Here is a 144,179-nt window from a genome sequence, read left to right on the forward strand (position 1 = left end):
GGGAAGGGGCAGAATAATTGTTGTAGGAAGAGCAGAAGAAGGGGTATTCTCTGGTCTTTTTAGACCCCTCTAGAAGTTGCATACAAGACTTCCCTCATACTTTATCAACTAGAACTTAACTGCAAGGGATACTGGGAAGTGTATCTTTATTTCAGCAGTCTATGTGTCTGGTAAAAATTGGGGGTCTGTAACTGCAGAAAAGTTGGGCATAAATATTGAGTGACACTTCTTAGTCTGCTTTATGTATCTTGAAAGTAAACTGTTGCTTAAGGCAGTCTCTGTGCTTTGGTATGAAGAGAGTCTAAATGACCTCTTAGCATTTCCTTCTTTCGTTTTACACTCTTTTGTACTTGAGTTTCTGCTCCATTAATTGGTTCAGCCAAACTAAACAAAGATTTAGTTGTGTGTTCATTTATTAAACATTTTATTGGTGTCTGTGTACTTCAAGTATGGTCCTAGGTATTGAAAAGACACCAAAATGAAATAGTGTGTAATTTCTGTCCTGAAGGAGCTCATAGTTTGTCAGAGAGACAGCTGTATAAGTAAATAATAATAGTATAGTATGATAAATGTAATAATGAAGGTTCTTGTTAAAGGTGTAAAGTATACCTACAAGACTGACGACGAATGCTGGCTGTATCTTCTCCTTTCTTGAAGTCCTGTGACTTGAAGACCCACACCTTGGCTCTAACTAAGCATTAGCCCTGATAGGGGTGGTGTCAGTCCAAACTCAGATACTCTTTCTTACGAGAATTCCCCGATTCTTACCTATCAGTGAACAGAATGAAAACTTTTTATTTGTAAAGATTTATTTATTTTAGGAAGAGATCATGCACACAAGTGGGGGAAGGGGCAGAGGGAGAGGGAGAGAGAATCTTCAAGCAGACTCCCCATCGCGTCAGGAACTTGACACCAGGACCCTGAGATCATGATCTGAACCAAAATCAAGAGTCGGCTGATTAACTGAGCCACCCAGGCGCTCCCAGAATAAAAGCTTTTTAAAAACAAATTCCTAAACCTACCACAGTAAAAGAGCAATATACATAACACTGTGTGTACAGTGCTTTATGTCACGGAAAATACTTCTCATACAAATCCCAGTTTTCCAGATAATCCGATTACCTAGTTTTATCAAAACCAAGTTTTCTTTTGAACATTTCCTTACGTGACAGTCTTTTCATTGACTTAACCATTGGTGTTCTGTTTTACTTTAAATCTCATCCTCATTTACATTTTTTGTGTCTTTAAAAAGTTGATCTTTGGTATTAGTGGTGCTTTAGGGGATATCTACACAAAAGCTTAGATTGGAATGAAATTTTTATACAAAAAAATTCAGGTCAGTTAAAGTGCTGTCAACTTATGCAGAATATATGGGATAAAATGAGATTAATAAAGCACTGTTTCTGCAGCCTATCTCCTGGTATGTGGAAATAGCTTTGTTTTTCAGTCCTCTTCCTTAAAATGGTGTTTTCTCCTTGATTATTTTACCTGGAGTCCATTACTACCATGGAGCCTCTTCTCTGTTCGCTCTGTCAGATTATGTTCATGGTATACATTGAAAGCACTATTTTCCCTAGTAGATCTTTGGATTAATTATAGCTTTAATTTTAATTCTTTACTGTCTTGATATCATAGATACTATTGGGACTGTCCCCCCAAGAAGTTTTCCTATAAGAGAATTATAGTTGACTCTTGAATAACATGGGTTTGAACTGTGAGAGTCCCCTTATATCCAAATACTTTTCAGTAAATACAGTCCAGTACTGTGAATGTGTTTTCTCTTTCTTAAGATTTTAATGTTTTCTTTTCTCTAGCTTATTTTATTGTGAGAATACAGTATATATCATACATATACAAAATATGTGTCAATCAAGTGTTTCTGTTATCAGTAAGTAAAGTTTTTGGGGAATCAAAATTTATACACTGATTTTTTTACTGCAAGGGGGTTGGCACCTCTAATTCCTATACTATACAAGGATCAACTGTATTTTCAAAAGTGGAAGGTAGGAGGGGCACCTGGGCGGCTCAGTCAATTAAGCGTCTGCTTTCGGCTCAGGTCATGATCCTGGAGTCCCAGGATTGAGCCCTGCATCTGGCTCCCTGCTTTAGGGAGTCTGCTTCTCCCTCTGCCCCTTGCCACACTCGTGTTCTCTCTCTCTCTCTCTCTCTCTCTCACTCTGTGTCTCTGTCAAATAATTTTTTTTTTTTTTAAGTGGAAGGTAAGAAAGATCATCAGAAGCATTTTGGAGAAAGCAGTGACTAGTAGAGACAAAGGGAATTATTTTTTTTGTATTGATTATGATCAGCTCTGTGCTTAGTATTAATCCCTTTAGATTCTCTTGCTTTGATTTTTTTGTTTTTTTTTTTTTTTTAAAGGTTTTATTTATTTATTCAACAGAGATAGAGACAGCCAGCGAGAGAAGGAACACAAGCAGGGGGAGTGGGAGAGGAAGAAGCAGGCTCATAGCAGAGGAGCCTGATGTGGGGCTCGATCCCACAACGCCAGGATCACGCCCTGAGCCGAAGGCAGACGCTTAACCGCTGTGCCACCCAGGCGCCCCTCCTTTGAATGACATATGTTGTAATAATGGCATTCCAAATAATATTTAATATTTTTCATGTTTAAAAATGAAATTAATCCCTAGAATTTGTTGTTATTGTTTTTTAAGATTTTATTCATTTGAGAGAGACAGAGAGCACAAGATGGAGGAGCCTCAGAGGGAAAGGGAGAAGCAGACTCCCTGCTGAGCTGGGAGCCTGACGTGGGGCTGAATCCCAGGACCCTGAGATCATGATCTGAGCTGAAGGCAGACATTTAACCGACTAAGCCACCCAGGCATCCCAATCCCTAGGTTTGAATTGTCTTCCCTGTACATATATCTCTTTTTGACAGAGGTAGAAGATAGTTCTGAGTAATTTTTCTGAGACAGATGGAACACGGGTCACTTCAGTTTTGTGTTTTTTATCTTCCTGGAATGGTGGAGGGGTGCTTTCACAGAGTGACAGAGTCTTAGAATTTCAGGGAATAGACCAGCTATATAATATGGGTTCAGTGTAAAATGAAGACATGAGGCCACTTTTTATTAAAAAAAAAAAAAAACAAACAACTGTTGAGAACTTGAAGACAGTGATGGCAGAGCATTAACCCAATGCAGGGCCCTTCTAAGTTTGGTGCCTGTGTGACAGCACAGGTCACAGGGTCCATGAAACTGCACTGCAAGGAACTCTTAGAATTCTTTTAGTGCAGGTTCCTCCAAATACTGGTAAATTGTTACCGTTATAGCAGGACCAAAACCTCAGCATTAAAAAATTGATGCTTCTGGGGGCGCCTAGGTGGCGCAGTCGTTAGGTGTCTGCCTTTGGCTCGGGGCGTGATCCCGGCGTTATGGGATCGAGCCCCACATCAGGCTCCTCCGTTAGGAGCCTGCTTCTTCCTCTCCCACTCCCCCTGCTTATGTTCCCTCTCTCAATGGCTGTCTCTCTGTCAAATAAATAAATAAAATCTTTAAAAAAAAATTGATGCTTCTGAAGTTTTAAAATTTTTTGCTACCTTTAAATCTGCAGCCATAGTTAATGTAATTTAAAATTACTATCAGTTTTTCTCAGTGGTCGTAAAAATAATGGTGTGGGTAGTTGAGATAAATAATCCCAAAGAATTTCATCCTGAATTATTTACTAATTTTCCGTCTAACGAGGTCTTTTGTTTTCTAATCGATCATAGTTTTTGTCCTGCTGCAAAATTTATTGGCTTAGATTTAAACTTCTTTATTTTCTTGTAAATTCTCTGAAAGCTCTAATGGGCCTTGAAAGGACTCACAGGAAGGGGAATGAAGAGAAGCAAAGGGCCTTTTTATAAGCTATAATATAGATGAACAAACTCCTTACAAGTGAGGGTGGTGCCTCTGTCACTGTGGCAGATGTCCTGTTGCTCACAGGACACGTGGAAGAATAGGCAGCATGTATTTGTTATGGAAAACCTGCTGTATACACCCTTGTTGCTATAATTTTAGCTATTAATCACACTTTCTGCAGAATCACTTTAATTGTGACCGCTGATAGAAATAGATGGAAGCAACCTGTCACTTAAGTGTGATTCATGGTTAAGTCACTTTAAAATTTGAATATTGACCCTATGATAGCCACTTTTGGGGGCATTTTTGTATCTTGTTTCATTAGCTTTCACAGTTTTAGTATGATGTTTCAACTCACAGACAATAAAATGCAAATAAGACCCGGTCCTCTAGTATCTCAGGCTCAGGTGAATACACTGGAGAGCCAACTGAAGAGAACTTCCAGAAAAGTTCATGAGTAAGCAGATTGTTCATAGCACATGAGAATTGAGAATACAATGAGGTTAAGGGAGTTTGTAATGTAAATAGCTACTGTGTTGTGGAGCTGTCTCTCACGTCACAGAATCAGTTCAGCTGATGAGTAACAGTAAGAACAGACACCCTTCTTTTTTTTTTTTTTTAATGATTTTTTTATTGTATTACGTTAGTCATCATATGGTACATCCCCGGATTCCGATGTAAAGTTCGATGATTCATTAGTTGCGTATAACACCCAGTGCACCATGCAATATGTGTCCTCCTTACTACCCATCACCCGCCTATCCCAATCCCCCACTCCCCTCCCCTCTGAGGGCCTCAGTTTGTTTCTCATAGTCCATAGTCTCTCATGTTTCATTCCCCCTTCTGATTACTCCCCCTTTTTTTTATCCCTTTCTTCCCCTACCGATCGTCCTAGTTCTTATGTTCCATAGATGAGAGAAATCATATGATAATTGTCTTTCTCTGCTTGACTTATTTCACTTAGCATTATCTCTCCAGTGCCGTTCATGTTGCAGCAAATGTTGAGAATTCGTTCTTTCTGATAGCTGAGTAATATTCCATTGTATATATGGACCACAGCTTCTTAATCCAGTCATCTGTTGAAGGGCATCTCGGCTCCTTCCACGATTTAGCTATTGTGGACAATGCTGCTATGAACATTGGGGTGCATATGGCCCTTCTCTTCACTACGTCTGTATCTTTGGGGTAAACACCCAGTAGTGCAATGGCTGGATCATAGGGTAGCTCAATTTTTAACTTTTTAAGGGACCTCCACACTGTTTTCCAGAGTGGCTGTACCAACTTGCATTCCCACCAACAATGTAGGAGGGATCCCCTTTCTCCACATCCTCTCCAACAATTGTTGTTTCTTGCCTTGTCTATTTTTGCCATTCTAATTGGCGTAAGGTGGTATCTCAGTGTGGTTTTGATTTGAATTTCCCTGATGGCTAATGATTTTGAACATTTTTTCATGTGTAGAACAGACACCCTTCTAAGTGAGGTTTGAGGGTCATCTTTTACTGTTTTGCTTGCCGTGTGCAGTTGCCTGCCAGGAAGTGGAATCCACTTTACCTTTCAGTTTTTGACTGACTTGTATTATGGTCCGGTGTCTATCTAACAAGGAGCCTTTGCTTCTTTGGGAGCTGAGACCTGTGATGTGGACACTGGCCACCTCTTTGTTACACCATTAGGTGTAACAAGAGATATTCCTGTTCGAGAATGTTGTCCTTTACAAAAATGCTTTGAAATTTATTACGTGCTTTGCAGATGAAATTCAGTAATGTGACAAACATTTATGAAATATGTATGATGTATAAGGCCCAGTGGTAGACTGAGTGGGTGATAGATAAGACATAATGCCCACCTTTAAGAGGTTAGACATAAAAATAGCTGTAGTTTGAATAACAAATGTGATTCAGTGATTTAGTCATGGTTTGATAGTTATTAAGCACCTACCACTATGAATCAGACACCGTGCACAATGCTGCATTCAGAAGTGCCTTCATGGACTCATAGACAAATGGGTGAGCTTGGCATACAAAAACACAACCGTGTGATGACATCAGTAGAGGTGGTATAGAGGGGGGAGTTTGAAGAGGTGAGGACCCGTTTCTTGAGTCTTAACAGTGTGTCAGCAGGCACAGTCCTGGGTCCTGGGAGTACAAGACCTCTGCCTTCACGGACCTTTGGCCTAAATCTTGTGTGATTTGGGCAGATGGACAAGCAGAGGCCATATGAGACAGAGGAAACAACACTTGTGGAGACATGGAAGCAGCAGACAGCATGGCGTATTTGGGGCACTAGGAGTGGTTGGATGCCACAGAAGGGCAGGGCACCTGAAGGAGGTGCAGAGTGGAACTAAAGTGTGGTCGAGTATGTTAGGCAGAGTCCCAAGGGCTCTGCTTGGGACACCCTTCTGGCTGGCTCCTGTTCCTTCTTTCCAGTCTCCTCCTCAATGACGCTGTCTCTGAGAAGCCTCTCCTGATCACCCAGTGTAAAGGAATTGCCCAGTCACCATCCGACACGCCGCCTCCCCTTTTGTTTATTTATAGTGTTCCTTACTAGCCGACACTTTTTGTTTATTGTCTATATTCCAACACATAACTGTATTCCATGAGCATAAACCTGGTCTATGCTGTTGATTGCTATAGTCCCAGCACCTAGAACCTAGCATAAAGCTGGCATTTCACAAATGTTTGTGGAGCATATGTAGGTATCGATTTTTTTAAAAATATGAATTTTGGATTGCATTGTGTGGACCAGTGGTTCTCAATATTATTCTTTTTTTTTTTTTTTAAAGATTTTATTTATTTATTCAACAGAGATAGAGACAGCCAGCGAGAGAGGGAACATAAGCAGGGGGAGTGGGAGAGGAAGAAGCAGGCTCATGGCAGAAGAGCCTGATGTGGGGCTCGATCCCACAACGCCGGGATCACGCCCTGAGCCGAAGGCAGGCGCTTAACCGCTATGCCACCCAGGCGCCCCTCAATATTATTCTTTCATAGACCCCTCTATACTTAAAAATTATTGAAGAGCTCAAAGAGTTTACTGCTTTGTGGGTTATATCTATTAATATTTATGAAATTAAAGATAAAAACCCAAGCATTTTAAAAAACATTAATTCATTTTAAATAAACCTATTACATGTTAATATAAATATATTTTAATGAACATAACTTTTTAAAAAAGATTTTTTAAAATTTTTATTTATTTGAAAGAGAGGGAGCAGAGCAAGTGAGAACACAAGTGGGGGGAGGAGCAGAGGGAGAAGGAGAAGCAGACACCCTGCCTAGTAGGGAGCCAGATGTGGGGCTCCATCCCAGGACCCCAAGATCACGACTTGAGCCAAAGGCAGACACTGAACCAACGGAGCCACCCAGGCGTCCCTGAAAATAACTGCTTTCAAAACAAAACTAGTGAGAAATGCGCCCTCGTTTTATATTTGTGTAAATCTCATTAATGTTTGGCTTCTCATAGCTGGATTCTTGTATCTTCTTCTGCATTCATTGTGTTGTGATATCACATGTTATATAGCCTCTGGAACTCAGCCACTTAAGACAGAATGAGAGTAAAAAGGCAAATAATAATAACTTTGTATTAGTTTACAAATAGTTTTGACCTTGAAGACTCCTTGAAAGGATATTGGGGACCCCTAGAGGTGGTCCCTGTATTACCATTTTAAGACCTACTGCAGTAGGTAGATGGTTTTGAAACTTTTTGGTAGCAGGGATACGTTTTTAGATATCTTCTACCAAGCTTCAATGTATGGGACAGATAAAAGTTCATATGTGTTGGAGGTTAGGGAGGAGAGGAGAGATCCCTGCTTTTCCTTTCTCATTTCCTTTGGCTAAGCTGCTAAATTGAACCAAGGGTTCAGTACCTCTAGCATGGGAATATTGTGTGTGAGAGAGTGAGGCAGGTGGGTGTACTTGGAGATTTTCCACTTTACCATAACTTAGCTTTTAGTAATTTTTTTGTGGCTTTTTATATCATAGTTTTATATCATTTTAAGCATTGAAATACTTGTATTAATATTTTATCAAGTCCAGTTTCCTTTAAGTACGGTATCATAGGTTTGCTTTCATAAAAAGATTTAATTGCAACCAGAGGTCTAATTTTGTTCCTGAAGTTTACTTTTTCAGTTTTGTTTAAGAAAACGTAACTGAAATTTGCAGCAACTTTATGAAAGTATTTACGTCATTAGACATCATCTAACTAGGGTTTTTTGGACAATTTGCTGTCTTTGCATGTCTGAGAGTATATAAAATAAAATTTAGTCGAGGCCCAATCAAGATGAAAAGTAAGGAGCTGGAGGAAGTCTAATTCTAGTTGCCAAATAGAGGCAGAATTCTCATGATCTGTAGAGGGGAAGAGAATGGCCGGCAGTTAGCAGGAGTGAGACCAGCAGGAGTGAGACCCAGAGCTTGGGTAGAGCTTTAAGCGTTGTTACCACCAGCTGATTTTTGTACGGTGCTATGGTAAAGTGCTGTAATTGTCTGCCTCAGGCAGCATTCTCAAGTTTGTTTATTTTGTTATGTGGAACCATTTCTAATTTTTTTGTCTTGTAATAGAGGGTCCCACATTTCCTGTAAAACTTCTGTTGTTACAAGTATTTAAGTTTTGTCGGTCCTGTCCTTAGGATGTTTTATTTGACAGACAAATAAAAGTGGCTGTGCTGGAATGTTCATTCATTACCATCATTATTTATTACCTGTATCATTAAAAGAGAGAGATCATCTATTGTATATAATTATAACACAGTGTTTCTGAAGCTCCAGGTTTATTGTCTACCTTGTCAGACATGGAAGGAAAAATTTAGTGATATGGAGAAAAGCAGTGAAAATAATTACAGGACTGGGGTGCCTGGGTGGCTCAGTCGGTTAAGCGTCTGCCTTCAGCTCAGGTCATGATCCCAGGGGGACTGGGATCCAGCCCCACATCAGGCTCCCTGCTCAGCGGGAAGCCTGCTTCTCCCTCTCTCTCCCTCTGTCAAATAAATAAGTAAATATAAATAAAGAAAAGAAAATAATTACAGGACTGGAAAGTTCTGTTTTGGACTTGGAGTTAAATATTTTAAGGCATGATTTAATAAGTCAGCTTCAGACATGATTCTTCTTACGGGAAGAGAAAAGCCTGTTTTAAAGAGTTATAAATAGGGTACATCTCTCCACAAAAGATAGAATGAGATATAATTGTACTAATTGCCTTCTGGATTAGGTAAATTTAACATTTATAAGAATGATAATTAAATTCTAAGTATCTTTAGAAATATGAAAGATAATACTCATTTAACTTTTTTTCCAGTAAATATTTGAGTGCCTACTTTGATCCCATCATAAGTTTATTTTTTTAAACATTTTTTTTAAGTTTATTTAAGTAATCTCTACACCCAGTGTGGGGCTTGAACCCATGACCCTAGGATCAAGAGTCACATACTTTTCCGGCTGAGCTAGCCAGGTGCTCCCATAAGTTTATTTTTAAATTCCATTTATTTCAGTTTTATTTTTATTTTTTAAAGATTTTATTTATTTATTTGACAGAGAGAGAGAGGCAGCAAGAGAGGAAACACAAGCAGGGGGAGTGGTTGAGGAAGAAGCTCAGGCTCTCAGTGGAGAAGCCCGATGTGGGGCTTGATCCCGGAACTCCAGGATTACGCCCTGAGCCGAAGGCAGACGCTTAACGACTGAGCCACCCAGGCGCCCCCCAGTTTTATTTTTTGAATAGGTAGCATCATAACTTTTTGAGTATCATCTTCAATTTTTGATATTAACATGTGCTGCAATTTCTTTGAAGTGGGTGGAGTCATACAGTATTAACAAGTCTGTAGGTTGCTTGCTGTCATACTTCACATCAAGAGAAGAGAAAAATACTCATAGTTTCTTGTATTTTTATGTTTAATAAAAAATAATTGTTATAATGTTGTAGGGAAATACAGCTGTAGTAATAGGTGCCTTGTTGAACATAGCAGTGCCCCCCAACCCCTTACTCCTGATTCTTCTATCCAACCCCTCGATTTCTTCTTTCTTTCTAGTTGCTCTTACTGCCTGCTATAATTCAATTTACTTATGTTTTTTGTTTGCTGTCTGCACCTCTCCTCCCTCATAGAGTTTTTGAATGCATTAATATCTGTTTAATTTACTGATTTATGCAAGTGTCTAGAATGGTGTTTGGCAGGTATTTGTTAATTGAATATGAATTATTTTTCCTTTGGCTTTTAGGAGTAGAGATACATTTCTTCTGGGGGAAAGTACTTAGCTAGCAGACTATGCAAAATGTTTAGAGGCTTCAGTTTCTGGAAATGTGGCAGATTATAGATTTTTTTTTTAAAGTTCCCCTTTATGAAACCCTAAAAATACTAGACTAAATATTCAAAATATTTTAAAAAGTGCATTAGTTGAGCTGACAATTAAGGAACTCCTCAGCAGTCAAAAACAAGAAATCTTGAATCCAAAGAGATAAACTAAGGGTGATACTGGCTGCTATGCTGGGGGTTCTGGTATCCGTAGATCCCTGGAAACCTAGAGCTTTGGATTTTGCAGGGTGACTGTAGGGTACTAGGTACAGTCTATGGATCAAGCAGGATAAAAAGATACAGAGACTGTGTAAAGCTGAAACTCCTTGAAAGGTGTTGCTGGGTAAACTAGCGAAAGAATGTGGGGAGAATTGTTGAGTGGGGTAAGGAGGGTTCCCTGTCTCAATCTGTCTTTCATTGGAGAGTTAAGTCTTCCTTGAGAAATGGTAACGACAAGTTCATTTTCACTGGATTTGGGGTTGGAGTTCCTACTACTTGAATAGAGGAAAAAAACCCAAGCCAAGAATTTTGTGAAAGTGGTCTCAGATTGTTAGGCCTGAGAAGCAAATTGTCTGTGAAGGAATATGGGGAACACAGACCTCAGTTGACACAGATAAAGTTTCTAGGAACATGAGCTCACAATTTAAAAAAAAAAAAAGCTTCAAATAAGTCACCATGAGTTAATCAGCTGAACTAGGAAACTGTGTAGTCAGGCATTCAGAAACTGCAGATATTCTAGTTGTTAAGTACAAAATAGAAAATAAATGTTTGATAGGTTCAAAGAGTATAAAAATATGGCTAAGGACAAGAGGCTATCAAAAGTAATTAGGCAAGCTGAATTCAGCAGTGTATTAAGGAAATACTGCATATTGAACAAAGGGTTTATTCCAAGAAGGCAAGCTGGGTCATGCATTAGAAAATCTGTTAATTTCTAAATTTCTTAATTAAAAAAAAGCGTCATCTGAAATGATGCAGGAAAAACATTTATTAAAATTCAGTATTCTTTTAGGATACAGAAAACTAAGGAGTAGGAGAGAAATTCCATAACCTTAAAACATTCCTTTAAAAACCAACTACCTCATCTCTCCAGCATTGCACTGGTGGGAAAAAAAAAAAGTTGCAAGGCTATAGAAAATGAACAAAATGGTCTTCCTTAAAGTCAGCATGAATATTTTAATAGGAAATTCAAATCGGATAAATCTTTAGGGTTTATTTATAAGATCAATTTAGTAAAATCAGTTCTATTACTCTAACCTAACAGCTCACAATAAAAAAAGTGATATTTCACAACAGTTAAGAAAAAAAAAACTGCCTAGGGATAAATATAAAAAGAGGTGGCAAGATCTTTATATAGAAAGTTATAAAAGTTATATTGGAAGACATTAAAGAAGACCGAGATAAATTTGGGGGCCAATCCTGTTCATAGGGAGAATATGTTGTGTAAATTTATCAATCTGTCATTAATATATAAATTCATTTCTATTTCAATAAAAACCCTGCAGGGTATGGTTATTATTTCTTTGTTTTTGTGGAACTTGACAAATTAATTCTAAAATTTGGCCAAGAATAGCCAAGATGTTTCTGAAGACCACTTGTCCTACTAAATTGTATGACTTATTGTGAAACTTTAGTAATTGAGATCATGTAATAATAGGGCAAGGATAGACAAATAGGTAATGGAAGAAAATCGAGGTGAAAAACAGAACTCTGCATTCTTGGAAATCTGATATATAGCAGAACTAGTGTTACAAATCAAATAAGGAAATAGAATACTCTGTAAATGATGTTGGTGTTGTTATTTAGCCACAGTGGGGAAAAAAGAGATTTGTTACCTCACACCATATTAAAAAAACCAATTCCAGATGGATTAAAAAGTTAATTATGAAATGAAAAATGTAAGCTTTCAGAATAAAATATTAGAGTATTTTATAACCTCAGGCTTTCTTAACCAGATACTAAAAGCAAAATTGTCCAGGAAAAGGTTAATAAATGTGGCTATATTGAATTAAGATCTTTTATTTTTTCTTTACAACAGAGTGCAGAGTCTAGTCACAAGTACAGAAATAGAAGAATCTCTAACATAACGATTGACGAAAAAATTTTTATCACAGTAATATACACACGTCTATATGTCTCTACGCACAGTCTATATACACCCGTCTATTGCAGTGTGAAAAGATAAATGGTCAATAGAAAAGCCATTTCATAGAAGAAAAATGAATAGCCATTAAATATTTTTCAACGAGGAAATGCAAATGAAACTACATTGATTATAAAACTTGGACAATATCGAGTATACCACTGCAATACTCTATGGCAGAAGTCAGCAAGCTCTCTGTAAAGTTCCACACAGTAAATATTTTAGGCTTTGCAGGCCATATAGTCGGTTGGTGTGGTTACTCAGCTTTGCGGTGATAGTGCTAAAGCAGCCATAAACCATTCGTAGAGAAATAGAATGGGTGTGGTTGTGTTCCCATAAAGTTTTGTTTATAAAAATAGCAGTTTGCCAACTCCTGCTCTGTGACACCAAAGAAGAGTTGGTGAACTATTAACAAGTTAATGAACTATTAATACAGCAATGTGGACAAATCTTAAAAACACGTTGGAGTAAAAAGGTAGCAGAAGAATGCATTATACTATGATTCCATTTATATAAATTCTGGAAGTAGACTATAGAGGGTACAGTTTTATGGGTTTTACCATGATTACAGGGACTTGACTAATTTTGAATTCTAGTCTTGACAAAGTCTGTGTGATTTTGGCCAAATTACCCATCTTTTTGAAGTGTTAGTTTTCTTATCTGGGAGGTGATGAGCGGCATCGTACTAGCTCACCACTTGTTGGGAGGATTATGTTACAGAGTGCCCTGAACCCGCTGAGCACTCAGTACCAAGTAGCCGTTGTTGTGCTTGTTGTGCTTTCCTTCTGCTTCTTTAACTTCTGTCCCCTTTAAAGGAAAGAATAGCCTTTCTAGCTTTAGGAACTCTTATTTTTTTATCCAGGCTTCCAGAGCATATGGCTTATGGGACTAGTAGTAAAGCTTGAAATATCCTGAAGTCTCGAGTAATGTTTCATTTCTTTACCTGGCACAGTTTATGAGACCCTCTGATGTTTTTTATTTTTTAATTTTTTAAAGATTTATTTATTTTAGAGAGCATGCATGAGTGGGGGGAGGGGCAGAGGGAGAAAATCTTTAGACTCCTCACGGAGCATGAGCACAAACCCAAGGTCATGATCTGAGTTGAAACCAAGAGTCGGCTGCTTAACAGAGTGAGCCACCTAGGCATCCCTTCTGATGTTTTTTATTTTTATAATTATTTTATTTTTAAAGATTTTATTTATTTGAAAGAGGCAGAGAGAGAAGGAGCAGGGGGAAGGGTAGGGATGGAGAAGCAGACTCCTGGCTGAACAGGGAGCTATACGTGTGGCTCGATCCTGGGACTCCAGGATCATGACCTGAGCCGAAGGTTAGACACTTAACCGACTAAGCCACCCAGGCACCCCTATTTTGATAATTTTTTAAAATAAAGATTTGAGAGAGAGAGCGTGTGCGTGGGCTCGCGCACATGAGCGGGGGGGGGGGGACAGACCGAGAGGGAGAAGCAATCTCCCCTCTGAGCAGGGAGCCCATCAAGGGGTGATCCCAGGACCCCGGGATCATGACCTGAACCAAAGGCAGGCGCTTAACCGACTGAGCCACCCAGGTGCCCCCTCTGATGTTTTTTACTGTCGTGTTTAAATCACCCAACTCACTGAAGCTTGCTAAATATTGACAAAAACAGCTTCCAGTGTCACTTAACCCTCCTCTGTAGCAGTTAGTCTCATGGAGAACTCCTTTTTGAGAACTCCGTTCTTTTTTGGTTTTGTGTGCCACTCTGCAGATCCTTCTCTGACCTCTGAAGCCTCTCGGTTCTTCAAATGTGCATGTTCTGCTCACTCCTAAAACCTATGACTCTTCAGCTTCCTCAGCTGAAACATGAATATAAAACCCACTTGAAAGGTTTGCTGTTAGGTTAAAATTTTCTCATACACAGTCATCTGTAGAGGAACACTATACCCACAGATTCGGATTCGTTTATGCTTGGGGCGGAGTCTTGTGTGAAGACAGAAGTTCATGAGTGGTTCCTCTTCCATTTGGGCAGCAGTGATATCTGGATGTAATGTGTATGAAACAATGCAGGCCGTCTGACATTTCTCCTCTCGGTCTTCTGTCTGTGGCTGCTGTTCTCCATGCCCTCTGCCAGACCACCCTCAGTCCTTTATCACAGGTATTCATGGTGACTGTTGTGTCCCTGAGGACAGGGACATTGTCTAACTCTTCTTTGCTCTCCCGGGTCTGGTGAAATGCTTGGCATATAGTAAGTAGGTGTTATTAAATTGAAGTTAAGTGAATGAATGTATTGATGCCTTGGTTTTGTTCACAAAACACTAATGTTTGCAGTATATGGCCTGCCAGAGTAGGATGCTAAATCCATTCATAATCCTAAGTTAGCTTTTAGCTATCTGGAACAAACTTAGAGGTTACTTCTTTGTATTTCAAAAAATTCTGACATATATAAAAGTAGAAGAAATAGTAAAACGATTCCCCTTAAACCTGTCTCCGTCTTCGGTATTCAGCAAATGTTAAGATTTGCCGCACGTGCTTCACCTCTCAATCCCTTCCACCCCTGACCCCCAAGCCCCAAGTGTATTAAAGTAATACAACACATCATGTCATTTTACCTCTAACATTCTTTAGTATGGATCTTTCAAAAATGAGAACTTTTTTCAAATCTAGCCATAATGCTGCTGTTATTCCTGATAAAATTAACAATAATTCCTTAGTGTCATCTGATACCCACTGTGTAGTCAGATTTCCCCTGATGGTCCCTAAAATGTCTGAGTTGGTTTATAGATTCAAAAGTCAAACAAATCCACACATTACATTTGGTTTTTATGAAACAAAAACAACTCTTTTGTGGAGAAATAGAACAATATCTAATTTTTATTATTTCTCTCCCTTTCTTCTTTGCTCCTTTTAAAGTAACTCTCCCTCAAGATTAAGTTTTTATTTTATCATAAAACCATAAACTTTGCTGTATTAGGTAAAGCTTTCATCTTCTCCTTTAAGACTGCTTTGCTGTTCTTTTTTTGGTAATCAAACACTTCATGTATATAGGGCAGTACTACAGTTAACAGCACAGCAAAATGCAAAACTGAGTTATAGTTAAATTTAACTGTTCTCCACAGTGCTGTTAGTACTTCTCATTAAAGCTGTAAAATTATTTTATATTCATTAAAAAGTATATGCTCTTCGATAATGTTTAAATGTATCTTAACTATTTTAATTATTCTGCTTGAATATATAGTGAGAAGAAGGAAGCTAAATCCAGGCTGTAGCATAGTATGTCTGTTTGAAAAAAACTGCTCGTGTGTGAACCCAATTCTTAAATTCTCTAAATCTGAAGTGGAAAAAGGTCATCTGCAGAAAAAATTATCTTTTAGTTACATTTTTATTAGTAATAAAGAAAAACATGTGCAACTGTTTAGTGTAAGTAGGAAGGAGAGAGAACCCAAGTATTCAGAGGTTTTAAGCAGAATACATTTTGAGAATTCAGTGGAATTGAAAAAAAAATACAGAAGAAATGTTTTGAGTTATTGATGTGAATGTAGCAGGATTTCTTTCAGGGATTTTTTTCAATAATTTTCCTGTTAGCTTTCTATACATTGTTAAATGTAAACATCCTGACCACAGTGGTTTATTGTTTTTGTTTTGGGTTTTTTTTGTTTTTTTTTTTCGTTCTAAGATTGGGAAGCAAATCCTATCATTTGCCCCCAAAGGGCTAAAAAAAATTCCAGGAAAAGGCTCTTGGGATGATAGGGCCTAGTGTGGATCTCAACTGGTGTAAGCGCAGAAGCCATCTGAGACTAGGGGAAAACCAAATTGACGGAGTGAGGCAGAGTGTAGCTATTCACAGAAACAAAAGGCAAGGGGCCAGAAAGTGAGTAAAATCAGCAGGAGAGAATGCAGAACAACCACTAACGTTGTAAGCTAAGAAACGAAATTAAGTGGCATTAGAGAGAAACCAAATAAGTGAGAAATCAAATTAGGAAAAAAAAATCCACAAAAATGAATATACCCTATTGCTGACTAGCTAAAGAAAGAAGATGAAGAGTATGTTTTGCACTGCGTGGTACCTGTGATAAATCATGACTGACTAGATCATTATCTTTCTCTAACAGGCCAGTAAGTGAACAAGAGTTTTTGTTGTTGTTTCTTGTGTTCTTTTTCACATGATAACTAACTATTTCAGAACATTATCTTGGGTCAAAATCTAAAACCTACCTTCATTCCAAGCTTGTGTTTTCATCTGGTCTGTTGAGCAAATTTTTTTAAAAATTTTTTTAAAGATTTTATTTGCCTATTTGACAGAGAGAGAGAGACAGCCAGCGAGAGAGGGAACACAAGCAGGGGGAGCTGGAGAGGAAGAAGCAGGCTCCCAGCAGAGGAGCCTGATGTGAGCCTCGATCCCAGGACTCCGGGACCATGCCCTGAGCCGAAGGCAGACGCTTAACGACTGAGCCACCCAGGCGCCCCTGTTGAGCAAATTTTAAAACCTTTTAGATCCCAGAAGGTCACTTGAGTTAATATCCAAGTAACATCAGGCAGTGTTTTAGGTGAAGTAGTTCTCCAAAGAACCTTCCTGTTTGTAATTGTAAAAGACAACTAAATTTCCTCTGAAGGTGCTATTGGCCTGTGATATTTTTGCTTCTCAGATGATCCACCTGTGGAGACAGAAAACTATGGCACTGAGCTCTGGGGAATGATGGAGAAGGAAAAATAGGGAAAGAGAATGACAACAGAGTTTTCCATTTAGTCTGCAAATTGTTTTTGGTTTTTCTCATCCCTAGCCCAGATCCAAGAGACTGTGGGATTGTTTGTTATCCAAACCGGCAGTAGCAGTGCTGGTGGCAATAGTATAGTAGCTGTCTGCACTCTCCAAGTGTGGTTGGCCCGTTTCTAGTGAATTCTTTATCCACTCTGGTTGGCCACCTCATAAAGTATATGTGTTGCCTTTGTATTTTTTCTTGATTTGTGGGCCAGCAGTTGTCTGTGGTTAACATTTCAGAATCTCTGTTTCAAATCTGGGAGGTGAAAGATTTTTTTTAAGAAAAAAATAAAAACATATAGAAAAGTACAGTAGCAGAATTTAGCCTTTCCCCTATGTCTTGTCTTAGCATTTTTTCTCCTTATTTTCTTCTGTGTCCATTAGCATTAGGTTTGGCTGCATTTAAAGGATCCCTATACCTCTTCTTCCCCCACCCCTCAAAAAGGTGCTTTAAAGAGGACTTTTTTCCTCTCAGGACATGGCAGCTGTGTGGTCATCAAGGACTGGACATCTTCTGCCTTTCTGCTTTGCAGTCCTTAGCTTGTGGCTCTCTTTCTCAAGGTCATTTCGAGGTTGCTGAGAAGGTCCTTGCAGCTCCATCCCTCATGTCTTATCCCAGGCAAGAGGATAAAGGAAGGAGTAAAGGCAAAGGGCCCATGCCCCCATGAAGTCCTTACCGTTTCAGTATCTTTCCCATGGCCCAACCTAGTGATTTCTGATTTTATCTTATTGGCTACCTTAATCTGCTGTGCAGGCCAAGATGTGTAAATTGCCACTTTTAGACATAGAGCAGTTTGATTTGTAAGACCGAAGAGGAAAATAGGAATTTGGTGAGAAACTAAGTTGTAGCAGTCTGCCACAATTTAGATCTTTTATATTAAAAAGTTCCAGTATTATTGAAGCCCTTCCCTCCCTCCTCAGAAATATCCATAATGTGAATTTGGTCTTTACAATAAAGACAAAAAGAATTTGTCTTTACAATAGATGTTTGTGTCTATGAATAATGTCTTATTTTAATATGCTTTAAAACTGTATATAAATGGAACGAACATACTACACATACCCTGCATATATTGATTTTTTTCATTCAGCAGTGTTTACCCCTAGTTGTAGTTTAATTTTAACTGCCGTGTGTTATTCTGTTACACAGTTTATTTATCCGTTTCCTCTTGCTGTATATCTAGGTTGTTACCCTTTTTTTTTCCATTATAAACATTGCTATGGTCTTTGTGCATGTCTCCTTATACATATGTGTGAGAGTTTCTCCAGGGTACGTACCTGAAGTGGAATTACTGAATAATGGGGTAGTGTTTTCTTTAGCTATTTTAGATATTGCTGGATTGCTCTCCAAAGTGACTGTACCAAATTATTACACTTGGAACAACACTGTATGAGTGTCACATTTCTTTATTCCTTACTAACACTTGTGTTTTGCCAGTTTGATGAGGTCAAATTCATTTTTGTGCATACTACTGAAGTTGAGCATATTTTCATATGTTCATTGGCTATATATGTTTCCTCGCCTCTGATTTGCCCATTACCATGCCATTTTTCACTTGTGTGTTGTTTTTAGTTGGAAGAGTTTTTAATACATTCTGATATTAATCTTTTTTTTTTATTATTTTTCCCTAGTCTTTGGTTTATCATTTGACTGTCCATGATGATATCATTGGTTGTACTTTAAAAATTAATTTTTGGGGGGCCTGAGTGGCTCACTTGGTTAAGCATCTGCCTTCAGCTCAGGTCATGATCCCAGGGGTCCTGGGATTAAGCCCCACTTTGGGTTCCCTGCTCAGCAGGGAGTCTGCTTCTCTGTCTCCCTCTGCCTCTCCCCCTACTTGTGCTCGCTCTCTCTGTGTCAAATAAATAAATTAAATCTTTTTTAAAAATTAATTTTCATGTAGTGAAAATTACTTTTTCCCTTTACGGTTTGTGCTTTTTTAATATTAAGAAATTCTTCCTTACCTGAAGATATGAAGATATTTGCCTATATTTTATTTTCATTTTTTAGAGCGTATATCCTTAAATCTTTAATTTACCTGTAATTGTTCTTTTGTAGGGTGTGAGGTAGGAGTTTCATTTCATTTTTACATGTGGATGAACATTTATTAAACAGCCTCTCTTTTTCACACTGATTTGTAGTGCCACCTCTGTCGTATATCAAGTTTGCTCATTCATGTGGGTCCGATTCTGGACTCTCCATTCTGTTTTATTGGTTCTTTAATCTGTCTCTGCCCATGTCTCTCACCGACTTAATTACTGTAGCTTGATATATGGTTGATAGAGTTCTTTCACCCTGTTCAAAATTTTATTGGTTTTCATGGGTTTGTTCTTCCATGTGATTTTAGCCTGCTTTTTTTTTAAAGTTCTATAAAAAAAAATTATATTGAGATTTTGTATTTCTGTATTAAGTATATAAATTAATATTGAGAGAATTTATTTCTTTAATAAACTATCCATATTTGAGCATGCTATTTTTTTATCTTTTAAAGATCTTTTTAAGCAATTTTCTAGTTATTGGCAATAAGAATTTATCAACTTTTGCAGTTGAACTTGTATCTAGCAACCTTGCTAAAAGTTCTCATTAGTTCTCATTGTCTTTATTGTTTTGAATTTTTCTGTCATCATTTTTTTTTGTTTTCCTTCTTCTTTCCAGTTCTTAAATCTTTTGTTTCATTTTCTGGTTTTACTCTTCTGGGTAGGATTTCTAGTATGTTGTTGACAGGAAAAAGTGGTAGAATACATTTTTATCCTTTTACTAACTTTAAAGGGAATGATTCCAACACTTTACCAGAAACTGTTTTGTTTACTGTAGATTTGGGGCAGATATCCTTTATCAGGTTAACAAAAGTTTATTCTTAATTTCAGTCTCCTGGTATTTCTTTCCTTTTTGTTGTAAATATGAGTGGGTGCTAGGTTGTACTATTTCACATAAAATTGTAAGTCCCTTGGCAACTATATAGTTCCACTTAACTCCCACCTCTATTGTTTTCTCTAATTTTTTTGTATATTACATCTTCATACTAAGAAATTAATGCAGTACAAAGTTAGAATTTGTAATTTAATGAGCCATATGTCTTTTAAGAAAGCAAGAGGGAGGAGTGCCTGGGTGGCTCAGTCAGTTAAGTGGTTAAGCGACTGCCTTCAGCTCAGGTCTTGATCTCAGGGTCCTGGGTTCGAGCCCCGTATCGGGATCTCTGCTCAACGGAGAGCCTGCTTCTCCCTCTCCCTCTGCCGCTCCCCCTTCTTGTGCTCTCTACCTTGTGTACTCTCTCAAATAAATAAAATCTTTTTCTTTTTTTAAGATTTTGTTTATTTGTCAGAGCGAGCACACAAGCAGGGGGAACAGCAGGCAGAGGGAGAAGCAGACTCCCTGCTGAGCAAGGAGCCTGATGTGGGACTTGATCCCAGGACCCTGAGATCATGACCTGAGCCAAAGGCAGACACTTAACAGACAGAGCCACCCAGGTGTCCCTAAATAAAATTTAAAAAAAGAAAGAAAGCAAGAGGGAAAAAGCAGACTTTTACATTTACACCTACATTTACCATTGCTTCTATTCTTCATTTCTCCTTACAGATCTGGTGTCATTTCCCTCTGCCTTGAAGGACTTCCTTTAGCATTCTTGTAGTGCAGGTCTGCAGAGATGAGTAGTTTTGGCTTCTCTTTACCTGAAAATTGTTTCATGTAATAAGAAGTCAGCCACTTTTTTTCACTGTATATAGTATGTCTTTTTTCCTCTCGCTGCTTTCAGGTTATTGTCTGTTATCTTTAGTGTTTAGCACTTTGTATATGATATGCTCTGGTTGAGATTTTCTTTGTATTTATCTTGCTTAGGATTCACTGGACTTAGATTTGTGATTTTATGTTTTCTCCAAATTGCGGGCGTTTTTAGCCGTTATTTTTGCACATACTTTTCTGTATAATTTATATAATTTTTGTGTAATTTTCTCCTTTTGGGACTTTGATTTCATATATGTTAGACTTTGATATTGTACCATAACTCACTGAGGCTCTCTATTCATTAAGAAATTTTTTTTTCAGATCTTCAGATTGGATACTTGCTTTTGATGTATCTTTAAATTGACCCTTTACAGGCATACCTCATTTTATTGCACTTTGCAGATACCGTGTTTTTTACAAATTGAAGGTTTGTGGCACCCCTGTGTCCAGCAAGTCTATTGATATTTTCCAGTGGTTTTACTCACTTTGTGTCTCTGTGTTATATTTTGGTAATTCTTGCAATATTTCAAACTTTTTCATTATTATTATGTTTGTTATGGTCACCTTTGATCATTGGGTTTTGATGTTACTATTGCAGTTGTTTTGGGGTGCCACAAACTGTGCTTATATAAGATGGTGAAGTTAATTGGTAAATGTTATGTGTGTTCTGACTGCTTCACGTACCAACTGTTCACCCCTGACTCCCCCTCTCCTCAGGCCTCCCTATTCACCGAGACACAAAAATATTGAGATTAGGCCAATTCTGACCCTACAGGCCTCTCAGTGTTCAAGTAAAAGGAGTTGCATGTCTCTTCCTTTAAATCAAAAGTTAGGAATGATTAAGCTGAGTGAGGAAGGCATGTTGAAACTGAATAGGCCGAAAGCTAGTTGAAATCTGCCAGCCAAATTGTTAATGCAAAAGAATGCAAAAGAAAGAAGGAAATTAAAAGTGCTACTCCAGTGAAGAATGATAAGCAAGCCAAACAGCCTTATTACTGATATGCAGGAAGTTTTAGTGGTATGAATAGAAGATCAGACCAGCCTCAACATTCCCTTAAGTCAAAGCCTAATCCAGAGCAAGCCCCTAACTCTCTTCAATTCCATGAAGGTCGAGAGAGGTGAGGAAGCTGCAGGAGAAAAGTCTGAAGCTAGCAGAAGGTGGTTCATGAGGTTTGAGGGAGGAAGCCATCTCCATAACATAAAAGTGCAAGGTGAAGCAGCAAGTGCTGGTGGAGAAGCTGCAACAACTTTCCCAGAAGATTCACCCAAGGTAATTCATGAAGGTGGCTATGCTAAATGACAGATTTTCCATATAGACAGAATAACCTTCTGTTGGATGAAAATGCCATCTAGGACTTTCATAGCTAGACAGGAGAAGTCAGTGCCTGGTTCCAAAGCTTCAGAGGACAGGCTGACTCTTGTTAGGTGTTAATGCAGCTGGTGACTTGGTTGAAACCAATGCTCACAGACCATTCTGAAAATTCTGCGTCTCAAGAGTTATGCTAAATGCCGTGCCTTGTCTCTAGAAATAGAACAATAAAGCTTGAATGACAGCACATCTTTTTACAACATGCTTTACTGAGTATTTTAAGCCCATTGTTGAGACCTACAGCTCAGGAAAAAATAAAAATTCCTTTGAATATATTACTACTCATTGACAAAGGGCCTGGTCACCCCAGAGCTCTGATGAAGATACACAATGAGATTAACGTTGTTTCCATGTCTGCTAACACAGTATCCATTCTTCAGCTCATGGATCAAGGAGTATTTTTGGCTTTTAAGTCTTTTTATTTAAGAAACACATTTTGTAAGGCTATAGCTACTATATATGATGATTCCTCTGATGGCTCTGGGCAGTCAGTTGAATACCTTCTGGAAAGGATTCTAGATGCTGTGAAGAACATACATGATTCATGGGAAGAGGTTGAAATATCAACATTAACAGGACTCTGGAAGAAGTTGATTCCAGCCCTCATGGATGACTTTGAGGGGTTCAAGGCAACAGTGGAGGAAGTAACTGCAGATGTGGTGGAAATAGCAAGAGAACTAGAATTAGTAGAGCCTGAAGATGTGACTAAATTGCTGCACTCTCATGATAAAACTTGCACAAATGAGAATTTGTTTCTTGTGATGAGCAAAGAAAGTGGTTTCTTGAGATGGCACTCGTGGTGAAAATGCTGTGAAGATTGTTGAAATGGCAATAGAGGATTTACAATATTGTATAAGTTTAGTTGATCAAGCAGTGGTAGCGTTTGAGAAAATTGACTCTAATTTTGTTTGTTTGTTTTACAATATTTTATTTATTTGAGAGAACAGAGAATGCAAGCAGAGATGGGAGGTAGAGTGGCAGAGGGAGAAGGAGAAGCGGACTCCCTGCTGAGCAGGGAGCCTGATGCAGGGCTCCATCCCAAGACCCCAAGATCACAACCCAAGCCAAAGGCAGACACCTAACTGACTGAGCCACCCAGGTGCCCCAACTGACTCTAATTTTGAAAGAGGTTCTGCTGTCAGTAAAATGCTGTCAAAGCCTAGCATGTTACAGAAAAGTTATACATGAAAGGAGGAGTCAGTTGATGTGGCAAATTTCATTTTTGTCTTATTTTAAGAAATTGCCGCAGCCACCCCAACCTTCAGCATCCACCACCCTGATCAGTCAGTGGCCATCAGCGTAGAGAGAAAGATCCTTCATGAGCAAAATGATTATGACTGAAAGCGCAGGTAATGGTTAGCATTTTATTAGCGATGAAGTATTTTTTAAGGTATGTACATTAGTTTTTTTTTTTAGACACGATACTGTCACATCTTAATAAACTATAATGTAAACAACTTTGAAACAAAATTATTATTACTCACTTTATTACAATATTCACTTTCTTATGGTGGTCTGGAGCTGAACCCACAGTATCTTCAAGATATGCCTGTATTCTCTTGCCTCTAATGTGCTGTCGAACCTGTCAAGTGAATTCTACATTTCAGACTTTGTATTTTGTGTTCTGCATGGTATCCTGTATGGTTCCTTTTTATACTTTGTGTTTATCTGATGAGTTACCTTTCTTCCTTTATTAAGTTCCTTAACACATTGATAGTAGCTGCCTTATAGCCCTTGTCAACTAATTCTAACATTTGGGTAGTCATGTGTCCAAAGTATATTGACTGCTTTTTTTTTGACCATAGTCACATTTTCTTGTTTATTTTCATGTCTTTTTTTTTTTTTTAAAGATTTTATTTATTTATGTGACAGAGAGACAGCCAGCTAGAGAGGGTACACAGCAGGGGAGTGGGAGAGGAAGAAGCAGGCTCCCAGCGGAGGAGCCCGATGTGGGACTCGATCCCGAAATGCCGGGATCACGCCCTGAGCCGAAGGCAGACGCTTAATGACTGCGCTACCCAGGCGCCCTATTTTCATGTCTAGTAATTTTTTATTGTATACTGAATGTTGTAAATATGTTTTTGTGACCCATAATTCTGTTTTCTCTGAAAGAGTGTTGATTCTTTGTTGTTCTAGCAGGCAGTTAACTGGCTGGACTTAAATTCCACACTCTTTCTCCTGCATTGGGCAACACCTGATCTCTTGCTCAGTTATTTCAGACATTTTAGCTGTTGCTTTTCGTTGGGGCCTCTGGAGTCTCCTGTGTTGTGTGTTCAGAGCTCAGCTAAGGATTGTGGTGGAGTTTACATATATAAATATGTCTAGGATTTTCTTCCTTACTTTCCAGTTGCTCTTCTAGCCCCAGCCTTCATCCTTTGATGCCACAAGCGGATGAGTGTGTTACTTCCCTCTTGAGTTTCATCTGCTCTACACAGTGCAGGGTGGTCTCTGCCCTCAGGCAAGCAGCCATAAAAAGGCAAATTTCACCTAGTATGGCTCCTGTTTCAAGGGTTGCCTTCTCTTTTCTTTTGGTTGCTATCCAGTGCTAATTTAATTTTTTTTTACTTTCTTTTTTTCAAGTTTTTATTTGAATTCCAGTTAGTTAACATGCAGTGTAAAATTAGTCTCAGGTGTACAGTACAGTGATCCAGCGCTTCCGTACGTCACCTGGTGCTCATCACAAGTTGCCGTCCTTCATCCCCATCACCTATTTCACCTATCTAGTGCTTTTCAGTAGTGGTTTTTACGTTTTGGCCAGGGTTTATAATTATTATTTGTGGGAGGGTTAGTCCAGTATAAACTGTTTCACCTTTCTGTAAGTCTTTCATGCTTTAATTTTTTTTTAAAGACATTTTTTTTTTAAAGCAGCTTTAGGTTTAGAGTAAAGTTGAGAGGAAGGGGTAGATATTTCCCATATGCCTTCTGCCCCCACACATAAGTAGCTCCCCCATTATGAGTATAATTTCTCCTTCAGCACCTCTGAGAAAGCATAATTTTTCCTTAATGTGACCCCTCGGGTCCTGTTGGTTGAGATTTGGTCACTGGCACCAGGAAGAGGAATAGAATAGCCATGGCTAGCTTGAATGAATAAAGAATAGGTAGTCCAGCAGAGAATCATCAGTTGAGTTCAGTTGGGGGTCTAATGGAGTGTAACATTGTGGGTTGGGGTGGGATAAGGAATTAGCAGTACTGGAGCTCCTGGGTGGCTCAGTCGGTTAAGCTGCTGCCTTTGGCTCAGGTCATGATCCCGGGTCCTGGGATCAAGTCCAGCATCTGGCTCCCTGCTTAGCAGGTAGTCTGCTTCTCATTCCTCCTCCCCTCTTGCTATCTCTCTCTCAAATAAATAAATAAAATCTTAAAAAAAATAAATAAACAGTACCTGCTGCAGGTGCTATCTCTGTGACTTGGCCTTCCCACCAGGAAAGTTAATATCCTGATAGATTTCTAAGAGGAGGAATGACACTTTTATAGTATTTCCACAGAGCTTGATGTTGGATCTTAGTAATATTTTATTCATGTACTAGGCATTAACTGAACACCTATTCTGTGCAAGGTTTGGGGAAATACCTGTTACATGCCCATGCTCAGCATTGGAGAAATAGCTAAATAAGAAATGGGTTTTGCCCTCAGCTATGGCTGACTTAAAGTCCAGTGGAATAGGGTGGCTAAAGTAATAAGGGGGGAGGATAGAGTTATTCTGTAATAATCTGATTTTAGGAAATTTATTTTTCTACAGGAAATGTGGGACATTTGGATTTGGGATATGAATTCATTTGAAAAACCACTTTGGGGTAAGTTGATAGCTGGGAGTGAATGACTTCAGGGTTACAGTTCTCTTTTCCTTGGGGCTTGTTCTTACAGCTATGGAGGTATCACACTTAATGCTGATGGGACTTTATGCCTCATATATACATAAGTGAATGGCTTATACTAAAATGCAAATTCAGTTATTTGAGAAATGTAACCATCAAGCATAGTCCCAGTACTAATTAATTAGTGCATTCATATCTCCTTAGGGAAGTCAATTTGAGGACTAGATGAATATCAAGTTTAGGAATAAAAAGGTTCTTATTATATGGGGTTTAACCTCCTTGAGCTCACCCGATAATCCTGTCATGTGGGCTGGAAATCACTCATGGAATTATTGTTGAAGATTCAGAGTTAAAGGTTACCTCTGAGCTGCTTTTTGCAGTACCCTGCTTGGCCATTTGAATAATCATTGCATCAGTACAAATATAAAAGTTCCTGATTTTTTGTTTCATCTAAGGAAGTACCTCTAGAAATACTATTTAATATTTACTGAGTGTGTGCTATGATATATGTGATGTGAATTACCTCGTTTAATTTAGCGAAATGGACTATAAGGTGGGTATGTTTTTCTCAAAGGAATGAAGAGCCCCTGGATTATGCAAATAAAAAGTAACATTGCTAGGATTGTTTAACTAATGAGTGTTGGAATTGGAATTTGAACCCAGATTTGAATTTCAGCATTGGGGTAATAGACACTCTCTTCTCTTTCAATATGCTGATTGTGTTGGGGATTCCCAAGGCCGCCCCAGGTTTAGTGATTGGCTAGGAGGACTCACAGTATTCAGCAAATAGTCATAATAACAACTAAGACTTCTTACGGTGAAAGGATACAAAGCAATATTGGCAAAGGGAAAAGTGCATGGGGTGAAGTCTGGAGGAAACCAGGCACAAGCTTCCAAGAACCTCTCCCAGTGGAGTCACACATGATGTGCTCTAGCAATGAATTGTGACAACACATGTGAAGTGTTACCAGCTGGGGAAACTCATTAGACTCAGTGCCAGTGTTTTTATTGGGGCTGGTGGCACCCTCTGCCTAGCATGTACCAAAATTTCAGTCTCCCAGAAGGAAATCAGGTGTTTTGCACAAACCATATTGTTTGTACAAATAGGTTAGGCACAGTTAGGCACACTTATCATTTAAGATAAGTTTTATATCAGTGTATGAAATTGCTTATTGTTTAAGTTACCAGATGCTAGTCAAGGGCCCACCTTGCAACCATGCCTTTCTAGGGATAGTAGTCTTGTGCCTGCTGTGTTAACTTTATCCTGTACATTGGTTTATTCATTTAAGCAGATCGTGATTATGATCGTTTAGCATTTAGAAGTAGGTATTATGGCAAACCAAATGTTTTAATGGTGTTTATTTTGGGGGGTGTCCCATGACTGCCCATTAGTTTTGATTTGTTGGACTCCCCCAGCTTAACATAATGTTGTACTCACGGCTAAGGTTTATTACAGCAAAGGATGCAGTACAGAAACAGCAGGAGAAAGCTATGTACAGGTGAACGCTAGGAACATAAGACACAAATGTTCATGTCTTTCCTCTGTGAGGATCACATGGACATGATTTTCTGTGGCCAGCCCTGGTGACTAAATACCGACCAGATACCAGGTGCACATCATAAATCTTGATGCTTACTTTAAACAATGCTGACAGCCTGATACGTCCTGACCCATTGCCTCTAACATCCTTACCCAGTGACTGTGAACATTCCACAAATTCAGTTCTCAGAGTTTGGCCAGGGGTCATTGCCATGGCTCCAGGCATCCCCCAGAGATTAGCAAGGCCTGAATAAAACAGACCTGCTGTGTTAACTCTTTCCTTATAGCATCCTATTGTGTTGTTGAATATAACATTTAATGCTGATACATTCTATAGAATATGATATTTTAAACTTAGAAAAAAAATAATATAGTTGCTAAATTTCACTTCTTTTAGATTATTTTCTTTTAGGAATTTATATAATAGTGACGTCTGGATTTACCATTTTTGTGTGCAACTATGTGTGTTATATATGCTAAAGAATAGTGCAGAAATATGAACTTTAAACAGTTAAGATATTACAGAGTTAACCTTCACTTTATGAAGGTCTTCATGTGAACACGGTGGGATTTCTCTTGTATGGAATTTGCAGGTGCACAGAAATAACCAGTTTTGCAGAAAAAGAATAACCCATAGTTTAAAAATTGGCTGATCCTGGGGCGCCTGGGTGGCACAGCGGTTAAGCGTCTGCCTTCGGCTCAGGGCATGATCCCAGTGTTCTGGGATCGAACGCCAGGATCATGCCCCGCATCAGGCTCTTCTGCTATGAGCCTGCTTCTTCCTCTCCCACTTCCCCTGCTTGTGTTCCCTCTCTCGCTGGCTGTCTCTATCTCTGTTGAATAAATAAATAAAATCTTTAAAAAAAAAATTGGCTGATCCTAAGATTTGAAACCAGTCTTTATTACTTTATCTATTGCTCTTTGAAACCTGTATTGTGTTGTGCAAAAAAGGCAAAGTAGATGGGGAAAGTTCCATGCCTGAAAACGAGAAGTTCTGAGTTAATGAAGTTAGATATGTTTCCTTATTGCAGAACTTCACAGAATCTTTAGGGCAGTAATATGCAGTATGAATCTCCCAGGGCATATAAAGTCTATAACATTTCCCTAACTTACTTAACCATGCAGTTTCTTCAGTAAGAACCCACAGGTATGAGTCCTGCAGTTGCAGTGTTCTTTAGAACAAAATAGAAGGACAGGGGCGCCTGGGTGGCTCAGGTAGTTAAGTGATTGCCTTCAGCTCAGGTCATGATCCCAGGGTTCTGGATCCAGCTCTGAACCCTGCATAGGGCTCCCTGCTCTGCGGGGAGCCTGCTTTTCCCTCTCTCTGCTGCCACTGCCCCTGCTTGTGCTCTTCCTCTCTGTGTCAAATAAATGAATAAAATCTTTAAAAAAGAGAGAGAGAAGAAAACCTTGTTGCAGAAAAGTTTAGTATCTTATTCCGCCTTCTGATAAAAACTGTTTAGAAACTTCCCTATCTGTCTGTCTTTTTCCTGCCAGGTTTCCTGAGTTGATGTTTCTCTTTTGTAATGTGAACGGTGCGGCTTTTAGATTGGAGTTTAACTGTGAGATAAGGGCTTCCATGGTGTGGATCATTGCCTCAGGCTTGTACCATCTGTGGTACCTGACCTGGTAATCAGGAATGTAGTTGGCCAAGACTCGGTAAATATCCTGATAGCATGGAATGAATTGTGATTCTCAAATACTGAAACTTTTTTTTTTTTTTAAAGGAACAGCAGTATAGTAGACATAAAAGGTGCTGTACATTAATTTTAATAATGATGTCATTTTGTAAGACATTTTCAGAATTTCTTTTTAAAGCATTTACAAAATATATTTATTTTAGAGAGAGGCACTCACACTAAGTCAGGGGAGGGAAAGGGACAAGCCGACTCTCTGGTGAGAGCAGAGCCCCACGAGGGGCTCAGTCTCACGACCCTGAGATAATGACCTGAGCTGAAACCAAGAGGCGGATGCTTAACCAACTGAGCTACCCAGGTGCCCCTGGAATTTTTCTTTTAAATGGCTCTTGAACTCATCACCAGCTTCTTTTCTGTGACTTGTATCATTTTTTAATTTAATTTAATCCTAACAGTAGAATTGTTCCACCATAGACATGTAAATTTTTAACTACTAGATTTCTTTTTTCAGTGGGTGGAATATCATTTTTAGTAATTATGGTTGCTATACCTAAGGAAGGCCAGTTGGTCAGAAGTAGCCACGGCCCTCCTCAAGAAGCAGTGCAAGGTGAGAAGACTTCTTTAGTGTATATGAAGAATTGTTATAAAGCTGTAAGTAAGACAGCAGTGTGGCGTAAGGCTAGACGGACCAGTGAAACAGAACACAGAACCCTGGTTTATGACAAAGTTTGCATTGGACGCACACCTTTAGTAAGAGATTGAACTTTCCACACGTTGTGGCAGGACAATTGGTTATCCACATGGGAGAAAGCGATGTTGAATCTCTACTTAAATATGAAAGGTAAAACTTAAAAATTTTTAGACATTAGAACATTATTTTTAATGATCCTCTAGATAGGGAAGAATTTCTTAAGACATAGAAAATGTAAACCAGAAAAGACACCTCTTACTAAGAAGACAAGCTATAAACTGGGAAAAGATTCTTGCTTTGCATGTAGCCGACACAAGATTAGAATCCAGACTGCACAAAGATCTTTACAAGCTAATAGGAAAAAGACAGAACAACCCACTGAATAGAATAGTGGACTAGACTTCACAGGCACATTAGAGAAGAGGAAATGGAATGACCAGTAATGTCAGAGACAGTGGGGAAATGCAAATTAAAACTACATTAAGATACCAGCTACACACTCACCAGATTTTCAAAAAATAAGAAAGTCTGACATCAGTAAGTGTTGCCAAGGATAGAACACATCCGGAGCTCTCATTTTGTTTATTGTTTTGCTTCAGCCACCTGGGAAAATAAATGGGTCATGTTTAGTCATATGAAAAATATGCATACCCTATGACCTAATAGCCTTATGTGTGTACTCCAGATCAGGGGCTGGCGTGACAACTCATGAGTTAAAAAAGGTTTCTAACATTTTTAAATTGTGAAAAAAATTTTGTAATTTGTAATATGGAAATTACATGAAATTTAAATTTCAGTGTCCATAAATAAAGTTCTGTTGGAATACTGTCACACTTACTTGTTTATATATCATTTATGGCTGCTTTTGTGGTATAGTACCAGAGTTGAATGCTTACACTGCACTTCTTGTGTCTTGCAAAGCCTAAAATATTTACCATCTTGCCCTTTGCCGAAGTTTACCACCTCTGCCCCCCTTACTCCTGCACGTGTGTGCCAGAAAATGTGTAGGAATGTTCATAACAGTACTGTTTGTAACGATAGAAACCTAGAAAGAACCACATGTCCATTAAGTGTAAAATGGATAAACTCTGGTGTGCTAAGCCAGTGGGATACTATTCAGTAGTGAAAACAAATTGATGGTAACTGCATGCAACATATGGATGGGTCTCAGGAACTTGGTATTAAAAAAAAAAAAGGCAAGACAGATTTTTCCATTTATAAGCAGTTCAGAAACAGACAAATATAAAGAAGGCATTGCTAAGGATACCAGTTGGGTAAAACTGTCAGGAAAAGAGGGAATGGTAAGTTTGGAATAGAAGTTGCCTTTGAGGGTGTTATACTTAACTAATGAATCATTGAACACTACATCAAAAACTAATTACGTACTATACAGTGGCTAACTGAACATAATACAAAAAAATAATGAAAATTAAAAAAAAAAGAAGTTGCCTCTGAGGAGCTGGGAAAGAGATGGTATTGGAGAGGGAGCTTTAAAGATTATGTTCTTATTCTTAAACTGGGTGGTGGATACATGATACGTGTATGTTGTATTGTGATCCTTTATTTCAGTGATGTTCCTTCTACATACTTTTGATAGTTCTTATATTTTTGTGATTTGGAGTACTAAAAGGTATCTTTTCAAATAGTGTAGTTTGCCTCATGATGTACAATGTTTATAACTAGTAGAAGGGAACCTCATCAGTAGACCAGAACCTATTTGATTTCACCTGTAGGTCTCCTCCTCTTTCCTCCCCTCCCCTCCATATCCCAGGTGTTCTGGTTGTGTCAGGAACCAATTTCAAACTCTTCTAAGCAGAAAAGGGATTAGTAAAAGGACTACTGCTCTTTGCAGAAGCTAAGGAAGAGTCAGGGACTTGGTCACCATCAGGACCCTCTGCCTCTTGTTCTGTATGCCTCTGCTTGGACTCATTCTCTTGGACTGCAGATGGGCTTTCTCCATGTGTTGGGCTGACTGCAGAGCTACATGCATAGCCTCCAGTTCTGTGACTTGAGAAACCAAGGGGTGAGGTCCTGTGGTTGGCCTGCCTAGGTCACTTGACTATCTTCTGGCCAGGGGGCTGGGTCTATTACCAGGAGAAACCTTTGGGGGACGGCAAGGAGAGCGAGGGTCAGCATCATGAACCAGGAAGCCCCCTTGGTTTGTATCTATTTTATGTCTGTTCTTTACATGTGCATCAATGTGTGGCATTTGACATAGCTTTGTAAATATCAAGGCTAGTTTGAAATGACCCATAAGACATTTGATGTTGCCTAGAACATGATATTCAGTAGTTGGGGTATAAGAAGGGTTAGAAATGTCTGTTGAACATATTACTTAAAAGAAAAATCGAGAAATACAGCACCACCACAAATACCTCTTTTGCTACCCTTTTATAGTCACACCAGTTCCTTTCTTTTCTCCCTGATAAGAACATTCATTTAAGACATTAAAATGTTTGAGTCAAACTAGACATTACAAAGTTGCTTTAAGACATATCTGCTGTATTCCAGATGACTGGGAGGACACTTAACCAATTGGTAGTAGTGTTTAACTGGGATGAGGGTTTATAGGTGGTTTTCTTTTACTTTTTTGTTTGCCAAGTTCTTTGCATTGAGCATATACTACTTTATAACTAGGAGAAATATTAATTTTTAAAGATATTGCTAGAAGTTAAGTCAGTTTATCACCTTGGAAACTGATATTTTATTCAAGATACTGGTAAATTTTATGAGAGTCTTTACTATGACTACCCCAGATGATAAACATGTTTCCCCGACCTCTAAAGTTGGAGTGACACCTGGGAAACAGAGAAAAAGAATATCCAAATTTATGTGGAATGTGGACATCATTTTGTGTAGAATTTTTAGACTAGTTCTTAGCTAATTTTTGTTAAATACTCAGAATGAGAGTATGCTGATACCTAAAAATTGGTTCATGTTTTTGGCTGGTGAATGAGTCTTCTCAGTGCCAAATTTTAGTAAGTAATCACTTGACAACTCAAAGACAGTGGGAGAAATGTTGGCCTTAAACACTTCACTGGAAGTGGAAACTATAAAATTAAAAACTATGCAGGACTAAAACCATACTTACATCAGCTAGTAGGTAATAGGCCAGAATAGCTGTGACTTTGTTTTGACAACTTTGGCTTCAGTTATTATCTTTTCACAGATTTACTTTTGTTACTGGTATAAGGTAAGATCTAAATTTATTTTTACCATATGGAAAGCCATTTGTCCCTCTATCAGTTTTCTACTCTGATTTGTAGTAGCACCTGTCCAGTTTTCTGTACATGTATGGGTTTGTTTTAGAGAACCACATGGTTTTAGATTCTTCTGCTGTATTATAAATCCAGTCCCGAAAAGCTTCCTTGTGTTTTAATTAGAATTGTATTAAATTTATAGATTAATTTTGGGAAAAGGCTATTTTTTTCCTAGCCATTAGTTGGTTGTTCTCTTATGTCCCTCAGTAAAGCTCCACAGCTTTTTCTATGTCTTGCACATATTTTGTTAAAGTTTTAATTTTTTTTTAAGATTTGTTTATTGGAGAGAGAGAGAGAGCGAGAGAGCACAAGCAGGGTGAGGGACAGAGGGAGAAGGAGAAGCAGGCTCCCTGTCGAGCAGGGAACCTGATGCCGGCCTCCATCCCAGGACCCTGGGATCATGACCCAAGCTGAAGGCAGACACTTAACCAATTGAGCCACCCACGCACCCCCTTTTTTTTTTTTTTAAGATTTTATTTATTTATTTGACAGAGATAGAGACAGCCAGCGGGAGAGGGAACACAAGCAGGGGAAGTGGGAGAGGAAGAAGCAGGCTCATAGCAGAGGAACCCGATGTGGGGCTTGATCCCATAACACTGGGATCACGCCCTGAGCCAAAGGCAGACGCTTAACCGCTGTGCCACCCAGGAGCCCCTATTTTTTTTTAAAGTTTATCCCCAGATACCTTAAGGGTTTTATAGCTATTTTGAATGTGATTTGTCTTATATATTCTGAGTAGTTATTACTAGACAAGAGCATGATTGTTATATGTTCATCTTATATATAGCAACCTTTTTTTTTTTTTTTAGATTTTATTTATTTATTAGGGAGAGCACAGAGGGAGTGTGAGAGGGAGAAGCAGACTCTCCACTAAGCAGAGAGCCCAACGCCAGGCTTGATCCTAGGACCCTAAGATCATGACCTGAGCCAAAGGCAGGCAGACAGCCAACTGAGCCACACAAGCGGCTCCTTGCATTCAAGCAACCTTGATGAAGTCATGAATTAGCTCTAATGGTTTATGTGTTTATTTCTTTTAGAGTTTCTGTATAGAAATCATGCTGTCTGCAGATAATTTTGTCTTTTTCTCCTTCTCATCCTTATTCCTTTTCTTGTCTTATTGCTTAGACTTTATTATGATGTCAAAGTGAAGTAAGGATGCATAAGTCATCTTACGTTACAGAAATCCATGACAAGTCAACAGCCCTATCATTAAGTATGTTTACTGTAGATTAAAGAATTTTCTTTCTAAGCCTTTTTTGTTGTTGAAATCCTATATTGATGAATAATGAATTACCTCCAAAGTTAATGGCTTCAAACAATAGACATTTATTGTCTTGTTTTTTCTTTGGGCCAGGAGTGCATGAGTAGCTTAGCAGGGTGGTGTTGACTCAGGATCTTTCAGGATATTGCATTCAGAATGTCAGCAGGAGCTGCAGCCATCTGAAGGGTTGATTGGGACTGCTTTCAAAGAGGTTCATTCACTTCCATGCCTAGCTTGATAGTACTGCTTGTTGGTAGGAGGCTTCAGTTTCTTACCATGTAGACCTTTTTATAAGGAAGCTTAAGTATCCTTCTGACATTGGTGCTGGCTTTCCCCAGAGTGAGCTGAGAGAGAGCTAGGAGGACGTGTGTTTTATGACTAGCCTTGAAATCATGCACCATCACTTCTACCGTATTCTGTCGATTAGAAGCAAGTCACCAAGTCCAGCCCCATGCTAGGAGAGAAATGACACTCCACAAAAATTGTTTTGCATATTGATTTTTTAAAAGTCTGCTGCCCCAGTGATGTTGCATAGGAGCAAGGGCTTCTGTCCATATGTCTTTACCTTAGACCCCTCCTTTGGGCCCCAAACTTTTGTATCCTTAGCTGTGGTTAATATCTCTTTTTGAAGTTATCAGGGTTACCTGATACTTAACATGTCCAAAGTCAAACTTAAGTTTCTTCCTGTCTTGCTTCTTCTTTCCAAAAATTTGTCCTGTTTTATTGGTCCCTGTTTCTTTGTCTGGCACCACTCTGCATCCAGTGGTATAAGCCAGGATTTCCTCCTCTTTCCCATCTAATTTGTCCCTAAATCCTGTTGAGTTTGTCCCTGAATACCTCTTGAATCTGCCCACTCTTACCACCTCCAGTTTTATCTCACATCACAGTTTCCTCTTCTTTTGTTTTTGATCCCTTGACCTTTCAGTGTTGGGCTCCTTCCTGCTACAGAGCCCTTGCTACTCACTGCCCCCAATGCTTATTTTCCCCTCAAATCATGTCTTCCTGGGAAGCCTTTCTGACAAAGTCCGATCTTTGTAATACAGATGTTTGTATTGCTGTGTACCGCCCTTCAAAAGTTACCACCAGTGAAATTTTATGTATATGTGGCTGTTTGACTAATCCCTGCTTTCCTGGAGCCAACTCTAAATTTCATAAGGGCACAAGGGGTGTGCATTCTGTTCATTTTTCTATTCCGTGCATTTGACACATTCTCTGTATTTACTGAGTTTGTGTGCATTGAACGAATTAATAAGTGAATGAATATGTTTGATTATGGTTCTGATTGGGAAATAGATTAAACAGAATATATAACTGGTAAATAAAATAATTTAGCCTCTCCTTACTATGTTAGAGGATGATTATCATATTTTTAAGTCTTTTCGTTTTTCTGGCAGAAGTTCCAGCTACATATTAAGTCTTGAGTAGATCTCTTGAAACATCCCGTCTCTCCTACTTCTGCTGGGTCATACGATGCAGTTAGTGATCCTAGGAGCCAAGGGTACTGTGTTCTTGTGAGAGGAAAGACAAGCACTGTAATGTACCCAGAAGTCGAAAGCTTTAGGTCCAAGGGAATGAAGCTTCCATTTTCTCCTAAAGGTAATGACTGTCAAGGTGTCTTCTTAGGCTTGAAATTTCTGGAGAGCCTTGGTTAGAAGTATGAGGGGTAGGAGAAAATAATTATTTAGCCCTAGAAAATAATGATCAGTTTTGGGGGGAATTTGGCAGTATGACATGTAGGGTCGGATCAGAAGTTTACTGATATAATTGATCACTGTACATTCACATAAATTCTGATTTTATAACTTTTAAAATAAATAAAGCAGTCAAATGCATTTCAAATGGAAGGTTTTAATCTATTGTGAGTTCCAAGATAAATTCCGGTATGTGTCATTTGAGGAAATGTACACCCTTTGTCTCCTTCTAAAATCGACATTGTTTCATTGAAGTATGCCCCCATATTTATCTATTTTTAAGGGGATTGAAGTTGAATTCACAGAAACTCACCCTTATAGCTGTAGTTGTATAAGTTTGGACAAATGGGCATAGTTGTCTGACCACCACCACAGGCAAGATATGGAATGATTTCATGATCACAAGTTCCTTCACTCCACTTTTGGGCAGTTCTCTCCTTCCTCCGCAGCCCCTGGCAACCACTGATTGATTTCTATACCCATAGTTTTGCCTTTGCCAGATTGCCCTTTAAATGAAATCATGCAGGATACGGTATCTAGCATTTTTGTGACTACTTTCACTTAGCATAATGCTTTTGAGATCCATCCATATCATTGCATATATATCAAGAGTTCTTTTTTATTGCTGGGTTAGTATTTCACTGTTTAACGTACTACAGTTTGTTTATCCATTCACCAGGTGACGGACATTTGGATTATTTCCAGATTTTAATGGTTACAATTAAGCGTCTATAAAGATTTGTGTATAGGTCTTTATGTAGACATATGTTTTCCTTTCTCTTAAGTAAATAGCTAGGAATGGAATCGCAGATTCTTGTAGGAAGAAACTGCCGAACTTGTTTTCCAGAGAGGCTGTACCATTTTGCATTTCCACTGGTACCATATTACAGTTTCAGCTGCAGCAGATCCTAGCTAGCACTTGGCGTTTTTCTTTTTCCCTTTAGCTGTATAGATTGGCACCTAGTGGTGTTTCACTGTGGTCTCAAATAGCAGTTCCCTAAAAGCTAATGATGTTGAACATCTTTCCATGTGCTCATTTGTCATCTGTATCGCTTTTTTTGGTGACAAGATCATTCAGACCTTTTGCCTCTTTTATTGGATTGGGTTTTTTTAAATTGTATTTTGAGAGTTCTTTACCTTTTCTGGATACAAGTCATTTATCAGCTAAGTAATTTGTAAGTATTTGCTCCGAATTTGTGACTTGTTTTTTATTTTCTTTTGAAGAAGATTATAATTGTGAAATCATTTTAATCAGTCTTACGATTTGTTGAGAAAACTTTGCCTAACCCAAGGTCCCAAGACTTTTTGCCTCCCCTTTATCCTCCTTTCTGCCTACGCCTCCTGCTTCCTCCATACTCCTCCCAAACACATACATTACCCACGGCATTTCATCTTCAATTTTTGCGTCTAATTGTGCTGCCTTGAAAAATTAAATAGGAATGAATACAAAGTAATAGAGATTTGCACTGAAGTAATCTGGGTTGTAAGCTTTAAAAAAAATAATCAGATTTTCAAGAGCATAAAGTTACTTTTGAATTTCAGATACTGTACTGGCAGTCAGATTGTTTGCTTTGCCAGTGACCGAAAGAGGTAGCTTTTCATGTAAAGTAGCTCAAAATATAAATTTATATCTGTCTAGCTTTCCTGGCAAGAACTATTGTTTCATGAGGCTGTGCACTATAATGTTTTTGGTTCTCCCCTCACCATGGTTACCATAGTCATCAGTAGTCCTCACTGCATGTGACACAATATCACATATTGAGTAAGTACGATTTTGGGGCAGGAATATGACAGTAACATAACATCCCTGTTCACTGTTCAGTCAGGAAATATTGGTTTGATGAAAGAGCAAAAGTCCCAGAGAGAACAGAGCACAGATAATACATTGTAAGTATCACTTAAAATTTTTTTTGGGTGCTTTTCAGGTTGCTGTCGAGCAGCCTCGTGAAGTAGGCAAGACTTATTATATCTTTTTCGTAGATAAACTCGTTGGCCTGGCCTAAATTGTCCAGGTAAATACCTCTGCTGCCCACCATGGAACGTAAAGGTGCCCCTTGAGAAGCTGCTGTGTTGCCCATCAGCCCAGTCCTTCAGACCATCTGCTCATTTGGCTTTCATTGTGAGGCACGTGTGCAAAGTGTGTGTTTCCTCTATCTACTTCATCTGAATGCACTTGGCTTGTCTCCCTCCTGGTCAGCAGTGACATAGGCCTTTGAGCTTCCGCGACTGCTGTTCATCAGAATGACTCCCAGCCTCTCTGAGGTCCCTCAATGTGCTCCAGAGCTCCCCAAGATGAGCTCCTTATGTAGCAGGAATGTTACTAGTCAGACTATCCCAAATGACTTTCCAAATTTGGTGACAGTTTCTCTAGTCATCTTCTCATGATATTTTAACAGATTGAGGGGCAGGGGTGGGGGAGTAGGAACTAAAGATCAGGGAAGTCTGTAAAAATACTGTCAGAGCCAGGAGTAGGTCTCGGATCTTATCTTTTCTTCTCCATTATACTTTCTTTCCCTGAGTGCTGGTGACCATTCAGTGTTTTTAGAATGGGATTCAATAGGAGAGAGATAAGAATTAGCCCAATAAACAGCTGTAGTACAAAACTAGGAGAACTGTTGCTCCTTGGGACCTGGGAACTGAATCTGAGTGGTCGAAGTGGACTGAGAATTGCTGGTTTCTTAAACTCCTGTGGCAACTAACAGCTTAGCATTTTTAATACAGCAGTCGAATAGAAGGGAGTTAAGCCCTGTGTGTTTGATGGGTATGAGATGATAGCACACTATTGTTTTAATTTGCATTTTCCTAATTACACTTAATTGAGTGCTTTTCCACATTTATTCGCTATTCAGGTTTGCTTTTTGCAAAGTGCTTGTTTATATCCTTTACCCATTTTTCTATTGGATTGTTGTGTGTTTATTTGTAGGATTTATTTGTACATTCTTTTTTTTTTTTAAAGACTTTATTTATTTATTTGACAGAGACAGAGACAGCCAGCGAGAGAGGGAACACAAGCAGGGGGAGTGGGAGAGGAAGAAGCAGGCTCATAGCGGAGGAGCCTGATGTGGGGCTCGATCCTATAATGCCGGGATCATGCCCTGAGCCGAAGGCAGACGCTTAACCGCTGTGCCACCCAGGCGCCCCTATTTGTACATTCTTGATACTATTAATTTTTATGTATTTTACAAGTTTTTTTAAGCCTGATTTTTAAATTTATTCTGAATAGTAAAATTTCATGTGCATGTTAAATAATCTTATAGTTCATTTTTAAGGTTCTGATATTTTTAAGTTAATCTTTTATTCATTTTGTCTCTATAGGTTATGAACGTGATTTCTGATGAAACTGGATTGGAATAATTTTCATGATCTTTGTATATTTATATATATATATTTTAAAATTTTGCATTTGACTTAAGTGCCATGAGAAAATTTGCATATTGCAAGGTGGTCCTAGCCACCTCCTTGATTTGGGTACTCTTGGATATGTTCCTGCTGCTTTACTTCAGTGAATGCAACAAATGTGATGAAAAAAAGGAGCGAGGACTTCCTGCTGGGGATGGTGAGTGATATTTTATAATAATACATATTTTTTAAAAAGTATATTACTTGTTTGTTCACTAATTTGGATATTATAAAATTTTAATTTTTTTAGATTAATAGTAATCCCTGGCATCCTAAATAATGACAATCATATAACTAACAGTTTTCCAGTGGGTTTGTCCATTGGTTAAAATATTAAAGTATCATGTATAGAATTGCTAAATTCATTATTTGTGTTCAGTGTTACACGTGGTTAATTTTCTGCAAGTTGTGTTACCAAGTAATGTGGGGAAACTAATATCAGCTGTTATTAAACTAATAATAACTAATAGTTGGAACCAACAGAATTGTATGGCATTAGTTTAATGCCAGCAATGCTGTGTTAAAATTATAATATCTGGTATCAAAAGACGTTTTTTCCTTGCCTTCCCATCTCAGTTTTAAGGGAAATCATTCTAGATAGATGTTATCTGGCGAGTTCTTTTTGTTAATGCTGTGGATAGCTCCAGTTAGCACTTTGAGGGCGGGCTTTTTTAAAGATGAGGCCGTATAATAGAGGCTGCAGTAAGATTGCGGTATTTGGTATGGAAAAGAAAGGAAACACAAATATGAAGGACCTGGGTTGGAAGTACTAACATTTTTGTCAGTGGAATGCCTGGAAAATTCAGTTTTGAACTCCTTGTGTTCAACAAACAAATGTTGCCTTTTTTTTTTAATTATTTTTATTTTTTTTAAACATTTATTCATTTGAGAGAGAGCAGGCACGGGCACAGGCTGAGGTGGTGGCTGGGGGGGTGCAGAGGGAGAGAGGAAGCTGACTGCACATGCGCAGGCTGGGGGGGAGGGCAAAGGGAGAAGGAGAGGGGAAGCAGACTCCCCCCTGAGTACGGAGCCTGTCTCCGGGCTGGATCTCATGACCTTGAGGTCATGGCTTGAGCGGATATCGAGAGTCCAACACTTAATCAACTGAGTCACCCAGGTGCCCCCCCCCCCTTTTTTTTAACATAATCAAAATGACTTTGCATTATGAGTCAATAATTCAGCTGTTCTGGGGCGCCTGAGTAGTGCAGTCGTTAGGCGTCTGCCTTCGACTCAGGGCGTGATCCCGGCGTTCCGGGATCAAGTCCCACATCGGCCTCCTCCGCTGGGAGCCTGCTTCTTCCTCTCCCACTCTCCCTGCTTGTGTTCCCTCTCTCACTGGCTGTCTCTGTCAAATAAATAAATAAAAAATATTAAAAAATAATAATAATTCAGCTGTTCTGAGCTCTGAACTCTCTATGATTAATTATAGAAAATCTAGCTGTATAGTGATTCTACTATTTTTAGGAATTATATGTGAATGATTTGTTTTAATGTAAGCTTTGAGTATATGATCATATTTAAATTTTTCATATTTTTATAATGAGAGGACCTGGTTGCCTGAAGTTTATAATCTAAAAATATTTGTTTGTATTGGTTAACTGTGCCTAGTTACTGTAATTTTTGTAGATGAGATTGCTTAACCAGTCCTATTTATTTCTTCTTGGGAAATTTGCCCAAAATTAGGCTCATTGGCTAGTACTGGGCTATAGTAATACCTAGACTAACCCCTGACTTTTTAATTTTCACTTTCCCCTTAAGTTTTAATAAAATATACTTTAATTCAAAGTCAGCCTATTAATTCGCTGACTTTCCTGCTTTACTCTATGGCTCTTCTGTTTAGTAACCTTGTTGGGTGACAAAATGCTGCCTCCTTAACTGTTGTTAGAACTATAACTCTTGTCTACAGTTTACTCAAAGTGTGGGTATTACCATCCACCAGTAACTCACATACTCTTTTCCCAAATAGAACAGATTAATTTACCCTTCCACTTTAATTCATTGTCATTGATAGTGGGAGTTCTATTTTAAACGCAAAGACAAGAAAAAGTAAGAAAGTAAGAAAGAATTAGTATGTGAAGATCTACTTGGTGAATGTTTTTTTCTTTTTTTAAGATTTATTTATCTGTTTAAGAGAGCGAGAATGTGAGCAGCAGGAGGGGCAGAGGGAGAGAGAGGGAGAGAATCAGACTCCCCACTGAGCGCAGATTCTAACACAGGGCTCCATCCCACAACCCCTAGGTCACGACCCAAGTGGAAATCGAGAGTCAGATACTCAACCGACTGAGCCACCCATGTGCCCCATTGGTGAATGTTTTTAAAACTCTGATATATGCTAGGCAGTGTGTTAGGAGCTAATGATCCACAGCTCAACAACAACAAAAAATAAGACAAAATTCCTTCCTTCAGGGAACTTACAGTCCAATAGGAGAGGAAGAATAATAATAAAATACTAATAGGATAAATAGCATTCTAGAGATGTGCATAAGAGCAGAACGGAAGGAACATGTGTCGGAGAGGGCTCAGTAAGGAAATAATGCTCATGTTGAGCAGTGTCAGGGTGAGCAGGTATTTCTTAGGTTGGATGAATAAGCAAGGGAAAGAAGCATGTGCAAGATAAGCAAGTGAGAGAACAGAATTGATGGATAGAGAACGTGAGGAAGGAGCACAGATGAAGCTTGGGAGGTTAGCAGAGGCCATATCACAGAAGGCCTTTTATGGCATGCTGAGGGCTTTGAATTTCTTTATAGGCAGTAGCATGCCATTGAAGGCTTTTAAACAAGGGAGTAAGTAACCTGATGGGATCCAGACTTTCAGGAGAAAGCTTTTGGTGGTCATGTGGCTAATGTACTAGAAGAGACAAGCTGCAAGGATGTTGTGACAGTTTAGAGAAGTTCTTGGGGCCTATACTAAAGTGATACTGAAATAGAAAGGAAAACAATATATATGAGAAGTATGTCAGTGGTGGAATTTATATAACACGGGGAACTGCTGAATGTGGGTAGTAATAAAAGCAGAGTTTGAGATATCTTTCAGGTTTCCCTGTTTGATGAATTGGCAGGAGGGTAGGCCCCCAGAGGTGGGGCAGCTTTGATGGAAAGTGGCAGGATGAGCTCGGTTGGAGGTATTTGACTTGGAAGTGCTGGTAGGGATGTTCTACAGAAGACAGTTGTTCAAGGTGCAGAACGTAGGTGGTAGTGTAAGCCTTGTCTGTGCAACAGACTGTGCCAGGAGCATGTGTAGACTTAGACAAGACAGACCCAGTGTTGGAGAGCTTCCTGGAGGTCAGTAAAGGAAGAGAGGCTTCTCAGGAAGTCAGAGGTGGAAGGGGCTGCCAAGGGGAGGGCGGTTATGAAAACCCAGGAGTGTTGTTTGTCAGAGATTTTACCTGAGATGAAGGTAAGGTGTTTCTTTATGTTTGGTAATGCAATTTCCTTTGACCCTGGCGGGTGCCACTTCAATACCAGCAGATTTGATGTCCCCATGAAGGAGTAGAGATGCAGTGTAACTTACTCTCAGGAAACTTCCACACAGAGGAAAAAGGGTGTTGCATGGGCGCCTGGCTGATTCAGTCAGTGGAGCGTGCAATGCTTGCTCTCGCGGTTGTGAGTTTGAGCCCTACATTGGGTAAAGAGATTACTTACAAACAGAATCTTAACAAAAAGAAAAAACAAAGAAGAAAAGGTGTCGTGCACTCAAGGAATGGAGGCAAAGTCGCATGTATGCGTGTATTTTTATGTACCGTAAGGGGGAGGTTTAAAATACAAGGGAAAATGTAATTACCTGAAGGAGCACTTTCTTAGCAGATGAGATAGTGAGGTATCAAAGCCATAAGAAGAGGATTGTATTTGAAGAAATTGCCAAGGTTAGTACAGTCCTGAAAGCCACCGTGGCATGAGCATCAAAGACAAGAAGTGGCTTTTATACAAAGTACAAAAGTACTATGTAAAGGAGAAATGGTCTGGGAGTAATAGCGTGAAGCTGTGAGCCCTTGTCGGGACCTCCTGAGAAAGAATGACCAGTTCTCCCAGAAGAGGTTTGTGAGGCTAGCGGGCTCTGGGGGAGGACAGACTTGGGTTAAGTCCAGTGGAAGGGGCTTGTGTGTTGTGCAGAAAAACGATGAAGAAGCTTTACAGTGGCCACGGCGGGGATCTGGGTGTTTGGTGGGATGACTGAGAAGGAGAGGAGGACAAGAGAAAGGGACTGAGCAGTATGCCTGAGGGTGAGGAGACAGTATGAAGGGAGACATAGTGGGAGGGTGGCAGTTCCAGAGGGGGCTTTAAAATGTCTCTTTGCAGCTTTGTTCCTTATAGCCTTAAGGAGTTGACGGGAAAGGGGGGAAATGATTTGAGGAAGGGGGACAGTTGATGCTAAGAAAGAAAGGCTTGAAAAATCTGCTCGCTGTGAAGTTTCAGTGCGGTAGGAGCTGGGAGGTCGCAGGTGGTATCGGCACCCTGAAGTCAGCAGGTTCTCAGCATAAGGCTGGGAAGGGCTTGCAGTGAGTGCCCCTGAGGAACTCGCCCTGAAGTGGCAGGGCAAGGACACATAGCTGAGGGCACCAAGGACGTGGGCCTTCTTAATGGATAAGCAGGTGCACCCAGTGATCAGAAGAGGGGAGGTCTCTTGATAGTACCATGAAGTCTACAGGATCTTTGGTTTTTATGGCATTTGAAAAACCAAAACAAAAGCAAAAGGCAAAGAACAATGAATGGATAGGACACTCCAGAATTACTGTTTCAGTATTATAAAGATCTGTTTTCTGAACATTCTTTGAACTGCTCTGCAGTGCTCATGTGGTGAAATTTATCAAATTCTGGTCTTTATATTGTGAATAAAGGGGTCCTGTTTTTAAGTGGAATGGAATGATTATCTTTACCATAATGCTGAATCTCTTAAAAGATTGTCATTGATAATCCATTTTCTAGGATTTACTTGTTACTTGCCTACTTCAGGTAGCATTGGGCCAGTCTTTGTGATTACAGAAGGATTGGTTTTGGTTTGTTCTGCTGACCAGTTTATATTTGGCATTTTATACCCTAGGCTATCTGAGAATAGCAAAGTTCTTTTCTTGCTAGAGAATTAGACAGACTCCCCTTGAAAAACTGGGGTTAGTGTGGGTTGTGTCCTGGGAATATTTTTGTTGCCCTTCTGCCTTTCGAATTAGCTCATTTGTTCAATTTATGGATTTGGATGTTGTATAGAATATGAGTATTTTTACAGATACAGTTTCAAGTAGGAATTGATCTTTCATGCCAGCACTGTACTCAATTTTCAGGTCATTAAGATGTTAATGATTCAAGTTTTCATATGTGTGTGCTAGAAGTTTTTCAATTATCAAACATCAGCAAGCCTTTTGATGATTAAAACCTAAAAATACTGTTAGTAAAGGCTTTCAGAAACGTACAGGTTTTTTTGCATGTATAGAGTTTTATATACTGAACACGGTACAAATAAATCAAGCATAAAATTGGAACGAGGGTTGAAACTGATAAGGATTTGAGGTAGCATTGAGTTATCAGTGAATTTTGCTATATAATTTTGATGTGTTTTTCTTTGTTTTTTTCTTTTTTTTTGAGAGGGGGAGAGAGCACACGTGCACACAAGGGGGAAGTGGTGGGGGGGGCAGAGGGAGAGAGGGAATCTTCAGCAGGCTCCATGCTCATCACGGAGCCTGATGCCATGCTCTATCTCATGACCCTGAGATCATGACCCAAGTTGAAATCAGAGTTGGACCCTTAATCCACTGAACCACCCAGGCACCCTATAATTTTGATGTTAAAAAAAATCAGGTAGGGGCGCCTGGGTGGCGCAGTCATTAAGCATCTGCCTTCGGCTCAGGGCGTGATCCCGGCGTTCTGGGATCGAGCCCCACATCAGGCTCCTCCACTGGGAGCCTGCTTCTTCCTCTCCCACTCCCCCTGCTTGTGTTCCCTCTCTCGCTGGCTCTCTGTCAAATAAATAAATAAAATCTTAAAAAAATCAGGTAATTTGCTGTATTTCATTACCATCTTACATACTTTTGTTTAATATTTTATATACTACTAAGAAAGCAAAAAACATTCCAGTTATCATTGTAAGCCACATCCCATTTTCAGAGATTGTTAAAATGCAGAAAAAATATTTTGGGGTAGGTAAAATATAATGCCTAAAAACAGTAAAGGTGATAATTGTGTAATAAGATAAAATCATTTGGGAGAAATGATTTTAGCCTTTTATTAGTATTTTCCCCCCAAAGGTATCATAGCTTTATACTTCTTTATTCTACTTATATGAGAAAAACACAAATTAAAAATTTCTAAGATTTATTAAAGTACATTCAAAGGTATATTATGTGGTTTGTGTATATTGATATGATTTGGTGGCATTCAGAGTGAATCTGTAGTTTTCTTGGTAATTAAGTTTTTAAAACACGATACTTGATTGCCTTAGAAATGAAGTTTACCTGAATATAAAATACATTTGTTCTCATATAATACTTCGGATTAACATTTTAGTCTCTCTCATGTCAAAGTTGATTTGATTCTTAGAAATGATCTGCATGTAAAATTTTTTGCCAAAAAAAAATTTTCTTTTCAGTTCAGGAAATGATATCCAAACCCCATTTTTGTTGCTCTCAAACAAAAATTTCACTGAACTCACTATTAATTTACATAAAAGATTGGTAAGTAGAATGCATGGAAAGTTAATGCTTACCATTTAATCTGCAAGCACAGTAGTAGTAAAAATATATTCATTATCCACATGCATTTTATCCTGAGCTCTTTGCCAATGAAAGCTAATTGACTAGTGCATTTAATTCTTTAGGATATTATAATTTCTAAATTAGAGTATTGTGGTGGATTCTGTAAGTCATGTAATAATCATAAAATTCTTGGTAATTCCACTGTAGCTTGGAAATCTCATGTGTACCAGTAGGTTAAATGATACAGTGTGGACATTATACTAGATACTTAGATTATTAGTAAGTACTAGGTGGTCAAATCAGTAAAATGTGGCAATAATAGAATTGTATATGTTGTACAGTTTTGTTTGCTTCTTTAAGATCTTAAAGCCAGAGTTTTACTTCATGAGGATGGGGCAAGATTTTAACATTCTGGCCAATATAGTCTCTTATTCTGTAAGCAATCAAGTTTATACTTAATAATCCTCACAGTAATAATATCTGGAGTCCTCCTTCATGTTCCCCCAACCTCCATGGAGAATGTCAAACATAAACAAAAGTAGAGAAAATAGAATTCCCATATACCCACCATCTGGCTTCACAGTAGTCAATTCAAGACTAGTCTTGTGGCATGGATACATGGATACTTCTTTTTCTGTCCTCCGTTTCAATCTTTTTGTTGTTGTTGACAAAGAAATTGGGTTGTTTCTTTTTTCCAGGTTCCCACAGTCAGGATTTACATCCCTTTAACATTTTTTGTCATGTCCTTCAGTGCCCTATATTTTCTTTGAATTGGTAGGTAGGTCCGGAGGCTTGATCAAGTTCAGGATCCGCCCCCCCAACCCCCACCACCTCACCCCAGGAAAAATATGTTCTAGATGGTGTTCTGTATAACTTAATATTCTTAATTTTTAAACAGCATAAGAATGTTTTTTTTTCCATTTTAACTTTTCTTTAAAGCATCATCTTATCTTATACTAAAATAGGGCTCAGTTAACTGAAAGATACTTATAATCAGGGCCACTAGATGTCTCCTACTTACTCCTTGTGTTAACTCTGCCATGCACATGGGATGATTGCCACCTCCAGAACTCTGCTGCTTTTTGTTGACCCCTGAACGTCCCAATCCCCAAATCTGTTGGTTGCTCTTTTTTTTTCTTTTTTCCCAGAAACAGGTAAGTAAGTAGAATTGACCCTAAGAGTTTTATAATTTATGATTTTTAACATTTAAAATTGTATATGGGGATGATACATCTTTACTTGTATTATAGTTTTTATTAACACTTGTCGTTGACAGTTTTTGAAATCTATCAACCCTAATATTTAAAGAGCTTTGGGTTGCCTGCGTGCCTCAATTAGTTACGTGCTAGACTGTTGATTTTGGCTGAGGTCATGATCACAAGATCATGAGATCGAGCCCTGCATCAGGCTCTGTACTGAATGTGGAGCCTGCTTAAGATTCTCTCTCTGGGGGGCGCCTGGGTGGCACAGCGGTTAAGCGTCTGCCTTCGGCTCAGGGCGTGATCCCGGCGTTATGGGTTCGAGCCCCACATCAGGCTCCTCTGCTATGAGCCTGCTTCTTCCTCTCCCACTCCCCCTGCTTGTGTTCCCTCTCTCGCTAGCTGTCTCTCTCTCTGTCAAATAAATAAAATCTTTAAAAAAAAAAAAAAAGATTCTCTCTCTGGGGTACCTGGGTGGCTCAGTCAGTTAAGCATCGGATTCTTGATTTTTGACTCAGGTCCTGATCTCAGGGTCATGAGATTGAGCCCCACCTCAAGTCCAGGCTGGGTGTGGAGACTACTCAGGATTCTCTCTCCATCTTCGCCGCCCCCCCCCCCCACCGACTTGCACGCACACATGCTTTCTCTCGCAAAAACACATAATAAAAAAATAAAGAGCTCAGTTACTTGGCAAACATTAGGCAGGATTTGTTTTTTAAAATGGTTTTACATGAGTTTTCTATAATTTTAGTTATTTCCTGATATTTTAATGCCCTCCTAAAATCACAGTTCATTCTGACAACAGGCAAAATTATTTTATACCATTTTTTCTCGATGCTTGTCTAAGATAGGTTTTTATATTCTAGACAGAGTTGTTGAAGACACAATAATTTCGTATTCTACAGTTGCTTTGTACCACCATCTGAAACAACCATCTTACAGGTCAGCTTTACCCACTAGTGTTATTCTTGGGCAGATGAAACCTGGCTGAAGAGAGATGGTTTGTTTACTGCCTTGATGTCTCTATTTTTGTGCAGAGGCTTTTTAGAGGTGCCTAAAAAAATAAACAATGGGAGAATAAAAATTTCAGCTTTAAAAATAAGTAATGTACAAAACAGGTATTTTTATCCCATTCTTGGCCTTATCTCATTCTCTATCCATGCCTTTTAGATGAGAAGTTTAATACACTTTTTTCCAAGTTTAATATATCTGAGAACTTGTTTTTCTTGGAACACTTTTGAAGATCTCAAAAGTGTAAAACAAAAAACAATATTTGGAAATTGCTGAATATCACTCTTTTTTAATTTAATTTAGTTTTTTAAAAAATCTTATTTATCTGAGCAAGGATTGCTCACATGCATGAGTGGGGCTGGGGCAAAGGGAGTGGGAGAAGCAGACTCCCTGCTGAATGGGGAGCCCAACCTGAGATCATGACCTGAGCTGAAGGCAGACACTTAACTGACTGAGCCACCCATGTACTCCTGAATATTACTCTTTTTATGTATATATCAAGAGATAACGTTACTTCTGATTAGAATTCTCTTTCATGATGCTCCACCTTGCTTAATGCTTATTAGAATGTCTATTATCAATTCTGGGATTTCATTTTGACTTATTTTGACTAGCACTTTTTCTCACATACTAATTCAGCATATAGTTATAAAACTCCTATAGACATCATGCTGAATTCCACAAAAAGTACACGAATGAGTCAAACCTGAGATAAAAAGAGATGTAATTTAGTGGGGGGCCCACAAGACAGGTTAACAATCGTTATAGGAGGTAGCAGTTGATTAGAGACGTAAGAGCCCTTGATGAAATGATGTGGCAGTCAGGAGTAGTGGATGATCACTATAGAGAGATTTGGAAAAGCTTCAGACAAGAGAAGCTGTTTTAGCTGGTCCTTAAAAGACAAGTAGGTGTTTGGTATTACAGAAATAAGACTGGGGAGGTGTTATGGGAGGGACCTCTGTGAGCAAAGGTGCCAAAGCAGGAAAACATGAGGCACATGTTAAGGAAAGTAGTGAGTTGCTGCTTGACTGAAGGATTAAGTACTGGAGTGGGTGTGGGGAGTGGCATGGTAGAGGGCCAAGCAGGTGATGGGTTTGGAAAGTTAGGTTAAATTCCATATTGAAGAGTAGACTCTAGGAGATCATAGGAATACCACCATGAAGGTCATTCTTTAGAGAGGTTAATGTGGTGGTGATATTTGAGATGGGAATGCCAAGGCTGTGGGTGATTCAGGTGAGTAGTGCAGGGTGAGGAGATCTTGAGTGAGGGCACTGGTGTGGAAGGAGGAGGACAGGCAGCCCCTAGGAGGTTTTACAGACTGGGAGAGGATGGGCTCAGAGATGGCTCTGGTTGTTGAGGGTACAATTTAAACTCGTTATTAAACAGAAACATTTATCAATTGTTATAAAATTGATGTTAGTTAAGTTTCTTCCATATTCTTAGTTCTAGAGCCAGTACAAAAGCCTCATGAAGGTCCTGGAGAAATGGGGAAACCAGTTGTCATTCCTAAAGAGGATCAAGAAAAGATGAAAGAGATGTTTAAAATCAATCAGTTCAATTTAATGGCGAGTGAGATGATCGCGCTCAACAGATCTTTACCAGACGTCAGGTTAGAAGGGTAAGTACCTAGTGTAGTACTGACAGCATTGAATTTGAATGAAAGTGTGTTCTGAATTCCCAGTAGTGTTGACTGTTCTTAAAGTGAATGTTGTATCACTAAGTTACTACTTACCCACTTTTAAATAATTAAATACTGATAAAAATACTACTGATCATTAGGCTATAAATTTTAGGCTTTGGAAAATAATGATTTATCTTAATAGATTAGTAGGGAATTTTAAACTTCTCAAAACATTCCTGTAATCAGCTTTTTAAAAAAAAATTCTTTTAAGATGTATATAACTTAAAACTGTAATGTATACAGTCATAGGTGTACAGATTACTGAATTTTTACATATATGTATATACCTGTCTAATCATCATCCACATCAAGATATATGTGTTATGTGAGTGAATATTCTATAATTTATTTACACACTGATAGACATTTGGGTTGTTTCCACCTTTTGACTGTTATGAATAATGCAGTTGTGACATTCTTGTGCATGTCTTTTGGAGGACTTAGGCTCTCGTTTCTTTTTGGTATGTACAGGGGAAAGGAATAGGTTATACATTTATATAGCATTAGTATGTGCTGCCAAACATTTTTCCAGGATGATTGTACCAATTTACATTCCCACCACCAATGTTATGGATAGTAAGGAGGGCACGTATTGCATGGTGCACTGGGTGTTATAGGCAACTAATGAATCATCGAACTTTACATCGGAAACTGGGGATGTACTGTATGGTGACTAATATAATTTAAAAAATTTAAAAAAAAAAGAGGCCCAGTTGCTCCATATGAAGAAGGTAAATAAGATATTTGGGTTAGAGGACAGCAGGCCCTATTAAAAGCAAAGGACCTATACAGAAAACACATGGAGCAAGTGAGCATACACATTTGGCTCCTGAGACCCTAGCCACCTTACCCTCCCATTAATGCCAACAGCCAGGCCACCTTTCTCCAGGCAAGAGATTGCAGGATGATTCTTGATAGAGTAGGACGAGGCATCATCACTCTGAGCTAATATTCAGCTTTTTGGTTCCCTATTTTTATAACAAATATGTAACCAAGGAATACTAGACAATCACAAGAAACCCTCAAACATGAAAAATATAGTCCCCAAAAGAGAAATACGCAAGTTGGAGGAAGGAAAAAACTATTCAGGGAGAAAAAAACTTAAAAAGAATTAATCCCAATGAAATAAAATGTATTACAACCATAAAACAAGAATAGGTTACTATTCAAAAGATACACTAGGAGAACAGAAGAGTGTTTCGAGTTTAAAAAGAAAGAAAGAAAAAAAGGGCAAAGCTTAATGCAACTCAGCAGCAATCCTGGAAACAAAGGAGCAAAATTCCAGAGGGAAGGAATTGCGAGCCTAGAATTCCATATCTGTCCACACTTGCAATCAAATGCATAGGTTAAAAAAGGACATTTTTGGAAACGTGCAGCGTCATAACATCGAACTGCCATGCACCCTTTCTTAGAAAGTTACTGGAGATTATGCTCCACCCAATGAGGACCTAAACTCGGGACAAGATGGACACAGAATGTAGAAGACAGGAGATTTGGCATAAAACAAGTGTGGTGGGAATCCCTCGAGGATGGTGAAGGGAGAGCCCTGGATGGGAGTTGTTAGGCCAAGAGGTAACCACCCAGATGGAAGCAGGACACGCACCGGCAGAGACTTCAGGAAGACAGATGATGGTACAGCTGAATGCCTCTGGAAGACATTTAGACGATGGGGAGCTTGGGATGCATTTAATAAGTACATAGAAAACCATAGCAGAGAAAACATAATTCTAGGGAAAACTTTAAGAAGTTGTTCAGAAAAAGCAAAAGCAGTTATAGTTTAGTACATGGCACAGCTGTGAATGAGTCCTAGAAGGCCACCATTTAATATTGTGCATATAAAAGTTAAACTGTGTGGGGGATGGAGAGTATCAGTGTGTTCATCCAGCAGATTGGTTAAGTGGCGATCAGTCAAAAGAAGCTTCGTTGTACTCTTAAGTTTTCCCAAGTTGTTAACTCTCCTGACCAATATAAAGGTTACTGAAGAAAGCTACACCATTCAGAGAAGCCTGAGGTTGAAATGTTAATGGTGTCTGTGCTAAAAAGAGCCTTGATTATTATTGTTCTGGTAGAATATTCTCCTATGTACATTATTGTTCTTAATACATTTTATTAAGCGTTTATGTTTTGAACAGTGTTTAAATGGTGTGATACACATGCTTGTGCACTGAATTTCGGGCTTGATGAGGACTGCCTAGGCTTGAAAGTCTCACTTTGCACAAGCTGCTGATACTCAGTCCTTCTTGCCAACCGTTTGGTCTCTGTGGGAGTGGGCTGCTGAGCAAGTTGGCACAAAGTCGCTACTGTCACTGGGTAGCCTTTTTATACCTTCTTGCTCCCATCTCTGTGCAGGTATCTTTTAAAGTTTTTTGTTTGTTTAACTTTGATTGTGGGGAATTTCAAGTGTGTACAAAAAGAGACAGTAGTATAAGGAACCCTCATGTGCTCCTTACCTCGGTTCAGAAATGCCTAATAGTCTTGTCTCTTACTTACACCCTTTTATATGTCCCCCAACAATCTCTGTCTCCTGGTATGTACACCTCTGTGTATCTTCTTCCTGCTGAACTAGGGTTGGTCTGTATGTTCTACCAGTAGAACACAGTATAAGTGATGGAGTGTTGCTTTTAGTGTCGCTTTTAGAAAATACACTGTGATTTCAAATTCGGTTTTTTACTCTCACTTGGGTCATTAGCTCCAGAATTAGCCAGCTGACTTGACAGCAGCAGCCCTATGGTAAAGCCCCTGTGGTTTGTGGCCTTCTGTGAATAACCAGCTAAGTGTGATTAGAAGCAGGTTCTCCAGTTCCAGGCAAAGGTATACCATTTGTAAATATTTCAGCATGTATCTCTGAAAGATAAAGACTCCTATAGGAAGGAAGGTCATGATACCATTTCATACCTAAAAAAATAATTAACAGTGACTCCGTAATAACATGAAATACCCAGTTAGTGTTCAGATTTCCCTAGTGATGTCATACGTTTCTTTTTTTTTAGTGTTTTTATCAGGATCTAAATAAGGTCCACACATTGCAAATGGTGCACATGTCTCTTAAGCCTCTCTTAGTCTCTGTAGGTTCCCTTTCCATTTTTCTCCCCGAAGACCAGGCAAAGTATCTTGTATCTTTCCTCAGCCTGCATTTTGTGGACTGCGTCACTTCAGTGTCATCGACTGTTCCTGTTTCCTCTGTTTGCTGCCGCTGGTAGGTTAAAGGCATTTTGTACCAGTATCCTTCAAGTCAGCCAGATTGTGTGCTTATGGTACTAAAGGTGTGCATTCTGGTTAGCCATGTGCATCCCCATTGGACAGGTCTCTTGCATGTCCCATCCTTCTGTTTTTTTGGACTACTTGAATTGATTCTCTTGGTCTCTTATATTTTTGTCTTTTCTTTTTTTCTTTTTCCAGGGAAATATTCTAGACTGTCTTTGAGCTATTCTCTTGAATTTTTTATTTGTTAAGTTTTTTATTGCTAAGTTTTTGTCATTGTTATCTGGCATTTAAACAATGTAGACACAAAACCCTACACTTTACTATTTTTATACATATAAATATTTGTGAGATATTTAGTATAATAGTAGCATTTTAATCTTTCTAGTTTTTAAGGTAAATTTAACTGTCGTTTAAAAAATAATCAGTTCATGGGGCGCCTGGGTGGCACAGCAGTTAAGCGCCTGCCTTCGGCTCAGGGCGTGATCCCGGCGTTCTGGGATCGAGCCCCACATCAGGCTCCTCCGCTATGAGCCTGCTTCTTCCTCTCCCACTCCCCCTGCTTGTGTCCCCTCTCTCGCTGGCTGTCTCTATCTCTGTCAGATAAATAAATAAAATCTTTTAAAAAAAAATAATAATAATATTAATCAGTTCTGGGGTGTGTGGGTGGCTCAGTTGGTTAAGTATCCGGCTCTTGGTTTCAGCTCAGGTCATGATCTCAGGGTCCTGGGATCGAGCCCCGTGTCAGACTCTGTGCTCAGCGGGGTGTCTGCTGGAGATTCTCTTTCCCTTTACCCCTCCCTCCACTCCTGCATGTGTGCAATCTCTCTCTCTCTCTCACAGTAAATAAATTTTTAAAAAGTAATCAGTTCCATGAATCAGGCTGTTGCTGTTAAAGTTCTTCAAAAAAATTGCTGTGGCCCAGGGTAGTTAAATTGAGTTTGGATCCAGGTCTGGCTCTTACTTCTCTTTTTTCTCTACCTGATTGCTGGAAGTTATTTTTTCTCATTTTCTTAACCATTCCTTTTAATGCTAAGTTAAATTCTGGAAACAGATTAAAATAATGTGTTTAGTAAAATTGTATTTATTTTCTCAGATAAGCTCCTCTAGATGATTATGATGAATTTGTGGAGGTTGCTTTGCTTATAATTTTTAATATTTTATATTTCCCAGGTATTTTCAGTAACTGATATTGCCCTATAAATAATTGGTATTTCTAAGGCTGATAAAGTGTTTTGTTTCAGTTAAATAAAATTTTGTTGTGTACATTCTAGCATAAATATTACTTTTTCATACCTCTCTTCTGATTTGGTTTCTACCTGCTTCATGAAATGTAAATTTTCTGTTATAGAACTTTAGCAAATTCCCTGATTTTGTTCTTGTTGTTGTTGTTCGTGTTCTATCTTTTGCCTCAGAGAGACAAGATAATTTGTAGTTTAAAAATATGCTCACGGAGGGGGGCGCCTGGGTGGCTCAGTCGGTAGAGCATCTGCCTTCGGTTCAGGTCGTGATCCCAGGGTCCTGGGATGGAGCCCTGGTTTAGGCTCCCTGCTCAGCAGGGAGTCTGCTTGTCCCACTCCCCCTGCCCCTCTGCCCCTTCCCCCAGCCCATGCATTCTCTCTCTCTTTCTGTCTCTCAAATAAATAAAAAAATAAATGGAATCTTTAAAAAATGTACGCTTGGGGTGCCTGGGTGGCTCAGTCAGTTAAGCGTCCGACTTTGCCTCAGGTCATGATCTCAGGGTCCTGGGATAGAGCCCCAAGTCTGGCTCCATCTGCTTGTCCCTCTCCCTCTGCCCCTCCCCCCGTTTGTGCTCTCTCTGTTTTTCTCTCAAGTAAATAAATTTTTTAAAAAATAAAAATTATGCTTCAGGATATTTATCTTAAAGTATTTTTTTCATGTATTTTCCATCTTTTACTAGATATCTCTTGGAAATTTTTTTTTCTTTTGGAAAAACTAGACTTCTCTTTCTTTAACTGTTATTTTTTTAAAAATAAATTCATATAAACATTCAGGAAGCTATAGGAGATAACAAACTTTTGTACCAACCACCAGCCTTACTGAATCTTAAGTTGCCATATTTTCTTTTTCTTTTTCTTTTGCTTTTAGCAGTAAAACTTTATGGCTACAGTTGAATCCCTTTGTACAAATCCTCCTCCCCAGTTCTCTTTAACCATCGTTCTGGTTTTTCCATTTATCATTACTGTTCATGTTTTAAAGGTACTTCTTCATGTCTCTATATATGAATAACATAGTTTATAGTTTTATATTTTTAACTTAACAAATGGTAGTACAGCATAGGCACAGATCCTTCTGCAGCTTTTTAAAAATTGTTTTTGCTCACGCATTGATTTTGAGATTTATCCATGTCGGTGCAAGTAGTTCTGGATCATTCATTTTAACTGCTTTGGTAGAAGTCCATTGTATGAATATGCCATAATTTATCTATTGTTCTTTTACTTTATGTGTACATATTTCATCGTTATAGTGTCTCTGTAAACACCCTTTTACATGTATTCTCTTCTACAGATGTTAACAGTTTTCTGTAGAACAGTGCTTTTCAAATTACAGTTCAGGACCCTTTACTCATTAACGGATCATAAAATGAGTCTAATGAATACCTGTTAGCATTTTAATTAGTGAAGTAGAAGATAGAGTGTGTTTTATGTAGTAAAAGTATTTTTCATTAATCACTAGTTCAGGATGTGTGTATTAGATTAACATAAAATGTATTTGTTACCATGGGTTATGGCCAAAAGTGTTCAACAGTAGAAGTGAAATTATTGTGCTGAGAGGTATGCACTTTTTTATTTCACTCAATTTTTTTTTAAAAAAACTGCTCCCATGCTGGTTTTACCAATTTACATTTTCCAGCCACAGAGAATTCATGCAGAGGATGATAGTGGCATGGGCTAGGCTAGCACAGATGATGAAGTTTTAAAATTCTGATTGCATTTTTTATGATGGAACCTACCAGAATGCTGATGGGTTGGATATGGGGTAAAAGAGAAAAGGAGGAGTAAGAATTTAGGCCTGAGCAGCCATCTCATTTACAGTAATACTTGCCAAGATAGAAAGAAGAGGAAAATAGAAATATGGGGAAAGAAATCAATTAGCATATACTTATAAAAGCCTGGAATTCAGGGTAGAGGTTGAAGCTGGAGCCATGAACTTGGACAAGTGAATTTAAAGGCACGGGGTTGGTTGAGGTAGCCTTCGGAGTGGATGAGATGAAAAAGAGGTTAGGTTAGATGATTGACATTTCAGCTTTTGAAGAGTGAGAAGAGGAGGAAGATCTAGCAAAAGGGTAAGAAAACCTGAGGTATGAGGGGGAAAGTACATGGAAGTCAAGGAAGTGTTTAAGAAATAAGTGGTCAACTCTGTTAAATTCTGCTGAGATGAAGGATGAAGTCTCTAAATTGACCCGTGAATTTCAGTGTATGGTGGCTCTTGGAACTTAGATAAAATTGTTTCTGTGGAATGACAGGGATGAAACTCTGATTTAAAAGAATGAGGAAAACTTCCAGTTTCTGTGATGGCAGCCTTGGTGATTTAGAGCAACTCTTCAGTTGAGGACAATTAAAAGTGAGGAAAAATACATATGTGTAAATGATTTCCTTAAAAACATATAGAGGTTAGAAGGCAGTAAAGAATTATGGAGCCAAACTATGGGGGAAGATGAAAACTCAGAGAAGCAAGCTTGGAACTTTTACCTTGATGCATTCCACATTCCAGAAGTTGTATACCTAAATAGTACTTTTTGTTTTGTTTTGTTTTGACATTGCGATTTAAGTTCAGTTAGCCAACATATAGTACGTCATTAGTTTTGGATGTAGTGTTCAAAAATAGTACTTTTGATAGCCTTTTGGTGCTGGGGCATAAAACCTGGAGTCCAGAGCGTATCATGTGTTTGGGGGAGGGGTGGTGAGTCAGATAACCCATCCTGCATGCTTTAGTTTTAGGTTCCTAGAAATAATGATGAAATTGAAGTTGACCAGCCCTGGTGGTGACTGAAGCCCAAGTTTAAACCATCTTACTCCAGAAAATTGAATTTACTATTGCCCCTGGCTCCCCCTAGATTCAAATGTAAATCCTCTCTGAAGAATGCTATTAGGCCAGTAAATATTTAAATGGTACTTCATACACAGTGTCTGGCTTATACTAGACACCTGAGGAAACAAGGCATATGACAGAAAACAAAACAGTAGACTATGGAAATAGACCCAGAAGGACTCCAGGTAATGGAGTTATCAGACACAGACTTTAAAATGATTATACATAATATTAATGTGTTCAAGGAGATTTAAAAACAAGGTTGAGAATTTAAGCAGAGAACTAGAATCTATTAGAAAATAACCAAGTGGAAATTCTAGAACTGGAAAAGTACAGTAATAAAAAGTGAAGTCCTGATGGATGAGTTTAGCAGCAGACTAGACATAGCTGAAGAGAGTTAGCTGAATTATAGATCAGAAGTAAATATCCAGAATGAAGCATGGAGGATGGAAAATAAAGAACAGATAAGTTAGAGATACAGAAAATAAAGAGGTCTAGGATTGTCAACAAATTGTAGTCAGAATAAGAAAGAGAATAGAGCAGTAGTGATATTCAACAGTATAATGGCCAAGAATTTTCTAAAACTAATGTTAAAAACATTAAGGCACAGATTCAGTAAGTTTGATGAACCTTCAGCAGGATACCTGCCACATCATACTTGGGCGTATCATAATAAAACTGTTGGAAGCCAGAGCTAGAGAAAAGAATTGTAAAAACAAGCAAAGGGGTGGAGGGGGAAGATAAAGATTGCCTTCAGAGGTGCAACAGTAAGTCTGACAGCTGACTTCTCAGCTGACTTCTCAAGAGAAAAAACAAGGAAGCCAAAAGATAATAAATAACATGGTATCTTTTAAAGTCCTAGATAACTTTATATAAGCCTAAAATTTTATACCCAGCACAGGTATCTTTCAAAAAGAAAAACCTTTAAGAGAAACGAAACTGCGATAATTCATTACCCACCCTAAAAAACACTAAAGGATGTTCTCTAAGCAGAAAGAAAATCACTGGAATGATCAGGTATAGAAATGAAGGAAGAACAATGGAATTAGTAAATATGTAGATAAATTAATGTCAACTATGTAAACAATATCTTATGACATAAAATATCAATAAAATTAAAATAGAGAACAAAGCATTTTCTTGGGTGGGGATAAATGGAGTTAAACAGTTGTAAGTTTTTTTTGGGTTGTGTATGTATTGTCAAGTCGTGGGTAAAGATAGCAATTAGTATTAGATTTTAATAAGTCAGGGTTTTGTGTTGCAATTTTTAAGGTTACTACCAGAAGAGGATAAATCTTAGTAGAGTGGAAAAAGTAAAAATTAGAAAAATATAAATTCAGAGGCACCTGGCTGGCTCAGTTGGTAGAGCATTGTGACTCTTGATATTGCAGTCATGAGTTCAGTCAAGCCCCACATTGGGTATGGAGTCCATGTATATAAATAATAAATAGATATATAAATTTAAAAGAAGGAAAGGAGAAAAAAGGGCAAATATTTCTATTTGTATAAGATGCTAGATTTAAACTCAAGTATATAATTAAAACTGTTAAAGGTTTTGCTTAAAAGACAAAGGTTGTTAGATTGAGTAAGAAAAAATGACAACTGTGTATTATTATAGGAGGCAAACTTTAAAAAAAGAATATAGGAATACTTAGGGTAAAGAATAGAACAAAACATACCATATTTGATACCTGATCGATAGTTACTCTCTGGTAAATAGAGTAAACTTCAAGGCCAAAAGCATTAAGTGCTTTAAGAAAAAAATATTTTATTCTAGTTAACAATGCAAATACTGCATATCAGAACTTGTGAGGTACAGCTAATTTCATGCCGAGATGAAAATAGATAGCTTTAAATGCACGTGATTTTTTAAAAGATAGAATATAAATGAACTATCATAAGAAATTTGAAAAAGGACAGCAAATTAAACTTAAATAGAAGGAAGAGTAGAAACTTAAGTTAATAAATATACAGTAGAGAGAACAGAAAGCCAGAAGTTGGTTCTTTGAAAAAATTAATAAAATTAACCAGTCAAGAAAATAAGAGGAGTGACAAATAATCCATATAAGGTATGAAAAAGGTACCATTACTATAGGTGCTGCCCCCACAAGAAAATATACTATAAAGAGCAGAAATTAACATAAGAGAATACATAGAGTATAGGGTCAGCAAAGCCAAAAGTTAGTTATTTGAAAAGAATAACAAAATCAAAGAACCCTTTCCTAAATAATAACTATCATGAATGAAAAAGAGGACATTACCACACATTGTGCAGACATTTAAAAAATTGTAGATAATATAAACATTATCTCAATAACTTAAAAATTTAAATGAAATTATTAATTCCTGGAAAAATACAATTTAATAAAACCAACACAAGAAAAATGGAACAAGGTACTGTAACTATTAAATAAATAAATGATATAAATGATTTAAAATTTTTACATATGGACACACACAATCCTAAACTTCTAGGTGTTGTTGCCCTTGCCAATGAACTGTATCAAATATTTAAGGAAGAAATAATGCCAACTTACACAAACTTTTTTAGATAACTAGAAAAAGAAGGAACATATCAAACTTGTTTCATAAGATCAGGATGATCTTGAGATGAAAATCTGACAAGAACATGACAAAGGAGAATGACAGGCCAGTTTCATTGATAAACATAGGATTCTAGATAAAATGTTAGCTGAATCCTGCAATATGTAATGTTAATAATATATTGAAATCAGATTGGTTTATGCTAGCACAGTAGGTTGGTTTAATATTTTAAAATCATTTAATGTCACCACATTAACAGGAATAAAAGAGATAAGCTATGTTAGTAGATATAGAAAAGGGATTTGATAAAAATTTGTCATTGGTGATGACAGAAATTCTAGTAAACTATGAATGAAAGGGAACCTCCTTAATCTGATAAAATGTGTCTACCAAAACCAAAATGAAACAAAGCCGCTTAGGTTTAACAGTAATTTTGAAAGTGTTCCTTTCAAGATCTGGAACATGACCCAGACGCCCATTATCACTTCTATTCACTGTTGTGATGGAGGTTTTAGCCAGAGTAAGGAGGACAAGCAAAAGAAATAATAGTTATAAGTACTGGAAAGGAATTAAAACTTATTATTTGCATTCGACATGATTATATATAATGAAAATTCAGAAATACAGATAAAAGATTAGAATCAATAAGTATTGATTGTTTTACGGTTGATACTTATAATGAAAATCAGTTGTATTTCTATGTCAGTTTTTAACAAAAGGTAGGCAATAAATTTTTTTAAAATACCACTTAGAGTGCAATCGGAAAATATCAAATATTGGAAGCTCTCTTTAAAGGAAGTTCTAAAATGTTATTGAGAGAAATTAAAGATCTAAGTAATGGAAAAATGCCCATCTTTATGGGTGGACAGTTCAGTATTATAAAATGCTCGTTTTCTCCAAATTGATTTATAGATTCAGTGAATTTCCAGTCACCACATTTGAGTGTGTGTGTATAATTTGACAGATTGGTTCTCAAATGTAACTGGAAGTGCAAAGACCCAGAATAGCCAGACATTTTTTGTAGAAGAATAAGATTGGAGGATTTGCAATAACAGTTACCAGAATTTCTCAGGAAAGTATAGTAATTAAGATACTGTGGTACTTTTGTAAGGATATACAAACAGATTGGTGAAACAAAAGGAATTTATAACCGGTCCCATACTACTTGAACACTTGATTTAGGACAAAGATGGCACTGCATAATAGAAAGATGTTCTTCTAAAGAAAAAGGTAAACAGTACTGGGTCATCCTGATAATAATTTAAGGGCAAAACTGAAACTAACTTTTTTTTTTTTTTAAAGATTTTATTTATTTATTCGACAGAGATAGAGACAGCCAGCGAGAGAGGGAACACAAGCAGGGGGAGTGAGAGAGGAAGAAGCAGGCTCATAGCGGAGGCCTGATGTGGGGCTTGATCCCATAATGCCGGCATCACGCCCTGAGCCGAAGGCAGACGCTTAACCGCTGTGCCACCCAGGAGCCCCTGAAACTAACTTTTTCTTACACAATATAGAAAACCATTTTCATGTGTATTACAGATATAAATGTGAAGGCAAATCAATAAAGCCCCTCACAGATCACATAGAATTCATTATGATCTTGAGAGAGGGGAAGATTTCTTAAATAGGACATAGAGACTCCCAAAAATGCAGGGCAAGTTTGATAAATGGGACTACTTTAAAGAGTTACTGTTCATTTAAAAAAAGAGAGTGTAAAAAGAAAAATACATTGAAAAGACAAGTCACAGAAGAAATTTATGATACTTATAACCAGCAAAATGCTCAGATCCAGAATATGTAAATAACTCCTACACATTGAAAAAGGAAAAGGAAAATGGATGAAAGACTTGAAGAGATAATCCAGATGACCAGTAAACATAGGACAAGATGCTCAACCTTATTAGTAATCAAGAAAACACAAAACTAATGAAATACCATTTCATACTCTCATATAGTGTTGGTGGCAGTGTAAATTGTTAAACCCACATTGAAAAACATGTCAGTATCTAGTAAAATGAACACTAACATACTTCATGACCCAGCAGATCCACACCTAGATGTATCTAACAGATGCATGCACATATGCATCAAGAGACAAGGACAAAAATGCTAATAGTAGTACTTTTGTATTGGCTCCGAACTAAAAATAATCTAAGTGTTTATCATCAGTGGAATGTGGTAGATCCATATGATGGAATACTTTACAGCAGTGGAAATGAACAAAAGTCACAACATGAATGAATCTCACCATTTATACCAGGCTAGAGTCCCGGAAGAATATATACGCAATTATGCTATCTTGAGGAAGGCCAGAATCGGGCAACACAATTCGATGTTAAGGGTTAGGAGAGTGATTGATCACCTTTGGGGAGGAAGGACAAGGTAATGGGAGCAAGGGGGACTTGTAAGGTGCTGGCCACGTTTTCTCTCTTCCCCTGAGTCACGGTTACATGGGCATTTGCTGTGTGATAACTCATTCAGCTCTAAATTTATGTTTTGTGCACTCTGCTTTACTTCAGATAAAATCAACTTGAGAAAAGAGTGGGGGAAACAAAGTGGGAGGGGCTGCAGTGGAGGCAGCAGGTGCAACAGTGCTTTTGCGGTGTCACCCGAGAAAGGAGAGAAGTGGAGGTGTTAGCTGGGGAGATTGTGTGATTAAGGGAGACATTATCTTTCTTTTCTCAAAGATGGTATATAGTGCAGTCTGTGCATGTTGATGGGAATGATCCCACCGAGGGTAACTTTGAGAGGGGAGTATTACAGCAAGAGCATTTAACTTGAGTGGGTGAGAAGGAATATAGTTGGCTTCAGACAGGAACAGGGATAATTCGGGCCTTGTGTCGTGGGAAAAAGGCACAATGTTCACGATCACACATGCCTACAGGATGGTAAATGTGTTCATGGGAGCATGGAAATTCTCTGACAGCTTCTGTGTTTTCAGTGAAATTGCCACCTGTGAGTGAGGAGGGTGGGAAAGGTATTGGAAATCCGTGGACATGTGAACAAGCACACTGAAGGAGGTGAGTAGGAAGTTCAGGCAGAACTCTCCACAGCGCTGAGAGCCTGCTTGAGGTTTGTGGTTATAAATTGAAAATGAGGCCATTCAGCATGCTCACATGTTTTCTTTAGCCGTATTCAGCAGCTCAAGTGGATGCAAAATCAGCAGAAAGTGGGATTTAGCTAGGACTGGGATATTGCAGCAAGTGAGATGAAAGAATGGGAGCTCCAGGGTGGTGATAATCATAAAGAGCCATGGATCTAAGCAGAGTAGAGGACCTGGAAAACATGAAGAGGGCAATAGAAAGTGGGAAGAGGGATGGTCTGGAGTGGAGACCCCATGAAGGAAGCTAAGGATCTGGGATTATTGGAGTAATTTAGTTGGAAGAGCAAGGATTTGGGGGGAGGTGGGGGATGGTGACCAGAGATTCTGATGCTTAAAATGGAGGTGATCAGGGATGCCCTGGGTGGCTTAGTCGTTAAGCATCTGCCTTCGGCCCAGGGCGTGATCCCAGGGTCCTCCCTCCTCCACTGGGAGCCTGCTTCTTCCTCTCCCACTCGCCCTGCTTGTGTTCCCTCTTTCACTGTCTGTCTCTCTGTCAAGTAAATAAATAAAATCTTTAAAATAAAAATAAAATGGAGGTGATTGGTAATGGCATGGTCCAGGGATGTAGCATGAAAGTATATGGGTGAGATGTGGTGGAGGACAGTTTCATTGGAGGAGAGCAGGGCAAAGATCTGAAAGGACAGGGTATTAAAAAATGGACTACATAGATGCTAAAATGACCGAGAATGTGATGACAAGACTAGCGGGGGAACTGATAGGGAAGGTGATAGATGGCCATGAAAAGCATGAACTGGCACATTCTTTAAAAGACTTGGGGCTTCTTAGGGAAAAGGGAAAAGCAACAGTCTTAAATCAGCAGTAAGGAACAAGGATGGATCTACCACCCCCTTCAGATTCAGTGGTACATGAGATATGGAAGAAAAGCAGCCTTCTCTTGAAAGAAGACTACTCAGAGGACACACGGCTGGCTCAGTGGATTAAGCACCGTCACTCTTGATTTTAGCTCAGGTCATGATCTCATGGATTGTGAGATTGGGCCCCATGTTAGGCTCTACGCTCAGCGAGAAGTCTGCTTGACATTCTCTCCCTGTCCCTCTGCCCCTCCCCCCTCACTTGCTCTCTCTCTCTCTCTCTCTCTCTCTCTCTCTCCCTCTCTCTTTCTCTCTCTCAAATAATCTTTAGAGAAGTGAGAAACTACTTAGGAAGTGATCTTCTCGGCAATATTTTAATTAATGGTAGAAGATCACTTCCTAAGAAGATCAGATTAATGGTAGGGAATATTAAAAAAGAGATTATGAAAATAGCCGATTTTACTGGTAACAAAACCATGAATTCCCAGCAGCAAAGGGGAAAGGTTTGTAGGTGTTAATCTAAAAAAAAACCCAACAAAACAAAAAACCCTGCTAGTTACTTTATCTGCAAAATGGGTTTATTTGGGAATAGCAGAGAATTGTAATTCAGGACAAACTGCGCAAAACCATCGGCACATCCACCGATCAAAGGGAAAGACTTCGTCTTTTATGGAGGAAGAAGTTGGGAAGAGGGTTGGTTGGTTTGTTTGTTTGTTTGTTTGTTTTGAGGGAGAGAAGGAGAGAGGGAGAGAGAATCTGAAGCCGACTCCGCTGAGAGACTGAGCCACCCAGGTGCCCCCAGAGAAGCTATTTTGAATGAAAGCTCATTAGAGAAAAGCAGGAGTTCAGGGTGAGGATGGTTTCTCATTCGCTGAGGTGCAGGCGGGTCCTCAGTCTCTTGTAGAAGATACAGTGTACATCTTTTCCTGTTGGGACCTGTAGTTAGTGATTCTTTCTTGTTGACCATTCTGTTTGGGTCTGTAATTGACATTCTTGTAACTGAAATTGGTGGTATGGCTCCCCCTTCCTGGCCTCCCTTCCTGGCCTCCTGACCGTTTTTGTGAGGTTTCTCTTCATTAATTTTCACACAGGTCAGGAGCTTTAGTTAGACCGATAGCAGTTAGGATTTGGATAATTCATAATAACTGGAAGGCCTGGATTTTTTGTTACTTGTTCACGGCATTATCTTAGAGTTTTAGAACATTTTCACTAAGTATATAATTATGTAGTTATTCTCATTTCTAATATTTTTATTACTTTTCTCCTTTTTCTTTAAATAATCTTGCTAGTGATTTGCAGTTTTTAATTTTCAAAAAAGTAGCATTTCCTCTGATTGTTTTTTTTAAATTTGTTTTCTATGTAATTATCTCTTCTTTTTTGTGTTTAATCTGTTCTCTTCCTTCTTTAGTTAAATGCTTAACCTATTATTTTAAAATATTTTTGCTTTCTAATAGTCATTAAAGACTCTGTATCTGTGAACACTTCAGTGCAGACTGTTGTTTTATGTATTTTCATCCTTATTTATTCCTAAGTAGTTGGTAATTTCCATTTGATTTCTGCTTAACTCAGGATGACCTAGAAATACATTTAAATATTTCTAGGTACATTTCTTTTTGCCTTTTGATTTACTCATTTTTTTATTAGTGATTTCTAGATTAATTTCGTCATGGTCAGAGAACATGACCCGTATATGAACATGATCTATTTCAAATGTGTTGAAACCTTCTTGACCTAGAAAGTGTTCAGTTTTTTAAAAATGTTTCCTCTGCAGTTGAAAATAACTGTTTGGTTGCCTGTTACTTCTGGATTTTTTTCTTTTTCATAGTATATGCTGTATTAGATTCTGATTAATTTGTATTTTTAAAAAACCTCCCATATGATTATGGACTTGACACTTTCTCAATTCATTCTTTTATTTTTCAAGGCTGCTTCATTGGATGCATTTACAGTAATGATAGTATATTCTTGTTTTTAAACCCAGTGTTCGCTGTATCTGTATTAATTTTTTTACCCTGGTTTTGACATCGCTATACTACTTTTAGTCTGTTTAACATTTTCCTGGTGTGTCTGTTTTTTTTTTTTTCCCTATTTCTTTCAGCCATCTGTGATTTTATTTTATGTGTATTTCTACTAAATGGATGGATTTATATTTTCATTTCACTCTAATCATTTTTAATAGGTGAGTTTGATGCATCTACACTTGTGACTATTGTTAAATTTGGACTTCTTTTAGGTTGAACCACGTGTAATTGATACTCAACCATTTTTGACCTGTGAAAACGAGTTTCATAAAGTTCAACCTAACCTTGTTTTATTTACCATCCTTTTTATGTTTTCCTCCTTTCCTGCTTCGCTAACTGATACAGTTTCATTTGATAAAATTTTTAGTATTCTTGTTTTTGTGTCTCTTGGTTTGGAAGCTGCACATTTTACTTTTATTCCTTTAGTAGTAAGACCTGGGCATATTGTAATTGTCAATGTGTGGACTTTATCTACATGTTTCGTGCACATAGTGTACTTTTGATCTGAGCATTCATACTGTTCAATTTTAGGACATTTCTGGCTATAATCTCAAATGTTGCTGTGTTACCATTCCTTCAGCCTTTTCTTCTGGAATTACTCATATGCATAGACTAGAGCTTCTCAATCTATACTTTTATTTTTTTTCCCTTTGTCCCTTTTTGAATTATATATAATGAATTTCTCATTAATATCTCGGTAGTGACAAAGTCCAGATCTCACTCTGCCATTTACTGGCTTTGTGGCTTTGGAAGAGGCAGTGACCCATACTTCAGGATCCTTATCTGTACACTAAGAAAAGTAACAAGGGCTGTTGTGAGGATTTGTAGTGCTTCAAATACTTCCTGGCCCCTCGGATATAGAGAAGGCCTCTGTTCAGGGAGTAAGCTCTAGGTCCCAGTGCGAGTCTCATGAAAAGCCAACTACAAGCATGCTTTTCCATCCCCACTCTTTTTTTTACTAATCACTGTCTGGCTTCTGAAGTGTGCAATGAGAAATATCAGATGTATATTTAACTGTCTCTGCACTAAGATGAACAAAGCTGGCCAGCAGGTGCTTTTCAGACCAGTTCTCAGAAGTGGAAGAATAAGTAGTGTGGACAGCCCCTAGAGTGCAGCTTTTTCACCTTCTTGTCTGAATCCAGAATAGCCCTGCTTGATCTAAGTCATGGGCTTACCTGGTAGTATAGCTAGCAGTGTCCAGACCATCCTGTGCCTGCCAGAAACCTTTACTGTCTTGTAGGATCTCCAAGGACACATTTCCTGCAGGAAACTGGGGGAAGGATTAACATTGTTCAAGTGTCACGAAGAATGAAAAACAAAGAATAACTTTTGTAATGTGTGATGTTAGGGAAGGAGTCTTGAGGCAAATTCCATGTCATCTAATGCGGCAATTCCATCCAATATAATTAGTCTCAGATGTTTAAAAAATAATAATACCGGTTAGTGAGTGCTTAGTATGTACCAGGCACTACACACATTATCATATTTAAGCAGTTGAATAAAATAGTAGTATGCCCAGTTGACAGATGGGGTAACTCAGACTTCGGGAGATTAAATGATTTGTGCAAAGTGCAGTTAATAAGTGATCCAAGTGAAATCTATCAGTGACAAAACATGTATTCTTAATCACTGTGCTCTGCCATCACTTGTATGGTGGAGCTTCATTGATTTTGTCTGAGTGACAGTCCTCGGAAGAGAAATTACATAACGTTGCCAGACACTGCCAGACAGATGGCCAGCCATCTTAAGAAATACTGACTTATCATTGTTAAGTGGTAGTGACAGGCTAACTTTAGTGGATGACAAATACTTTAAAAATTATAACTCAGGGGCGCCTGGGTAGCTCAGTCGTTAAGTATCTGCCTTCGGCTCAGAACGTGATCCTGGCATTCTGGGATCGAGCCCCACATCAGGCTCCTCTGCTGGGAGTCTGCTTCTTCCTCTCCCACTCCCCCTGCTTGTCTTTCTCTCACTGGCTGTCTCTCACACTGGCTGTCTCTGTGTCAAATAAATAAATAAAATCTTTTTAAAAAAATTATAACTCAGAGGGACGTAGAGAAGAGAATTGGATTATATATGCATACTCACCTTGACTTAGCGTAAAGCTACTTCCTTTCCCTAGGCCTCAGTTTCCTTATCTGTAAAACTGGGAGAACAGTGCCTCTGTCTTACAATTGTTGTGAGGATAAGGTGAGGTAATGCATAAAAACTCATAATGCCATTTCAGGCCCTAAGAGGGCTGAAATAAGTACAATGAGACTTTAACAGTTGCAAAATAATATAAATAGTAATTATCATGGGACTTCTGTTGTTCTGCATTCCTGAATTGTTAGGTATCTGTGTGGATTGATTCTCTGGTAAACCCAGTCTTGCTGAGATGATCACTGTCCTAAGCAAAGTTAATAATCTCTCTATTTCCCAAAATGCTGCTGAGTCACTCAGGCAGGCACTCAAACTAACTCAGACCACATAGTGAATTGCATGCATTAGAGTTAATTCAGTAATTCTTTCACTCCCTTATAACAAGAGTGCTTGTTGTGTAGGCCATCTTTTAATTTTTCAATCAACTCCAGCTCCACTTCAGTGTATAACTCACTCCCACTAAAAGCATCAGTCCACTGTGGTAGGGATGGTACAGTTTTAAAAACCTGCCCATCTCCCCTCATCCTTTCTCAGTCTGTGCTCTCTGCCAAACAAAGGAGTAAACGAGGGAAAGAGAAAGGCATGGGATATGAAAGACAGGAGATTCAGTGTGCAGGACAGCTAATAGAATCCCCATGGGGATGGCAGAGGGAGAGCCCTGGACCAGAGTGGTGCGGGCATAGAGGCAAACCACCCAGAAAACTTCAGGAGAGAAAGCTTTAAGAAGATTTCATTCATATTATAGCTGGTGCTTCAGAACATCTTAAGAGACTATTTAAAGGATTTGTAGAGAGTCTGGGTTTGAAGAAAAGGGGCAAAAACAACCTAGGGTAAGGTGGAAGGTAATGTTGTGCAGAAAAGGAAAAGTATTCACAGTATACAAATTAGATATAAATAGCATTTTACGTAGTCCTTATGTAAACATTAAATAACATCCAACCAAATTTCTAATATAACTACATTGGGAGACTGAGGGAGTAACAAGTGTATGTGTTAGGATGGGGATAGGAGGGAAGTAAATCTTTATACTGTACAGTAAGTTAATATGTAATATCTAGAACTAGAAAAAAATCAGCAAATAAAAATTCAGATATAGTGTTTAGAATTATGGAGGTAAATACCAGGAGAAAGAGGTCAAAGAATTGGATCCACATGGGAGATGCATCCAAAGGAGAAAGTGGTGGAGAGGGGAAAGAACGGCTTTTTATTTATTTTTATTTTATTTTTTAAGATTTTTTAAATTTATTTGACAGAGACAGCGAGAGAGGGAGCACAAGCAGGGGGAGTGGGAGAAGCAGGCTTCCTGCCAAACAGGGAGCCCGATGTGGGGCTCGATCCCAGGACCCTGGGATCATAACCTGAGCTGAAGGCAGACGCTTGATGACCGAGCCACCCAGGCGCCCTGAGAACAGCTTTTTAAAACAAGCTTTGCACTGTTGTTTGTTCTTTATGTTTTCATTTGTCTTGTAGATTCCTAATTGCCGTGTCTTATGGTAACTTTGTTTTTAACTAAGAAATTGCCAAACTTTTTTCCAAAGTGGCTGCACTATGAACATTTCCACCAGTGAAATGTACGAGTGTTCCAGTTTCTCCACAACCTCACCAACACTTCTTTGTGCCTGTCTATTCTTAGAGCCGTTCTGCAGCATGGGAAGTAGTATCTCGTTGTGATCTTAATTTGCATTACCTATAACTAATGATATTTGGGCTATTTTCATGTACTTATTGGCATTCTTATATCTTTAATGAAATTTCTCTGGATTTTTTTGCCCATGTTTTATCAGGTTGTCTTCCTATTGCAGAGTTTTAAGAGTTATTTATGTATTCTAGATACAGATCCTTTATCAGATATATAATTTCTAAATATTTTCTTCCAGTTTGTGGCTTGTCTTTTCATTTCCTTAGTGGTATCTTTTGAATCACAAAAAATTTTAATTTTGATGAAGTCAAATGTATTATTTTGTATTATGCTTTTAGTATCATATCATGCTTAATAGTACAAGACTAAAAGCTTTCGCCTAAGGTCAGAAACAAGGAAAGGATGTCTGCTCTCCCCTTCTATTCAACGTGGTACTTGAAGGCAGTCCAGAACTCAGAAGTATGTACTGGGTGCAGAGGGAGAACCCCCAAGAGAAACCCACTCTTTCTGTTCTTAGGAATGAGAACGGGATCTCTTAGGGGTTAGTGGTAGAAACCCCCCCATTTTTGTCTCTTCCTTTTTCCCCTTCTCTACTATCCCAGTCCCTAGACAGTATTGCCAAGGCAGCACAGCCATGGGAGCCATGCCAGGCAAGCAACTAAAACTGAGGGAGGGGAATCTTTTTGACCAGAGGATATCTGGCCTCCAGAGTATCGGTAGAATCTCCCATGCATCTCTTCCTACCTCCTGCTGCTTGGCCTAGAGCACAGACACAGACACAGACAAGCAGTGCACAGCAGAGTGAGAAAACCAAAGCCTCTGCTTTCTAGCTATGTTGGAATGTCAACATAAAAGAGGTCCGTTGTCCCCCCGTTAAGTGTATAGATTTAATGCAGTTCCATTCAAAATCCCAGCAAGAGATTTAAAAATATATTTGGAAAGGCAAAGGAAATAGCAAAAATAATTTTTTAAAAGAAGAATAAAGTTAGACGAAATAACATTGCCTAAATTAAAGATGTACTATAAAGCTACAGTAATCAAGACAGTATGCTTTTGGCAAAGAGACAGACGTATAGACTGGTGGAACAGAAGAGATAGTTCAGAAATAGACCCACATGGATATGGCTGTTTGGTTTTTGACAAAGGTGTAAAAGCCATGCAGTAGAGGAAAGATCGTCTTTTCAACAATTGGTGTTAGGACAATCAGACATCCATATGCGAAAATATGAATCACAGCCTTAATCTCAGGTGTTTTTTGAAAATTAAGTCAAATTGGATCACAAATCTAACCTCTAAAAGTTCATAATTTTAGGGAAAATATTCAAGACTGGTATTAGGCAGAGAGTATTTAGACATGACACCAAAAGCCTCATTTCATAAAATAAAAAATTGGTAAGTTGAACTTCATCAAATTTTAAAACTTTCACTCTGATAGAAACACTGTTAAGAGAATGAAATGATGAGCTACAGGCTGGAAGAAAATATTGGCAAACCATACCTCCAACGAAGGACTTGTATGAAAACTATATGAAGAACTCTCAAACATAACCCAATTAAGAAAAAATGAATGCAGTAAAATGTTGTCAAAAGACTTGACACTTACCCAAGATACTATATGGATGGCAAATGAGCACATGAAAAGACATTAGCCATTGAGGAAATGCCAATTAAAACCATAATGAGGTACCACTCTATGCTTCTTTAAATGGCTACAAAAAAAATATAGTATCAAGTGCTGACAAAGATCCAGGGCATTTGGAACTCTCATACATTTCTGGTGGGAATGCAAAATGATATAGTATCTGGAAAACAATTTGGCAGCTTAAAAATTACACTTACAAACTTATACTTACCATGTAACCCAGTAGCCCATCCCTGGATATTTACCCTAAAGAAATGAAAACATGTTCACATAAAAGTCAGCACCTGAATATGTGTAGCAGCTCTCTTCATAATAGCCCCAAACTGGAAACAGCTGCTGAATGGAAACAATGATAGAGCAGAATGGATTTCTGATTTACTCTTCATAAAAAATAAGCTTTTGATACATAGGACTGCAATGAATCTCAAAGACATGCTGAGTGAAAGAAACCAGTCTCCAAGATTACATGCTGTATAATTCCATTTATAGGATATTTGTGAAAGGACAAAACTATAGTAATGGAGAACAGATACTGGTTGCTAGGGGTTATGTGTAGGGGAGGGTGAGACTATAAAAGGATTACAAAAGGGGTTCTTTGGAGGTGGAACTGTTCTGTTTCCTGAAAGTGGTGGTGGTTTTATGTTCTTTGAACAGAAAAAGTTTAATATAATTATTAACTATATTGGGGTTAACTGTAAGGAGATAAAGACAGTTATAAAGTATATCCTAGGGTTGAGAGTACCAAGGAATGAAAAACATTGAAAGAGAGCCCGCTCCCTAATGCTAGGGTTCAGACCTCATTGGAGAAGTTGTGATTGCTGCTCATTGGATGGTGGAGATACTTGCTGGTTACCCTTGGTGAGACCTGACACGACGTACTCTCCAGAAGTGAGGGCTGGTAGGCAGGCCTAATAAGCAGGAAATATACTTGAAATGCCTTTGGGCAGGAAATTAGAGCCAGAACTGGCAAACAGGAATCACGCTTCTGGGGTGCAGAAAGCCAAAACTGGGAAGCCAGCTGCTGAGTACCTGGGAGACTTACTGAGAGTCTGCCTGAGAGGGTGGGTGCTACTGAAACTTGGTGGGGATACTGCATCTGGGTGTCCACCACACACCACTGGCAGCGCCAAAGTAGGAAGGAGAAGAAAAATAGAAGTGTGCTGGAAGCAGGAAGGGAAGTTCTCATTTCTTGCAGTGTGTCCCTCCAACACCCCGTGTGTGTGTGTGCCGTGCAGAGCTTATGTATGCCTCTTGTCAGCTGCAAAAAAGAAGGGCTCATGGGAGTCAGTTACATTATCACAGACCAGGCCGTGGAGGGTGTATTTGGAGCTAACAGGCAATATATCCATAATGGGCACACTCTGTGATAGTGATGGATCATCTCTTGAATAGCCTAATATGTGTTTGTAGAGTCTTCTGTTTTAAAAATTTCTGTTTTAGTTTATAATGTAAATACCAACGGCTATACTTTACATAAAAGCACTTTGGGATCACCAGTTTTTAAACACATAAAGAGGTTATAAGTCAAAAAGTTTGAGAACTGCTTTATATTATTCTCTTTATATAAAGTTCAAAAAAAGGGTTTTTGAGGAAGACATAAAAAGATGGAAAAATATTCCATGCTCATGGATTGGAAGAATTAACATAGTTAAAATGTCCATACTTACCCAGAGCAATCTACACTTTCAATGCTATCCCGATCAAAATACCGAGGACATTTTTCAAAGAACTGGAACAAATAGTCCTTAAATTTGTATGGAAACAGAAAAGGCCCAGAATCTCCAAGGAACTGTTGAAAAGGAAAAACAAAGCTGGGGGCATCACAATGCCGGATTTCGAGCTGTACTACAAAGCTGTGATCACAAAGACAGCATGGTACTGGCACAAAAACAGACACATCGACCAATGGAACAGAATAGAGAACCCAGAAATGGACCCTCGGCTCTTTGGGCAACTAATCTTTGATAAAGCAGGAAAAAACATCCGGTGGAAAAAAGACAGTCTCTTCAATAAATGGTGCTGGGAAAATTGGACAGCTACATGCAAAAGAATGAAACTTGACCACTCTCTCACACCATACACAAAAATAAACTCCAAATGGATGAAAGACCTCAATGTGAGACAGGAATCCATCAAAATTCTAGAGGAGAACATAGGCAACAACTTCTATGACATCGGCCAGAGCAACCTTTTTCACGACACATCTCCAAAGGCAAGAGAAATAAAAGATAAAATGAACTTATGGGACTTTATCAGGATAAAGAGCTTCTGCACAGCCAAGGAAACAGTCAAAAAAACTAAGAGACAGCCCACGGAATGGGAGAATATATTTGCAAAGGACACCACAGATAAAGGACTGGTATCCAAGATCTACAAAGAACTTCTCAAACTCAATACACGAGAAACAAATAAACAAATCATAAAATGGGCAGAAGATATGAACAGACACTTTTCCAATGAAGACATACAAATGGCTAACAGACACATGAAAAAATGTTCAAAATCATTAGCCATCAGGGAAATTCAAATCAAAACCACACTGAGATACCACCTTACGCCAGTTAGAATGGCAAAGATAGACAAGGCAAGAAACAACAATTGTTGGAGAGGATGTGGAGAAAGGGGATCCCTCCTACATTGTTGGTGGGAATGCAAGTTGGTACAGCCACTCTGGAAAACAGTGTGGAGGTCCCTTAAAAAGTTAAAAATTGAACTACCCTATGACCCAGCCATTGCACTACTGGGTGTTTACCCCAAAGATACAGACGTAGTAAAGAGAAGGGCCATATGCACCCCAATGTTCATAGCTGCATTGTCCACAATAGCCAAATCATGGAAGGAGCCGAGATGCCCTTCAACAGATGACTGGATTAAGAAGCTGTGGTCCATATATACAATGGAATATTACTCAGCTATCAGAAAGAACGAATTCTCAACATTTGCTGCAACATGGACGGCACTGGAGGAGATAATGCTAAGTGAAATAAGTCAAGCAGAGAAAGACAATTATCATATGATTTCTCTCATCTATGGAACATAAGAACTAGGAGGATCGGTAGGGGAAGAAAGGGATAAAGAAAAGGGGGGTAATCAGAAGGGGGAATGAAACATGAGAGACTATGGACTATGGGAAACAAACTGGGGACTTCAGAGGGGAGGGGGTGGGGGAAGGGGATGGACTGGTGGTGGGTAGTAAGGAGGGCACGTATTGCATGGTGCACTGGGTGTTATACGCAACTAATGAAGCATCAAACTTTACATCAGAATCAGGGGATGTACTGTATGGTGATTAACATAATATAATAAAATAAAATTAATTATAAAAAAAAAAGTTCAAAAAAAGGGCAGAACTCATTTGTACAATGCTAAAGGTCCAGCATACCGGTTACTTTGGGAGGGGGCACAAAATAAACCTTTGGGGTGTAGGTCATAGTCTGTTTCTTCATCTGGGCACTGACTACTTGATGCATTCACTTGGTGGAAATTCATTCAGTTGCATGCTTATGATCGGTCCGCTTTTTCATATGTATATTATAATTTCAGTAAAAAGTTAAGCCTCTTCTTTTCCCTTTCCCCAACCCACACCCTGTTGTTAAACCTGCATGTAACTTTTTTTTTTTTTTTAAGTAGCACAACCCTTCACTGGCTAATTTTCATTCCTCAGGATGAAAGACTCATTTGGGACAGGGTGGAAGAAAGCTGCTTGGTAACACAGCTGTGGCCCTGCTGCTCACCCTCAGCTCTGTGTCCCCCAAACCCAGAAGGATTCCCCACTCCCACCTCCGTGGGGACAGGTCGTCCCTCCATGGGAGTAGCTTAACTAGAAGGCTGGAAGGAACTTTGGTTCTCCTTGAGTGCCTTATGTATTTCCCAGGTTGGGGTGGGAGTTACCTGTTCTGAGATCAGTTATGTTGACTTTTTCATACTTTCCCTATATTTCCTATGTTATTTTGAGAGAATATTTATGAATTTGCTGTGTTCTATGAATGATTAAATTTAACTGATTTAGGAAATTATTTTCCTTTTTGTCCAGATCCTAATACGTGTTTTACTTTGTGATTCTTCCTCCTGTGAACAATTTCCATTTTAGTCGCTATTCCTAGTGTTCTTATAGTCTTTATGGTCTTCCTTTCCATAGATTCAGAATTGAATTCTTTTCTGTATCTTCCGAGAAATAAGTCTGGCTTATTACTTTTCTTCTGCAGAATCTGCCATCAGAATTTTCTCTTCTTACTGTCTGCTTGCTAGCCATGCACATGGCTGTCAATACTGTTTATATGCTGTGTGTATTACCTGATCATCTCTGTCTCACACTATCTTTTTCTTTTGTTGTTTGGTAAGCCAGCAGCTTTGTAGTCACCCTGGCTGTTCTGCTTCCCAGTTCTCCTACAGTAATGAGTAGGATTAATTGGGGAAAAGAAATCATATATGACTTAGTATGCTTCAGTTAAATAATGTTTCAAACTCTTTTTCTGAACCCCTTTTACCCATACACAGGCCCGTTCCTGATTTCAAAGTCCTGTGCCAGTGTCTGTGAGTCAGGCATTCAGGATGAAAACACGAGTGTCTCGGCTTGCTCACTATGGTATCTGAAGCACAGTACTGCGTACAAATGTATAAATGTGTAATCTAGGCACTGTTTATAACATAACAGTTTTGATGGGAAGCTGTTCTCAGGAGTATTACTTGGAATGCTAAGGACTCCTTATCCTTCCCAGAGCCTAAGCACCTAGTCTTCGGGGCCTCCTAGTGGGGCCCGGAGCGAACCCAGGGTGAGGGGCATGGACTGTGGTGTGGAAAGGAGGCTTTGTAAAACAAAGGTGTATTCACTTCATGCCCCAGTGAGTAAGAGTGGGGTTACTAATAGGAGGAGATGGCGAACACACTGTGAAGGGGCCTGGAGAATGGTCAAGACAGTGGTAGGGGCTTAAGAGGGATATAATGAAGGATAATGGAAGCAATTTGTTTCTCCTTTCCTCCTTGGAGAGAGGAGGGACTGGTGTTGATGGGCTCACAGTGAACTCTCCTTCTAGTTCTCCTTTCAGCCTCTGTCCCTTGTCATGTCTTTTTCTCCCGTTTTCCTTTTCTTCCAGCTGCCAGCCAGCAGCCCTAGGGTGGCACTTTCAGTAGCTAGGTCGTCATGGCCTCTTCAGAAGAGGGATTCGTTGGCATTTTTCTCAGTTTTTTTCCCCATTTTTCCCATCTCCACTCCCACTGGCAGGTATAACACATGGGATTGGAGAGACAACAAGGTTTGAGGAGCTTGTGAGAGCTGGAAATAAAGGTGGAAAGAGAAGGCTGGAGCCAACAGTTGCAGTTTGGAGATACCTACAAAAGAGTTACATGCACATTTTTTAGGAGTGCCGATGTTCTAAACCGCATCCCTGGATGTCTGGTTGCTTACTTCCCTTGCTGTTCTCAGCTGTGTGGTGGTTTCATCCAGCTAACGAGACTGCAGGAGGAGACCATGTTGCCGAACAAAGTGCTGGAAACATACAACTAATACGTTGATTTTGTGTGCATATATTTTGGATGTGTTTGGTCTTTTTGATGGTTGCATTTCTAGATGTAGTTTTTACTACACAAGATGCATGTTGGTATTTCACTGTGGAGGAAGCAACATCAAGCCTTTGTTCAACAGAGCATGGACTGTGGAGTCCTCAGTCAGGCTCTGCCACTGCCTCATTGTATCTGTCCTCAGCCTCTCCTCTGTGAAATGTGGCTCCAGGTACCTCACGGAATTATTAGGAAGCTTCTGTGCCTAATACAAAATAGATACTCAGTAATTATTAGTTCTCTTCTTTTGTGGAAGTTATTTTTTTTGTTGTTTAGATCATTAAACTGCATAGACTTTTAATGGTTCTGATTTTTTTGTCTAATTGGATTCTTGAAACACATTCAGTTTCAGATTGATGATGCAGTCTTAGAGCGTTGTCCTTTAAAATGAATCAACAGAAAACATTGATCAGGAAGAGGTGCCTAGTTTTAAGAATACAGTTGACATCTTTAAGATAATTTAAATCTAAACCTATAACTTTAAATAGGTACTATTTATTAAACACACATTAACCAAAACTTAAATAAACGAATAGTTACCAAGAGTCCCACCACTAGAGCAAACTGTCTTTATTGTTCTATTACCCCTTCTACTCCAGATGCATTGAATATGCTGTTTTAACAGTCACTTTTTATAAAGGCATTTGCTTTGTCTCTAGGTGTAAAACAAAGGTGTATCCAGATAATCTTCCTACAACAAGTGTGGTGATTGTTTTCCACAATGAGGCTTGGAGCACACTTCTGCGAACTGTCCATAGTGTCATTAATCGCTCACCAAGACACATGCTAGAAGAAATTGTTCTAGTAGATGATGCCAGTGAAAGAGGTAAATTTTAAATTTTAATGCCAATAATATGCTACATCTTTTATCATTAATGGTTAAGAAACGTCGATATCATTTTTAACCTAATAATTTTATACAAACTTCTAATTTATCCTAAAAATATTTGTGGCATTTGGACTCATTCACATATGCAAAAAATTACGCCCTTGTGAAACTTCAAATATTGCCTTAATTAGCATTTAATTTGTGTCACAGCTTAATCTTGTTTTTAAAAAGAAATAATGCTATATAATATAAACATATATGCAGAACAGTGAAAAAACCCACATGATTTTGTTAGAGTTTTCGTTGTGGGCAGCTGCAGCCATGAGCTAGTGGAGAGAGACTGGATCCTCCTTAGAGCTAGGATGGAGAGCTTGAGTTCCAGGTGTAGTGGGAAGTACCCCGGCAGGAAAATGGAGCCTTCACTGGGCAAGCCTTCGTTCTCCAGATTCTTCTTAGGTTTTCGCATTTTCTCCATCCCTAGGTTCAGGAATGATCTATAGCTGGTTATATAAAAGGATGAGGAAGGAACTTAGGAGAGAGTGTATGTAATATGTTAATAAATTTCTACATGACTCTTACTCTTCCAGGAATCTCAGAACAAGCTTAAAGTCTCTCAGACTATCTTATGAAGCACTCCTTTGGGAAAGTTATATTAATTAAAAGTACCTCGAGCTAACATTACTTATTTTGAATCCTTCATGGAGATTTTACACCATGGGCTAGTGTAGAAAAGGCTCTGCTAAATCCCATCTGTAGAGAAACCTGTTAAACTCAGACATACCCAACATTTCGCGGGCTTTTTTTTCACAGCACTGTTGAGGACTGTTGGTGTCTTGTGTTTGTTCCCCCAATATTCCTGTGCTCCCATGAGAAAAATTTGGAAGGAACTACGGAAAATGGCTCTTCCTTCTTTGAACAGCCTTAGACTTCCTGACCATCATTTCACGCTCTTTTGCTACTTCAGCTTTCTTGCCTCATCTCTCACTGCACCTACTAAGATGGTTTATTTAAGCATTTTACCTTCTCCTTCCATGACTATACTGAGTATGTAAATTTAATCACAATTAATCACTTCGTGTTTTAATTATGGGGAGTAATTTGCACATTAAAAACAGTTTAAATCTCACCACTGTGCCAAATTGTAGAAGTACAAACAAAAAATAATATAGCTTACCTCCTCAAGGGAATAAAGATGACCGTTTATAAACACACAAAGCATTTAAATAATAGTATATAATGTAATTAATGTCAAAATGAGTGAGCTGTTAGAAAATAAGAATAGCACACTTAAAGAGTTATTGTTGACAGAAGTGTAAACCCTCGGGTGGATAGTTGTTTGCCCTGAGTTAATTAGTCCCTCTTTAAGAAAATTAGCTTAAGTTCATTGAAGTAGTAATATGTACAAACATTGAGTCTGCGAGTGACTAGTGTTTGTTTTACTTATGTGTTGTTATTTGCTAAAAAAAATTTTCCTCAAGGAGAGCTCTTTCCTCAGATGAAATGAATTATTTTTCCATTTCCTCCTTTGTGTTCTCTGATATTCTATTGAGTGCATGGGAGGGCTGTGTGTAAGAACCCGGTTTTGTAGGATGTGGCCTAATGAAAGATACATGTGCCCACAGCTCTAACATGACAAAGTCACATATACCAGTTATATTTTCCCTTCCTTATGTGGGCCCTTCTTAATCACCCTGCTTGTACAAATTATAAGAGAAACGTGGGCAGAGGTCTACTTGGGGCTCTCGGTTCACTAAGCAGGGCCCCGGAGTCCTACTCCAGAGCCCCCAGTCAGGAGTCTGGTTCTCCTTCATGTTCCTGCCTGGAAAGGCTTGATGGGTGCCTCCCCATTTCTGATAGTTGGAAACCACTAGGTATTGTGTTGTCGTGGTTATAACTATATCCTTCTATCCAGATTGAGAATTCTCTAGTGTAGTTTTTTTTGGCTCTCTTGTTTTGGTGGGAACTGTAGGGCCCCAGAACCAGAGCAGGCTCTGTTTTTATGTAACTAAGTTTGCCTTTCTTACTCATGAGACACAGGCAAGGCACCCTCACTTCTCACCTGGGCTGCTGAAACAGACTAGTGGCCTGGTCCCCCTGCAGACACCCTCGCCCTCCCACTCTGTTCCCCACGCTGCATGCACAGGGAGCTTTTAAACACGCTGCTCTGATCTTGGCACTTCTGACTAACACCATTCTCTGAGGCCTGTGTGACCTGGCCTCTGCCTGCATCTCTCCTCACATCCCAAACCATCCCCTGCCCACCCCATCTCCACAGTTCAGCTCACATGTTTACTCAGAATCAAGATATATTTAGAGAAGCCTTCCTTGAACTCCCGAGATCAGGTCGTGTCCCTTTGAACATGTTTTGGAACACTACACTCCATGGCTCTCCTCAGAGTTTTAACTGTTTGTGTTTGTTTAATGACCATCTCCTCTGCTAGACTCTACACTCCATCAGAGCGGTGTGCTCACCACTCTTTCCTCAATGCCCACAGCACTCACTGCATAAACAGTCCAGAATTTAATGAGTGAATGAAAGAATAATCTACCAGTCAGTTAATTCTTGCCTTTCTTCTTGTCTGTGCAGACTTCTAATTAGGACACATCAGCATGCCTGGTTTGCTTATGGCCTCAGGCTACCGATTTCACAGTTAACCTGCTGAGTCGTCAGTAGCTCCATTTATTACGTATGAAGTAGGTGCTATAATTATCCCTATTTTACTGATGAGGTTTAGCATAAACCTAGCGCTTGACCTCTTAACTGCTACGTACGTCACGTCTCATAACTTCTCTGTTGCAAGGTCTAAAATGAAAACAGCTTGGATGAATCCCTACTTCATGTCAGAAGTTATTGTCATCTCAGAAGGTCATCTTAAGACTTAGAACTGATACAATGTTCCTAATCTGAGATGACTGTTGTTTTTCTCGTCTTTCACAAAAGAAAGCAGAGATTCTTCTTTAGTAGGGATTAGGAGTCAGATTTTTTTAGACCCTAAATTACTTGTTCTTTCGACTGCTCTTTAGAGTTCTGGTGAAGATTTCTCAGATGTTGCTGTAAGCGGTGAAATTTTCCCTGACACACTCTCTGGCAGCCTCACATTCCCTGATGGAGAGATGCCTAGGGATCCATTTATAGGCTAATAGCTATAAAGATATTCTGATAAACAAGATTCTCCCTTATTTTTAGCTTCTACCCATAATCACTTAAACCCCCGTGGCTTCATTTTTGTAGAATTAGCCCTGGATGCATAATTCTATATCATCAGTTAGGAAGACACCTATTTCTTAGCCTTATTGCATGAAGGCCACAAAGATGTCGAACAAAGATGCCAAGAAAATTTGTGGAATGGCAACTTTTTTGAGCTGCCAGACCAGAGAATCATGCATTTTTCATTTTATTTATAGACAGGACAGAGTATTTTAACTTTCAAAGACGTGGGACTTGGGAATTAGATTGCTTTGATTCTTAAGAAGACTTTAAGCTGTCTGATATTTTTGGGAAAGCTTATTGGGAGACATCTTGCGTATGACACAGCCAACCTCAACTGGTCTGAAGCACTAGAATATATCTCACACCCTATCACAGGGGAGTCCATCAAACTCTGAACAAAGTAATTTTAATTTGTGTCAGCTCAGATGATTCCATGGTTCTGAATTGTTCTCTCTAGTTCCCTTCTAGGATTTCTTGTTGTGGATGAAAAGATGAGCTTTGAAGTCAGGCAGACCTGGGTTTGAATCTTGGATCCACGCCTTAACAAGCTGTGTCACTTTGATCGGTTCATTTTAGATTCTGAGACTTGGATTTCTGTGTCTAAAATATGTGTAGTGACAGTCTCATAGCATTGCCGTTGTCAGGATTAAATAATATAAAATAGGTAAAGAGCCTGGCATTGTGCTAACAGACAGAAAATGATAGCTACTATTGGAAAATCTTGCTCTTCTCTAGGATTGGCATTGCCCTCACGTTTTTATTTATGGAGTTATATCTCTCTCATCCTAGGATTTGGTTCATAAGATCACAGTGGTGACCCAGTAGGAGTTATACTCCAGATATTTTTACAGATCCTGCTTTTAGCCTAGGAAATACATTAGCAGAACTGTAAACAGTCAGTATTCTGATATGGGGGGTCCATAGACCTTTCTCGTTCAAATTTTCATATCCTTTAGTATATCATTATTGAGTCATTCTGGTTGCACCAGTTCAAGCAGGCAAGAACCATGTCACTCCTATTTGTTTTTCTCTCTGTGTTACATAGGAACCCCTTTGGATTCCCATGATAAGTATTTAAGGAGCCCCTTAATACATACACCATCCTCTCTGGGTCCTTCTAGTCCTAGAAGTCCCAGCACTTCTCTCTCAAGTTTCTCCTCCCCTAAAGAGATTATCCTCATACCAGTTCTGTTGGGACTAGTTGGAAGGACATTTGACCATACCACCCTCAGTAGCTTCTCTAGCAGAAATTCCACAAACTAACCTGAGCTGAAAAATTCTTTCTCTTTGCATTGAGGAACCTGAGCCTTTCCTGCTTTTTAAAGTCAGATACATAACTTTGGAGGCAAGACTTCCTTGTCTTAGAGGCATAACCTTTATCTGAACACTCCAGGATAGTTGCTGGTTTCACACAACCACTTCCTCTCCCTTTCCTTTCCCCCCTTTTCCTTCAATTGCGCTTCCCTCCTAAGACCTTCATTACTTAGACCTACTTGTCTGCTAAGGAACTCTGTTTGGTCCAGCATTTCCCTTCTGAGCTTGACCTCACTCCCTGCCTCCTGATAGAAGAACTATATAGTCAAAGACTGTGGTAGTCAATAAGACAGTTGGCTTCAGGTTGGATTTTGAAGAAATCCCACAATTGTCTGAATTCTGCCAGCTCTTGCGTATTCTATTCCTTCTGTCTATTGAGGTCTGGATTTAATGCTCTTGAACTACTTTTTTTCTGCTCCTGATCCTTAAGTGTGATTAGAAAAGAAGTGAGCTGACAGAGTTACTTAGGGAACTGTGGTTACATGTCTGTCTTTGAGCCTGAGCCCAAAGGCGCTCTCCTGATTCTTCATGTGGTGAGGTAGAGGCAGCTCTGGGACGTGCTCTCAGGACGTGCTCTCAGGAAATAAAAGGCTCCCTGTAGTGAAATGGGTTTCTGAGTCAGGGAGCTTCACTTAAAGTGCTCAGTAAAGAGGTGGTGAGTGAATATTGCCTATCAGAATTGCTTTACATCTGGGTAGCACCAGGTTAGTCTTTTCATGTTATTTTTTGTTTTGTTTTGTTAATTTTTCAGACTTTTTGAAAAGACCTCTAGAGAGTTACGTGAAAAAATTAAAAGTACCAGTTCATGTAATTCGAATGGAACAACGTTCTGGATTGATCAGAGCTAGATTGAAAGGAGCTGCTGTATCTAAAGGCCAAGTGATCACCTTCTTAGATGCTCACTGTGAATGTACAGTGGGATGGCTGGAGCCTCTCTTAGCCAGGATCAAACATGACAGGTAATTTTCTGAAGTCTATAAATTTGTTTTTGGTTTGTTTGTCCTAAATTGTATGATAAACTGAAAAATTCTGAGTATATAAATAAATGCAAAAATAATTTTCTCTGAAGTTTCCTTTAAAATACCCATGAAGAACTCTAAACTAAAAGGGAAGACAACTGTGAAGAAATGTTTGTAGTCTTGGTGAGGCTGGATTAGGAAGCATGTTGTTCAGATGTATACCTTCTGCTGTATTTACTAAATGGGCGCAGAACAGAAGACAGTGGCTTCAGGAAAGGTGGGATGAAGCCCTTTATTGTCTGTGCCGTCTAAGGCTAAGACTGGGACAGGCAAGTCATCTCATCCCTGTCTCCTTCCTTACCAGGACTCTAGCCCTCAGCTTTTTGCAGGGCTAGAAGAAGAAGGGGGTGGGGAGATAACACAGTGCATCTTAAAGTGCTTCACTGTATATGGAAAAGCACTATAGTCTCTGATGATACAGGAAAAGCAGTGGGAGCAGTGCATGCATTTTTCATAGAATTACCTGCTGCTGGTCCCTGGCATCATTCTTGTGTATCCGGAGAGAAGCTAACTTCCATCTGCTAGACTTAACGTTAGTTGAATTTTTTCTTGTCATTGCAGTTTGAGCTAGAGGCTGTCTGTGCCAACTTAAATTAAGGTTTAGATTTTAGCAAGGTAAACTTGTACTAGTTGAGTAAAGCATGGCATAGCCACTGCATCTGTTCTGATTGTTACCAAATACTGGACTACATCTTGCCCTTTCAAAGATGAATAAATAGGAAAAACCAGCATTGAGGCAATGAGAAGGCACAGCAGCTTTAGGAAGGAGAATATTGCCTAAAGAAGGAAGAAAATATCTCTGTAAATTGTTTTCTATGAGTAACACATGACTGATTTGGGAAATTCTGGCTTACATAAGACCACATGTAAGCAGGAGCCTGGACCCAGGGAGAGAAAGCAGCAGTGTGAGGAGATGGCAGAAATGAAAGGGGGATTGACTAAAATGACAACCACAATTTCCAGTTTAAGCTGTATGGTAGATTAGGTGTCCTGAGTAACATTCCCAGCTGAAAGAGCTTAAATGCTGGATAAATTGTAAAACACATTTTTAAATGCATCACTGAGGTGGCACTGAAGTCCGAAGTTTTGCAAACATCAAAACAGAGTGAGACAAGTGAGTGGTCCAGACACTAAAACCAGCTCTCACTTGGAGAATTTCTGCCAAACTTCAGAGGACACAGAGGCTCTCTGCCTTGATAGACAAATGGATGGGAAGATAGGAGACAGGGTCTAGGCCCTTTCTGAGGCTGGAAGATGAATAGCAAACACCTGTGTAAAGGTAGGCTCTTGTACCTCCGCGTGAGAGAATGAGAAATAAATCCTACCACACCAAAGAAAACTCGCCTGTTTCAACCTCGGTATGGGGTGGTCATAGGGAAACAGATCTCCCCTAGGAATTTGTAAACAATATAGAAAAGGAGGGAAGCAACTCAGCTCTTTATGAGACTAATAAACTTTGATATCAAAGCCAGAAAAGAAGTACATGGAAAATTACCCAAACACAGTCATGAACGCTAACACAAAAATCTCATACCAGAAAATTGAGTCCACTAGCAGGAAAAGTAATTGTATTTTTTTTTTTGAGATTTTATTTATTTGAGATTTTTATTTATTTGACAGAGAGGGTGAGCAAGAGAGAGCGAGCAAGAGAGCAAGCGTGAGCACTAGCTGGGGAAGCAGCAGAGGGAGAGGGAGAAACAGACTCCCGACTGAGCAGGGAGCCCTACCCAGGGCTCAATCCCAGGACCCTGGGGTCTTGACCTGAGCTGAAGTCAGATGCTTAACTGACTGAGGCACCCAGGCACCCCAATATATTTTTATTTTTATGTAAAAATATGTAAAAGAACATATAACTAATTGGTTTAGTTTAATAATATAAAACCAGTTCACATAATTTATCCTCATTAACATTTCTGAAACTATGATTAAAACCCTATCATTAAAAATCTGTCATCACTTCAATAGATAAAAAAACGTGTTCACTTGTGATTAAAATGAACATTTATGATTAAAAGTACTTAGTGAACTATTACAGAATGGAAATTTACTAATCTGAGAGAGGATGGCTTTTAAAAAAGCCTTAGCTAGGGGCGCCTGGGTGGCACAGAGGTTAAGCGTCTGCCTTCGGCTCAGGGCGTGATCCCGGCGTTATGGGTTTGAGCCCCATGTCAGGCTCCTCAGCTATGAGCCTGGTTCTTCCTCTTCCACTACCCCTGCTGTGTTCCCTCTCTCAGTGGCTATCTCTATCTCTGTCTAATAAATAAATAAAATCTTTAAAAAAAAAAAAAGCCTTAGCTAGCAAACATCATATTAATAGAGAAGAGTTGGTTTTTGTTTTTGTTTTATTTGTTTGCTTTTTGGGGGGTTTTTTTTGGGAGAGAGAGAGAGAGAGAGAAAGTACATGCAAGTGAGAGGGAGCAAGAGAATCTTAAGTAGGTTCCATGCACAGAGCCTGACAGAGGGCTTGGAGATCATGACCTGAGCTGAAATCAAGAGTCAAATGCTTAACTGACTAAGCCACCCAGCACCCCCCACCAAATATTTTCTAAAAGATAAGGAGCATCCTTATGATGTGCCCTGAATTACTACTGTTAGTATTATTAGAAGCCTTAAGCTTTACAGTAATACAAGAAATAAAGGGTGTAAGGATTAGAAAGGAAATCTCAAGGTCAAAGAAAAATATTTTTAAAAAAAAGGATTAGAAAGGAAAAAAGTGCTGTCAACTGCAGATGATGTGTTCTTAATGGAAAAAAAAATCTTACACAAAATAGTAGAGATAATAATGTGGCACTGTTGCCAAATACAAGATCTCTATAGAAAGCTTTCTCCACACCAGCAAGGAATAGTTAGAAAATGTAATGTAAAAAGAAATCCCATTTATAATAGCAATGGAAATCAAAAGCTATAATTAGGAATATGTTTAACAAAATATGCATAGGGGCACTTGGGTGACTCGGTTGGGTGTCTGACTTTGGCTCAGGTCATGATCTCAGGGTCCGGGGATCAAGCCCCACATCGGGCTCTGCACTCACTGGGGAGTCTGCTTGTCCCTCTCCCTGTGCCCTTCCACCCCTGTTCTCACAGGCTCTCTCTCTCTCAAATAAATAAATAAAATTTTTAAAAAATGCATAAAATAAAACACTTTTGAAATTTACTAGAAGATAATCTAAGTAGAGAGAAGGATAATATTCATGGATAGAAAAGTAAAAATAACAGGGGCGCCTGGGTGGCACAGTGGTTAAGCGTCTGCCTTCGGCTCAGGGCGTGATCCCATCGTTATGGGATCGAGCCCCACATCAGGCTCTTCCGCTATGAGCCTGCTTCTTCCTCTCCCACTCCCCCTGCTTGTGTTCCCTCTCTCGCTGGCTGTCTCTATCTCTGTCAAATAAATAAATAAAATCTTTAAAAAAAAAAAGAAAAGAAAAGAAAAGTAAAAATAACAGTTCTCCCCACATTGATCTATAAATTCAGTGCATTTCTAGTTGCAACCTCAACAGAATGTTCTTGGAGGAACTGGCTGATTCTGTTATGTGGAAATGCATATATATTTTTTTAAATAGCTAAGATACCCTTGAAGAAGAAGAGTCACGTACAACAGGGCTGGCACCACCAGGTACCAAGATTTATTTTGAGGCTATCTTAATTGTGGCAGTGACCTATTGATGTAGGAATTCACAAATTGGCTAGTGAAACAGTAATGTCTAGAAACCATCCCATGTTTATATGGAAACTTGACTTAAGACAGGGCATTGGTAATTACAGCAGAGGAAGAAAAGACCATCAAGTAAATAGTGCTGGAAAATTGGTTATCTGTAAGGAAAATAAATGAAGTTGGGACACTTTACTGTATATCGTACCAAAATCAATTCCATAAGGACTGAAAGACTTAAATATGAAAAGCAAAAATACAGTCCTTTTTAAGACAGCGTGGGGGAGAATACCTTTATGATTTTGGAGTAGGGAAAGATTTCTTAAATAAGACAGGAAAGATGGGGATGGTGCAGATGTTACATACTCTAGAGTGTGGCTGCTAGGGACTATGAGTAGTGCATCTTTCCTAGGAAGGAGCTGTGGTCATGTGGAAGTTTTTTCAGGTTTATAAAAAATACCACAATACCAATAGAATAAATTTTAAATGTCTGGGGGAATCAGACAGTTTGTATGAACAAATAACAAACCTGCAGGGAAATATCCTTTCTAGTTACTATTTAACATTATTATATTGGCAAAAAATATAAGAAAATAGCATCCAAAGTTGATAGTATTATAAAGAAGCTACAGGGAGAAATATATACATATACATATGTATATGGGAAGAGGTAAAGATTAGCGTTAACAGAAAAACTTCTTTCCATTAATTCAGTAAACCCATTCCTATCTTAAAAGCAAAATACTGGTTATATGAACATTTTCACTTGGAATTTTATTTTATTTTTTGAATAAAAAGATTTTAGTTTATTTTTTAATTATTATGTTCAATTAGCCAGCATATAGTACATCGTTAGCTTCTGATGTAGTATTTAACGACTCACTATCACATATATATAGTTGCGTATAACACCCAGTGCTCATAGTTTTAATAGCAAAAAACTGTAAGGAACACAAATATCCTAGAGTTTATTAAGAAAACTATCGCCTTAGGGGCGCCTGGGTGGCTCAGTCGTTAAAGCATCTGCCTTCAGCTCAGGGCATGATCCCAGGGTTCTGGGATCGAGCCCTACATCGGTCTCCCTGCTCCACTGGGAGCCTGCTTCTTCTCCCACTCCCCCTGCTTGTATTCCTCTCTCGCTGGCTCTCTCTCTCTCTGTCAGATAGATAGATAGATCTCTCTCTGTCAAATAGAGAAAGAAAGAAAGAGAGAGAGAGAGAGAGAAAGAAAGAAAGAAAGAAAGAAAAGAAAAGAAAGAAAGGAAAGAAAGAACTATCACCTTAAAGTGATTAAATATGTAATCATTTAAAAATATTATTTTTGAAAACTAGAAATATTTGGAGTGTTTTTACATGTGGCAAATATGTTAAAGTATGAATGAAAAAAGGATGGAGGGTTATCAACAATTGCAAGTGTGATAAGTAATTATGCTAACTTAGGGGCGCCCGGGTGTCCCAGTCCGTTAAGCATCCGACTGTTGGGTTCAGCTTGGGTCATGAGAATGAGCCCGGGATCGCGCTCAGCGCAGAGTCTGCTTAAGGCTCTCTCCCCCTCTCCCCACTTCCCTCCCCCTCCCCCTGTCCCTCTTTCTCTTTCAAATAAATAAATCTTTTTAAAAAATAATTATGGTAACTTAGTAGGATATAGCAGGAAATTTTTCCACCATTGCTTTTAACATTATAGAATGTATTTTTATTTTAAAAGCACATGGCATATAATTATAATATAGTTGTTATGCTATGCCTCAAAAAGGAAAGTGAAGATTTTTTCATTTGCTTTTATAATTTCAGGAAAACAGTGGTCTGTCCTATCATTGATGTGATCAGTGATGATACTTTTGAGTACATGGCAGGCTCTGATATGACCTACGGTGGCTTCAACTGGAAGCTCAATTTCCGCTGGTATCCTGTTCCCCAAAGAGAGATGGACCGAAGGAAAGGTGATCGGACTCTTCCTGTCAGGTAACTACTTTGTCAGACATTTTTCCTAAAGTGTTATTGACAGGGAACAGTGGAGCTTTGGGAATCATACCAAAAGGATTCTAGGTGTATTTTGAGAGACATGAGGCATTTGTGTACCATATATGTAGTTAAGAGCCACACATATTATTATTATTTTAAAGGGGGCTTTCTGCTCTGATCCATTAATAAAATTGGGATTTTTCATTTATATAAATCTAGTGCACCTGAAAAGTGATGGTAACATGCATATGTTCTTTCATTCCTATATGAACAACATTTTGCAAATCTGTCAGATTTGTGCTTTCAGTTGTTAAGGATAATAATATTTAACTTTAAATCCAACTATCCCTTAATTAATTGTAAGTGTAATGTGAAAATATTACCTAAAAGTGGGTCGTAGTACCAAAATATAAGCTTGTAAATTCAGACTTGTACCATCTGGATGGTAGTTACTGACTGATGAGGTTAGAAAAGCTCGTTTAAGATATAAAAATAACCAGAATTGACAGAAGTATAAAAAAAGATTTCCGTGAGCACATTCTGATTTTTCATCTGTTTTATACTTGGTCATCTATAGATTTTTTTTCTGAAAGGGATAAGAATCTTCTTGATGCTGTTCAGAACCTTGAAGTTGAGACCGTGAGTCTCTGAACCATCCTGGGACTTGTTGGGGCAGCTCCAGCCTGCTGCCTCTCTAGTGACGGAGAGCCCTTCAGAGCCAGGCGTTAGCTTTCTCCCCTCCTGGGCTTCGCGGCCTGCTTTCCCTTGAACTCAGGTCGTGTTCTGGTAAAGCTGAGGAGAATTTCATTAATTCTATTTTGAGTCTTTTCCTATAGCAAAGGTACTTTTCCACTCTTTTGCTGACAGTTCAAATAACCATCTAAATCAGGAGTTCCTAAACATTTTGTAGACAGTGGGCTTCTTTGAAAAATCTGTTAAAAGCTAGGAGTCTTCTCTAATAGGGGGAAAATGTACATGTGCAAACAGAGGATTGAGCATACAATTCTAGGAAATGTAGAGATTTCTCAAAACCTAGGTCAAGAAACCCTGGTACTAAATGGTAGTTGGCCTGTTTCCTCTGACTTCTAACATAGTAGACTTCTCATTTTTTTTCTCTTCTAAAATCAAAGTACGTCTTAACTTTTATGTGGAAACGACTGTTTGTACTGGAAAGGCAATTGCTGCCACCCTTCCAACAGCATGGAATCCATATGTTTTTAGGGCATAGAATCAGAGGTGACAGTTCATCCTAAAATGTAATCACCATAGTCTCCTCTGTCCCTGGAACTTAATTATTTTCTTCTAGTTGGAGTCCATTTTTCTCCATACTCATTCTTCATGGAAATCAAGTGGTTAACTGGTATTCATTTATTTTAGTCCTACTTTGTTATCATTTCTCTGCTTAATGCTACCTATTTGCACCCAGTCTACATCCCTGGACCATATTCTGATGAATTTGGCCCCTCTTCTGCAGAAAATGTACCATTCTTGGTCAGGCTGACAGCCCCTTGGGAGTGACTGACTGTATTCTCTACTTCCTCTCCTTTCCTTAAAGTTTTCTGTTAGGTATAGGAAAGGGAAGGACCTCATTGTTTTCGTCCTATGCAGTCTGTCTCTTTGCAGTATTTGCCTCACTTTAGAACCTGGTATGTTTGAATTGCTAACATGAATCTAGTTGGTTATATAGTCAATATAGTCAGTGTAATTGCGAGGAACTATGGGAAGATAGTCAGATGGAGAGAATTATGACAACTAGCTTCAATTTAAGGAGTTTCAGATGGAAGCTTAGTCAGGACCTGAGGACCAAGAAAGGTACTGAAAACAGGAGAGGCCTTGGGATGTTCAGAGAAGGCTCTCAGGGCACAAGCTGTGACAGAGGGTAGGCCCAACAGTCTGCATGTCTGAAGACCAAATAATAGCACAAAAACAAAGATCCTTAGGTCCCTGTGAAAGTTTCTGAAGAGTGTGAGAATAAGCATTTATTCTCTAGTTATAGTTAATGAAACTACTTTTAAAAACAAGAACTGATTGTAAATTTTAAATTCTTAAAATTAACAGCATAGTATTATGATTGAATTTTCAGAACACCTACAATGGCAGGAGGCCTTTTTTCAATAGACAGAGATTACTTTCAGGAAATTGGAACATATGATGCTGGAATGGATATTTGGGGAGGAGAAAACCTAGAAATTTCCTTTAGGGTAAGTTCCCTTTGAAAAAAAAATCTTTAATCTTAAATATAGATATGCTCTAATTATTCATATTATGTATCTCTAAATAAAAATTGAATTTAGTATGAGTTTTGTCAGACTTCAGAACCTCAGTTCATTAAAAAATTTCATGTTACTATTAAGGCTTCCTTATAAACTATATTTTAAGCAAATAAATCAGTGATCTTAATAGTTAAACTATAAAACTTACACAAGATTCCCTAGTTGTTTTGAATTTCTGTTATTTTCAAAGAAGTAATTCAAGCTCTAAAAATAAAAAACAATATGTAGTTTCTATATGCTACTATGGTATTCTACTGCCAAAAACATAATTTCACTTTCTGTAATATGCTTTGTCCTTCTGTTGTGAAAATTATTCTCTTATATAAAACCTGGTCACTTTACTGGCTTTACATTTTTCAATAGAAAAAGGCAGAAGAATTCTGAAATTGCTCTAACTTAATTTAACCCAGCCAACCTTATATAAAACTCTTAAGCATTTCACATTCACTAAAATCAACATGTTAAGTGACATTGCATATTTCTGAAAATAATCAACTTGAGACACATAGCTTTATAGTGGAAACCACATTGAGCTGCATTGTAATCTAAACCAGCTACCTCACTTTGTTCCTAGTGGATCACTTTGCTGTCTTATAAAAGGAGAGGTTTGGACTCTAGATCATCTTGGAAATCCTATCCAGCTGTATCACTTTGTAATCCTGGGAGAACTTTAAAGTAGAGACGCTGAATATTTAACAAAATCAAAACTTCTCAAAATCTGTTTTAATTGTAAATAACAGATTTTTAGCTTACAGAAAAATGTATTTTGAAAGGAGCAGAAGGATAATTTCATTAAACTAAGAATGTGAACCCAAACTTGATGATCCCTCTTTTACCCTTTTTTTGGTTTTTATTCTCATGAAGATGACAGAGTATGCTGTCACTGTCCCAGTGGATAACTCATGAGAGATCCAGTTTAGAGTTCTAGGGTCTGTTTAATGTACAGGCCATGACAAGTTTGGAAAAGGAGTAACAGATAGGACTCTGGCTGAATGCTCCATGGTCAAAAGTTTGACTATGAGCCATGCATATACTACACACAAAATTTAAACTTGAATTTAAAATGTAAACTTAGGGGCGCCTGGGTGGCTCAGTTGGTTAAGTGTCTGTTTTCAGCTCAGGTCATGATCCCAGGTTCCTGGCATCGAGCCCCACATTGGGCTCCCTGATGCTCAGCATGGAGTCTGCTTATCCCTCCCCGTCTGCCCCTCCCCCCACTCTTGCTCTCGCTCTCAAATAAAATCTTAAAAAAAAATAAAATTTAAACTTAATTCAAATTTAAACTTATGATCTTTTTATGAGTCCTGGCCTACAGTTAGAAAAATATTGCTCCAGACCTCCTATCTTTTCTGAATTTAACCTTCAACTTCTGGTTTGATCAGAACCAAAAATTACAGAAAAGTATGCTTCTGAGGAAGTGCTGCTTTTGTGATCATATGGCAGGAGCTCCACTCTGTGGATGGTTATGATTCTGTGAAATTTTAACTATGAACATCCATAGATGTGAACTTTTTTTTTTTTTTTTTAACCATCAGGATCTTAATATGGTCTTCTTTGCTATTGTTTTCAGATTTGGCAATGTGGAGGAACTTTGGAGATTGTCACCTGCTCACATGTTGGACATGTGTTTCGGAAAGCCACACCTTACACGTTTCCAGGAGGCACAGGACAGATTATCAATAAAAATAACAGACGACTTGCAGAAGTGTGGATGGATGAGTTCAAGAATTTCTTCTATATAATTTCTCCAGGTTAGCATTTTGTATTAGAAATATAGGCCTAGAACTTCTTGCCTCTGATCCTAATGCATCTGAGAAGAGTTAAGAAGGGAGTAGAAAAGCTTTGAGAAGAGGCAAAGCACCAACCTCACAGGGTTTTCCTAGGGAAGAAATGAAATCGCACAGTGTACAGAGTGCTTAGCACTGTGCCTGTTACATTGTTAACAATAAGTTATCCGGGCCAGTATTGCAGACATTACTGTCAGCCCAGGTGTTACCAGTGTTCTGTTTTATTTTTAACCTAATTGTAATGTGTAACGTTTATATGAAAATTCAAGTCTCTCAGGGCCACTATAGCGTGCCTCAAGGGACTTCTGTCCAGGAACTTCTCTGCCATTCAGGGTTTTGTGGGAACAGTTGTTCTATCAGCTATAAGTCTTCCTGACATTGTTAGCATTCCAGCCTCGTTTTTTAATTACCACAATACCGTCAAGTCACAGTTCACACAGCGAGTTGTGTGAGAGAAACCTGACTGGAAACAGTTGCTCTGCTTAATATTTGGGCAAAAGAGATCTTGATTCTTGTTTTTGCCTTCACATATATGAAAGTTTTCTGATCCTATGAAAATTTACATTTGTGTGTAATATTGCTAGCATTGTATTTCATTCTCACATAAATTTAATTTTTCGGGACACCTGGATAGCTCTGTCGGTTGAGCGTCCGCCTTTAGCTCAGGTCATGATCTCAGAGTCCTGGGATCGAGCCCCACATTGGACCTCCTGCTCACCTGAGAGCCTGCCTCTCGCTCTCTCTCTGCCTGCCGCTCCCCCTGCTTGTCCTCACATGTTCTCTCTCTTGACAAATAAAGACATAAAATCTTTTTTTAAAAATTTAGTTTTTCTTTGAAAAAAATAAAACACATATAAATATATTTCCTTGTTTTTTATTTTGGACAATGCATTCGTGGTACATCACTTGTATAGCCACACATCACCAAAATGGTACCATTTGTTAAATGCAATATTTAAATAGAAATGTGTTACCTAATAGAACATGAATAATTCATTTATTTCTTTCAACAGGCGTTACAAAGGTAGATTATGGAGATATATCATCAAGACTTGGTCTAAGACACAAACTACAATGCAAACCTTTCTCTTGGTATCTAGAGAATATTTATCCTGATTCTCAGATTCCACGTCACTATTTCTCTTTGGGAGAGGTAAAATACTTATAGTCTATGTGGTTATTTATGTTCTCATTCATCAAAAACAATAGAGGTTAAACATCCAACAAGGGAATCCCTTCATATTAAAATTACATAACCTCAAGTGTGAGAAAGTTCTTGTCAGTTAACACCATCTGCCTCCTAACTTGAAATATTGCTAATTTTTCATCGTGTTATAGTTTATTAAAATAAGAATGCTCCACCCCTAACCTTTCAGTGTTGGACTGTTGTTTCAGTATTTTAGTGTCTTCAGCAGACTTCTTATTTTAACAAACTGAACCATTTAGTTGAAAGCATATATTCCTAAAGATAATGTCCTGGTGTTAATTAACCTGAATGAAAGAAGTAAAGTTAAAAGACCATATATAATATAAATCATAGCAGCAGATGATATTTGTGGACAAGGCCACAAGTAGGACCCATCCCAGGTTTGAATCCTCCTGACACTTAGGAAAAGTAACCCCCACTGCATAGGAGGCCGTCACTTCTTCAGTCTTCCCGTGCATTCAACAAATATTTGAATGTCTGCTATGTGGTAGATACTATTTTACATACAAGGAATAGAGCAATGAATAAAGTCTCTGCTCTTGCGAGTCTCACAGTCTGTGGAGGAAGCCAGGTTTTTAAAGTACACAGTATAGTGGGCAGTACTAAGGGCAAAGGAGAATGAGAATGGCTGGCAGGCTTGAGTATTGCTGTTTATGTTGGGGCAGTTGAAAAAGTCCCCCCTTTGGAGTTTTGATTTTTGAGCAGAGATTTAAAGTAGTGAATGAGCAAGCCATATGAACTGCTGGGGAAAGAGCATTCCGGGCACAGAGAAAAACAAGTACAAAGACCCTAAGACAAGAGTATACTTATCACGTTCCAGAAACAACAGAGGCCAGTTGTCTGGAACGGGGTGAACAGGGGTGGGGAGGGTAGTAGAAGATGAGGTCAAGACATACCGAGGGTCAAATAACATAGAGCTGGTAGGCCACAGTAAGCACATTGGGTTTTATTCTGAGGAGAACGGGAAGCCAGAGAGAGACAAGGAAACCTTCACTGGGAAAAGATCAGATTACTACATTGGGCAACACTATGTGCAGACAAGAGTAGAGCTGGAGTATTGGTGAAAGGAAAGGGTAGTAAAGGACTGTGTTAAGATTTTCACCTGAGAAACTTGGACAGGGAAGTTGACATTATCAAGATGGGAAGGCTTGTGGAGGGGGTGCAGGGGCATTCAGCTGTGCAGTTTGGGACTTGTTAAATTGGATCCAGGTAAAGATACAGGGTAGGTCATTGCATTTACAAATGTGCAGTCTGGATGAGAGATTGGGGATGGAGATCTAAAGTTAGGGTTTATCAATATATAGGTAGGTTTTAAAACAAAACTGCATGAGATCACCTTGGGAAGAGCAAGTGTAGATGGAGGAGAGCGGGGAGGACTGAGGACCAAGCCATAGGAAACTCCACAATTTAGAATTTATGAAATGAGAGGGAATTAGCCAAAAAGATTTAGAAAGAGTGACCACTGAAATAGGAGAACCCAGAGAGTGGTGTCCCAGAGACTAAGTGAAGGATGTGTTTCAGGAAGGAGGAAGTGGTTGGCTGTTGAGTAAGACTAGTACAGAGAACTGGCTATTGGACTGGCAAGGGAGAAGTTGTCTGTGGGCTCCATCTCCGACCCCAAAAGGGTTCCCATGAAGATTGGTAGGGACAAAATCCCTGACGGCTTCAGGGAAGAAGAGGTATTAGAGATATGAGTGTGGCAAGTCTTGCAAGAAATTCTGTTGTGAAGGAGAGCAGAGAAATTGTTGGTAGCTGAAGGGGAATATGGAGTTAAAGGAGGGGGTTTTTTGTTTGCTTGAAAAGAGCTGTTGGTTGTAGGAGTCTGTTTAGTAGATGGTCATGGTGGGAAGGGATGAGAAGGATGGCATCCATTGAAATAAGAAGGAGGGTGGAGGGAATGGGGACAACTGTTAAGGTCAGTTGTTGATTTGAGGGTAGAAGCAAGTAGTTTGTGGTGGAAGTATGAGGAAGCTCTTCTCTGATTCTTCTGTTTCGTTATTGAACAGAAGATCATCAGTTGAAAATGAAGAGAGGGTAGTGATGTTGGGGATGTGGGGAACGAGGAAGAGATGTAGAGTAGAGTAGGGTGTTGGAGAGCAAGTTCATCACACAGGGGAGCCCAGTGACTGACAGTGGTGAGTTGGAGTGAAACCATTCAGCCCATGCCAGGGGGAGCACAGGCTACTACTGTTTGCCCTTAGTTGTTACTGAGGCTACTTCAGGTTTGACTTGAGCACCTCTGAACTTTGTTGTGATTTAAGAAATTCATCCTGAAACAGATGAGGAGTATGCTGAGTTTCTTGCTTCATTAATAAGACTGTTTCCTTTGCCATAGCTTCATTCCAGTCAAGGAAGGCCCAGATTGGGGCATGTACCATGGGAAGATTTATAGCAGTTGCTCCTAAAACTTGCCCCCCCCCTTTTTTTAATTTAAATTTTACTTAGTTAACCTACAGTGCACTATTGGTTTCTGGAGTAGAATTCAGTGATTCATCACTTACATATAACACCCAGTGCTCATCATAACAAGCGCCCTCTTTAATACCCATCACCCATTTAGCCCATCCCTCTGCCCACCTTCCCCCCATCAATCCTCAGTTTGTTCTCTTCGTTATTGTTAAGAGTCTCTTATGGTTTGTTTCCCTCTCCTCACCCCTTCCCATAGGTTCATCTCTTTCGTTTCTTAAATTCCACATATGAATGAGATCCTATGGTATTTGTCTTTCTCTGACTTATTTCACTGAGCATAATAAACTTTGTCCACACCCTCGCCAATACCTGTTTCTTGTGTTGTTAATTTTAGCCATTCTGACAGGTGTGAGGTGGTTTTGATTTTTTTTTCCCTGATGATGAGTGATGTTGGGCATCTTTTCATGTGTCTGTTAGCCATTTGGATGTCTTCTTTGGAAAAGTGTCTATTCATGTTTTCTGCCCATTTCTTTCTTTTTTTTTTTTTTAAAGATTTTATTTATTTATTCGACAGAGATAGAGACAGCGAGAGAGGGGACACAAGCAGGGGGAGTGGGAGAGGAAGAAGCAGGCTCACAGCAGAGGAGCCTGATGTGGGGTTTGATCCCATAACGCCGGGATCACGCCCTGAGCCGAAGGCAGGTACCTAACCGCTGTACCACCCAGGCGCCCCTCTGCCCATTTCTTAACTGGATTATTTGTTTTTTGGGTGTTGAATTGGATAAGTTCTTTATAGATTTTTGGATACTAACCCTTTATCAGATATGTCATTTGCAAATAACTTCTCTCATCCCATAGGCTACCTTTTAGTTGTGTTGATTGTTTCCTTCGCTATGCAGAAGATTTTTATATTGATGAAGTCCCAATAGTTCATTTTTGCTTTTGTTTCCCTTCCCTCTGGAGATGTGTCTAGTAAAAAGTTGCTACAACCAAAGTCAGAGAGGTTTCTGCCTGTGTTCTCCTCTAGGATTTTGATGGTTTCCTACCTCATGTTTAGCTCTTTCATCCATTTTGTATTTGTTTTTGTGTATGGTGTAAGAAAGTGGTCCAGTTTCATTCTTGTGCATGTGGCTGTCCAGTTTTCCTGACACCATTTGTTGAAGAGACTGTCTTTTCCACTGGATATTCTTTCCTGCTTTGTCGAAGATTAGTTGACCATATAGTTGTGAGTATAACTTGCCTTTAGAATAGAGAATGAGTTGTTTTTTTCTCTTGAACTGACCCAATTTTGGATAACACCTAGGCATTGTTCACTGGGCCAGAATACAGGTGTATTACAAAGAGCCACTTGTCTAACCCACGGTAGATGATTGCCAAGGCAAGTTTGTTCTTTACCTGCCTCTTGCCAGCTGGCTTTCTATAAAAGGAACAGATTTTACCGTCCGTGGCCTGCTTGTCACTGCCTTTTTAATGAAGCAGATGGTCTTAAGCTTGTTTGCCCTTAGTATGAGTAGATTAAAGCTCTAACTTCTAGGGCTGGGGTCGCTCTTAAGCACCCATCCTTGTGCAGCTGGGGCTCTCATGCTGGGATCATAGCTCCACCTGCATGAGCTTTATTGTGCTGAAAACTGGAATTTAGACTTTGGGGGATCTTTTGTCATACTTCAAAGGGTCCAGAGAAGCCTGAAGTCATAGGATTTTAGAGTAGAAAGGGGAATGAGAGGTATGAATTTAGTCTCTGCCTTCACTACGTCTGACTCTCATAGCTCCTGTAGGTCCTGGAACTGAGTAAATGTGTTTCATTGTGATGTCTAATAACTGTTAACTGAGGAGATAGATACTCTAAAAAACAACCACAGAAAACAAGTCAGACCTTTTGACCACTTAGCCAGTCTATGGACTAACCAATGGCTTCTCTAGGCAGATCTAATAACCCTAAGATTGAGTGAGCATAAACTCTGTGTCAGGTGCTGGTCTGAGTGCTTTACAAACATAAACTCATTTTATCCTCTTCTCAACACTGAGATATAGGTGCTGTTATCCCCACTTGACAGTAAGTAAATTGAGGCATATGTAAATGGTTTAAACAATATTCTCGGGTCACAGCCACAAAGTAGAAGAGACAGAATTTGAACATAGGCAGTATGGCTTGAGAGCTTTTGCTCCTAACCATTAATACCCAACTCTTTCTCATATCCGACCAATATTTCTCTTAATGGCAGAGAGGGGAAAAAGTGGATCCAGATTCCATTATACTAGATTCTAAAAATCCTTTAATTGCCTAGGTGGTTCCACCTAGTGGAGGTACCAAGATTCTGGAGGAGACTGAGCAAAAACTAAGAAACCTAGGCTCTAGGTTCCTGCCTGTTTCCCAGGAATGAGTGTGTTCACAGTTTTTTTTTCAACTTCCAAGGTCTAAACTAATATTGTAGTGATAGCTGTGTACACCAAGTTGTTACTTCAGAAAGTGGTTGAAGAGTTGCTGAATGTGTGGGTAAGGAGGAAAACCTGACAGTTATCATGGACCTACACGTGTCAGTTTCTGTTAGGCTTCTGTAGGTGTTCGCTCATTAAGCGCTCTCAGCAAACCTGAGAGATTGGTACGCCTGTTACACAGATGAGAAACTGAGGTTCTTACAGCCAGCTTTCCCAGTTACTGTGTTCTAAAGAATGCTGAGGTTTGATGTCCCCCAAAGTGCTCGATTAGAAAGGTAGGGGAGGAGGGAGTAGATTTTGTGGCCAGAGATGTTTGGGAAATGCTGCTTTTTATATCTTACGTCCTTCTCTACCACCACTCCCCACCCCTACCAAGAGTCACAGTATAGTAAACAGCTTTGAGAAGTCCTTCAGCAAAGAAACCTATTTAAATATGTTTAACCTGGTAATTTTTAGACACATTTGATCACAAAACCCCTGTATAGTGGCACATGTGTCAACACTTGGCTGGATAATTGTGTTCAGATCGTGGTCCTGGGAATCACTGTCTTAGAGTGCTAACCAGTCACAGTCTCGTGGCTAGTAATGCTAGAGTAGGGAGAGAAGCCCACGTCTGCATGTCCCCATACCCTAAGCTTTCACCCCTGCCCACCTGCCTCCACATACCTCAGAAGTGCAGCCCTTTCCCCCCGACCACCATAGTTCAGACGTTGCTGTGATCCAAGTAGAAAGCTTCCTATTTCCTCACCCGTTAGCATTCTCACATTTGTACATGGTGCTTGTGACTGTTTGGGTTTGGCTCATTGGCAAGCCTGGCTCTGTAAGGAAAGATATGTTATTCAGACATAAACAAATCCTATTAAAAGGGCCTTTCGCCTGCTAACTTTGCCCCTTGAAATTATTTAGATCCCCTAAGATTTTTACTAATTCCAGAGAGTATGAACCGAACATGGGCACTTCCATGTGCCTTTCACAGAGGGCTGAGGATATAACTTGGCTTTATTAATGTGTGTGCATATTGTTTCCATCATTGACAAGTAGTCCCTCTCAAACTGTGGAAGACTATCCTGTGTGTCGGCATCTAGTCCTGCACAACCAGTGTGGTAGCTGCTTGCCACATGTGGCTATATTTAAATGAACTAAAATTCAATAAAATTTGAAAGTCAGTTCCTCAGTCACACTAGCCACATATTTAGTGCTCAATAGCAAGAAGTAAAAGAAAAAAATATAATAAAGTACTCATTAGCCACACATGGTTAGTAGCTACCATATTGGATGGCATAAGTATAGAACGCTTCCATCATCTCAACTTCTTCTGTCTGTATGCCCTCTGTAATCATCTTTACTCTCAAATAATTTAGGTACATCCTAGAACAACTTTCATAGGGAAGTACTGTGTCAGATTTCCAAACCATCCCGTTAGTAGTTACTTTCCTGCTGGGTTAAGGAGAACATCAGGATCATACTTACGGTCAGGAGTATCTATTCCAATGATGACAAGCTCCCTTGTTTTCCTCTGTGAAGTCTTTTAGTTTAAGGGTCCCTAATAATTTAGAATCTCAATTGTCATTAGACATCCTGATGATTACCAGATATCTTACCCAACAGGAGGACATCTCGTTTCTCTTTCCAAGACAGTCGTCAAGGTGGAACTTGGAATGTGAGGAAACTAGAAGGAATCGGTAGTGCAACAAGGCCACTGAGCATTCTATCGTCAGTCCACACTGTGTATATGTTTGCAGTAGAAAGTTTAGATTGACTTTAATGTGCATATGTATCTGTTTGTGTGTTTGTCTAGTTTACCTCTAACTTCTGTTTTCATTATTGTCCCATAGATAAGAAATGTGGAAACAAATCAGTGTCTAGATAACATGGCTAGAAAAGAGAATGAAAAAGTTGGAATTTTTAACTGTCATGGTATGGGAGGTAACCAGGTAAGTCTTTTAGTTAAGCTTTAAAAGGAATAATTTTTGGATTTGTTTTAATCTTCTGCCCCTTTTATCTCATTATGTCATTCAGGAAGTATTTTCCTACCTATAAAGAGACAATAATAAAGACCTTTTAGGAGAAGGGAGCTTTCAATTTAATGATTATTTTTAAATGAAACATTTGTAAAAGGCCCCTTTGTGAGAACTGTATTTACATTGCTGTGCATGAGATTAACTTTGCCCTTTTTAGTCAAACAGATGACAGCCCTTGACAATACAGTCAGTATATACAGAGAGCTTAAGGTCATTTTTTCTTTGTGCAAAATTAGTGGTAGCTTTTCTGAGTCATTTATTCTCCTAATACTACATTAATCAAGTTAAAAAATCACGTATCTTGAGATACTTGGGTGGTGTTTTTTTTTTTGCCAGACTATTGGCTGGTTTCTTTTACTGTTAAAGCTTATGTGTGTGCATCTTTTTCAGGTTTTCTCCTATACTGCCAACAAAGAAATTAGAACAGATGACCTTTGCTTGGATGTCTCCAAACTTAATGGCCCAGTCACAATGCTCAAATGCCACCACCTAAAAGGCAACCAGCTTTGGGAGTATGACCCAGTGGTAAGTTATTCAGCTGCATGTCGGAATGAAATTAGGTGTGTTTTGTAGCTAGAAGAATGAATTCTTTATAGTGAAAAGAATGAATTCTTGTACAGTTTTAATATGGATCAAATTGTTCTTACACTCTAAAAAGGGACAGATGGGATAAACCACCTAAGTAATATAAATATGTTGTAATCTCCCCAGTAATTGACCTTGCCTCCAGTCCCTGGTCCTTGTTGTCACTATAGCCACTCTTCCCTCTGTCTGTCCTCAAGCTCTATTGTCTAGCATGGGAGAAATGGAGCCAGGAGTAGGCTGTTTAAATGGCTGAATTAAACACTTAAGTAAAAAGGTGAGCTTTAAATAATGAAATTCTCTGGCTCATGATGATTTTTCTGTGACATATAACAAAACTTTTTATCTTTGCTCTGGAACCTCACCCGCTCACCACGCACTGTATGTTGTACTCACACAGGGGTGCATAAAAGATCAGAGCATCCCCAGTAAGTCTCTGTCCTGTGCCTTTATCTGGCTAACCTCCCAATTTGTGCTTTTGCTTTATAGTTCTGGAACTGGCACCAGAATCTTCAGTAGGTCTTTCTCTGGTTCTTTTCCTCTGCACATGCATTCATTCTGTCTTTCATGTTAGGAAAGACTTCTCTTCCGACTTGGCTTTCTGCATTCCACCGTGTGTTATATGACAGCAAGTGAGTGGCTGACATTCATGCCTCTGGTTGTCCAGCTTTAGCTCTTGCCTGACACTACAGAAACAGCTCCTGGATGCAAAGCCAGGACCGTTCCTGTCTCTTCTCCCCTAACTTATTAGCATTTACTGTTGCGAAACAGATGAGATTGTAAAATTTGTCTGTTTGGATTACTCTGCTTCTTCATTCTGCCTCTCCCATGGAGATGTGCAAAGTCCTGACTTTGCCTGTCTTTTCTGCCTGTACTATGTCTTATGCAAACCCTGGTCTACTTTCGTCATCAGCCCGGCAGTTCCTGGAACATACCCTGTACTTTCGCACCTACACTGAAGATCATACAGTTCCCTCTGCCTCCAGCAAATCCTACTCCTTGAGGGCCCAGCTTTGATATCACTTTCCTGAATCCCAGCCAGAAATCAGCTCCCTCTCTTCCAGTTATAATCTTCTCTGACCCCTGTCATGCTGAACTGCTTTGTACTTGTTTCTCTACCAGTCTCTTCTCCACTATTAGCTCCTCAAGGGTAGAGACTGTGCTTTGTAACTCCCGGGTCTCCCTTAAACTGTGGTAAAAGTAATATTAAATAGAACAGTTCAGTTAATGACTATTAGAAATGGCCTGTACACCTGTTCTGGGGTTTTTCATGGGCGCATGCTGCTGCCCCAAGCACTACAGGGTGTATAGCATCTCTGACTTCAGACACTAAATGCCAACAGCACCCCACGGTTATTAAAAATGAGGGGCACCTGGGTGGTTCAGTCATTTAAGTGTCCAACTCTTGATTGCTGCTCGGGTTATGATCTCAGAGTTGTGAGATCGAGCCCTGCAGCAGGCTCTGAGCTTATCGGGGAGTCTGCTTGTGATCCTCTCCCTCTGCCCCTCCTCGCCAGCTCCTACTCTCTCTAAAATAAATCTTTAAAAAAAAAAATTCCACAAGCCTCCCAATGGTATGTTCAATGAAAAGTGACAGTATATTAATGAGGAAACAAAAAACCTGTTTAGAGTAGCACGAACAAATGGGTGCTTACTCTTCTTCATAAGTCTGAAGGCTTCTGGGGTAGAGATTCATTGGCACAGTGCCGTCAGGGATAATTTTGCTGCACATTCCTCCCCTTTTGGTTGTGGCCACAGGTGGCTGCTGCTGAAGAAGAGGGGACATCGTACTACCCTAGGTTTTGCCAGAGCTTTTCTTAGACCCCCCTCTGCAGACTCCGCTGTGTCTTAAGGGCCAGAACTTCATCCCATCGTGACACTCCCTCCCCCAGCTGAAAGGGAGGCTGGTTAAACAGGCGTTGGGTTTCCAGTCTCTGGTGTGATGGAGACAGGAAGTGGGAATGGCTATTGGTAGCCTGTGTATGATCCGCACAGTGCACCACACCTGTTACTCCAGATGTAGATGAAGGAGCAGATGAAGGTAGAAATTGAAGGAGCTAGAGTGGGTTTAGGGGATTTAGAAAGAACCAGTTATGAGTGTTAAGTTTTAAACTTTGGAGCCCTTTGCACAGTCTTCGCAGAGATAAAATTTTAGTTCGCAGGCTGGGTTCTATCACAGGCAAACTCGGAGACTAAGTTTAGTGTTCATGGTGTTTATTAGAGAGCAGCCTTTGAACACCTGGGAAAAGGAGAAGACAGTTGGGCAAAGGTAGGAGTCACACCACGATGCAGCTCCCCCAGACTCAGCCAGCTGCATAGGGAGCTCAGGGACAGCCTGTCAGCGTTGTCCTGCATCCACCAGTCAGAAACACAGCAAGCTGGAGAAATAGAAAGAAAATAAGTTACAAATATTTTAAATTTATTTAAGTAATATCTACACTCAATATGGGGCTCAAACTCATGACCCTGAGATCAAGAGTCACATGCTGTCTGGAGCCAGCCGGTTGCCCCTTTGTAAACCTATAAATCAATCATGACATCGTAGGTTCCAGAGGAACCCTAAAAATAAAACCTAGGGCCTTGTTTTATACGTGTAGAGACATTGAAGCCCAGAGTGGAACGTACCCAGGGTCACAGAGCAGCTAAAATGATCTGTGTCTCAGACAATGCTGGAACTCTAGATCTAGGATTCTTGCACAGTACCATACCATCTTTGATTGAATTTGTATTTTCTGAAATCTTTGTCTTATATTTGATATTGCATACAGTTTAGGACACCAGGTTCTTGTGCTTTGATGCTTGTAGCTGTCCTTTCTACAATAAAATGCAGATTTTGACCCAGTTATAGCTAGAGATTAGGGGCAAGGGCCACCAAAATGATCTTTTCTAGGTTACAAGTAGACTGTAGGCAATGATAATTACAGCTTTTATCCTCTGCTGCATTAGTTACAGCTCTCTCTCTCTCACTGGTTTATTCAGTTGCCTTCATTAAGGTTTTTCTGTCTGGAGACTAGTGCTGACTGGTCCTCTTCTGAGTACAGTTACCACAGTCCCCATGAAAATGACATGTTCCAGATAAAAGAATTACATTAAAATAGAGGGATGAGTAAGAGTCAGATGAATGTGTATTAGTAAACAGTTCACGTTTCCTTATAGTTGTATACGTTTACAGGATAATGCTTAATTCACATCCCTCCCTGGCTGCTTTGAGTAACAGACACATGAACTGACCTACGCTTATCACTCATAACACTCCTCTGTCCTGACGCTTTGAAATTGCTCTAAAAATCAAGTCTGTAGCGCAGACAAGTACACAGAAAATTATATAGCTGCATCTCTCACCCATTTTTTAAGGGCTACTTTATCAATCTTGCGATATCTTAAGCTTTTGAGTCTTCAGAAGAACCTGAGTTTCTAAGGACTTGAGGTTTGGAATCACAGAATTAATTTGAAGCAATTTTGAAATAGCTTTTTGAAAATAGGTTGAGGATCCCAAATTAGGAACCACTAATCTGTTTTGTTTTTTTTTTTTTTAGGAAGCTGAAGCACAAAAAGTGAAATTTCTCACAGTGTTCTAGAGCTTGTGCAGAATTGGGACTTAGCATTTTGGTCACTGTACTTCAAGTTCAGTGTAACCGACCATACCCCAGTGCCTTTCTCCCTCCCACATAGCTCTTACAGCAGTCTTTATGTAGACACTTTTTCTACAGAGCAGTTTCATGCTCACCAGAAATGATGGTTGAGATGTGTGATTTTTTTCATGTTAACGGTTCTTTTCTGTCACTTTCAGAAATTAACCCTGCAGCATGTGAACAGTAATCAGTGCCTGGATAAAGCCACAGAAGAGGATAGCCAGGTGCCCAGCATAAGAGACTGCAATGGAAGCCGCTCCCAGCAGTGGCTTCTTCGAAATGTCACCCTTCCAGAAATATTCTGAGACCAAATTTACAAAAAAAAAAAAAGAAAGAAAGAAAAGGAAAAAAGAAAAAAAAAAAAAAAAGGATTGACTGGGCTACCTCAGCATACATTTCTGCCACATTCTTAAGTAGCAAAAAAGGAAAAGTGCTTTCCTCCTGCGGGGATGTAAGGTTTATCAGCCATTAAAACTTAGACTCCTCTCGCTTTTCACTAGCTGTGAACCAGCCTTCTTGTCCGAGGACGTGAAACTACATAGTAGCGAGACTGTGCACACCGATGTTTACAAGATGGAAAGTGTCTTTCATCCAGAATCATGGTAAAGAATATTCAGACAATGAAGCAATCAACAAAACATGCTTTCCGGAGCTGCACCTTGTATGGTTTGCTTGCACATCGGTAACTGCTGCTGAATGTGCTGTCATAAGAGATTTCCAAGATTTTTTTTCTGATTAGAACTGGTAACCAGTATATTAAATATTGATATAAAAATAAGTGAAAAAGAACTGGAACCAGTTTCAGAATCATGAAGACATTTTTACAATTTAAGAAGAAACTATATTAAACAGGGTTTAAAGGAAATTAAAACTATGAGAAGTACAATTTGTTATAGTATAGTATCAAATTTCTATATAGATTTTATACCTCAGTGGGGAAAAATAACTGATTCCAATGACATTCATTTTCATCTGTGATAGTCATGGATGCTTTTTTTTTTCCTTGGGGTGCTGAAATTGAGCTGAAAAAAAAAAAGGCTCTTTGAACGTAGTTTTAATTGCTTCAGTTTTTTTATTTGGTTTATGGGCTGTTGGAATTGTACTTTTTAATTGCCTTCAAAGAATGAAGATTTAAAATGTCTGGTCTCACTGAACATGTTAGATCTCTCAGTTGCTCTTGGGTCAACTGGCTTATAGACTTTCACACACAAATTTCTTATTAGATTTTGAACTTCTTAACTTGATTCAGCTGGTAATGCTTACTACCCAAGATTCATACTACTGTACTACAGATTTATTTTCACAGCAATAAATCTTCAGTTCTTTATGATTCCACTCAACAAAAGGCCTGCAGAAGGGATTATTTGGATATTTGGAGAGGATACATGGATGGTTTTTTGGAAAACTTTTTTCACTCCATACTCTCATGTGCTTTATTGTCAAGTGCATATTTAGATTAGGTTCTTGAATTGTAATGATTTTTTTAATAAAATTTGACTGAAAATGTTGGACATCGTTTTAATGAGTTAACCAAAGAAGTGCAGTTACTGTTGCATAGTGGTACTGCATTTCTTCCCTAAATTCCATTTAGGTTAAATCCATTTTCTTTTTTTCTGATTTTTAATACCACAAAATAACTTCAGAATCAATTAAAAGTTGAGTAAACAGTTTTAATTTCACAAATCTCGTGACATTTTTCCTGATAATATAAGGCAGTCCATTGGCAAAAGTGTGTGTCTTTTCCTTCTTATTTGTAAGATTGACATTCTTTTCTTTGATCATCAGAGACTCTCACTGCAGGCAGTGCTGTTTCTTGTGCCTACGAATGTTTCTGAAAGTTATATCACTAATGCTACTTGCGAAGGTGAGTTTATGGGAAGTTTCTCATCTTCTGTTCAAGTTAATGAGTATCAAGAATATCAAGCACGTGTGGATGCTTCAGGCTGAGACTGTAGTACAGAAGGCATGAATTCTGTCCCCAGGAAATTTGCAGTGAAACAGGTGCTGGGTGGGTTTGTTGTTTTTTCCCTACTCCATGAGCTCTGTTAATTCTGTCTTCAGTAGGCCTAATGTTTGAATAAACCAGATGTCTAATAAATTATTTTCATGCTCAGAATTTTCAGGTTTTTGTACTCTAGTATAGCTTGGTCTTATTTCTTACTGTAAGAAAGCTTAATAGCAATGTGATTTAAGGTTTTGTTTTGTTTTTAAGAGGGGAATGTGAGTGATTTCATTCATGGGTACTTTTAGAACCTGATGGATAATCCCATTGCCTTTATTTTTCTAATTAAAGAATTCCTAAGTACTTTGAAAATACAAAATATTCCTGAATAGTTGTGCCTTACATTGATTTTATTTGAAGTTAAAATGGATTCCTAGTCATTATGTCCATTTGTAGATCAGGCAATATGCTAACCACTCTGTTATACGTCAAACTGGGAAGAAAAGAATCAGAAAGAAAGCCAGGGATGAAAAGAGGGATTATTAGATCAGTGAAGAATTTATAAATGTGCCAAGGATAATCTGAATCTCTCAAATATATTCACCTTATTCCAATCCCAATCCATTTTAATGTCTTTCTGTTATAATTGGCATTCTGAAAAAATAGTACTTTGGTCACCATCCTGCAAATGAAGGGCAGCAGGTAGGCCATATTCTCATTTCCCTATTCTACATTTAGCTGAAAACTAGAAGTGCTTCTGTAAGGGTCTGGTGCTCTCCCCATCTTTCAAGAAGTACAGCAAGTGCAAATTGAACTCCAGAATTATATGTTTTTTAAAGAAAAAAGAAAATCAGAAGGTACTGTTTCTGAGGCAATAACTGGGAGCAGAGGTATACAAAGAAGGAATCATTTTTTTACTCTAGAAAATTAGATGTGTTCTCAGTTATATAACACTTATCCCATTCTCTGACTTCCTAGTTTAACAAGAATTTGCTTGATCTACCAGAACTAATAATTTTGCAGGAAATGAGGCAAAACTCAGTCATATTGTCTATATACTAGCAACAATTAAAAATTCAATTTTAAAATCTTAGCCATCTGTAATCACATAAGTCAAATACCTAGAATGTTAACAAGAGATATGTAAGACTTCTACTCTACAAAACTACCGAATGTTGCTGAAACTATAGAACGCTGCAATAAATATATTCATGAATTGAAAGGCTGCATACTGTCAAGATCTGTTTGCCCACAAATTGATTTCTAGAAATCAAATTTCATTGAAAGAAAAATCCTGTGAGGCTTTCTTGTAAAAATTTGCAGATATATATAGAAATCCAACAGACCTGGAACAGCCAGGATAATTTTGAGGGGGGGGGGGTTGGAAGACTTACACCACTTAATTTCATGACTTGCTTTAAAATTACAGTACTTACTTAAGAGTGTGGTATTAGGACAAATAGATCAGTGGATAGAATAGAGAGTCCAGAAGCAGACCCATACATACATGTGGTCATTGGCTTTTCAGCAAAAACACAAGCAACTCCATAGGCAAAGACTTTGGACATTGATGCTTTCACACTATGCATTCATCGTGCACATAGTGCAATACATAATTGAACACAATGTGTTCAACGTGGATCATGGGACCTAAATGTGAAAGGCAAAACAAATCCTAGAGAAGAAAACAGACTATCTTCATGACTCTTGGGGAAACTCAAAGAGATCTTAGGACATAAACTTCATAAAAGAAAGAAAAAACTGGTACATTTCACCAAAATTACACTTTTTCTTTTTTTTTTTTTTTTTAAGATTTATTTATTTGACACAGATAGAGACAGCCAGCGAGAGAGGGAACACAAGCAGGGGGCATGGGAGAGGAAGGAGCAGGCTCATAGCAGAAGAGCCTGATGTGGGGCTCGATCCCATAATGCCGGGATCACGCCCTGAGCCAAAGGCAGATGCTTAACCGCTGTGCCACCCAGGCGCCCCCCAAAATTACACTCTTATCAGAAAGATACAAAAGTGAAAAACAGCCAAGGACAAAACAATTGCAGTACACATAACTGACAAAGGACACGTTTGCTGGAGAACATTTAAAAGCCACTGCAAAAGCAACACAGTATACAAGTTAATAAGTGACTTGAGTACACACTTCACAGAAGCTATCCAGATGCACAATTAGCATAGAAAAGGGTGTTCAACATCAGCCACCAGGGAAGGCAGAATGAAACCCCCCAGAAACACTATTGCACACCTGCCCGAGTGGTGAGAAAGCGCAGCGACTGGCAGAGGTGTTAGCGTAATCACCATGGAAATAGCGGGCCCGTTTCTTAAAAATGTAAATTGATGCCTACTCTGTGATTGCACTTCTAGGGATGGAACCCAAGAGAAATAACGATATATTGCCCACATTAGGATGTGTACAACACTGTTCAAAGCAGATTTAAAAGAACCCCCAGCCAGGAAACTACTCAAATATCTGTCAACAACATAATGGGTGATCAAATAATGGTTATTGAAATACAGTCCACAATTTTTAAAAATGAATTACTGTAGAATACAGATAAATACAAAAATACTGAACAAAAGCTAGACACAGTACATTTATGCAAAGCTCAGGAATAGGCAAAACCAACCTAAGGTACTTACCTCTGGGTGAGTACAGGCTTGAAAGTGGCGTAAGAAAACTTTCTAGAATGACGGAAATAGTCTTCTTAACTGATTTAGATAATGGCAACGTGAACGTAAAAGTTCTACTGAGCTATATACTTGTGATATATGCATTTTATCATATGTAAATTATACCTCAATAAAGTGCAGGGGGAAAATAAGATATTTACCTTGCTGGATCATACTATATATATAGAGAGAGAGAGAGAGAGCGCATCAAGGTTTTCTAAAAAGTCTTCCACTGCTACAAAACACCCAAAGGCTGGCTCAGTTGCCATAAACATACTATTAAGTGAGATACTGAACTCACAAGAAAATATGGAAAAATCTGTAAAGTCCAAGGGAAAAAAAATTCTAAATCTACATAAACAAGCCACAGAAGTAACTGTTAAATACGAAAGCCCTTCCTCTCCTAAGAACAAAAGAGAATAACTAGTTTGGGGAATGATAGCTCCTAGGCCTTAGGCCTGAAAGGTGAGGAATTGAACTTCAGATCCCTATCTAAAACTGAAACATTCAGTTACACCTACAAGTAAAAGGGTGCATAAAGGAGTCTGCCATGTAAAGGAAACCAAAGGGTAATCTGACTCTTGCCCTTTTTCTAGGTAGCAAGTGGTGATGAGGATGATGCCACCACTGTGATCATAAGACCTGCTTCTGTTTTAAGATTTTATTTTTACATAATCTCTACGTAGACCCAATGTGGTGTGTGTCTTAAACTCACAACCCCAAGGTCAAGCATCACACGCTCCACCAACCGAGGCAGCCAGGTGTCCCAAGGTCTGCTTTTAAATAGATCAAGTTTTTTGTTTCTGTTTTTTAAGATTTTATTTATTTGAGAAAGACTGAGTGAGAGTACTAGTGGGGGTAGGGGCAGAGGGAGAAGCAGACTCCCTGCTGAGCATGGAGCGTGATGCGGGACTTGATCCCAGGACCTTGGGATTATGACCTGAGCGGAAGGCAGATGCTTAACCAACTGAGCCACCCAGGCTCCCCTAAATCAAGAGTTTAAAACCACAGTTATGAAGTCTGCAGATGAAGAAAATAAAGTGAATCTAGACTTATGGCACGTGCTGGAAACCATTAGAATACAATGTCTTTTGGAGGGGAAAAAATATAGGCCCCTATACACCCACAAATTAAATAATGAAATCACTGTCAGAGAAAATGAACCACGTGTGTTAGCAAAAAAAAAAAAATTTTTTTTTTGGCAAAGTGACAATAGTTGTGTCAGACTAAACCTGCCAATAAATTAATAACCCTGGACAATAATTTTTAAACAATGTTTTAGTGCCCTGGAGAATGAACAAAAGGCAAAAGTGTAGGAGATTCAACCCTTATTAAAAAAGGCCTTCTGGGTAAGATGACATGTATAGCTTTTCTCCAAAGAGCATTCCAGCGCACACAACACACTAGAAGTACTGGTCCTACAGATAGTGACTGTTGTCTTGGGCTGAGGAGTGAGAAATCTTGTTTATGAGCAGAATGGCTGGAAATTGGAGAATATCTAAAACAGAAGGAGCCCCCAAATCTGCATTTGATTGATTTGACTAAGTGTGCACAGAATGAGACTCCAAGAAGTCACTACAAGGCAGAATTGAATAGAGTTCTTAGCTGTTTCCCAGTACCAAGAACAGAGTTTGGAGTTCAAACTCTTCCCATTTGGAGGGGTTTGATAAACACTTTAGACTTTACAGGCACACAGTTGGAGATAATGCAGGCTCAATGCTAGACCACTGCAATAAAGCAAATATAGCAATAAAACAAGTCAAATTAATTTTTTTGTTTCCCAGGATATATGAAAGTTAAGTTAATCTATTAAGTGTGTGATAACATGTCTAAAAACACCATGTCCAATGTATATAATTTGAAATATTTTTTTTTTGAGGGAGTGGACTAGCAGTGAATGGAAGGGCAGATAGAAAATCTCTAGCAGACTCTGCTGAGCACAGAGCACACAGGGCTCCATCCCACAACCATGAGACCATGACCTGAGCCAAAATCGAGAGTTGGATGCTCAACCAACTGAGCCACTAAGGCGCCCTTAAAAATTCTTCATTGCTAAAAAATGCTAACCATCATCTGAGCTTTCAGTGAGTTGTAATTGCAGATCACCATAGCAAATATAATAAAAATGAAAGTGTAATATTGTAACAATTACTAAAACATGACACACAGACATGAAGTGAGCAAATGCCACTGGAGAAATGGCACCAACAGACAAACGGAATAGAGGAGAACTTCCTCAATTTAATAAAGGGCCCCTATGAAAAATCCATAGCTACTATATTTAATGGTGAAAGACTGGATGCTTTCCCCCTAAGACCAGGGACACAGCAAAAATGTCCAGTCTTGCTATGTATATTCAGCACTGTACTGGTGGTTTTGGCTAGGGCAATTTTGAGGCAAGAAAAAGCATTCATGCTGAAAAAGAAGAAATGAAACTATTTGCAGATAACAATTTCATATATTAAAAAAATCCTAAGGATTCTATTAAAAATTACTAGAACTAAAAAATGAATTCAACAAGGTTGTAGAATATGATATCAATACAGAAAAATCAGTTTTATTTCTGTACACTAGCAATAAATAATTCCAAAATAAAATTAAGAAAACAATTCATTTAAAATAGTGTCAAAAAGAATAAAATACTTAGCAATACATTTAACCAAAAAAGTTCAAGACATACATTGAAAAACACGTCACTGAAAGAAATTAAAGCAGTTCTAAAAAAAAAAAAAAAGTCACATATTCGTGAATCAAAAGAATATTTTTAAGATGGTAATATTTCCCAAACTGAGCTACAGTTTCAATGCAATTCCTATCAAAATCCCAAATGTCTTTTTTGCAGATATTGATAAGCTGATCCTAAAATTTGTATGGAAATTCAAGGGGCCCAGAATTGCCAAAGCAATCTTGAAACAGAAGAAAAAAGTTGGAGTACTCAAAATTTCCAATTTCCAGTCTTACTACAAAGCTACAGTAATCACCACGGTGTGGTAGTGGAGTAAGGATAGATATATAGATCAATGGAATAGAATCGAGAGTCCAGAAATAACCCCTACACTTATGCTCGATATTCAACAAGGGTACAAAGAAAATTTAACAGAATACCAATAAATGGTTGTGGGACAACTGGATATCTACATGTCAAAGAGAAGTTAGACCCCCTATATCACACGATATACAAAAAGTAACTCAAAATGTATCAAAGACCTAAATGTAAGAGCTAAAACTGTAACAACACTTGTAGAAGAAAACATATCCATAATCTTCACAACATGATCATTGGGCAATAATCTCTTAGATATAAAACCAAAAGCAGCAGCAAAAGTAGAAACAACTTTTTTTAAAGATTTTATTTATTTATTTGACACAGAGACAGCCAGAGAGAGAGACAAGCAGGGGGAGTGGGAGAGGAAGAAGCAGGCTCCCAGCAGAGAAGCCTGATGTGGAGCTCGATCCCAGAACGCCGGGACTATGCCCTGAGCCGAAGGCAGACGCTTAACGACTGAGCCACCCAGGCACCCCTATAAACAGAACTTTATCAAAACTAAAAGCTTGGGGCACCTGGGTAGCTCAGTTGGTTAAGCAGCTGCCTTCAGCTCAGGTCATGATCTCTGGGTCCTGGAATCAAGCCCCACGTCAGGCTCCCTGCTCAGCGGGGAATCTGCTTCTGCCTCTGCCTTCCCCCGACTTGTGCCCATGTGCTCTCTCACTCTCTCAAATAAATAAAATCTTTAAAAAACAAAACAAAAACTAAAAGCTTTTGGAGTCCAGTTCAAGATAGCAATGTAGGAAGATCCTGAACTCACCATCTCTCATGGACACACCAAATCTACAGCTCCTTATGTAACAATTTCTTGTGAAAAAAGCCTAAAAACTAGTGGAGAAATGCCTTCAAATCAGGCAAATGAGGAAACACACACACACTCTGAAGAGGGTAAGAAAGGCTGAGAGATAACTTGCTATAAACACCATGCCAGCATTGTGACCCACAAATGGGAGGGAACACAAAACTCAGAGCTTCTCCCTGAGGAACAAAGGGTTTGTACCCCACATTGGGAACCCTGATTTTTAAGGCTGGCACCTGAGATAGAGCCCCAAAACATCTATCTTTGGAAACCAATGGGGCTCATGCCCATGAGACCCCTGGGGCTGTGGTGAGCTGAGAAATGGGTCTTAAAATGTTTGCAAGAGGACTCACCCCACAGCCTAGAATAGAAGCAGCCCTTTGAAAGGCACCTAGACTTTATGTGAAAGGCTCTTTGCTAAATTTAAAGCATCAGTCTGAGGGGCAGGAGCCAGCTAGGATACCCTCTGGGGGAAGAAGCTGGCAGGTGCCTTGTTAAAGCTGGTATGCTCCATCTTCTATTTGTTTCAAGTGGATGCTATCTTTGCACTCCCCCTGCCTTGCTTTAGACAGCAGGTACCATCTTCATGCTCTCCGCCTTCTGCACTCCAGAGCATCAGTATCTCTCAGAGGGGAGCTTCTGCATGCATCTGGTGCCCCAGTTATGTCTGGTGACCTGGTTTGTGCAGCTGCCACCCATGGAATGCCCCTTGATTGCTTAGCTGGTGGTCAGGGGAGCTTGTGTTCCTGGGTCCCATGGACTATAACAATTGGAGAGAGAGTTCTTGGCAAGCTACCATCCTGAGGGCACTACACAGAGCAGACTGAAACACAGCCCAAGTCTTTCTGTAAAAGAGGCCTATGTGCTTGTCTTGAAGCTTAGACGAGGGGCAGGCTTCTGCTTTGGCACAGATCTATGAGATACATAGGTGATAGGGAATGCAGACTGGAGGATACCATCTTTGAGTTCTCCCTCTGCCTCAGTACAGCTGACTGTTATCTTCCAGAAAGGAGCTTACAACACACTCATCTGGAGCCCTGATTTTTGTGGGCCATCTCCTAACATCCTGGTGACCAGTGGGGATTATGCTTGCAGTAATACAGGATTATGTATATTTGCATTTTTTAAAAGCTGCTGCTGAGGGGTCTGGCTTCCAGTCAGCCTAAATCTGGATGATGAATGCCATCCTCCCATTTGGGACACTAACAGATCTTAGTAGACCCTTCAACACTGGGAGCTATTTAAAATAGGCTTCCTGGACAATCACAAAGTTTGACACAACCAAGAGCAAAGTAGGGATGAATGATAAGTTTCATCTACTACACAAGGCCAATCCTCCAAAATCAGGAGAGGTGGCTGTTCCACTTAATTCATAGAAACCAACATAGAGAGTCAAAAACAGTGAAGCAACAGAAATATGTTCCAAAGAACAAGACAAAAACTCAGAAAGCACTAGATGAAATGAAGATAAGCAATCTACCCAATAAAGAGATCAAAGTAATGGTCCTAAAGATGCTCTCTGAGCTCGGGAAGAATGGAAGATCACACCACGATCGAGTGCGATTTATCTCAGGGATGCAAGGATGGTTCAGCATCTACAAAATCAATGTAACACACCAAGTTAACAGAATGAAGGATAAAAAATATACGATCACTTCAATCGAGGCAGAAAAAGCATCTGACACTATTCAACATCTATTTATGATAAAAATCATATCAAAATATCAACAAAGTGTGTGTAGAGGGAACATACCTCAACAAAAAGCTAACACCACACTGAATGGTGAAAAGCTAAAAGCTTTTCCTCTAAGATCTAAGAAACAAGAAAAAATACCTAGGAATAAATTTAAATAAGGAGGTGAAATATTTGTATACTGAAAACTATGAGACATGGATGAAAGAAATTAAAGACACACATAAACGGAAAGATATTCCATGCTCATGGACTGGAAGAATTAATATTGTTAAAATGCCTATATTAAAATGTCAAAATACTCTGGGGCGCCTGGCTGGCTCAGTCGTTAAGTGTCTGCCTTTGGCTCAGGGCGTGATCCCGGCGTTCTGGGATCGAGCCCCACATCAGGCTCCACCACTGAGAGCCTGCTTCTTCCTCTCCCACTCCCCCTGTGTTCCCTCTCTCGCTGGCTGTCTGTCTCTCTCTCTCTGTGTCAAATAAATAAATAAAATAAAATGTCAAAATATTCAACGTACCCCTATTGAAATTCCAATGCCATTTTTCTCAGAAACAGATTATTCCTAAAAAATTTGTATGGAATCACAAAAAGACCCTGAAGAGCTAAAGCAATTTTGAGAAAGAAGAACAAAGCTAGAGGCATCACACTATCTTGTATCAAACTATAAAAAAGAAGAAAATTCTGGAACTGAAAAATGTAAATACTGAACTAAAAAATTCAGTAGATGATTCAACAGCCAACTTGATCAGGAAAGCAAATTCGAAGACAAGTCATTTGAAATTATCAAGTCAAAGAGCAAAAAGAAAAAAGAATGAAGTGAAGAGGACCTAAGGGACTTAAGGGACACTGTCAGATGGACCAATGTTCACATTACAGGAATCCCATAAGGAGAAAAGAGAGAAAGGGGACAGATAATTTATTTGGAGGAATTATAGCCAAAAACTTCCTAAATCTGAGGAAAGAAATAGGTATATAGATTCCAGAAGCTCAAAGAACTCCAACTAGAATAAATTTAAAGAGAACCACGCCAAGACACATTATAATACAATTGTATAAAGTCAAAGACAAAGGCAGAATCTTGAAAGCAAGAGAAAAGCAATTTGTAATATACAAAGAAAATTCCATAAGATTATCAACAGATTTCGTAGCAGAAACTTTGAAGGCAAAAAGTGGGATGATATATTGAAAGTGCTGAGGGGAAAAAACTCAACCAAGAACACCTTATCTGGTAATATTGTCCTCCAAAAATGAAAGAAAGATAAGAAATTCCAAGATAAACTGCTGAGGGCGTTCATTACCATTAGACCTGCTTTATGAGAAATGCTACAAAGAGCCCTTCAAGTTGAAATATAAGGATGGTAAAGAATAACACAAAACCGTATGAAAAGATAAGGCTATACAATAAAGGTAAGTAAATATTGTAACTTATACTATTGTAATTTTCGTGCATACATTACTTTTTTTTAAAAACATTTTATTTTTAAGTAATCTCTATACCCAACATGGGGCTCAAACTCATGACCCTGAGATCAAGAGTCATATGCTCCACCAACTGAGCCAGCCAGGTGCCCCTTGGTGCATAAATTTAAATTAGAAAAATACAAATAACTATAAATTTTTATCAATAGGTATACAGTATTTAAAGATGCAACGGTGACATCAATAACAAAGTGATGGGGGGGGAGCTGCAAAGGACCAGAGTTTTTATATGTAACTGAAATTATTGCTTTAAAACAGAGTGCTGCAACTTTAAGATATTTAATTGCAATGATAACCACAAAAAAAATATCTATAGCATATATATTTAAAAGGAAAGAAGAAAGGAATCAAAGCATACCATTACAAAAAATAAAAATAAAAAATCAATGAAACAAAAGGCAGTAAGAGAAGGAGGGACAATAAAGCTACAAGACATTCAGAAAAGAAAACAAAGTGGCAATAGTAAGTCTTTCCCTATCAGTAATTTAAATATAAATATTAAATTCCTCAAAACACATAGATTGGCTGAATGGATTTTAAAAATATATGATCCACTTACATGCTATCTATAGGAGACTTTAGACCTAGGGACGCACACAGGCTAAAAGTGTAAAGGTGGAAAAAGATAGTCCATATAAATTAACCAAGAATAGAACAAGAGTGGCTATACAGAAGTCAGACAACCTTTAAATCAAAAACTGTTATAAAAGACAAAGAAGGATAAGCTATAATGAAAAAAAGGATCAATTTCACTAAGAAGCATTATCAGTTTTAAATATCTATGCACCATACCTCAGAGCTCCTAAATATGTGAGGCAAACTTTGATAAACTAGAAGGGAGAAGGTTCCAGGGAAGATGGCAGAGTAGGAGACCCTAGGCTCACCTCTTCCCGGAGACAGACCTATATAACATCCACATCAGTGTAAATAATTCAGAAAACAACCCAAAGACTGACAGAACAGACTCTCCACAGCTAAATGCAGAGAAGAGACTACATTGAAGAGGGTAGGAAGGGCAGAGATGTGTTTTGGAACCAAAATGACCTGTGAGACTAACCATGGGAGGGAGGGACACCACAGGCATTGAGAAGGAAGAGGAGCAGACCCCATGCCAGGAAGAGGAATCCCCACAATATTTCCTTTTGAACGCCAGAGTGGCTTAATTACATGAGTTTTTACAGTCAGTGGGGCTTAACACCCATTACCTTAAAATCAGCTGCTTCACTCAGAGAGCTAGGAGGGTGACAGGAAACTAAATTCCCATCCTTAAAAAGACAGCATAGCAAACAGCTCCACTGAGATACAGCATAGAAGCAGCAGTGTAAAAAACATCTGGGGCATACAAAGGGAGATTTATTTACTAATCTCAGAACATGCCCAAGAGGTGCAGAGATCTTTAGAGTTCTGCAAGAACCAAAAAAACTGGCTGGTGCCATTTCTCTCCCCTGCACCACCCTAGTCTAGATACACTAACACCTGTGGGAACGAGAATAAACAATCTCTGCCTAGCTTGCTAATGGCATGCCATGCTCCCACATTCTACCATGGACTTGCCCCATCCAACCTGCCCTCAGCGTGAGTTCATCCAAAGCAGTGCCACAAGCATGACATTGTACAGTGGCCAGCACCATTCCAGAATGACTCCTGCCCTGGGCAGAGGGGAAAATAACCACGCACAAGTTCAAGTGCAGTCCCAGCAGCAGGCTGGGGGCTGACATCAGGTCTGACTGCAGGCCCCACCTGTACCAAGAAAAGCCTCTCAGGAGACAATGCTGGGAGAACACGCTGCAGTTTGGAGTGACCACAGCTCTGGCAAACACTTGATCTGACCCAACTCAAGCCCAAGGTGGCACCAGACTGACTGCTTATCAACACAGGGACCAATACCTGCCCACAATAGGCAAACAGAGCCATTGCAGATGACAGGACTGAAGGCAAAAGTGGCTTAGCCACAACAGTAGGGTATGTTCAACACACACAGGAGACACTCCTGAAGTGCCAGGTTCTGCTGAAGTGGGGACGCTACACTGCAGGGCACTATGGGAACTCTTCTTCATAAGGCCACTACTTTCAAAAGCAGAAGATGCAGCTGACTTTCTTAACACATAGACACAAACACAGGGGGCTAGACAAAAATGAGACAGAGGAATATTTCCCAAATGAAAGAACAGGTCAAAATCACAGCAAGAGAGCCAAAAGAAATGGGGATAAGCAATATGCCTGATAAAGAATTTAAAATAATAGTCATAAAAGTACTCACTGGACTTGAGAAAAGAGTGGAAGACCTCAGTAAGACCCTCAACAATGAGACTGAAAACAAATAAAGAACGAATCAGAGATGAAAATGTCAATAACCAAAATTAAACATACCCTAGATGGAATAAATAATAGACTAGAGAAAGCAGAATAGTGGATCAGTGGCCTGGAGGACAGAGTAATGGAAAGTAATCAAGCTGAACAGGAGAGAGAGAAAAAAATAATAAAATGAAAGTAGACTTAGGGAACCTCAGTGACACCATCAAGTATAATAACATTTGCATTATAAGGGTCCAAGAAGGAGAAGAAAGAGAAAGGGCAGGGCAGAAAATTTATTTGAAGAAATAATAGCTGAAAACTTGCTGAATCTTGGGAAGGAAACGGAAATCCAGATCCATGAGTCACAAAAAGCCCCTACGAAAAGTCCACAACAAGACATATGGTAATTAAAACGGCAAAAAGTAGTGATGAAGAGAATTTTAAAAGTAGCAACAGAAAAGAAACCAGTTACACACAAAGGAAACTTCATAAGGCTATAAGCTGATGTTTCAGCAGAAACTTTGCAGACCAGAAGAGAGTGGCATAATATATTCAACGTGCTGAAAAGAAAAAACCTGCAACCAAGAATACTCTACCCAGCAAGGCTATCATTCAGAATAGAAGGAGTGATGAAGAATTTCCTAAACAAATGTTAAAGAAATTCATCACTACTAAACCAGGCTTACAAGAAATGTTAAAGGGATTCTTTGAGTAGAAGGGAAAGATCATAGTCAGGAGTCAGAAAGGTAGGCAAGAAAAAATTTCACAGGTACATATAAACTTAATAAAAGTAGATTATGAGGAGGGGGGGAAAGATGGAGGAGGAGTAGGTGACCCTATTTCAACAGTCCCCTGAATCAAGCTGGACATCTACCAGACTATCCTGAACACCCACGAAATCAGTCTGAAATGTAAGAAGATACATCTGGATCTCTACAAACAGAACATCTCTGGTGCTTGGTCTCAAGGTATAAAGTGGGGAGCCAAGAGTCTGCACGCAGATATCGGAAGATAAATGGAAGGGGGAGGGAGCCGCCACACTCAGGCACCGGGAAGCAGTAGCCTCCTACGCTGGGGAGCAGGATGGACTCACAGACCGGTAGCCACTGGGAAACCAAACTGAAACCAGGAGCTCGAGAGCACGCACGCGACCAGACTGAAAACTGGCACTCCGGAGCACTCACTGGAACCAGACAAACTGGGAGCTTGGGAGCATGCGCAGGAACCAGGGGCGGCTGGTGGTGTTAGAAGCACAAAGGACAGAGACGTGCCAGCCCTGGAAGCAAGGGCTGGGAGAGTGGCTGTGGGGCGCACGACCTGGGACGCTGCAGGGTTTTTAGCAGCACCGACTAAAACAGAGTTAGAGTGGCCAGGAGAGCTCAGTGGAGAGCAGACTGTGATCTCTCTGTTCTGAGACAGAGGCTAGGATACGGCCACTGCTGCTCTGACTCTCAGAAGAGACACAGAAAGCCACCAGGGAAAGCCGTCAGAGAACAGAAACCCCAAAAAACTGGTTCTCATTGAGCCCATCCCATCCCATAGGGGGCAGGGCAACTCTGCCCAAACAGGGTTGCCTCAGTGCGGCAGGCCCCGCCCCCAGAAGGCAGGCTGAAAAAACAAGAAGCCCACATCCCTAAGGTCCCTACAAAACAGGTGCATCTTTCTTGGGTGCTGGTGAATAATTTGGACTCAGTACATCCCCCCAACCACACCTCATCAGAATGAAAAAGAGGAGGAACCCCCAACAAAGGAAAGAAACAGAGACTGTGGCCTCTGCCACAGAACTAATGAATATGGATATAACCAAGTTGTCAGAAATGGATTTCAGAGTAACAATTATCAAGAAGATGTATAGGCTTGAGAAAAATATTAACAAGAATATAGAATCTCTAAGGGCTGAAATGAGATCGAATCTGGCAGAAATTAAAAATTCTATGAATGAATTGCAGTCTAAACTGGATGCTCTTATGGCCAGGATAAATGAGGCAGAAGAACGAATTAGTGAGTTAAGAGGATGAGATGATAGAAAAGAAGGAAAGAGAGGTAACATGGGGGGGGAAAAAAAAAACCCTCCAATTTCATGAAAAAAAAACTACAGGAGATTACTGACTCAATGAAACGTTCCAATGTCAGAATTATCGGCATCCCCAAGGGGGTGGAGAAAGAAAGAGGTCTAAAAGAGATATTTGAACAAATTGTAGCTGAGAACTTCCCTAATCTGATGAAGGAAACAAGCATTCGTCTCCCAGAGGCAGAGAGGACCCCTCCCAAGATCAATGAGAACAGACCAACACTACGATTTATAATAGTATAATTCACAAATCATAGATCCAAGGAAACAACCTTGAAAGCAGCAAGGAGGAAAAGATTCCTTACATACAGGGGGAGGAACATCAGAATAACGTCAGACCTGTCTACAGAGACCTGGCAAGCCAGAAAGGGCTGGCAAGACATATTCAGGGTACTAAATGAGAACATGCAGCCGAGGATACTTTATTCAGCAAGGCTGTCATTCGGAACGGATGTAGAGACAAGGAGCTTCCAAGACCAGCAGAAACTGAAAGAATGTGTGACCACCAAGCCAGCCTTACAAGAAATATTAAGGGGGGGGGGTTCCATAAAAGTAGAAAGACCCCAAGAGTGATACAGAACAGAAATTTACAGAGACAAACTATAGAAACAAGGACTTCACAGGCAACATGATGACATTAAAAATCGTATCTTTCAATAATCACTCTCAATGTGAATGGCCTAAATGCTCCCATAAAACAACACAAAGTTGCAGATTGGATAAAACAATGACCCATCCATACGCTGTCTACAAGAGACTCATTTTGAACCTAAAGATACCTCCAGACTGACAGTGAAGGGATGGAAAACAATTTTTCATGCCAACGGAACTCAAAAGAAAGCTGGGGTAGCAATTCTCATACCAGACAAATTAGATTTTAAGCTAAAGACTGTAGTTAGAGATACAGAAGGACACAATATTATTCTTAAAAGGTGTATCAAACAAGAGGATCTAACAATTATAAATATCTATGCCCCCAACAGAGGAGCAGCCAACTACATAAGCCAACTGTTAACCCAAATAAAGAGACATATAGATAATAATACATTAATAGTAGGGGACCTTAACACTCCACTCTCAGCAATAGACAGATCATCTGAGCAGAAAATCAACAAAGAAACAAGAGCTTTGAATGACACACTGGACCAGAGGGACCTCATAGATATATACAGAACACTCCACCCTAAAACAACAGAATACTCATTCTTTTCAAATGCACATGGGACTTTCTCCAGAGTAGACCATATACTGGGTCACAAAACAGGTCTCAACTGATACCAAAAGATTGAGATTATTCCCTGCATATTCTCAGACCACAATGCTTTGAAACTGGAACTCAATCACAAGAAAAAATTTAGAAGAAACTCAAACACTTGGAAACTAAGGACCATCCTGCTTAAGAATGTTTGGGTAAACCAGGAAATTAAAGAAGAACTTAAGCAATTTATGGAAACCAATGAGAACGAAAACACATTGGTCCAAAACCTATGGGATGCTACAAAGGCGGTCCTAAGGGAGAAATACATAGCCATCCAAGCCTCACTCAAAAGAATAGAAACATCTAAAATGCAGTCCTTATACTCACACCTTAAAAAACTGGAGATGGAACAAAAGAACAGGCCTAAGCCATGCACAAAAAGACAACTGATTTAAGATTAGAGCAGAGATCAATAAATTAGAAACCAGAAATACAGTAGAGCACATAAACATAACCAGAAGCTGGTTCTTAAAAAGAATTAATAAGATCGATAAGCCACTGGCCAGACTTATTCAAAAGAATAGAGAAAGGACTCAAATTAATAAAATTATGAATGAAAGGGGAGATCACATCTAACACCAGGCTATAAAAACAATCATTAGAAGCTATTATCAACAACTATATGCCAATAAATTAAACAACCTGGAAGAAATGGATGCCTTCCTGGAAACCTATAAACTACCAAGACTGAAACAGGAAGAAAGTGATTATCTAAATAGACCAATTAACCGTGAAGAGATTGAAGTAGTGATCAAAAACCTCCCAAAGAACAAGAGTCCAGGGCCTGATGGATTCCCCGGGGAAGTCTACCAAACATTCAAAGAAGAAATAACACCTGTTCTCCCGAAGCTATTTCAAAAAATAGAAACAGAAGGAAAACTTCCAAACTCATTCTATGAGGCCAGCATTACCTTGATCCCAAAACCAGGCAAAGATCCCTCAAAAACGAGAATTACAGACCGATATCCCTGATGAATATGGACGCCAAAATTCTCAACAAGATCCTAGCTAATAGGATCCAACAGTACATTTAAAGGATTATCCATCATGACCAAGTGGGATTCATCCCTGGGATGCATGCGTGGTTCAACATTAGCAAATCAATGAGTGTGACAGAACACATTAATAAGAGAAAAGAATCATATGGACTTCTCAATTGATGCAGAAAAAGCATTTGACAAAATACAGCATCCTTTCCTGATTAAAACACTTCAGAGTGTAGGGATAGAGGGTACATTCCTCAATTTCATAAAAACCATCTATGAAAAGCCTACAGTAAATATCATTCTCAATGGGGAAAAGCTAAGAGCCTTTCCCTTAAGATCAGGAACACGACAAGGATGCCCACTCTCGCCACTATTATTCAACATAGTACTAGAAGTCCTTGCAACAGCAATCAGAAAACAAAAAGAAATAAAAGGTATCCAAACTGGCAAAGAAGAAGTCAAACTCTCTCTCTTCACAGATGACATGATACTTTATGTGGAAAATCCAAAAGACTCCACCCCCAAATTACTAGAACTCATGCAACAATTCGGTAACGTGGCAGGATATAAAATCAATGTTCAGAAATCAGTTGCATTTCTCTACACTAACAATGAGACTGAAGAAAGAGAAATTAGGGAATCGATTCCATTTACAATAGCACCAAAAACCATAAGATATCTCGGAATAAACTTAACCAGAGAGGTAAAGGATCTATACTCTAGCAATTACAGAACACTGATGAAAGACATTGAAGAAGACACAAAAAGATGGAAAAAACATTCCATGCTCATGGATCAGAAGAATAAACATAGTTAAAATGTCTATGCTGCCCAGAGCAATCTACACTTTCAACACCATCCCGATCAAAATACCAATGACATTTTTCAAAGCGACAATCCTAAAATTTGCGTGGAACCAGAAAAGACCCCAAATCGCCAAGGAAATGTTGAAAAAGAAAAACAAAGATGGGGGCATCACGTTGCCTGACTTCAAGCTATACTACAAAGCTGTGATCACCAAGACAGCATGGTACTGGCATGAAAACAGACACACAGACCAATGGAATAGAATACAGGCTAGGAAATGGACCCTCAACTAATCTTTTGACAAAGCAGGAAAAACATCCAATGGAAAAAAGACAGTCTCTTCATTAAATGGTGCTGGGAAAATTGGACAGCTATATACAGAAGAATGAAACTTGACCACTCTCTCACACCATACACAAAGATAAACTCCAAATGGATGAAAGACCTCAATGTGAGACAGGAATCCATCAAAATCCTAGAGGAGAACATAGGCTGTAACCTCTTCAACACTGGCCACAGCAACTGCTTTCATGACACATCTCCAAAGGCAAGAGAAACAAAAGCAAAAATGAACTTGTGGGACTTTATCAAGATAAAAGGCTTCTGCACAGCCAAGGAAACAGTCAAAAAAACTAAGAGGCAGCCCCCGGAATGGGAGAAGATATTTGCAAATGACACTACAGATAAAAGGCTGCTATCCAAGATCTATAAAGAACTTCTCAAACTCAGTACCTAAGAAACAGATGATCAAATCAAAAAATGGGCAGAAGATATGAACAGACACTTTCCAATGAAGACATACAAATGGCTAACAGACACATGAAAAAATGTTCAACATCATTAGCCATCAAGGAAATTCAAATCAAAACCACATTGTGATACCACCTTACACCAGTTGGAATAGCAAAAACTAGCAAGGCAAGAAACAACAAATATTGGAGAGGATGAGGCAAAAGGGGATCCGTCTTACACTGTTGGTGGGAATGCAAGCTGGTACAACCACTTTGGAAAACAGTGTGGGGGTTCCTCAAAAAGTAAAAAATAGAGCTATTCTATGATCCAGCAATTGCACTACTGGTTATTTACCCCAAAGATACAGATGTAGTGAAAAGAAGGGGCACATGCACCCCAATGTGCATAGCCCCAATGTTCACAATAGCCAAACTGTGGAAGGAGCCGAGATGCCCTTCAACAGACGAATGGATAAAGATGTGGTCCATATATAGAATGGAATATTACTCAGCCATCAGAAGAATGATTACCCAACATTTACATCAACATGGATGGGCCTGGAGGAGACAATGCTAAGTGAAATAAGTTAAGCAGAGAAAGACAATTATCATATGGCTTCACTCTTTTCTGGAACTTAAGGAATAGCAGGGAGATCATTAGGAGAAGGAAGGGAAAAATGAAGGGGGGAGGGTTAAACAGAGGGTGAAATGAACCAGGAGAGACTATGGACTCCGGGGAAACAAACAGAGGGTTTTGGAGGGGAGAGGGTGAGGGGACGGGCTAGCTCAGTGAAGGGTATTAAGGAGGGCACGTATTGCATGGAGCACTGGGTGTTATATGCAAACAATGAATCATGGAACACTACATCAAAAACTAATGATGTACTGTATGGTGACTAACATATAACCAAAAAAAAGTAGATTAATTACTTATAAAACCACTACAGAGATTAAAGCACAAAAGTAGTAAAATCAAGTATAACATAAAAATCAATCAAGGGATTCACAAAATAAAAAGATGTAAAGTATGACACCATATACCTGAAATGTGGGGGTAGCAGAGGAGTAAAAATTTAAAATTTTTAGAATGGGTTCAAACTTAAGCAACCATCAACTTCATATAGACTGCTATATGCAGAAGCTGTTATATATAAACCTAACAGTAACCACAAATCAAAAACTGGTAATAGATATGCAGAAAATAAAGAGAAAGGAATCCAAGCATACCACTAAAGAAAGTCCTCAAACCACAAGAGGGCAAGACAAGAAAGGAACAGAGAAGAAATATAAAAACAACTTTGTAAAACGAGTAACAAAATGGCAATAAATACATATTTATCAACAATTACTTTGAATGTAAGTGGACTAAACACTACAGTCAAAAGACATTGGGTAATTGAATGGATAGAAAATCAGGACCCATCTATATGCTGTGTACAAGAGACCTATTTCTTTTTTTTTTTTTTTAAGATTTTATTTATTTATGTGACAGAGAGACAGCCAGTGAGAGAGGGAACACAGCAGGGGAGTGGGAGAGGAAGAAGCAGGCTCCCAGCGGAGGAGCCCGATGTGGGACTCGATCCCAGACCGCCGGGATCACGCCCTGAGCCGAAGACAGACGCTTAACTACTGCGCTACTCAGGCGCCCCAAGAGACATATTTCATATCTAAAAACACATGTAGATTAAAAGTGAAGGGATGGAAAAACATTTATCATGCAAATGGAAGTAAAAAGAAAGCCAGGGTAGCAATATTATATCAAACAAAATAGACTTTAAAACAAAGACTGTAAAGCAAGAGACAAAGAAGGACCCTGCATGATCATAAAGCAAACAATTCAACAAGATGATATAACAATTGTAAATATTTATGCACTTAACATGAGAGCACCCAAACACATAAAGCAGCTATTATCACAAAGGAAGAAATCAACAGTAATACAATAATAGTAGGGGACTTTAACACCCCACTTACATCAATGAATAGATCATCCAAACAGATAATCAACAAGGAAACAGTGGCTTTGACTGACACATTGGACCAGATGGATCTAACAGATATATTCAGAACACTCGATCTAAAAACAGCAGAATACACTTTTTTTTTTTTTTCAAGAGACATGGAACGTTTTTCAGAATAGATCATGTTAGGCCACAAAACAAGTCTCAACAAATTAGAAAATACTAAAGTCATACCATCCGTCTTTTCTGACCACAACACTATGAAACTAGAAATCAACTTCAAGCAAAATTCTGGAAAGAACACAAATACATGGAGGTTAAATAACATGCTGCTAAACAATGAATGGGTCAACCAAGAAATCAAAGAGGAAATTAAAAAACACATTTAAAAAAGTGAAAATGGAAACCCAGCAGTCCAAAATCTTTGGGATGCAGCAAAAGCTGTTTTAAGAGGTTAGATTATATACCTCAAGAAGAAAAATCTCAAATAAACAACTTAACCTTACACCTAAGGAGCTGGAAAAAGAAGAACAAACAAAATCCGAAACTCACTGAAAGAAATAAAGATTAGAGAATAAATGAAATAGAAAATAATAAAAAAAAAAAACCAATGAAACAGACCCATGAAACCAGGAGCTGTTTTTGAAAAGATCAACAAAATGGATAAGACAATAGCCAGACTCATCCCCCCCCACCAACAGAGAGAGAGAGAGAACTCACATAAAATCATAAATGAAAGAGGTTGAAATAATCAATGCCACAGAAATACAAATGATTATAATATTACAAAAAATTATATGTCAATGAATTGGATAACCTAGAAAAAAATGGATAAATTCCTAGAAACATACTGTCCCAAAACTGAATCAAGAAGAAATAAAAAATTTGAACAGACTAATTATCAAAAAACTCTCCAAATAGAAGTCGAGGACTGGATGGCTTCACAGGTGAATTCTACCAAACATTTAAAGAAGAGTTAATACCTATTCTTTCCAAACTATCCCAAAAAGTAGAAGAGGAATGAAAGATTTCAAATTCATTCTATGAGACCAGCATTACCCTGATACCAAAACCAGCTAACAACCTACAAAACAAGAAAACTACAAGCCATTATCTCTGATGAACACAGATGCAAAAATCCTCAACAAAATATTAGCAAACTGAATCAGAAAATACATTAAAGAAAATCATTTACCATGATCATGTGGCATTTTTTCTCTGACACAAGGGTGGTTCAATATTTGCAAGTCAATGTGATACATCACATCAACAAGAGGATAAAAACCATGTTCATTTCAATAGATGCAGTAAAAACATTTAACAAAGTACATCTATTCATATAAAAACTGTTAACAAAGTAGGTTTAAAGGAAATATACTGCCACATAATAAAGGCCATATATTGAAAACCCACATCAAACGTCATACTCAGTGTTGAAAAATGGAGAGTTTGTCCCCTAAGATCAGGAACAAGACAAAAATGTCCACTCTCACCACTTTTGTTCAACATAGTACTATAAATCCTAACTACAGCAATCAGACAACAAAGAGGGAAAAAAAGGCATCCAGATTGGTAAAGAAGAGGTAAAGTTTTCACTATTTGAAGATGACATGATACTATATACAGAAAACCCTGAAGACTCCATCAAAAAACTACTAGAACTCATAAATGAATTCAGTAGAGTCACAGGATATAAAATTAATATATATAAATCTGTTGCATTTTTTAAAAGATTTTATTTATTTATTTATTAGACAGAGATAGAGACATCCAGCGAGAGAGGGAACACAAGCAGGGGGAGTGGGAGAGGAAGAAGCAGGCTCATAGCAGAGGAGCCTGATGTGGGGCTCGATCCCACAACGCCGGGATCACGCCCTGAGCCGAAGGCAGACGCCTAACCACTGTGCCACCCAGGCGTCCCTGTTGCATTTCTATACACTAATAATAAAGTAGCAAAAAGAGATATTATGAAAACAATCCCATTTACAACTGTACCAAAAATAACAAAATACCTAGGAATAAACTTAAGCAAGGAGGTGAAAAACCTGTACTTTGAAAACTAGAAAATACTGATGAAAAAAAATTGAAGATGACACAAACAAATGGAAAGATATTCGATGCTCATGGATTGGAAGAACAAATATTGTTAAAATGTCTTTACTACCCAAAGCAGTCTACAGATTTAACACAATCCCTATCAAAATACCAAAAGCATTTTTCACAGAACTAAAAGATATAATCCTAAAATGTGTATGGAACCACAAAAAGCCAAAGCAATCTTAAGAACAAAACTGGAGGTATCGCAATCAGTGATTTCGAAATATACTACAAAGGAAAACCGCAATGAGATACCACCCCACACCAGTCAGAATGGCTAAAATTAACAAGTCAGGAAACAACAGATGTTGGCAAGGATGCAGACAAAGGGGAACCTCTTACACTGTTGGTGGGAATGCAAACTGGTGCAGCCACTCTGGCAAACAGCATGGAGGTTTCTGAAAAAGTTAAAAATAGAACTACCCTATGACCCAAGAATTGTAGTACTAGGTATTTATTCAAAGGATACAAACAGGGATGCCTGGATGGCTCAGCTGGTTGGGCATCTGCCTTTGGCTCAGGTCATGATCCCAGGGTCCTGGGAACAAGCCCCATGTCAGGCTCCCTGCTTAGTGGGGAATCGGCTTGTCCCTCTCCTTCTGCCCCTCCCCTGCGCTTATTCTCTCTCTCTCTCTCAAAAAAAAAGAAAAGAAAAGAAAAAGATACCAACGTGGTGATTTGAAGGGGTACATGAACCCCAATGTTTATAGCAGCAATGTCCACAATAGTCAAAATATGGAAAGAGTCCAAATGTCCATCGACAGATGAATGGATAAAGAAGATGTGGTATATATATACAACGGAATATTACTCAGCCAACAAAAAGAAATGAAATCTTGCCATTTGCAATGATGTGGGTAGAACTAAAGGGTATTACGCTAAGCAAAATAAATCAGAGAAAGACAAACACCATACGATTTCACTCATATATGGAATTTAAGAAACAAAATAGATGAACATAGGGGAAAGGAAGGAAAAAGATGAAAACAGAGAGGAAGGCAAACCATAAGAGACTCCAAACTGAGGGATGCTGGAGGGGAGGTGGGTGGGGGGAAGGGATAATTGGGTGATGGGCATTAAGGAGGGAACTTGATGTAATGAGCACTGGGTGTTATATGCAACTGATGAATAACTAAATTCTACCCTTGAAACTAAAGAAAAAGAGAAAGAAATACTACAAAGCTGTAGTGATGAAAACAGTATGGTAATGGCACAAAAATAGACACATAGATCAATGGAACAGAATATAGCACCCAGAAATAAAGCCACAAATATGTGGTTAATTAATCTATGACAAAAGAGGCAAGAACATACACCGGGAAAAAGACAGTCTCTTCAACAAATGGTGTTGGGAAAACTGGACAGCTACATGCAAAAGAATGAAACTGGATCACTTCCTAACATCATACACAAAAATTAACTCAAAACCTATTGAAGACCTAATTGTGAGACCTGAAACCATAAAAATTCTAGAAAAGAACACAGGCAGAAATTTCTCTGCATTGGCAGTAGCAACATTTTTCTAGATGTGTCTCCTAAGGCAAGAACAAAGAACAAGAACAAAAATAAACTACTGGGACTATATCAAAATAAAAAGATTTTGTACAGCATAGGAAACAGCAAAACAAAAAGACAACCTACTGAATGGGAGAAAATTTGCTAATGATATATCTGATAAGGGGTTAGTATCCAAAACACAAAGAATTTACACAATTCAACACCAAGAAAAACAAAACAAAAAACCCAAAAACCCCACAATTTTTTAAAAAGATTTTATTTATTAATTTAATGTAGAGAGACAGCCAGCGAGAGAGGGAACACAAGCAGGGGGAGTGGGAGAGGAAGAAGCAGGCTCCCAGCGGAGGAGCCTGATGTGGGGCTCGATCCCAGAACGCTGGGATCACGCCCTGAACCGAAGGCAGACACTTAACGACTGCGCCACCCAGGCGCCCCCCAAAAACCCCACAAATTAAAAATGGACAGAAGACATGAACAGACATTTCGCCAGTGTAGACATCCAGATGGCCAACAGTCATAAAAAGATGCTGAACATCACTCATCATCAGGGAAACACAAATCAAAACCACAATGAGATATCACCTCACACCTGTCAGAGGAGCTAAAATCAAAAACACAAGAAACAACAAGTGTTGGCGAGGATGTGGAGAAATAGGAATCCTCTTGGACTATCGGTTTGAAAACTGGTGCAGCCACTGTGGAAAACATAATGGAGTTTCCTCAAAAAATTAAAAACAGAATTACCATATGATCCACTACTGAGTACTTACCCAAAGAATATGAGAACGCTAATTTGAAAAGATATATGCACCCTTATGTTTATTGCAGCATTATTTACAATAGCCAAGATATGGAAGTAGCCCAAGTGTCCATCAATAGATGAATGGATGAAGACATGATGTGTACAGACACACACACACACAGAATATTACTAAGCCATAAAAAAATGAAATCTTACCATTTGCCACAACATGGATGGCTCTAGAGGGTATAATGCTAAGTACAATAAGTCAGAGAAAGAGAAATACCATATGATTTCACTCATATGTGGAATTTAAGAAAGAAAACAAATGAACCAGAAAAAAGACAAACAAGAAAACAGACTCTTTTTTTTTTTTAAGGTTTTATTTTTTCGACAGAGATAGAGACAGCCAGCGAGAGAGGGAACACAAACAGGCAGAGTGGGAGAGGAAGAAGCAGGCTCATAGCAGAGGAGCCTGATGTGGGGCCCGATCCCATAACGCTGGGATCACACCCTGAGCTGAAGGCAGAGGCTTAACCGCTGCGCCACCCAGGCACCCCAAGAAAANCCCTGAGCTGAAGGCAGAGGCTTAACCGCTGTGCCACCCAGGCGCCCCAAGAAAACAGACTCTTAAACATAGAGAACAAACTGGTGGTTGCCAGAGGGGAAGCAAGTGGGGGAATGGATGAAATAGGTGAATGTGATTAAGAGTACACTTGTGACGAGCACTGAGTAATATATAGAATTGTTTAATTACTATATTGTACACCTGAAACTAATATAACACTGTATGTTAATTATACTGGGATTTTTTTAAAAAAGCATAGGAGGGAGAAATCGATAACAACACGATACTGGTTAAAGACTTCTATTCCACACTTCCAATAACACATAGAACAACCAGACAAAAGATCAATAAGCAAATGGAGGAACTGAACGACACCAAGGAACAAATGGACCTACCAAAGGTACACGAAACACTCCACCTATTCTCTTCAAGCACACATGGTGCATTCTCCATCATAGCCCACATGTTAGGTCACAAAATAACTCTTTAAGTCAAGATGACTGAAATACAAAGTATCTTTTCCTATCACAATGGAATAAAACTAGAAATCAGCAGCACAAAACTAGAAGATTCATATGTGGAAATTAAACAGTACACTCTTAAACAAGTGGATCAAAGAATTTACAAAAAAAAATATAGAGAATACCTTAAGACACATGAAAAATTAAACGCAACATACCAAAACATGGGAGGTAATGAAAGCAGTGCTAACAGGGAAGTTTATCTCTGTAAATGAGCACCATTAGAAAGCAGAAAGATCTTAACCAAAATCAATACCTCAAGAAACTAGAAAAAGAGCAAACTACACCCAAAGATAGAGGGAAGGAAATAATGAAGATTAGAGCAGAGATACACTAGAGAATAGAAAAACAATTTAAAAAAAATCAATGAAACTAAGAGATTTTTAAAAAGAGCAACAGAAATGACAGATCCTTATCTAATTACTAAAAAAGACTCAAATAACAGATCATAAATGAAAGAGAGGGGACTACAACTAATACCACAGAAATAAAAGGCATTATAGAAAACACCATGAACAATGTACACCAACAAATTGAATAACCTAGAAGAAATGGATAAAACCCTAGAAACATTAATCTGCCAGAGTGAATCATGAGGTAATAGAAAATCTGAACAAACTAGTAATGAGTAAGAAGATTGCATCAGTTATCGAAACCTCCCGACAAAGAAAAGCCCAGGACCAGATGGCTTTACCAGAGAATTCTACCAAACATCTGAAGAAGATTTAACACTAATCCTCCTGAAAATCTCCCCCAAATTTAGGAGGAATGTACACTTCTAAGCTCTTTCTGCGAGACGAGAATTAACCTGATACCAAAGCCAGATGAAGACACTATAAGAAAACTATACACCAACAGCCCTAATACTGATGGAAAAATCCTTAACTAAATACTAGCCAATGTAATTCAGTAGCAAATTAAAATGACCCAATTAAAAATCCCCATGACCAGGTGGGATTTATTCCTAAAATGCAAGGTTGGTCCCACATAAGAAAATCCATGTAATACACCACATTACCATGTGAAGTAAAACACCCCACACAATCATCTCAATTGAGACAGAAAAGCAGATGACAAGATTCAACACACTTTTCTGATTAAAAGAAATTAACTAGCTGAAAATAGAAACTATTTCAATATAATAAAGGCCATATATGAAAAGCCCACAGCTATCATCATACTAAATAGTGAAAGACTGAAAATTTTTCCTTTAACATCAGGAATAAGGCAAGGATGCCTGCTCTTGACACTTTCATTCAACACAATATTAGGAAGTCCTAACCAGAACAATTTGACAAGAAAAAGAAATAGAAGATATCCAAAAATTATAGGAAGAAGTTTTCTGTTTGCAAATGATATGATTTTATATGTAGAAACTCCTCAAGATTCCAGACACACACACACACACACACACACACACACACACGTTAGAACTAATAAATTCAGCAAAGTTGCTGGATATAAAACCAACAAACAAGAACAGTAGTATTTTTATATCCTAATGATGAGCAATGTGAAAAAGAAATTAAGAAACTGATTCCATTTATAACAATAGCATCAAAAAGAACATGGGGGGGCACCTGTGTGGCTCAGTCGGTTAAGCATCTGCCTTCCACTTCGGTTGTGATCCCAGGGTGCTGGCATCGAGTCCTCCATCGGGCTCCCTGCTCAGCGGGGAGCCTGCTTCTCCCTCTCCCTTTGTTCCTCCCCTCTGCTCATGGTATGTCTCTAATAAATAAATTAAAAAAAAAAAAAAAAAGAGCATGGGTGCCTGGGTGGCTCAGTCAGTTAAATGCCTGACTCTGGCTCAGGTCTTGATCTCAGGGTTGTGAAATTGGGCCCCACCTTGGGCTCTCTGCTGGCGTGGAGCCTGCTTAAAATTCTCCCTCTTCCTCTACCCCTCCCCCCACTTCTCTCTTTCTCCCAAACAAAAATACAAATTCAAAGGGATACATGCACCCCCATGTTTACAGCAGCATTATTTACAATAGCTAAACTATGGAAATAGTCCAAGTGTCCACAGACTGATGAAAGGATAAAGAAAGTGTGGTATACATACACAATGGAATATTATTTAGCCATAAAAAAGAATGAAATCTTTTGCAAATGCCATTTGCAATAACATGGATGGAGCTAGAGAGTATAATGCTAAGTGAAATCAGTCAAAGACAAAAACCATATGATCTCACTCATATGTGGAATTTAAGCAACAAACTGAAAGCAACAAAACTGAAACAAACTGATATATGTAATAGGTTCTAATTCTTTTGATTAGTCAAAAACTAGTTTAGGGGCATGGGGTGCCTGAGTGGCTCAGTCGATTAAGCATCCAATTCGATTTGGCTCAGGTCATGATTTCAGGTCTTGGGATTGAGCCCTAAGTGGGGTTCCATATGGTCTACTTGAGATTCTCTGTCTCCCTCTGCCCCACCCCCTGTGCACTCTCAAAAAAATAAATAAATCTTAAAAAAAAAAAACTGAAACAAACTATTTTCAGCTAGTTAATTTCTTACCAGGGGCGGGGGTTGGGGCTGGCAGGGGAGTTACTGTTTAACGGGGTCATTTCACAGCAATGGAAATATATTTAACATGACCATACTGTACAGTTAAAATGGTTCAGATGATAAATTCTATGTATGGTTTTTACCACAAGAAAAAAAAAAGATCAGCAGATGCTGGCGACGACGTGGAGTGACAGTTGTTCTCATACTTGCTCGGTGGGGTACAGAATGGTACCGCCACTTGGGACAGTTTGGTGATTTTTTTTTTTAACAAAACTAAATATACTCTCACCATATGATCCACTATTCACACTCCTTGGTATTGGTCCAAAGGAGCTGAAAACATGTCCACACAAAACCTGCACAGGGATGTTTCTAGCAGCCTTTTCACAATTGCCTAAACTTGGAACAACCAAGATGTCCTTCAGGGGCGCCTGAGTGGGTCAATTAAGTGTCTGCCTTCGGCTCAGGTCATGATCCCAGGGTTGGGACTGAGCCCCATGCCCGGCTCCTGCTCAGCCAGGAGTCTGCTTCTCCCTCTGGCCCTCCCCCCAGCTCATGCTTGCTCTCTCGCCCTCTCTTTCTCTCTCTCAAATGAATAAAATCTTTAAAAAAAAATGTTCTTCAGTAGGTAAATGGATTAACTGTGGTACATCCAGACAATGGAATATTACTCTGTACTAAAAAGAAATGAGAAAAGAAAAGGAGAAATGAGCTATCAAGCCATGAGAAAAGATACGAAGTAACCTTAAATGCACACTACTAAGTGAAAGAAGCCAATCTAAGCAGGCTACGTACTGTAGGGTTTCAACTATCGGACATTCTGGAAAAGGCAAAATTATGGAGAGAGTCACAAGATCAGTAGTTGCCAGGTGCGGGAGGTGGAGCTGAGTGGCAAGGGAATAATTAGGCAGAGCATAGAGGATTTTAGGGCAACGGAGATACTCGGATGTTATAAAGATGGGTACATGTCATCATACATTTGTCCAAACAGTCTTGTGTGGACAACACCAGGAGCAAACTTACAGTAAACTACGGGCCTTGAGTGACTGTGACATGTCAGTGTAGGTTTATCCTTGGTAACAGATGTACATTCTGGTGAGTGATGCTGGTAAGGGGAGAGGCCATCCACGTGTGAAGGTATAAAGTATATGGGAAATTTCTGTACCTCCCTCTCAATTTTGTTGTGAGCCTAAAACTGCTCTAAGAATATAAAGTCTCAAGAAATAAAAGGAATGAAGTACTGGGGCATGTGACAACACAGATAGACCTTGAAAATATGCTACACAAAAGAAGCCAAACTCAAAAGGACACATAAATTTATGATTCTAGATATGAAATGTTCAGATTAGTCATCCATAGAGAAAATAGATTAGTTGTTGGCAGGGCCTTGGGGAAGAGGGCCTGGGGAGTGACTGGAAACAGGTACAGGTTTATCTTTGAGGTTATAGACATGTTCTGGAATTGGTAGACTTGGGACACACCTTTGTGAATATACTAAGAACTACTGAACTGTACACTTTAAAGAACAAGTAAACAAGAAGTTGAAAGTAAAATAATAAATTCCATATAAATGAGATTGGAGAGCCTCTGTTGCCAATAGTCCTGAACTATAAGAAATTTTTTAAGAAGTTCTTCATGCTGAAGGTGATGGTAATAGATGGACATTCAAATTTATAAAAAGGAACAAAAAGCACTAGAGATGATAGATATTTGCCATCACAACAACCAACAGATAAGAGTAAATTTAATGAAACATATTCAAAATATTTATGCTGACAATTACAAACGCAGCACGAGAGGGGTCCTGAGTGGCTTAGTCAGTTAAGCAGCTAACTCGGTTTTGGCTCAGGTCATGATATCAGGGTGGTGAGATCGAGCTCCGTGCTGGGCATGGAGCCTGCTTAAGAGTCTGTCTCTCCCTCTCCCTCTGCCCTTCCCCGNCCAGCAATCTTTTTCTAAAGTTAAAAAAAAAAAAAAAAAAAAAAAGCACAGCAAGAGAAAGTAAATAAAACCTACAAAATGGAGAGATAACCCAGGCTTATTAACTGGGAGATTCCAAGCTTCCAGCTCCCAGTAATATCAACCCCATTTTCAAGGACCTTAAAAATGAGGACACTTACATCACATAGCAGAGGTTCAAACAGAAGCTCCACTTCTGCTGTCTGGCCGCATCCTCTCCTCTCCTCAGAAGCCCATCCCCCAGCCAGGGCCAAGATGACTGCAGTGATCTTAGGCCTCAAGTCTGGAGACCCCATTCAGAGGGAGAAGGCCATCTCTCCTTAGGGGCAAGTACGCCTTTTGCAGAACCTCACTTCTCCAGCACACCTGTCACGGCTCATCGCCGGGCTTGGGACTCTCCCCTACCCCGCAGTCACAATGTGGGGGATGAGAATGCACGGAGCTGTTTAGACTAATCCTCGAGGGTAGAGGGGTTGTTGGGAAAGCCACCCAATACCACCCCAGGGCATGCTCACCGCGTCACCTCTCACCCTCGTACCCCCACCAGACTCTAGCTGGAAAATCCGGCGTGTGCTCACTGTGATGCTGCGGGAACAGTGATGTCCCCCCTATTCTGGCTGCTAGGAAGCCTGCAACTTCATCTGTGCTCTCCCCCCAGCCCCTGTGCAGGAGCCTCGGTAGGAATCTTACCTGTGGACGTCATCTCGCCTGCACCCACCTTTCCTACCTTAACCCCTCTTCCATAGTCCCTCAGTTCTATCTCAGCGGAGGCTTCAAACTTACTCACTGGTCGGAAGGAGAATAGAGTTTATTCAGCCAAGTCTCACCAGGAAGGGAAGAGCCCTGGCCGGTTAGGAGGCGCTGGCCTAGCTGCGACGGCCCGGGAACTCCCAAGCACAGGGCCACGCCGTGTCTGCAGGCCTGCTGGGAATGCCGCTCGTCTGAGCTCCAGGCTTCACAGCAAGCTGAGTGTGTGCGAAGGTAAGTGGTTTGGTTCCCCCAAACGCCTGCGGAGTCCCGGATTTCCACATGGGAGGGGGGCAGGGGCAGGAATCCCCTTCGCCAACCAACAGTGCAGAAACCGGTTACTGGGAAGCCTTCACCTGAAATGCTTTTGTTTGTCCCTGTCACTGTCCCCCAGCCATCTTTTGGGGTGTCTTCCATTTGGGAGTAGTCCAGTTACACAACTTTTTAGCCACCTTCATTTGTTTTGCTGTGATAGCGAGTCCTGAGCCGAATCCTCCTGTTGTCCTCCTTCCCAGAGGGTTTTTGGGAGAGGCAAGGGGGTGCGGCAGGTGAGGGGTGGGGTGGGGGGGATCTTCCCGTCAGCTTTGCCCTTGTTCTTCCCTATATTGGCCTGTAGTGTGAGGTGGGGACAGGCCTCTGGGACCAGCTCCCAGGTCTGGGGTCCTTTGCCATCTTGCTTCTTGACTATTAGGGACAAGGGTCCCCTCCCCAGGCAGCTCTCGCCGCCCAGTGTCTGTCCACTGTTCAGGGGTGGAGGGAACCACAGCCCCGCACTGCCTGAGCAGACAAGCAGCGTGCGTGCTGCCGAAGCTGGGCTCCCTCCAGCCAGCACCCCGCTCTGAGTGGGGACATCCCCAGGAAGGGCAGAGTGTCTTCAAGGACCGGCCCCTCCCTCTGCCCCAGCTCCTCGTTCAGGCTCAGACACGCAGGGGGAGCATGGTACGGGTGTGAAGGCAGGCGGGCTGGGTCAGGAACTGGCGCCTCCCTGGACGCCTGTGCGCGGGGGCTGCCCTACTTCGGCTCCTGCCTGCTGTGCTGGGAAGAATCTTTGCTCTCCGTCCTCAGCTCTGGGCCTCTGCCACATTTCAGGACGGCAGGCGACATGGCACGTCCCATGGGAGGATGGAAGAGGGGAGGGTACACGGTCTCAGTTTCTAATTGTGGCATTTGAATGGGCAAAGCGAGGGTGCCGGCTGTGAAAGGGGACGTGGCACGGTGCAAAGAGCACAGTCTTCAAGTCAGACAGTGACAGGTTCAAACCCAAAGTGGGCATGCATCAGCTGGGGCATCTTTAGCGAGTAACCGTCTGGGCTTCAGTCTGTCATCTCTAAAATGACTCGTTGGGGAGTTAGGTCACGTTGAGAGCACTAACCCATGACCTGTCCTTCCTCGGTCATCGTTTGCTGCTGCTGCTGGGGCAGGGCCCGTGGTGGGAGCAGCCGCACCCAGCCGCCTGCCAGGCCAGACCGAGGACCCTCCAGCCGCCGCACAGCCAGAAGAGGATGGGGTTCAGAAAACGGTCAATCTGGTCCTCCTTAACCAATGCACGGCCTGATTCAGCTCTAGCCAAGAAACATTTAAAACCGCAAAAAGTAAAAAGAAACAGGGTACTATGTACTCTTCGGCACTTCCGTTCTTACTCAGCTCAGCAAGCCCCCCACCCCACCCCGCCCTGCCTCGCCCGGTTCGGCACCTGAGCGTGTAGCCTGCCAGGCAAGGCTGGCCACAGGCAGCTTCAGGGATAAAACAAGAACTTCAAACAGAGGACCAAAAGAGAGAAAAGTCTTAGTCAATCTTTCTCATGATTGCAGACTCAACACTCCCAGACACACTATTATCAGGGAGAAATCAACGTTAGAGGAAAAGGACAATTCACTTCAACCAAGTTGGAATTGTCTTAAAATGTAACTAAGGTTCAACAAAATATCTATGCCATATTGCATCAGTAAATGTTTGATAAAACACTTCCGGTAAGAGCTTGTTGCAAGAGCAGGTGTTGAACATGTTGCTTTTTAAGTACTCTTATACTTTAACGTGTTATTTTAAACTCAAAGCCAAAATTTTATTTCGTGGGAAACCCGTAGTGACTTTGTTATGTACATCAAACAAAACAAGGATGCCTGTTATCACCATTACCACTTAGCAGTGTTCCGGAAGTTCTGGGCAATACATTATACAGGAAACAGAAAGGAGGCAAAAAAACATATCATCAAGAACAACACTGTGTCCTCATTATTCGCAGATGATTGCCACTCATTGGTCCATTAATTCACCAAATACACACTAAGAGCCTCTTCCACATACCACTCCATTCAGGGGCTCAGAACGCCAAACTAACTGTCCTCACGGAGCTGACATGAGGCGGGACGGTGGAGAGACAGGAAACAAAAAACAAAACAAAACAAAACAAACAAGTGAAACAAAATAAAGAATGTGCCTTGGAGAAAACTCAAGCAGCCAGTGGAGTCAGAGAGGGGACAGAGCCATTCTCTATCAGGTCTATTTGGAAGGGCTATTTGACCACAGCCTGAAAGGTTCCAAAGAGCAAGCTGTGGGGCAACTGGGGAGTAGACAGGGCAAGGCTCTGGGATAGGGACAAGGTTAGCGAACTGAAGGATGAGCAGAGCAATGTGCCCAGCGAATAACTAGGGGAAGGGAAAGGGCCCAAGTCAGGACCAAGAAGCATTCAACCAGAGGGCTCATTATAGGCAGAGTAATGGCTCCCCAAGATGGCCATGTCCTAATGCTTGGAACTTGTGATTATGCTAGGTTACTTGGCAACGGAGAATCAAGTTTGCAGACGGAAGTAAGGTTGCTCATCATCTGACCTTGAGATGAGGCAATTATTCTGGATTATCTGGGTGGCCCCAATGCAATCACAAGTGTCCCTAAATGTAAAAGGGGGAGGCAGAGGAGCCGGTGTCAGATTGATGTGTGACATAACAAAGACTCAGCTGGCCATTGCTGGCTTCGAAGACCGAAGGGGGCACAGCCAGGGAATGCAAGCAGCCCCTAGACATTAGAAAGTGTGAAAACACAGATTAATTCCTAAACTCTCCAGAAAGGAACACAGCCCTACTTTGATCACCTTGAGCTTAGGCCAATGAAACCCATCTTGGACTTCTGATCTCCAGAATCCTATGATAATAGGTTTGTGTTTTTAAGCCTCTAGTTTGTGTTCATTTGTAACAGCAACAATAAGAAACCAATACAATGGTGGATTACGTCGATTTATTTTCAAATATTGAACTACCACTGCATCCCTGGAATAAGCCCAATTAGTGTTGGTGTATAATTCTTTTATAGATTGATAAATTCTGCTTTCTAATGTTAAGAATTTTTTCATCTATGCTTATGAAGGCTATTGGTCTGTAGATGTCATTTTTGTGCTATCACTGTGCCTCCTGATAGCAGGCTAATGCTGATTTCATGTAAAGGACTGGGAAGTGCTCCCTGGGAGAAATTCAGAATTAGAATACTACAGCTGCTTGGTAAAATTTTGCAGTTAAGCCACTTGGACCTGGAAATTTATAGGGTCTTAAGCTGCAGCTTCAGCACCTCTAAAGTTCTAGAGCTACTTAAATTATTTTATATTAGGGGAACTTGGTAACTTGTAGTTTTCGAAAACTTGGTTCACCTCATCTAAGTTGTTGAATCGTGTAGAGCTGCATGTAGTATTCCTTTGTTGTCCTTTTGATGTTTGCAGGGTCCGTAGTAATATCCTTTGTTTCACTCCTGATACTGATGATTTCTCCATTTTTAAGATTTTTCAGTCTTGCTAGAAGTCTGTCAATATTATTGATCTTTTCAAACAATCTGTTTTGGTTTTGTTGATTCTTTTCTATTATTTTTCTGCTTTCAATTCCTTTGATTTCTGCCCTCATTTTTTATTATTTCTGCCCAATTATTTCTGTTCTGCTTGCTTTGTGCTTATTTTGGTCCAGTTTCTCAAGATGGGAGCTTATACTATTGATTTAAAACATTGTTCCTTTCTTAGGAAAGCATTTAGTGCTATACATTTCCCTCTATGCACCACCCCAGCTGTCTTGCATTTTATTATGTTGTATTTTCACTGTCATTCAGTTCATTCCATTGTCATTCATGTCCCTTTAACTGCCCTTGAGACTTCCTCTTTGACCTGGTATTATTTAGAAGTGTGTTGTTCAGCTTCCAAGTGTTTGGAGTTTTTTTTTTTTAATTTCTGGTTTGAATTTATTACGGTTAAAGAACACAATCTGTATGATTTCAACTTTTAACTCTTTGATGAGATTTACTTTATGGCACAGGATATGCCCTACCTTGGTAAATGTTCCATGGGCACCTGGAAAAAAAAAAAGGCATAATCTGCTGTTGTTGGGTAGAATGTTTTATAAATGTCAATTAGTTTCCATTGGTTGATGATGAATTCTTCTATATCCTTGTTAATTTTCTAATTGTTCTATCAAATATTGACGGGGCGCCTGGGTGGCACAGCGGTTAAGCGTCTGCCTTCGGCTCAGGGCGTGATCCCGGCGTTATGGGATCAAGCCCCACATCAGGCTCCTCTGCTGTGAGCCTGCTTCTTCCTCTCCCACTCCCCCTGCTTGTGTTCCCTCTCTCGCTGGCTGTCTCTATCTCTGTCAAATAAATAAATAAAATCTTTAAAAAAAAAATATTGAGAGAGGGACGTTGAAGTCTTGAAATGTATTTTTGTGGTTCTATTTCTCCTTTTAGTTCTAGCAGTCTTTTCATCCGATTTTGCAGTGCTGTTGTTTGGAGCACGCACACATGGGAGACTGCTCTGTCTTCTTAAGGGATGGACCCTTCTATTACTAATAATGTTCCTTTCCATCCCTGATCATTTTCTTTGACCCACGGTCTACTTTGTCTGACAATATAACCACACCTGCTTTGTTTTGATTAGTGTTTGAATATCTTTCCTCACCTTTTAATGTTCAACCTATTTGCAATATTAGGAGTTTCTTACAGACAGGGTACAGTTGGGACATTTTAAAACTCAACTTGCCGATCTCCATCTCTTGACCACATACATTTAATGTGATTATTGATGTAAGGATCAAGTCTCCCATTTCTTTAAATGGTTGTTTTGCTTTTAATTTCTCAGTTCTCACTTTCTTACTTTCCTGTAGATATTAAGACAAGTCTTTAGAGCAATTTTAGGTTCACAGCAAAATAAAGTACAGAGATTTCCCATATACGTTCTATACCCACACAGGCCTCCCCCATTAACAACACTCACCAAAGGGGTACATTTGTTACCAAGGATGGAACTACATTGACACGTCATAATCATTCAATGTCCACAGTTTACCTTAGGCTTCACTCTTGGTGTTGTACATTCTATGGGCTTGAGATATGTATAATGACATGTATCCATCATTATATCATACAGAGTGATTTCATTGCCCTAAAAATGCTCCGTGCTCTGTCTATTTATTCCCTCCTCCAACTCCTGGCAGCCACTGATCTTTTTATCATTTCTATAGTTTTGATTTTCCAAAATGTCATATAGTTGAAATCACGCAGGATGTAGTCTTTCCAAATTGGCTTTTATCTCCGCTTAGTAATATACATTTAAGGTTACTCCATGTCTTTTCATAGGTTGATAATGAATTTCTTTTTAGTGCTCAATAATATTCCATGTCTGTGTGTACTATAGTTTGTATATCCATTCATAAGGACATACTAATTGTTTAGTTGCTTCTAAGTCTAGGCAATTATGCATAAGGCTACTATAAAAAGCCACATGTGGGTTTTTGCATGGACATCAGTTTTCTACGCTTTTGTGTGAATACCAAGGAGTCCAACTGCAGGATGCTGTGGTAAGAGGAGGTTTAATTTTGTAAAAAAACTGCCAACTGTCTTCCAAAGTAATGGAAAGGATGGAAAGGATGGAACAGATTTCATATTACAGTTGACCTTTGAACAATGCAAGGGTTAGGGGCACCAACCCCCTGTGCAGTTGAAAAATCTACATAAAACTTCTGACTCTTCCAAAACTGAACTACTAATAGCCTATTGTCGACTGGAAGCCTTACCAATAACCAGGAACCTTATTGACAAGGTAAAAGCCAATTAACACATTTTGTATGTTACATGCATTCTTACAATAAAGTATACTAGAGAGAAGAGAAGGTTATTAAGAAAGTCGTGTGGAAGGGGCATCTGGGTGGCTCAGTTGACTAAATGTCTGCCTTCGGCTCAGGTCATGATCTCTGGGTACTGGGATCAAGTCCTGCACTAGGCTCCCTGCTCGGTGGGGAGCCTGCTTCTCCCTCTCCCTCTGACCCTCCCCTACTCTCTCTCAAATAAATAAAATCTTTTTGAAAAGAAAAAAATCATATGGAAGAGAGTAGATTCATAGCACTGTACATGTATTTATAGAAAGATACAGTGTTGAGGTGGCCAGGACAGGGGCGGTGGGCCCGGCCCACAGACAACGATGGTCAGCAGCCTGGTGGCCTCAGCTCAGCTCAGCTGCCCAGGAGGCCTGTGGGTGGCAAGGGCAGCCTGAAAGTGCAGCACAGCCACCCCATCTGCCTGGAAGCACGCCGCCAGCCCCTGGTCACCCGCGGCGGTGGCCACATGGGAGTCTGCCAGCCTCCAGGAGGCGAACGGGGGAGACCCACCACCAGGAGTCTGTGCCTGGCTGGGAGGTCCCACGTCCTCAGCTACCCCTGCAGAGTCCCAGGGCCAGAGCAGAGGACTGGCGGACCTGGGCACTGGGGCCGCCAGCTGTCCTTGCCCACTGGGTGTATTCTTATATGTGAGCCCCACCTTCTGCCTG

The 144,179-nt window shown here is 39.4% G+C and overlaps 1 protein-coding gene across 1 annotated transcript; it reads left to right on the forward strand.

Moving 5' to 3' along the window:
- The first annotated feature begins 21,837 nt into the window (after positions 1 to 21,837).
- On the forward strand, positions 21,838 to 107,547 carry GALNT1 (polypeptide N-acetylgalactosaminyltransferase 1). Its single transcript, XM_034643160.1, has 13 exons — positions 21,838 to 21,982; positions 25,818 to 25,872; positions 39,289 to 39,529; positions 49,705 to 49,879; positions 77,315 to 77,481; positions 82,761 to 82,968; positions 88,468 to 88,638; positions 90,722 to 90,839; positions 92,482 to 92,662; positions 93,712 to 93,851; positions 100,586 to 100,684; positions 101,162 to 101,296; positions 105,144 to 107,547. The coding sequence occupies exons 3-13, from the start codon at positions 39,391 to 39,393 to the stop codon at positions 105,288 to 105,290; spliced, it is 1,680 nt and encodes a 559-aa protein (XP_034499051.1). The 5' UTR covers positions 21,838 to 21,982; positions 25,818 to 25,872; positions 39,289 to 39,390; the 3' UTR covers positions 105,291 to 107,547.
- The last annotated feature ends 36,632 nt before the right edge of the window (positions 107,548 to 144,179 follow it).

The sequence above is a fragment of the Ailuropoda melanoleuca genome, chromosome 14 (genome assembly GCF_002007445.2).
Source record: "Ailuropoda melanoleuca isolate Jingjing chromosome 14, ASM200744v2, whole genome shotgun sequence".
Classification (NCBI taxonomy): Eukaryota; Metazoa; Chordata; class Mammalia; order Carnivora; family Ursidae; genus Ailuropoda; species Ailuropoda melanoleuca.

What these genes read in the sequence shown, in the direction of transcription:
- GALNT1 (XM_034643160.1), top strand. Translation starts at nt 39,391, where the DNA reads ATGAGAAAATTTGCATATTGCAAGGTGGTCCTAGCCACCTCCTTGATT. An exon ending in AGATGATGCCAGTGAAAGAG is followed by an intron (nt 77,482 to 82,760) that starts GTAAATTTTAAA and finishes TTAATTTTTCAG; the next exon opens with ACTTTTTGAAAAGACCTCTA. An exon ending in TTTGGGAGTATGACCCAGTG is followed by an intron (nt 101,297 to 105,143) that starts GTAAGTTATTCA and finishes TGTCACTTTCAG; the next exon opens with AAATTAACCCTGCAGCATGT.